The following is a 144,179-nucleotide window of genomic DNA, read 5'->3' on the forward strand; positions in this document are numbered from 1 at the left end:
TTAGGCTAGAAGCAACACCAGAATGTTTCCTTCCTGCCTTCCTTATAGGATTAGCCCTGTAAAGTGGGAAAAAACAAAATGAGATTTCTTCCAACAACCGGTTCTCCGAACTGCTTAGAAAGTTACCAACCGGTTCTCCCGAGTAGGTGCAAACTGGCTGAATCCCACCACTGCCCCACACAGTCCAGTTTGTAAAGATATATGTCCTTTTGGGGGTTGGTGTGTGTGTGTGTGTCTTCAGTCAGTATTGACTCCTGGAGACAGCCTGAACTAGGCTCTGTAGTTTTTTCAGCAAGATTTTGGAAGTGGTTAGTCCTTGCCTCTTTCCTAGGGCTGATAACGACTGGCCCAAGATCACTCAGCTGGCTTTGCGCCTAAGGTTGGATTAGAACACACAGTCTCTGGAGCCTTAGCCACTGCACCAAATTGGTTCTCATGTGCTATCTAACAAAAAGTATTAATTTACAGTCTCCTTTTATTCCAAGAACTCAAGTCAATGAATAATAGAGCTGTCTCCCCTGTCATATTTCTGATACCAACAACTGATTTGGAGAGGGGGGAAGAGTGTATCCTGGGGTGCTTACACAACTGAGGACAGTTTAGGACCTGGATCTCTCTTCTTTTATTCTCTCTTCTTTGACTGTTACACCATAATGACTCTCGGGAGATGTATATTTGACAGAGAAATAACCTAATTCAATGCCTTGTTTATCTGAGAAATAGTGTGTTCAATCACATTTACTTGGAAAATTACTCACATCAGCTTTATTCATATGGGGTTACTTCCAAGTAAATGCTTGATAGGACCATCATTTAAAACATAGATTAAAACCTCTGAGAAACTAGTAGTTTCTAATTTAATTGTAGACATTTATTCTGGCAGGCAATGAAACATGTAATGTTTAGTAGGCGTGTGTGTGTGTGTGTGTGTGTGTGTGTGTGTGTGTGTGTGTGTGTAAATTTGTACATAAATGCATTAGTTCTACCTTTGTCACGCAAGGACTGTAATTCATATTTGGGGCTGGACAATAAAATATCTGAAATTCATTTCCAGTTAAATTTGGCAATTTATCTTCCCACTACACAATCACTTTGAAGGATGAAAGAATGATCCAAAACCCGGATTCCAATTTCAGCTGAAGTTATGATAAAGTGCAAGATTTGAAAGACTAGTTATAAAGGAGATAATTATAAAACCCTTCTGCACAGAAGAAATAAGACTACCTTATTAAATTCATTACACTGTATGTAAACTCAGTCCTGGGGTCAAAGGTTTGAATATTTTTTTTCTTTCTTTCCTTCCAATCACCAGTTATATGACAAAGTTATAAAAACAGCCCTGTTTTAGTGCATGAATTTAACTGACTTACGCTTTTAGCTGTAACTAAGGAAGCTGAGTAGGTGGAACTGATGCTGTTCATGTCTCCTTGTCAAGATGACACCCCAATTCTATTTTCCAACTGCTATGGGGGTGGTGGGGTGAATCCTTGTCATTTCATTTACTCTTTTTTCCCAGTTCCTCAGAAGATACTATCCCAATGGAGAACTGATGAAGGTCAAGCCTGATCTATAGCAATAGCAATAGCAGTTAGACTTATATACCGCTTCATAGGGCTTTCAGCCCTCTCTAAGCGGTTTACAGAGTCAGCATATTGCCCCCAACAATCCGGGTTCTCATTTTACCACTTCGGAAGGATGGAAGGCTGAGTCAACCCTGAGCTGGTGAGATTTGAACAGCCGAACTGCAGAACTGCAGTCAGCTGAAGTAGCCTGATCTGAAGAACTAGAGGTATCAGTGGATTAGCTAGGCGGGAGGGAAGGCAGTTTCACATGATCATAGGCAAGTGTATTTAAACTGGATGTTGGGCCAGGGGAATACAGGTAGTCCTCGACATGCAACCACAATTGAGCCCAAAATTTATATTAAGTGAGACAAGTGAATTTTGCCCCCATTTTCTGGCTTTTCTTGTCACGGTTGTTAAGAGAATCACTGCAGTTATTAAGTTAGTAACATGGTTGTTAAGTGAATCTGGCTTCCCCATTGACTTTGCTTGTCAGGAAGTTGCAAAAGCAGATCACAATACCCTGGGACACTGCAACCATCATAAATGAGTCAGTTGCCAAGCATCCAAATTTTGATCACGTGACCATGGGGATGCAGCAACAGTCATAAGTGTGAAAAACAGTCATAAGTCGCTTTTTTCCAATGCAGTTGTAACTTTGAATGGTCATTGAACAAACTGTTGTTTAAGTCAAGGACTACATGTACAGGGCGGGGCATAACCTTTTCCTAGGGGGTCACAGCAACACTTGTAATAACAACACAAATAATTCATACACCATTCGAAAGCCCATCAAAAACTGAGTTTATTGACACGATTTAATAGTCAGTATGACCACCATTAGCCCTTCGAACAGCATTCAAACGAGGTGGATAAGAACACAACAAATCTTCAAACAGTTCCGTTCGATTTTCCAGATTTTTCAACACAGTTTCCAAATTCATTCTCAAAGTTTCAACCGAAACAAATTTAACATTTAATAGCTCATTCAATTCAGTTTTTTATGGGCTTTAAAATGAGGTGTCGCGGAAGTTGTAAACTGCTGTCGATCTTGCTGTGACCCCCTAGGAAAAGGTTATGCCCCGCCCTCTGGAAAATCTGGAAAATCGAACGGAACTGTTTGAAGATTTGTTGTGTTCTTATCCACCTCGTTTGAATGCTGTTCGAAGGGCTAATGGTGGTCATACTGACTATTAAATCGTGTCAATAAACTCAGTTTTTGATGGGCTTTCGAATGGTGTATGAATTATTTGTGTTGTTATTACAAGTGTTGCTGTGACCCCCTAGGAAAAGGTTATGCCCCGCCCTGTATTGGAGCTGAGTTACAGGAAACCTGTCTATAATCTATTCTTCCTCATTTATCATCAAGTTACATTTGGAGGAATATGCAGGGAAGTCTTCCTAACCTTCCCCTGAGGAGCTGCAAATTATTTCTTTTGTGTTCACCATTTGTACCATCTCAAATTTGCTCACAACAATTATGTGAAGTAGGTTAAAGCTGAAGAAGCAAAAGGACCTTTATTTAAGTCAAACAATTGTGGTTTTACTTTTGTATTTACTAATGGGATTTATGAATTGCAGGTTCCATCTAACAGACATTGAGTTAACATACAACACAGGACTTAGGCAGTTGAGTTTCAGTGTTCCTGTAGCTTCTCTTTCTTCCTCTATATTAGGGGTGTCAGACTCAAGGCCTGCAGGCTAGATCGGGCCCAGGGGTGCTTAGCTCTGCCCTGGAAATCGTGAAAAACTGGCCTGTGATGCCTCTGCCAGAAAAAAACAGAGTTCGGGAGGGCTACACGTGGCCTTCCTGAGCACCATTTTCAGCTGTGATGGCCTCCTGCAACCCTCTGCGAGCAAAAATGGCGCTCGGGAGGACTGCTTCAGGCAGTCCTCGGGAGGACTGCTTCAGGCCACCACAGGTGCCCCCCAACATGAGTGATGTCAAGCTGGCCACACTCACCCTGGTCATGCTCTCCCCCCACCCCGAGGTGAAACAGAACTTTGATGCAGCCCTAAATGAAATCGAGTCCTGCTCTACAGGAAAGTTGGTGTAGAATATAAAGTATTTTTTATTGGCCAAGTGTGATTGGATGCACAAAGAATTTGTCTCTGGTGCATAAGCTCTCAGTATACATAAAAGCAGCAAAGTGATAAGTCGTAGTTTTCAAAACTTTACTTCTATGATTGGAATCTCCAACTTTCTAGAATAGAGATGGGGATTATTTGGATTCAAATTTGAGTTGGTCATTGGGGCCAGAGATTTACTTTTCAGAGCTTGGTTAGTAGACTATTTAAACTTTGAACAAGCTGTTGGAAGCTTAGCTAGTCCAAACCAACCAAACTCTGCTATAACCCTTTAACTTAACAATTCAAGCCATCAAGAGGACAGGTAGGCTTGAGATCCAACACATCAGGCTTTCTACCCCTCCATGGAAACATTTAACTTCCTTAGGGCGCTTCTACCCACCTCCCCTTGCCAAGGGGAAAGCCTCGACCGTCAAGTCTCTGCTTTATTTTATTTTATTTATTTATTATTTTATTTATTTATTTGATTTGTCAATCGTTTACAGGATAATAGGTATAAGACTAAACATGAGTATGAATGAAATGGGTACAAATAAATGGGGACAAGGATGGTAGGCACCAGTGGTGGGATTCAAAAAAACGTATTACCTGTTCTATGGGTGTGGCTTGGTGGGCATGGTTTGGCAGGTGTGACGGGAAGGATACTGTAAAATCGCCATTCCCTCCCCACTCCAGGGGAAGGTTACTGCAAAATCCCCATTTCCTCCCAATCAGCTGGGACTCGGGAGGCAGAGAATAGATGGGGGCAGCGCCAGCCAGAGGTGGTATTAGCGGATTCTCCAAACTACTCAAACTTTTTGCTACCTGTTCTCCAGAACACACGCCCCTTACAGACCTCTTAGGAATGGGGTGAGATCAATAGTAGACAGCCTAAGGCAGTGGTAGTCAACCTGGTCCCTACCGCGCACTAGTGGGCGGCTCACCCACAAATGCGCGAACAACAAAAGCGCACCTGACTAAACCGCGCCGACAAAAGCGCACCGACGAATGAGCGCTGAAGCGCGCCGACAACAGCGCACCAACAGAAGCGCGCTGTAACACTAACCCTAACCCTTACCTTAACTTAAATTGCGCTTCAGTCGGCGCGCTTTTGTCGGCGCACTGTTGTCGGCGTGCTTTTGACATCGCGGTTTTAGCGCCGCGGTTTTGTCAACACGCTTTTGTCGTTCGCACATTTGTCGGGTCACGCAAGTGGGCGTTCCAGCTTTCATGGTGGGCGGTAGGGGTTTGCTGTAACTCTGCTTTATAAGTTTTATAAAGTAAAGTTACTTCCCTACTTTATAAATCACCATTACTGTGGAACCGGTGGGCGGTTAGAAAATTTTACTACTAACAGAGATACAAAAGTGGGAGGTAGGTATAAAAAGGTTGACTACCACTGGTCTAAGGTTAAAGTTATGGGTATTTGAAGATGTAACAAAAGAGTTGGGTGGGGGGGTCATCCTAAACGTCCTGCAACCAGCTGCTTGCCATTTCGACTCCCATCGACCTCTAACTGACAGGGTCACACAGTAAGGATTAATGGGAGCCGATGCTTAGCTCCAAGGTGAAGAAACAGAAGGGCAACCCAGGGAGAAAGAACCGCGTAGGTTTTTCCCTTTGGGAAGGAGAGCGCAAAGCTCGGCCGGCGCAAAGCTCGGCGCGCGTTATTTGAGAAAGAAAGAAATGTAATACTCGACACGGGCGGGGTCTCCTCCTGATGTAACAGGAAGCGGGGATGTTTCCCCTTCGGCTTGCCGATAAGTTTACAACCTCACAAGGCTTCTGAGCGCTCCTGGCGGCAGAAGCCAGCCGTCGTCCGCTTCTGGCTCTCTCGAGGACCTCCGCTGATTGGATTGTAACCCAGACCTGTAGGAGCAACTAGCGGGATCGCGGCTCTTCTTTTTTTAACCGTTTCATCTCCTCTCTCGCCCCCCTTTTTTAAAACCATCTTTTTTATATATATATAGACCTCATTTTTGGGAGGGGGTGTTATGGTGTGAACTCTTTCTAGCCAAACCGGGAAAAGGCAAACTCGTTTGATTCCTGATATATTAAGCCCGGGAAGGAAAGCACAGCTTTGGGTGAGTAAAAGGAAAAAAAAAAGGGGGGGGGGAGGGTGTGAAACATTATAGGAGACGCGGAAAGAGAGAAACGCAACCCTTCTGCTAGAGTTGCTTGCGGGAATAAGATTCATAGAAGGCGGGGGAGGAAATTTCTCGGTCCATCCAATTCGCTTTGGAAGAAAGAGATGGAAGGGGCGGGGGAGGCGGGTGCGGGGGAGCGTCCCCTTTTCCCAGCGCTGCTCAATAAATGAATTGCCTTGCAAATATAAACGGACGCTCTCCGGTACGGCTTAGAAGCCCGATCCAAAGCAAAACTAAGCCCGTGGGTTGCCTTTCTTTGACCCACGCGTGCCAGTGCTTCGCCTGTCCGGGAAATCGTGAGAAAGGGGACGAATCTGGGAACCTAGAGAATTTGGAAGCGTGTGTGAGAGAGAAACGATCTTCTGAATCGAATCCTGGACCAAGTTCTGTAAGCACCCTCCGAGCACTAACGTTAACAGCTTCCTCTGAAGTCGGGCAAATCAGGAGTAAATGATTTGGTGTTTGGGGGACGTTTCTTCCTCAAAACGGCGCGATCATAGATACTCGTGGGAGAAACACCTCTTCAACTATAACTATAGTTGTTGCAGGGAGATTTATGTCTGGGAGTAAACCAGCACAGGATGTACAGTGAGAGTCAAATAGAAACTCGTGAATAACCAAATCTAACATTGGCTTTATTTAGACCGTGAGAGTGACACAAAAAGTGTGCCCATTTTTTAAAGCTATTCCTCAAAGAGCAGGGCTTCATTAATTCTGTGGCTTCTCAATTAACGAATTAAAGTATCAGAGCTAAGTTTTAGCCTTGAGGCACTTTACTTATGCCTGGCTGTTCTTAATATCTTCCCTGAAGATGAGCTGTGGGAAATATAAAAGCTTGCAAACTTTTGGGTGCGCTTTTGGCTAGTCGCAGTGAAGGTAATGCCATCCTATGGCTGTTGTGTTTTGTTCTCCCAGGTTCTTCCTGTTTTAAACAGGAACCACAGATTGGTTTGGTTTTGCCAGATGATGCGTTTTTAATGCTTTGAAGTAAAACTGTCCATTGATTTCAGAGGATTATGGTGAAGATGGTAATTTTAGATGTATGTCTATGGTGATTCTCAATCAACCAGGTCATGGTTGTCCGAAAGGTGCTTTTCAAAAGGCAACTTGAAAACTTTTCAAAAGGTTCTTGAAAACTTTTTTGTTCCTCATCCAAGAAACACCTTCACTTCTGGTTGAATGGTTCAGAATGGAAGGATTTTTATCCCTTAGTGGTCATCTGATCATTAGTTCTCTGATGGTTGAGGCCACTTGGCAGTTTAGATGTGTATAAACTATTACGTAGTTAAGCTATTAGTTCAATCCTAAATTCTTTAAATGTGCTGCAAATTTCACACTGAATCTGCTTTTGATTAAGTATGATTAATATGGTGAAGTTGGTGGAATATGGTTAGTGTTAACCATTAAGCGTTCTCTGAGTTGGAGGTTGATAAATTATGTTGCTTTGTTTTAAAACTTGGCAGTTATAAAAATATGAATGGCTATGACATAATAGGTTGACCCAGAACAATCTTGTCTGTCCGTCTATCCATCCATCCATCCATCCATCCATCCATCCATCCATCCATCCATCCATCCATCCATCCAATATTTCTTTCCTACTCCCCACACTGAATTCTAGAGCCATGACATTCAGCTTTGGGGTATTTGATTTTCAGTATATAAAAAAGAAAGTGCAAAAGTGATGAATTGTCCACAGTGAACAGGCCAAAATATGAATACTGGTTGCTGAAAGAAACTAGTATGAACATTGCAATAAAGCTGAATGTAGTTCCTGATTTCTGTGGTTGTGGGGATGTGACTCAAGAAAACTCTTTCATTTCCTTTTATTTTTATTTAACACTTCTCTTTTAGTCTTATTTCAAATGAATGCTTTTGGAAGTATTCTTAAATACTTGGAGCATAGCTCTGCTTTATTTTGGAAATCTGGAAACCAATGGAAGGTATATCAAGGAACCCTATACAAATATCTGGGGTTTGCAAAACAGAATTTTGTGCTTTAAAGAGACTGGCTTTTGCCTATAGGATATACAGACTTTTAAGACAAAACCGACTACGTATATACAGCACAGAAATTAAACAAATATGATTTAAGATTGCCTTTGTAATTCCTGGTCCATTCCAGATATGTCAGGGGTAGAATTCTGAATATTGTGGTACTTGGATTCCCAATTCTTTCTGGAGGACATCAGGTTAAAAAATGGTTTAAGATTTGCACCTTTTCAGTAAACGTATGTTTATCTGGAAAAAAAGAATTGTTTGGCATGTTAATTTTCAAGCAAGCACTTTTTAAGTACTTTGGGAGTTTGGGGTATATTCTTACATAATGACAGTACTCTTGAGAGGAAAATCAATATTATTTTACCTCACAGATGATGATTAAATGAGAAAGGTTGAAAAGATGAGGTAATTAATTAGATTTAAACCACAAGTCACCTTCCGCTTGCATTTCTTGATGATGTGAATATACAGTTCTAGTAACAATAGAACAATTGTAATAGTTTGTAAAAAAAATGTATTGCAGAAAAACAGTTCTCTTCCTCTGAAATTCTGTCCAGGCATTTAAAGGGCTAGGTGCCCTATTCTGTTTTTATTCCATTCCGTTCCATTCCATTCCATCCTTCCTTAACAGAAGAAGACAAGCTTTTTGATGTTGGATCACATCAAAAGTCCATCTTACACAACATCCTGTTTCCCACAATGAACAACCTTTCATGAGAACAATTCTTGCATGCCACAGGAAGGTCTCAAAGATGCTTCTTAGCAACTCATGAAAAAGACAGCAAGTAGGAAAGCCAAAAAACAGAAAGTAAAAAAGAGTTCAAATGAGAGTTGTGGTCACTTGTGCAAAAGCATCCGAGTTGCGTGGAGGACATCTTCAGCAGATGACTGAAAAACCAAAAAAAGTCCATCTACCAGAATAAGAAAACTCAGCAATATTATTTGAAATTTTTCAGTTTAGTCAGTTTGTTTCATTTGGAAGAATTTTCAGTTAGAGCACTTAGAAGATAGGCTAAAAAATAGCTCCTTTTATTAAGTCTATAAAAATAAATTAGAAGATCTATTGCTGATCATAGTTTATAAAACTGGAACATGTGAATGGACTTTTGGCCTGAACTGGAAGGGACTTGTTAAATCTAAGCTGGTTAGAATTTTAAAACCGTTCTCTGGAAGGACATAAAATACTCAATTTGTAGTTGTTTCTTTGAATTCCTCAGTCATTTTGGGAAAATTACTGTTTCTTTGTATAGAGAAGGATTAGAAGGGTTTTTCTGTAGCTCTTAAATTTATGTCATAATTTGCAGTTGATGCATAATTATTTTTATTCACTCTTCCATGTGGATTTCAGCAGTTGTCAGTAAAATCGTCAGTTTTGTATGCAGTATTCACAGTATAATTTACTGACATCTTAAATGCAAATCATCCCTATTCATCTAGACATAGCCATAATCATGGGCATGAAATGGGGGAGAGAGGTAGGTGGGCAAATTACCTTTTCTGTTATAAACAATGGCAAACATCCAGATATCTGAATCTGTCTGATCACCTCAAAAATATCACTCTATGAAAACTTATAAGTTCTTTGCATCTAACAATATAAATTTATAGTGTGTACTTTATAATTGTATGGTCTTAATTTTATTAGTTAAATTGTCAACCTGGAAAAAATAAGATTGTTAGAAGGCAACAATTTAAAGACTTAAAACAAACAACAGCTTGGAGCTGACATCACTTGATTTCTAAATTAAATAATGCTTGACATTTATACCATATTGCAAGTCTCTAGACTTTTGACAATTGCAGTCTTTGCAGCCAGCTGGTAAATTTAATCAATATTGCACCGTGGATAGATAAGACTCACAGTTAGTAGTGAAATTCTGATAGAAGTTGAATTGGTCTCAGGCATACCGTACCACTTACCAGTATATGCTTGATATTTGATATTCTCAACTATTTATTGATGTTCATTTTAGATGTGGAACTACTATAATATGCAGTTGTATACATTACATACATTGGAGAGATAAAAATTCTGGATTCCTCCATATCTTATCCCAGTTTAGAAGGGAGAAAAAACTTCCTTTATGTCATAGCAGTCTATTTGGGTGGGGTTTTTTTTTCTATAGATTATGCCCTGCTGAAAGTTCTTCCTTCATATAATTGATTTTACAAAGAATTTTATTTTCTTCCTAGTATGAGAGATGCACTGGAAACTACAGAAATGATTTGCTTTTTAAATAAAACGATTTACGATTTGAAGTGATCTCTATCCATAGATTGATCCTGCTGCTTTATAGTATAAATTTCGGTCTATGTACTATTCTTTTTTGACTATGTAGGCTGAAACATACATTTTACACTATTTTGTCTCTGTAAATGAGAGAGAGATGTAATTTTGGAACAAGGTTTGGGAATGATTGACAAAAATTAAAAATAATTGATCACAAGGATGATAACCACCAGCACTCTTCTTTCATAAAAGAATTAATGCTCTTGATTATTCTAACGCAAGTTGCCGAATTGTGTATTGGTTTCAATATAAGATAACCAACCTTATTGGAATGATTATAAAAGGAGAAAGAGATGTATGTGAAAATATTTTCACCTGTGGACTAAATCTTCCTGTCTAAGTCTGGTTTTCATTGGGATGTTTCATATAAAGATTCAGATATACGTGCCTGTTTTTTATGCGTTTAATAAATCTTTTTTCTTGATTGGATGTGCTGAAATGGAAATCAGAAAATCTTGTGATGTTGTTTCTGCATGTTTTTCTAAAGAAAAGTTTTATTTTAATTATATAGCGCACAAGTAATTTTATGTGGACGTATAGGATACTACATTTACAACATTATCTTTTGCTTTCACTTAAATATACTACTATATATACATAAATATTTTTCTCTGTAATATAAAAGTCAGAGATCTAGCTCAAACTATTAAATTTTAAGAATAAAAATGAAATTATCATGATTTTGTAAAATTCAGAACAACAAATTTCATTTTGAAGAAACATATACATTAAATAACTGCAAACACTGTGAATGAAAGGATGAGAATACATCTAATAGGAATAACACTGCTTATGCTACTGCTACTACTAGCATTGTGAAACAAAGTTTTGAAAATAAAACAATTTTTGACCTGCAAATTAGTTACTGGAAATGTCATCTGGAATAGTTTTCTTTGGACCCATCAGATTATTATTAATAGAAGTATACTGGATTAAATCATTTGTTTATTGAAGCTTTGAGGGAGGAAGAAGTTAAGCAAATAGTTAATCCAATGTTTAGTCTGTTGTATAATAAGGAACTAGACCACAGAGAAGGACAGAGTCAATGTCTTCATTATCTGGTTAAAATGAAGTATATAGATTATGCCTGCTAAATTCCTTTGCTTTATGTAACAGAAAGTTACAGAGATCCTTCCTTGGGGACATCTTATATACAGTTGACATACAGTATGTTACATAAGCATGCACACACATCCATTAGTTCTCAACAGCAAACTAAACTTTATATTTACGTTTTTATTTCCATCTGTTTTTCATAGAATGATAATAGAGTGGATCCAGATTGTATCCGCTGAAAATCCATTGAACTTAATACGAGAAAATGTTTGGGATTTCCATCTCTTTGATTTCAATTCAACTGTTGGAATCTATATTCAGTTAACTAAAGTTAACTTTTAAAATTCTAAAGAAAACTTCTCTAATGAGTAGAGAATATTGCTGACCTAACAGCTTTTTGTTTACTTTGAGATTCTATGAATGAAAATTCACATCTCCTATTCTTTTTATTCATAGACTCCAGCAGGTGTCACTCTGGGGACTGGATTTTAGCAATTTAAATGGTTTTGAAGACAAAATTTATTGGGAAAAAATACATCTACTATATAACCCTCTATTTTAGAAACATTTTTATCGCCAGCTTTTCCCTCTTTCTCTGTTCCCTTTTGGATTTATCAACTTTGTGGTTTCTGGGGTAGTTTCTCATAGATAGCAGTTATATTGGCTACAGCTTAAATTGAAATAAATTAGACACAATTGCAGTTTGTATTCATCTACCCAAATTGGTTGGCATCCAAATCGGGTACATGGACGTACAGTTACCTTCAATGCACGTGGACTGGATTGGGGATGGACTGAGCAATGGAGTAAGGCTGATTTAAATGTTTGTTTGCCTTATAAAACAATGCTGCAATAGAATGACCCTTTGTAAGAATGATATTGATGGCATGCATCAGCTACAGAGGAATGTCCAAATGGTCGTGAGAACATCAATTGTCAGTAGGAAGCAAAGGCCTTGCCAGTAAATAAATAGTTGTGCATTATGCGTATTATAAAAAGAGTTGCAGGAAATCTGATGATGCATGATGTAAGTTTTTTTTTTAAAAGAATATTTTTTATTTCCAAGGTTAAAATAAAAAATAGGGGGGAAAAGACAAAACAAACAACAAACACTACCAATATAAAAAAAAAACACAATGTGTACACAATACTAACAAATGACAAATCTAATCATTAACACTGATATTAAACATTAAATGTCCACCTGGTTGTATCAGAAATACCTGGTATGTTTTCTTTACATAAAGGGTCTACAAATAATTATAACATTTTCCATCCATATTTAATAAAAAATACCATGTTGTGTAGAAAGGTGTCACTGAGGTAGAAATCTATTTATCAGTCAAATCGACCCACATCTGTTCACTGTATAAAAAAGGAGTCAACACGTAAGCCTAAAAATAAGATTAAACTAATCTTCAAAAACCTCTGTTAACCATCTGTTACTGTATTTAACATGCAGAAAGTCCACAATGAGTATCCAATCTCTTATAGAACTAGAGGAGGACTAGGGGAGACATTGTAGCACTGTTCCAATATCTCAGGGGTTGCCAAAAGAAGACAGAGTCAAACTATTCCCCAAAGCACCTGAGAGTAGAACAAGAAGCAATGGGTGGAAACTAATCAAGGAGAGAAGCAACTTAGAACTAAGGAGAAATTTCCTGACAGTTAGAACAATTAATCAGTGGAACAACTTGCCTCCAGAAGTTGTGAATGCCCCAACACTGGAAGTCTTTAAGAAGATGTTGGATAGCCATTTGTCTGAAGTGGTATAGGGTTTCCTGCCTAGGCAGGGGGTTGGACTATAAGACCTCCAAGGTCCCTTCCAACTCTGCTATTGTATTGTATTGTATTATTGCATTGTATAAATGTATCTAATCTATTGCCTGTAATCAGTATGGTTACCGGTAATTTTGCCATCACTGCCAGTTCAGTCAATTTTAAACTCCCTTTATAGTCCATGTCCCTTTTTCTTTCCAATACTTAGCATAAACAGCCACTGCGGCAGTCACCACGTAAAGAAATAATATCCCACACTGGTTTTCTGTCAATTTATCCGCAATACTTAGAAGAAAGACTTCAGGTTCCATTAATATTTGCATTTTAAATATATTGTCTGCATGGTTATTATTAGATTTATCCAGTATAATTTTGTACACTTACTGTACAGGACCATCACACATGGTAAAATGTATACCTGAAGTAATCAAAATTTTTCTTGATTTTTCTGGGATTTATTAAATCTTTCTTTAATTAGTAGGAAACAAATTCAGGCATAGGCTATATCCCTCACTATGCATGCAATCTGTCCATAAATATAATTCACATTTCTTCACTTCCTAGGAATAAAAACTGCCAAGCAGTCAGACAGAACCTATGCAATATATCTTTGATTTGTGGTTTTGGTAATTGGGGAAAAAATACTGGATAATAGAAAGACTGAGCTGTAATCATAAAATAAAATATAACTGAATTCTACTTATATTTGCTGCAAAGGAAATTGGATGCTTCTGCTTGCTATTTCTTTTTTTTTTCCCCACCTGCAAGTTTTGTCTTTTTTCTTTGTTTTTCTTTTCTCTCTTTTCTGCTTTTTATAAGTTTGTATTAGTTTTTATGTTCTTTGTAAAACTTTCAGTACATTTAAAAAAAAAAAAGAATGCATACAGTACGTGACTAAATTTTGAATACAACCAAGTGCTGCTGTAATCTAGCCTAGAATTTGTGAAATGGCTTGGCAATTTAATGTACGCTGATATTATATTATTATTAGAATTTTTAACCAGCCAGTCCCTGTACTGGAAGGACGCAGTGAATATAATTAATCAATGGACACATCCAGAAGTTGTAACCTCAGGCTACATAAAACATTCCTGTTTCCTTTCTTTCCTCTGTACGTCCATCCTGTTCCTCTTTTATTTTGTTCCATTTCCTCTGCACCAAAGGTACAAAATTAGTCATTCTGGCAGGCATTTAAAAGTGTGGCCAGGCAAACTTTTAAAACTATTTTCTGTTAATTTTCAGGTATAATTCAAAATCACTAACAATTGTATGATTGTTATTATTAATGATATACTCTTGCTTAGATGCTGCTAAAGGAAAAAATGTTAAGTAATTATACAATCCAAAAATAGCCTCATCCACACATCCACATCTCTGTTTGGTAAGACAAGAAATGTGCAAAAGCTGAGTATCTCTATTCTCAGCTCAGGATGTCAGATATCAGTAGATCCAAACATTATCCTTAATTATTCCATGGTAGAATTGATTTAGGCTTCAGCTATTGTCATTAATAGCTGAAGCCTAATCAGCTATTGTGATTAATAAACATGATTAGTAGGATGTATGAAAGGCACACTTTGATTAACTTAATTATAGTTTACACAGTGTGTGTGAATCCAATTTTATTAAACATTTACAATTGTTATTGTATTTGGAACATGCCATGGTTGTAAAGTAGGACTTTGACCACAATTTACTATTCCTGTAAATATTCTTTTTCTTTCATAGTGGATACTGTGATACTTTGGGGGCGCAGTGGTTAGAATGTAGTACTGCCTGCTAACAAACTGCTCACTCCAGGAGTTCGATCTTGAGTTGCTCAAGGTTAACTCAGACTTTCATCCTTCTGAGACTAGTAAAATGAGGACCCAGATTGTTGGGGGCAATAGGCTAACTCTGTGAACTGCTTGGAGAGGGCTGCAAAGCAAAATGAAGCAGTGCATAAGTCTAGATGCCATTGCTACATAAAAAAGGCAGAAAATCTGAGAGAGGCATGGCTTATTAAATCAAATCCTCTTCATAGCCCCAAAACTAGTAAAACTCCACATTCCTTAAGTTTAACGTTTTTATTGAGTTATAAGATAAAATAAGATACAAAATACAAAAGTAAATAGAAAAGCAGTGGGGAGGAAGAGGGGGAAGAGAACTGAGTAAGGATTAGAAAAAAGCAAAAGGAGCATTGATTTCCGACTCTCTCTGTTGCAGTAAAATAAGGCATTAACATAAATCAGAACTTTTTATTTTTTCATAATATAAACAAGCCACTTCTATAAGAATCTATCAACCAAATTGGTAAAACCCAAAATCAAAGTTTCATTCTTTTCTACTTCAGAAGCGGTCTCCATGTGGAAACGAAAGTACTTACATTTTTCTTTAATCAAAATAAGTCAATTTTGCCATTTCAGCCAACTCCATCAACATCTATAGCCATTCATCCCTGATGGAAATCGAACTGTCCTTCCATTTTTGTGCATACAATAGTCTTGCTGATGTCAACATATACAGTAACAAAGTTCCAAATTTTTTCTCCAGGTCTGTTTCCATTAAGCCCCAAAGGAAAAATTCTGGTTTCATCTTTATCTTCATTTTCAAAATTGTCTGTAATAAAATATGAATCATACTCCAATTTTTTTTTTTGAAGACCCCATATTCCTGTTACAGACTAAGCTATTTCTTTGGTTCGGTCTCATTGTTCTGTCTCCCAAGTTCATTTCCACATTATACAAATGCTTCTGTAAAGATTATACCATTTGTTCTAACTTCCCTCAATTATGCAAAATTTTACAGTCCTCACAAATCCTTTGATGTAATTTGGTATAATACTGACAAATTGACTTAACTGTACTTCTTACAGGAATTTTCGAGTTTATATGAGTCTTATGCCTTTTAAAAGTCATACTTACTTTCCTCTGCTCAAAGTCAAAGGGAAGAATGATGGGTCCTTCTCTTTTGATGTACCATTAGCAGCTATCAATTTTAGAACAAGCTTGGTAAAGTAGAGGTGGAGAAAGCATTTATTAAAATTCTTAAGTTTTTTTTCTTTCTTTCTGAACTCTGTGATTTTTTCAATTTGATACCTTACTATTCTTCTGTGGGATAATCTCCCCGAGCGACTTAATTATCCTTATGAGAAGTCGTGAGTTTGACTTATGAAATCTAAGCTTCTCAAGGATTACTGACTGAACAAAACTAAAATCCAGAATTCCCTGACCCTTGCTCAGGTACTATATCACACAATTAATCTCTTTAATTATTCGGCTTCATTCGCAGCCTTAAAAAAAAGAATTAAATTACCCGTCAGCTTCATATATTTATCATACCTTTAACTGACCACGTGGCCCATGGACTTGAAACAAGTAAATTAATGGCCATTTCTTAGGACAGTTTGGTTGTTCTCCATAGTGAGGGGAGGAGTATCCGGGGTGGGTTGACCTTAACCTCTCGTTGATTGGACTGAGTAAGATAAGTTCTTGGGACACGCCTCTGGTCCACCAGGCACCGCCACGTTATTGACTCAGTCCCTCAACTGGACGGTTTGCCATCATGGATCGGCGACAAATTTGAAGAATTTTAAAGAAAGCAAAAAAATTTGATTGTCTCCCTATCACAGCAGCCGCGTGCGAGCTGGACAGCTCCTTGAGCTGCGAAAGGACTGCCAAAAGCCCCCCCCCCACCAGGGTGGCACGCTGCCCAGGCCTCTGAGTGAGACAAGCATCACTCAGAAAAGAAATTTGCTGGGCAAGCAGGAGACAAAGGGCACAAGTCTTCCAAAGGCTCCAGCGACACCGGCTTCAGCGACACCAGAGCACTCCACCGCTCCTCAGAGGGTCGAGCGGTGAGCCGTGGCTTTCTCAAGTGCCACGGAGCGCCCGTGCTGAGTCCACGTAAATTGGGCCACCGGCAACGCGAAGGAGTTGCTGGATCCCTGGCCAGAAGGTGAGCCTTGCCGCGGAAACTCTGCCGGGTGCCGGAGTGCTCTGCTACTCCCCACAGGGTTGAGCAGCGAACTGCGGCTTCCTCCAGATGCCGCGGAGTGCCCGCGCCATTGTCCACGTGGCCCAACTCTTTGAAGGGGGTCCATGGGCAGAGGCAAGCCTCCAGCGGCACCAGAAAGAGGCAGTAGGCGGAAAAACTGGCAGCAGGGGCACGCGACAGGTCCTCTGAGCACAAGCTGCTGGGAAAAGAAATTTAAAAGCGGTGCCTTTTGTTTCCTGGTGTGGGCACCGTCTTGTAGGTTGAATGAACTTTTCCAATCTGATAGTCAGTGAATTAAGGGACCAGGTTGGCATTTTTGTTGATTTTCCTTTCCTACTACAGCTTTCTGCGTTTTCTAAATAAATATTCTCAGAGGGGGGCGGTTGGAGAGCCTTCCCAAATAATTGTGGAAGGGGGAATGAGATGTGGTATAGATGAAAATTCTCATTTTTTATTTCTTCTAATGGTGAGCTTTGTATGAAACAAAGCTCCTCCAACTCTGTTATTCTGTTAAGTGCATTAGAAAATTCAATTTCCTTTTATTTACTTATCAAATACTGTACATTGCATATGCTAATCATTTTGCAGTGCCTTTTCATTCTCCAATGAATATTATTATAAATGTGTGTACAGATTCATAAACACAGGGAAGGTGAAATAAAATACACCATAAGGAGACACACCACTTTGCTTTTATTGTAATATTTTCCTTTGGTCATATGCAAATAAATATCTCTACACAATACAATACAAAAATGGAAAAAAAAATACTTGATCTGTTTTCATGTTTTTTGAAAAGATAGAACTTGATCCATACCTGTAGAACAATTTTGCTTAATGACACAGATATGGACATGGGCATGAATTTGCTGACACCTAAAGTTTATCTTGGAGTCCTGTTACAACACATGGAAAACGACATCTCAAAACAGCTATATGGGTAGCAGCATAACTGCATTCTCAATGTTTGGCAACCTTCTGCTATGGGTCAATGGGGAGGTCAGAAGAGAGGGTAGAGGATACCTGACTCTTGTGAAAGCATAGCTGATATTTTAAACTGATGTTGGCATTTCATCAGTTTGAAGCTCTCCATTTGAGCCTTCTTTTCAGTTAAAGTCCTTGATGTGAAACTTCTCCCAACTCAAAAACATATTTTAACTGACCATTAAATGGGTTCTTCTCTGTGGATGGGAAAACAACTCAAATAATTAGTGAAGTTTCTCAGATAATGTCTTGAAGATGAGAGCAGCTGATTAAGCAGTGTCAACCAAAAACAGACAATGTGGAGAGAAACAACCTGATTTTCAAACCGAATATCTTTATTTTTAATGCTTAAAAAGCAGGACTATTATTTTACATAGGCCTCAAAACCACATGAAGCATTGGGTCTTTGCTGAAGTTGAGAAGGCTAGTATTGGCACTGCCTTTCAGGGCTGTGAAAGATTATGTGGAGTAGACCCTGAAGGAAAGAGTGTTGAAGAAGACAACTATGAGATATAGAAGAACAGTGTGAAGGGGACAGCTCATAGCATGTTGGAAACGCATGAAACCCTCTCTAGTCTTTAGGAATCTCATAAGGAACAGGGGAAGCGAGGAAAGTGATTCTCTTCACAATGTCAAGCAGAGGGGAAAAAAGGACAAAGAAAGTGTTAAAGGTACAATATTATAGTTAAGTAAGCTATTTTAATTTTTTTAATGCGTATATTATTTTAGTCTATGTTTCTTAGAAAAGGCTAGTTGTTGCTATGTTCCTAACTGAGGCTGCTTCGCAAAGCTGTAGCCAAGTATGTTTGCTATTCACTCTGTAATATTTAAAGTTACACACTGTCCCACTAAATTTTAACTGGCTACAGTGCTGGTCAATGATTCTATAGCACACACTGCTCCCTTTGGATTTGGGAAAGTATTACAGGCCTTCCGGTTAAGAAGATATCACAATCCTGTACTTCAAGATACTTGTATGGGTTATTGCTCCTGATAGATCTTTCCTTGATAACCTAAATAAGCCCAGTGTAGCGCTAAGAATCATAGATTCAGAGACCTACTTAACAGAATGTTGTTGGGTGCACTTATTTCCCAATATTCCACTCCATTTTTATGTATGTATTTATTTACTTTTATACTTATTTATTCATTAATTACATTTTTAGGCCACTGATCTCAATATCACATGACTCTGCGTGACATTATGCTCAGATTAATAATCAGGATTAATCAAGGTCTCTATTGATATGTGGGGTGTGTTATGTCTATGTCAACAAAACCAAAATGCTGGCAGTGACTGAGAAATTGAAGCCCTGTCCCTTTTGACATGCGTGCGATGCATGTTAAAAAGGGTTATGTTTTCAATTGCCAAGGTACATCTGCCCTTTTGATGTAGTTAACATTCTCCAGTACATCTCTGAAATACATATTGTATCATGTATTCGTGTCATGCGAGAAACTGGGAATAAAATATATTTTAAAACATTTATATTATTACACTGAATATTTAATATCACCTGAAATGTTTCTGATATGATATATATTTTGCCTGGCAGTAATACACAAAGGTCACTTCCCAAACTCTGTTCTTCAAACCACTGCTGGTCTGCTAGAGTATTTCAAGTAATCGTTATACATATGTATATATGTTTAATAATTTTATTAAAAATTGCAATCACAATAAAGAAAATGAACGCAAACTAAAAAAATATAAAAGAATGAAACAGTAGAAGGTGCATGAAAGAAAAAGAATAAAATAGAAAAGAAAGAAAAAATAAGAATATAGTAAAGAGAAAGGAAAGAAATGCATAAAGAAATGATTTTCCATTCTTCATAAGTATAAGCAGCTTTAGTAATTTATCACCTCCTGAAATACAACAAATGATCTTTTCTTCCCATATTCCATCTCTTATCTATAAACAGATCCTTAACACCTCATCATTTCAGTTCTGATATTAGCAAATATCAATTTAGATGACAATAAATTTATGTTAACCTTGAAGAAATAAACCAACATTATATTCCTTAATCTTAAACTTTAGTTCCTTCAAATAATGTCCTAAACTTAATTTCTTGCCATTTTTTCCTATGTCCCATCTCACAAAATTTTACAAAGCTTTAACAAGCTTTTTAAAAAAAATCCAATATAGGAAAATTATCCAGGTCCTTCTCTTGGTTTATTATTTGTATATGTCTTTAAATTATCAAAACATCAGCTGCTTTCTTTTATATGTCCCGAGTAGCACATTTTTCTCTATTGTTCATATAACCTGTCATTTTTAAATCCACTTTCAAATCAGTCTCAGTCTTGTCTGGAAAAAAATGGTCCATGACATCTTTTAAACACAGTCTGTCTATAGAGAGAGAGACTCTTAAAATTACCTTTTGGGTTCATTGTTCAAAAACCTCCTTCAATATGTCCAATGTTAAAACATTTTGCTCCATTCTGCATCCATAAGTCAAATTTAAGCGTTCTTCTTTAATTGTAATTTTCAGTTCCTGCTGGTATCCAATCTTCAATGTCATTAAAAAAGAAAAGAATTTGAACAAAAGCATTGTTCCATGGGGGAAAACTCTTACAATTAATTCCAGAATCTTACTTCATATCCACCTGGACTCTTTGTCTTTTTGTAACTTTCCAAAATCATCTTTTGCTGCTTCATCCAAAAAATTCTTACACTTATGTTTAAAACTTCTTTCACTAAGGATTGAAGGAAATTCACCAGATGTTGTAAAAGTTGTTAATCCAATAGTTCCAAATAGCTAAAAAGTAGTGGACAAGCAATTTCAAAAAATGATTGCAAGTAGTCCTTGATTTACAATAGTTTGCTTAGTGACCATTCGAAGTTACAATAGCACTGAAAAAAGTGACTTATGTATGACCATTGCAGCGTCCCCGTGTATTTACATTCAGATGCTTGACAACTGACTCACATTTATGATAATTGTAGCATCCCAGGGTCATGTGATCTCCTGACAAGCAAAGCAATGGGGAAACCAAATTCACTTAACAGCTGTGCTACTAATTTAACAACTGCAATGATTCACTGAACAAATGGGGCAAGAAAAGTCATAAAATGGGGCAAAACTCATTTAACAAATTTATCACTTAGCAACTTAAATGTTGCGCTCAATTCTGGTCGTAAGTTGAAAACTACCTGTATCCAGAGATTTTTGGCCAAATGAAATCTTGTTACCTTAAAATCAAACTGGTGTTTGAGTGTGGCACTCAATGTTTTAAACACAGAATATTTTTTACAGGTTTTTTTTCCCCCTAGAAGTCATTGTGTCAGTAGATGGGGTTCTTTTTCAAATGGTTTTGGCTGCATCAGGCTTTGTTTTAATTGCTTGATGGTTGTTGAAAGACTATCAGGGGCATCAAAACCTTTTTTCTCTTATTTCTTATTCTTTTAATTTTTAAAAGAAAAATCATGGTACTGGGAGTGGGTTTCATCACAGTGGAACTTCCCCATGTGATACGTAGTCTATCCATAGACAACTAGCACGTTGGGAAAACACTAGAAGAGATCTATGATTCTCAATCATCCAGGTCATGGTTGTCCCAAAGGTGCTTTTTCAAGAGACAATTGGACTTTCTGAGGTTTTTTTTCCTTTAAAGTCTTTTCGTTTCTCATCCAAGAAGATTCTTCTGAAGAAGCTTCCAGAAGCAAAACATCTTCAAAGAACACCCCCCCCAAAAAAAGTCCAGCTGCCTCTTGAAAAAGCACCTTTGAAATGACTAGAATAGACCCTACATTCTAATGTCTGTCTACAGGCAACTGAAACAAGACATTGATTTTGATCCACTCCTGCCTTCCAATTGATGCAAATCGATGTGATCAGGAAGGAACATAGTGGTTATATTTTATTCCCAACATATCCAGTTTGGAGTAGAAAAGTTTACCATTTGAGACCTTGAAGAGCTACTTTAACAGCTTATCTACTTTATGGAACTAACTAGATCACTGATCTGTTTCAAAACATCACACAGCACAATGTATTCCTAATACAGAACATAGTTTATTATCATAGTGAAAAACATGCTTCCGAAGTAGAAGATATGCTTCAGTACTTCAGAAATTTCATATGTCCTGGTATTATTCATAAGCCCTCACAAGTGGCTCAATATGCGAGTTCATAAATTATAGTTTGAGAATTGTAAATGGCTCATTGGAATGATAATTTCAACATCTTTCTCTGAAAAGCTACCATTTAGTCATTGAGTGATCTAAGGACATACCATATTACAACTTTTCCCAATCCTGGTGCCATCCAGATGTGTAAACTTCTGTTCCCAGAATTCTCAGCAATAAATTATGCTGGCTGAGAACCTATGGGATGGGAAATCCCAGGCTGCAATATTGTATAATTGCTGCTTGTTTCTGTAGTCTGTGGCATTTTGGCAAACTATGTTGTCAGCTGCAAAATTCTCATTCTCTCTCTCTCTCTCTCCCTCTCTCTCTCTCTCTCTCTCTCTCTCTCTCTCTCTCTCTCTCTCCCTCTCTCCCTCTCTCCCTCTCTCTCCCTCTCCCTCCCTCTCCCTCTCTCCCCCTCTCTCTCTCTCCCCCCCCTATGCTATGGGAGAAAGTATAAGAGTGGACATTGTCTAAAAAAGATCTTAAAATAATCAATCTTGTCTATTTTTGTTGCTTGAAAAGACAAGAAATAATCCCGGGAATGCCTATCATAACATGTGCTCATGCTTTTATTATACTTAGAAGTGGGCAAGATTTTGCATTCCAAATGTTGTTGGACAGCAACAACAGCTTCCAACATCATTCCTAGACTACTGAAAAATTTGGTGTTGCGACTCCATTGAACTATGATTAGCACATATTAAGTAAACATCAATCTGGGCTATATTTATGAGGAAACATGACTAGCTGAAACATATGTATTTATCTTACATACTAATGTTTGTTGTTCTTACAGTGCGCAGTGTATTCCTCATGTCCATCATAACTGAACATTTTCCCAAGCAATCAGTAGCCCATGTAATAAGTCTCACAGATTTCTTTGATGAGTCAAACTGTTTGTTAACCATACAATTGTAGAAAACTTTTAGAATTTGCTAGTTCCTTATATGTTCGGTATTGGATTAATAAAATGTCTTTTATATGGCGAATACTGTTGGGCTTTGTACCAGAGTTTATCAGCAAGTTTACAGAACTCTAGACATTTAATTCTGAAGATATCTCTCAGCTAGTTTTGGCAGCACATGGCTAAATTAGAAACTTCACAAAAGATGCAGCTGCAATGCCTGACATCACATCCACATTGAGTGCCCACTGCATTTTGCAAAGAAATGAGGCATTTTATGCATCTATACATTTAATAATTAAATTAAAAAATATAGAAAGTATATTCCAGGTAATTTCCTTCAGCCTTCCTGAATTAATGGATACTGGGCATCTTCCTTGACGGCCTTGAGAACTACCAAAACTTAAAACGTTTTCTCTACTCTGGAAAGCAAAAACCTAGCGGCTTCTTCCTTCTGTGTCCCTAAGCAGAGAAGTGGAAATAGGTTGTGCGTTACTCTTACTTAATTTTATTATATTTTTCCATATTTCCTTTCTTTAGACCAGAAATGGAAACAGTTACAAAAATGTCCTGGAAAAAAAGGCAGAAGCTGTACTCTTATTCTTTGTCTTGGATTATTTATAGCTTGCTGATTTTTATTGTGCAAAAAAAAAAAAAAATCTTAACAGAAAGGCCATTCTAATGAGATTCCCATCCCAATCACCAATAGGAAGTTGGAACAGTTGGAACAGCTTCTTAACACAGCAGCTAATTTACCTGAACGGAGTAGGCTCACTGAATCATTTTGAATGCCTGTCCTTTGCTGCTTTCCAGCCTGCCTCACCCTGACCTCCAGTTTCATTTTCCACACAATCTGCACATTTGGAAGGAAACATCTTTGCATTTTCTTCACTCTTGGGCTTTCCCCCCCATCAACAGAGCAGCCAGTTTCCTTTTCCTTTCTCAGACCCATTTAATAAGATGACTAATCTTTTCCATACAATGAAGTGCACATCAACAAACACAAGGAAGGACAACTAAGTGTATAGTTGTCGTTTGTTTAGAGAGAATCAATGTTTTAGGATTTGTTTAGGAAGAATCAATATTTTACAATAAAGAATGCACAAATAAGCCTGTTAAGAGTTCTCTGGTCTCCAAAATGTACATCTTCTTGGAGACATAATTTTGCTAGAGAACTGACAATAGTGTGAGTATTTCATAATTGCTGCAACTTCAGCAGCCTGGTGGAATAATAGACCTTCAGAAAGATACCGCTTCACTCTTTTCTTTAGGCGCACCAAAGATTGCATTTGATTGAACCATGGATTTTTTGTTTCCAAACTCAGAATGATGTGATTAATCCAAATTATCTTTATTTTAAACATCTTTACTTTAAAGGGTATATTCCATAGCTGTTCTGTTTAAAGTAGCGATTGCTAATATGCATAATTCTGGAGGAAAAAAAGAGTGCATGAGTGGAGGGAAAAGCTTAACTAGTTCATAGATACTTGGGCAGATGTTTGAAATCTATGATTACATTTACATTATAATACATTTAGAGTGGATTAATTTGCTTATGGTACAACTCGTGTACATGTTTCTGCCTTCTATAAGCTGCTGGATACGGCACCCAGCTAATTCACCAAGTTTGGAATATAATATTCTCTGAAATAACCTGCAACTAAATAAATATTTTTTTCTATTTTTTCTATTTTCTTTATTTCTTTTTCAGGCAAGTGATCAAGTGCAAATGTGCACAATATGCAGGACACATTCAATATGCATATCTACAAAAGGTATGCTGTTGAGCTTTTGGATTGGTGGTGATGCAGAAATTATGTTGCTTTGTTTACAGAAATAGAATGGAATGGAATAGAATAGAATAGAAATTTTTATTGGTCAAGTATGATTAGACACCCAAGGAATTTGACTTTGGTGCATATGTTCTCATTCATCCAGAATCATAAGATACAACATTTAGTGATAGTCATAGGTTACTAATAAGCAATCAAATCATACTAGGAAATAAATAAAACAATGTAAATTGTAAAGATACAAGCAATATGGTTATTGTCGTAAGTGGGAAGAGAAAGGTACTAGGAAGGAAGAGAATAATAATAATACAGTCTTAGTAAATAATTTGACAGTGTTATGGGAATTAGTTGTTTAGCAGAGTGATGGCATTTGGGGAAAAACTGTTCTTGTGTCTAGTTGTCTTGGTGTGCAGTGCTCTATAGCATTGTTTTGAGGGTAGGAGTTGAAACAATTTATGTCCAGGATGTGAGGGGTCTGTACATTAGTATTTTCAGGCAGAGAAGACTGTTTTTGCTGTTATATCAAGCACTGAAGTGAATCCATTGCTGTTATGATATTTGAATGTTTGAATGTTTATTTCATTTATATGCCGCCCTTTTCCCCTGAAGGGGGACTCCGGGCGGCTCACAACTCAAACCAGGGAAGGGGGGATACAGACAAATTAACAACAATACAAAAACAATACATGATTTAAAAGCACACAACTATCATACCATTCGAGGCGGGGCAACGGTTCTTTAGCCCCAGGCCTGTCAGAACAGCCAGGTTTTAAGGGCTTTGCGGAAGGCCTGGAGGGTGGTGAGGGTGCGAATCTCCACGGGGAGTTCGTTCCAGAGGGTCGGAGCAGCCACAGAGAAGGCTCTCCTCCGGGTAGTCGCCAGTCGACACTGGCCGGCGGATGGAATTCGGAGGAGGCCTAGTCTGTGGGATCTAATCGGTCTGGTGGAGGTAATTGGCAGCAGGCGGTCTCTCAAGTACCCAGGTCCAATACCATGAAGGGCTTTATAAGTGACGACTAGTGCCTTGAAGCGTATCCGGAGACCAATATGATCTCTGCTTGCTTCTATGAGTGGTTGATAAGCCGATACCTCAGCCTGTCAAAAGTATGCTTAACTTTTTGCTTTCATCATTTTCTCTGGGAAATTTGATTTCAAAAGAAAATTATCTTTGGTTCCCCTTCCACCCTATCCAATCCGTTGATGATGTATTCAATTTGGATTGCCATCCCATCTATTTTTGTAGCCCTAGGACGAAAGATAAAGGGGGGGGGCTTGCAACAATATCCCATTTGTTCCAATGACACTTGGCCTGTTTTGAAGTTGTTCCATGATTTTTAATTAAGAGCTTCCCAAAAAACGTCTATTGATTACTTCCTCCTCCCCCTAAAAAAAATTGTATGTTTGATTATTTCACTTTTCCTACTATACTGCAATCTAATACCTCCTAACATGGCAAGTTGTAGAGATGAACCCAATACTGTATCATTGTATTAAAACAGCAACCACTTCCATATTTGATTCTCTCCGGGTTAATCTTGGAGTGGGTTGAAGATAGCAGTGTTTAAGCCAGACCAAAAACTGAACTGGAGAATCAGTATTCCTTTGTGGGGTCTTTGGCTGTATTGTCTTCTATTAGTATCAGTAGTCTCCTTCTCTGACATTCTCATTTTCTTTTTCAAACATGCCCTTCTCTTTTTTTCTTGTCACAAACGTTCAGAATAAATACATTGCAGAGGGCTTTGAAAATTATACTAAAGGTCATAAATTACCCACCTAAAAGATCAGGCATGAGTTATAGGCTTCCTTATTTACCTTTCATTTTTCTTCCTTTGTCTCATAAGCTTTTTCCTTACGGCTTCTAATTGTCTTAACCAGGTTGTTGGGCAGACCAGAGTTAGCATTAATTCCCAAGGAAAACAAATTGCTATATCGTAGTTTTAGATTCAGAGCAATCCAATTTGAGCAACATAGCAAGCTATATTCACATCCATCTGGAAATCAAGGAAGAACTATCGTATTTTTCAGAGTATAAGATGCACCTTTTTCCCTCAAAAAAGAGGGTGAAAATCTGGGTGCGTCTTATAAACTGAATATAACATTTTTGGCCTCCTGAAACCCCACTCTTTCACCAAAATGGCTGTGCATAGCCTTTAGGAGGTTTCCAGAGTGCTTCTGGGGGCTGGGGAGGGTAGAAATGAGTGAAAAATGGGCTCGTTTTTTGCTAATTTTTGCCTCCACTCCCACCCCCAGGAGCACTGTACAAGTCTCCTCAAGGTTATTCATGCCCCTTTTTGGCAAAAAAAAGGGGGCCGTTTTCTGGAGGTCTGCAGAATGCAGAAACTTTTTTTTTTAATTTGCCTCTTCAAAATCTTGGTGAGTCTTATACTCTGAAAAATACAGTACTTTCAACTGTCAAATCAGTCAAATTCTGAACCTGTTTTGCAGCAGAGGCCAGGAAGAGAGGGGGCAGTCACCATATTGCTGATTGAAGAAAAGTATCAATGATAATCTGTCAAATCTCAAGAGTCTTTCTAGGCCTTCCAGAAGACACCAGAGATTGGACTCTCCTGCTTGAAATAATATCTTCCATCATGGAGATCCAGTCAGGCTGGGAGAAAACTTGACTGTAAAAAATATGATTTCTGTAACACAGTTATCAAAGTCTGGAATGCCCTATCCAATTCAGTTGTCTCAGCTACAAATTTTCACACTTTCAGTCACAAATTGACTTCCCATAATTACTTCATAATTAGGTGATCAGTAGAGAGGGTTAAGTGCACTAACATGCCTATCGTCCCTGTCATTGTATTTTTACTCTCTTATTCTTGTTATTGTTTTTGTTTGACAAATTCCAATAAATAAATAAATAAATAAATAAATAAATAATAAATAAATAAATAAATACCATGCAATTCTCTTTTACTTCTCTTTGTAGTCAGTGCTTTCATTGACCTAAAGTCAGCATTTGACTTAGTCCCTAGGGGTCTGTTGGGGTCAAAACTGCTTAAAAGTTCTATTGACAGACATTTGTTGTTCTTAATTAGGTCCTTGTATAATCAGACCTCCAGCCAGATCAGGTGGTCTGCAGGGAGAACTCTCTAATCCTATCCTGATTAAGAATGGAGTAATGGCAGGGATGTGTTCTGGCTCCTCTTCTGTTTAATATATTTTTATCTGACCTGGCTGGTTACATTGGACATATTGAGTCCCACGCCCCGAAGCTGACAACTACAAGATCCCGTTTCTTCTCTATGCTGATGATGTGGTTCTCCTTTCATTGTCAAGGCCAGGACTGAAAAGATTACTTTCTGCATTTGGGTCTTACTGTGTTGAAAACCATTTGGCTATTAATTATGATAAATCGAAAGTATTAGTGTTTTTACTAGAGCCTGGAAATTGTATAACTGGGATATCGTGGCAATGCTGTTAAGCAGGTTTTCCATTTTAAGTATTTAGGTATTCAATTTCAGAACACCGATGCCTGGACACCGAACCCAGATGCTGAACTCGGCCTCCTGTAGTCACCAGCAGATTTTAAGATTCTTTTATACCCAGGGTAGCCAGTTCATTCCTTCTGCCCTATGTATTTACAAAGCCAAAATGTTGGCCCAAACCCTTCACGGTATTCCCATATGGATACGGGGCTTCAAGGATTGCATTGAAAGAACCTAAGCTGCTTTTCTTAGAAAACTTCTGGGTCTTCCCCCTTGTGTTGGTTTTGCCCCGATGTACCTGGAATTAGGCATTCGATCGGTGGAATGTATGGCCTGGATTAACACCTTTAAATGGTGGTTTCGGGTGCTTTTTCTGGCAGTTCCTGGCAGCTACCTCTCCCTGGCGTTCGTGGACTCCCATATTTCTTGCTGGGAGAAAGAATTGCTGAAGAAACTACATCTGCTAGGTTTTACAGAGGATGCCTTGGGAAACTACGACCTTAAGGACACCCAATTTAGGGTAGTCCAACGGGTTGTGGATATTGATTTACAATATCTACGAGCCAGAGCCAGCAAAACTTACCCCCCCCCCGACTCTCAACCAACTTAATAATTATGGATTGAGGATGGCTTCCTATTTTTATACTTTAACCATTCCCAAGTATAGAAGAGCTTTTTCTTTAGCTCGCTTTAATGTCTTGCCTCAGCACTTATGGATGGTCATTTTAAGAGTCTCCTGATTAACTAGAGGCTATGCTCTTGTGACAGAGCCAAGGTTGAAACCGTGGAGCACGTCCTTCTATTTTGCCCCATGTATAACGCAGACAGATCTAAGTTACTGTCTCTTCTTGAAATCGTCCCTTCTAGACCTAATGGCTGTAATTTGTTTGTATATTGCCTTGGAGATGGCTCCTCATACATCACCTCTCAGGTTTCCAAATTTTTCTTAAGAGCTGTAACCATTAGAGGAGAACGCTGTAACTTCCCTCAGTTAAGCTTTTGGTGACTGCTATGATGCTATGATCAATTCTCTTATGTCTCTTTTGTAGTACTCGTGTTTTGGTCTGTGACCGTAAATAAAGTATTATTATTGTCTCCTTGTAGAATTAGTAAGAATGCTTAGCAAGTATGAGGGACAGGAGTATCAATAAAAGTAGATCATGCCAAACCAGTCTTATTTCATTCAACACAGTGACTAAATTACTGTATTTTTCTGAGTATAAGAAACACCTTTTTCCCTGAAAAAAGAGGGTGAAAATCTAGGTGCATCCTATACACTGAATACAGATTTTTGGCTTCCCGAAACCCCACCCTTTCACCAAAATGGTTGTGCATAGCATTTAGGAGGCTTCCAGAGTGCTCCTGAGGACTGGGGAGGGCAAAAATGAGCAAAAAATGGGCTGTTTTTTCCTCATTTTTGCCCCCCCCAGCCCCCAGGAGCACTGTAGAAGTCTCCTAAAGGCTATGCATGCCTCTTTTAAACAAAAAACGGGCCCGTTTTCACAAAAAACAGGCTGGTTTGGGGAGGTCTGCAGAGTGCAAAAACTTTTTTTTAATTTGCCTCTTCAAAATCTTGGTGTGTCTTATACTCCAAAAAATATGGTAGCTGTTTATGATATTTTTTAAAAAATAGATATTTCATTAATTTTTTTATTGTAAGCTCCATTAAATAATCTCAGAAGGGAAAGGCAAAATATAGTTTGTATGTAATATGCATGAATACACATAAACTAAAATGAAAGTTACAAATGCTATGTACGAAGAAGTTGGAAGTAGGGATAAAAAGCCTGAGGCAAGTTTTTCATTATTTGAATTGAACTTTTTATTATTAATTCAATCTTGGCGTATTTGTTCTGAGAAATTGAACTAGTGTAGCTCTCTCAAAGATAAATATGAACTTTACATTACCAAATGCAATTTCTATGCTTCTACTTTTTCAAAAGTTTAAAGCCGATGGATATAAATTGATACCTTTTTTATGTCAGATACTTTGAAACCTTGTTCTTCCATTATAGTCTTCAATTTACAACCACAATTGAGCTCAACATTTCTGTTGCTAAGTGAGACATTTGTTAAGTGAATTTTGCCCCATTTTATGACTTTTCTTGCCACATATGTTAAGTGAATCACTGCAGTTGTTAAGTTAGTAACATGGTTGTTAAATGAATCTGACCTCCCCATCGACTTTTCTTGTCAGAAGATCACAAAAGTTGATCATGTGAACCTGGGACACTGCAACCGCTATAAATATGAACCAGTTGCCAAGTGTCTGAATTTTGATCATGTGACCATGGGGATGCTGCAATGGTCATAAATGTGAAACAGTCATAAGTCACTCTTTTCAGTGCTGTTGTAACTTTGAACGATCACTTAACAAACTGTTGTAAGTTGAGGACTACCTGCTGTTGATATTTCTGCTTTTTAGATTTTCCTTTAAGTTTTTAATTTAGTCTAGCTTCCTGGAGGTGATTAGCTCTTTTTAATATCCGCTGTCCTTTCTCCTTTCCTATATTCTGGATATTGCTGTCTCTTTATTCCTTATAACACCAAAATTTAGGGAATAAATTTTGTTACAAATAATTATGTCAGAATCAATGCCTTCAGTTTTGTTCCAATTATCGCACCTCTTGAATAGAAAAGAATAGAATAGAATAGAATAGCTTTATTCTAAGTCCAAGTGTGATTGGACACACAAGCAATTTGTCTTGTTTAATTTGTTTAATGTGAAATCCACATTCAAAAGAGACCAGAGTACTGTGCTTAAAAGAGTTGGTCAAGACAAAGGGTTTTCTGTACCTGCTCCATCTCTTTCCCCATGATTCTGTTGATTATTCATTATCAAATTTATATCAAGCCTAGCAACCGTATATAATATATTTCCTCCAAGAGAATCTGTCCCTAACCTGATCTCTCAGATCTTCCTAAAATGCACCAATAAGCATAGTAACTGAGTCCGCCTTCCTTGATGCTAGTCACCCTCTTGTCTTTTCTCCTACCTTTCCCAACTTTAAAACTTTCTCCAGAAAGCTAAGTATTCACATAATGTGTCCAAAGCAAGAACATTTGAGCCTGGTCACTTGTGCCTTGAGCGAGAACTCTGTGTCTATTTATATTAATTGTACAGAAGGCCCAGAGGTGGGTTGCTAATTTTTTATTATTGGCTCTCGCATGCTTGTGATGCTTCTGTGCATGTGCAGAAGCCTCTGGGTGGGTGGGTGGAGCCTCCCACCACCACTACTTCCAGTTCGCCCAATCCGGGCCGAACCGGCAGCAACCCACCTCTGGGAAGGCCTCTTCCCACTTGGATCTAGTCACCCTGTTTAATTCTTGCTTGAAAATTATACAAGCCTGATCCTAGGAAGAGTAGTAGAAAATAGGAATGTTATACAAGTAATCCTTGACTTACAACTACAATAGGGACTGGAAAATTCATCCTTAAGCAGTGCAATCAATAAGCGAGACATCATAAAGTTGACTTGCAACTTTCATTGCCAGTTTCCTGGACTTTGCTGCCAAAAGTAAGCTGGGTAGGACACAGATCACATGAGCACAGGATGTTGCAACCATCATAAATGCATAACAGTTGGCAACCACCCAAAGCATGATCATGTGACTATGAGGATGCTGCAATGGCAATCAGTGCTAGTTGTAAGTAACTTTGTATACTTTGTTCATTATAAGTTCAAATGTTTGCTAAAAAAATGGCTGTAAATCAAAGACTGTTGTATCTGAATGGTTCTGCTTTAAGCCTGACAACTCTGATTGTAGAAACCAGTGAAATATGTAGGCCAAACTGATGATGTAATATCAAATGCCAGTTTAAAAATTCCATATGGAACTATTCATTTAATACCTAGGCATTTCTTCCTGTCCTGTTATATGAGAAGTGTTCTAGATTATTCATTTTAGAAGAGCTGGCACAGGATTTGAAGTAAGATCTGGATGAGAAAGTCAAGCAAAACTGGAGGAAGAACTGAGATTCAGCTAAATTAAATCTACTAAACCTATCAGGACATTTTTCTTCTAAATATTACTTTTGGAAGATCTATCTTTGTCTAGGAACAGAAAAGAAATCCAGCATAAATTTATTTTATATCAACATGCTATGATCCACTGAAGTATCTACCACCATACTTCAGGCTATAGCAGGGCAGAATTCATTTTGTAGAAGTTAGCATCCATTCAGGAAAGACTTGGCCAGAAATGGCATAAACAGCATTTGCTTATGCGGTGATTTCCATTCATTGGTCCTGGAAAGATCAGTGGAAATTTCCTGTATCTTCATCCATATTATTTTTTCATGGGAATCCAAACAGAGAGAACAATCCATTTCCGGACTTTGTTTTGTATGTTTTCATTCATAAATCCATTTTGTCCAGGTTCCACATTCTGACAGAATAAGAAATATTGCATTCCATTTTATAATTTGAAAACTATTTTATCCATAAATTGTGAGTTTATGTGTGTGTTACTGCAAAATTGGAAAAAGCTTTCTGATGTTTGAGTCTGGGAAGTACTAAATTTATCTCCTTTTTTTGTCAGAATATGATACAGAGGAATTCCCCAAACATTCCTATTTGTAAATAAGCTGCAAAAAGAGGGAAAGATGTGATACTCTTTTCCAGTTCATGTGGATCTGCTTATTTAACTCAATGTGCCACTGCATTACAACATTGGATGAGAAAGTCCCAGGGTTGAAATACAGCAGGTTATGGAGAACCGGTAGCAGAAATTTTGAGTAGTTCAGAGAATTGGCAAGTAGCACATCTGACTGGTCCCAGAATGGGATGGGAATGGAGATTTTGCAGTATTCTTCCCCTGGAGTGTGGTAGGAATGGAGATTTTGCAATATCCTTCCCCCAGGAATGGGGTAGGAATGGAGATTTTGCAGTATTCTTCCCCTGGCTTGGGGTGGGAATGGAGATTTTGCAATATCCTCCCCCCAGGAATGGTGTAGGAATGGAGATTTTGCAGTATTCTTCCCCTGGAATGGGGTGGGAATGGAGATTTTGCAATATCCTTCCCCGAGAAGTGGGGTGGGAATTCTAATTATTCTGTGTGCATCCTTAAACTCCTAGAGTAAATATAGGACCATGGTTCTCAACTTTTTCTTCACCATGTACAGTAGAACCTCTGGTCACGACCATAACTTTGGTTGCACATCGATTTGGTCATGACCTGAACTTAATTTTGAAAATTTGGTGCTTGCAAAAAAATTGCGTGGAAGGGAAAATCAGCCACAGGGAAAAAATTGTGAATTTTTCTGGTTGGAAACATATTTGGTTGTGGTCAGAAGGGTTCATGACCAGAGTTTCTACTGTACTCCCTTTAAATATGGATACCTGAGACTTAACTCCAGATTTAAGTTGTAACATTTCTTCAAGCCTTCATGGATCCCCTGTGATGATATCATGGACCCCCGGATCTACAGGTTGAGAACCAGTGATATAGGATATAAGTGAATGAGCGAAAAATGATAATTCTAAAATGAGAACATTTGTACTGCATTTTAATCTTTGTTGTCCTTGAAATAGGAACTAGTTGAGGCTTTCCTTATGTAATGATGTGAAGATGGTTGGATTTATGATTCCCCAAATTCTCAGCTAGCATGAGGAGGAACATTTGAACTTATTTTCACCAATACAACAATCCCAGATTTCTTTACACAATAGTCTCTTCTGTTTGAAAGATGGAACAGAAGGAGTATGGTTTATGGTTTTATGGTTTTATTAGAATTTGTAGGCCGCCCTTTTCCCTGAGGGGACTCAGGGCGGCTCACATAAAACTGGGAAGGGGGGGATACAGACAACAAAATAGAGACATATACTAAAATGGTAGGCAACATACATACATCATTCGGGAGGGGTAACTATCCTTATCCCCAGGCCTGGCGGGCGAGCCAGTTCTTCAGGGCTGTGCGGAAGGCTTGGACGGTGGAGAGGGTACGGATCTCCACAGGGAGCTCGTTCCAAAGGGCCGGGGCCACCGCTGAGAAGGCCCTCCTCCTTGTAATTGCCAGCCGACATTGGCTGGCCGATGGAATACGGAGGAGGCCTAATCTATGAGATCTTATGGGTCGCAGGGATGTAATTGGCAGAAGGCGGTCTCTCAAGTATCCAGATCCACTGCCATGTAGGGCTTTATGGGTGATTAGTAGCACCTTGAAGCGCACCCGGAGATCGACAGGTAGCCAGTGCAGCTCGCGGAGGATGGGTGTTATGCGGGCGAACCGAGATGCACCCGCGATCACTCGCGCGGCTGCATTCTGCACTAGCTGAAGTCGCCGGATGCTCTTCAAGGGCAGCCCCATGTAGAGCACATTGCAGTATTCCAGCCTAGAGATCACTAGGGCCCGAGTGACTGTTGTGAGAGCCTCCCGATTCAGGTAGGGTCGCAACTGGCGCACCAGGCGAACCTGGGCGAATGCCCCCCTGGTCACAGCCGTTAAGTGATGGTCAAATGACAGCTGCGGATCCAGGAGGACTCCCAAGTTGCGAACCCTCTCTGAGGGGTATAGAATTTGACCCCCCAGCCTGAGTGATGGAATACTGGTCAAGTCTTTGGGAGGAAAACACAACAGCCACTCGGTCTTTTCCGGGTTGAGCACAAGCTTGTTAACCCTCATCCAGTCCATAACGGCCTCAAGACCCCGGCTCACCACATCCACCGCTTCATTGAGTTGGCACGGGGCGGACAGATACATTTGAGTATCGTCCGCATATTGATGGTATCTAATCCCGTGCCTGCGGATGATCTCTCCCAGCGGTTTCATGTAGATGTTGAATAGTAGGGGGGATAAGACCGACCCCTGAGGCACCCCATAATTTAGGGGCCTAGGGGACGATCTCTGCCCCCCCACTAACACCGACTGCGACCTGTCCGAGAGGTAGGAGGAGAACCACCGTAACACGGTGCCTCCCACTCCCACCTCCCGCAGTCGTCGCAGAAGGATACCGTGGTCGACGGTATCGAAAGCCGCTGAGAGGTCAAGGAGGACCAGGATGGAGGGATGTCCTTCATCTCTGGCTCTCCACAGATCATCCATCAATGCGACCAAAGCGGTTTCTGTGCTGTAGCCGGGTCTGAAGCCTGACTGGAAGGGGTCTAGGTAGTTTGCTTCCTCCAAGGACCGTTGGAGCTGGAAGGCCACCACCTTCTCAACAACCTTCCCCAGGAAGGGAAGGTTGGAGACAGGGCGATAACTATTAAGGACAGCTGGATCTAAAGATGGTTTCTTCAGGAGGGGTCTCACCACCGCCGCTTTCAGTGCGGCGGGGAAGTTCCCCTCCCGAAGGGAGGCGGTCACTACCGCCTGGATCCAGCCTCGTGTCACCTCACTGCAGTCCCTGACCAGCCATGAGGGACACGGATCCAAAGCACAGGATGGTACCTGGTACCATCTCTTCCCTCTAAACAGTTGATGGTGAATCCTCATGTATAACTGAATTGATAATTCAGATTATCTATGCAGGACTTCACCCACACTTGTTGCCATCCTCCTGAGGATTCCTCTACGACATTTGCTGCCTAAGGTAGAGGAAATATAATGCCCCCTTTCTGTTCAGCTAATTGGGGTAATAGGCAAAACTCATTTTTTTCAACACTGTGGATCCTTGGTGATCTTTGAGCTTGGTGTTTTCAAATATATTTCAGCATACAACTAGGTAACATCGCCAAATCTAGAGGGAGTAGGATTTGCTTTCTGTTTATATAGAGCTTGCCCTATCAATGTTAGTGGGAGGATTGTTTTCTTCTTAGTAGATCCTTGACTAGGCTGTTATACCTTGTCAAGTATATACTATATATATACTGTTTAATTGTTTTCTGAATTTGTAATTCCTTGATTGGGGTATTGTTTACTGCTTGATTGGTGGTCTGGTATTAATGCAATTTTTTTCAACACTAGAAATCTGATGACTTTCTCCAGGATGCCTAAGTGGCTAGTTTAGCAAGTGTCAAGGCAATGTGCAATAAACATAGTTGTTTGCCCTTGAAAGAAGTGGGGTGGGAAGAAGGCTAAGAAAGATCCATGACTTAAGGTTATGACTTCATTTCCCAAATGGCAGCATCTAATCTTGATCTTGCTCAATTTTCATTTGAGAAGATTGATTTGTTACTTTATTTATCTATTTACAAGATTTATAGCTATTACAATCTACCAACTCTGAACAACAGTAACTGCAAAAAACTTCTATTGACACCATTGTTACAGGATGTAGCATAATGTTCTTGCCAAAGCTCAACTTCAATTAAATTCAAGAGGTTTGTGATTTTCAGCTACTTAATAAAGCTTAACTTAGTTCTAAATATTTCTAATGTTTTCAAAATAGAAATTAACTCATCCATCTTCATTTCAGCCATCCCACCAGGAATGCTCTGTATCAGTAAACATCCAAACTTTTCATATTTTATTTGGTTCATATCACAAGAGCCTTATATATAGTAAGAAGATGTGGAAGAGAGCATGAGACTGAGTTCTAGTCCTCCAACATGGGTTGTTGTAGGGAAAATTAGAAGAAGAAATATTATACATGTCCATTGCCTTGAGTTACTTAAATAACAATAAAGGCAGGATAAAAATCAAGTCAAATCAATAAATAATGAAGTCACTCAAAAATGCATAATTTTTATCCAAATCTATCAAGTTAGTTTTTCAATTCAGCAAATCCAATAAAAATAGGATGAAAAGCTCATCCATGCTTTTCACCCACCAGCAAAACATTTTCCTTCTGTCCTCGTTGGAAAGGTTCTGAATCTAACAATAGTCTTGCTGTGTACAATAAGTAGCATCAGCAGAAAAAGAAACTGGTATGTATGTAGCAGTTGCCAAATAAAAATAATAAGCAGAAGGGAGACTTGAACTCTTCCTTCAGAATTAAATACTGTATCACAGTTAATTCTTATATATTGTTGCCGTGGAGGGATGTGGTAATAGTTTTTAGTGTGACTACATAGCTCTGCTTTCTGAAGTGAAATGTATTGTTTAAGAAGGTCAGTATTTTTACCATCATTTTAAATTCAAAAGTAAATACCATTCAACAAAATCTTTGACAACAACAAAATTGTCTTTCTTCTTCAAGCGTCTGTCCCTTTTACTGCTTCACCTTTTACAAGGAAAATCAATAGCTTTTCTCAGTTGTCTTTCTTAGGCAACAGAAATATCAAGTCAAATAAGATTATTAGTGAAAGACCAGAGACCAGAACTAGTTAAGAACACTCAAGAATATTCAGTTAAAAACTCTAGAATAAAATAATAAATAACATTTATTATTTTATTCTAGAATTTTAAACTGGATATTCCTTGAGTGTTCTTAACTGGTTCTGGTCTCTGGTATTTGGCTGTAATAAACTTACTTGACTTGAAACAGAAATGTCATTTCCTGTATTTTTCCCATTTAAAAATTTCCAGAACGGTTCTATTAATCAGTTAGCAGAGAAAAAGGAGGGTAGGCTGTAAAAAACTGTTTTGACTGTTAGGACAACTGTTCTTTTTTTCAACTTTAGCAAAATAACTATTTCTATGATCCTTGTGAATTCCATGCCCTTGTATAGCATCAGCCAGAAGAAAGCATTGTTTCTGATTGTCATAAACTGATGGAAGATTAAATGGGATTATCTCTTCTTCATAACAGTCCTTTGAAATAAATCTAGAGAAATGGCTTGCATAAACCAAATCAGAGAGCATTACTACTGAGCAAGAACCTAACTCTGTTTTGTCCTAATTAAAACCCAGCCCTGTAATTACATTTTAGAAGACAAGGATTTCAATCAACCTAATTTAAATCACAAGGGGGGGAGGTGTAAAATAAAATAATTAATCTAACTTGCTTCCCAATGCTAGAACACAAACACACATACATATGGCATAGGGACTCACTGATTAATTCCTCAAGCAATGTCAGTTTATTGCTAAAAGAAGCATGAGGATATTAATTTGGATATGCCTTTAATTGTTTTATTTATATGCTAAGTACCTTTAAAATAGTGATGTGAAACCAAAAACATAAGCCAACAAGGTAAAAGCAAGCCAAAGGAAAAGGTGACATAACCAAGGTCAACCAATAGTAATTCAGTTTCCAACCACTTCAGATGGGCTTATCCAGCAACCTATCCAATGCCTAGGGCAGTGGTTCCCAAACTTGTCAACTTTAAGACTTGTGGATTTCAACTCCCAGAATTCTCCAGCCAGCAGAGCTGGATAAAAGTATATAAGCCCAGCTTCACTGATTACAGGTTTGAAAAGGCAACGTGGCTCCACCTGCAATCAAAGGCTCGGATTGGAACGCAGCAGGGGAATGGGGGGGGGGTGTATGGCAGAGGAACTGCTTTCAAGCCATTGGAAAATATATCCAATCCAACTTCTGTGTGTGCGTGTGTCTGTTTGAGAGAGGGGGGAGAGAGGGAGGAAGGAGGGGGAGAGAGAAGAAAAAGAATGAAGGAAAACTTTTTCGCAGAGGAGGAAAACAAATGCTGTCACTTTAAATCGGAACTAAGCATGCCTGGCTGTGGAATTCTGGGAGTTGAAGTCCACAAGTCTAAAAAAATTTGAAACCCCCGTGTCAGTGCCTCACCAGCCATAAACCTAACTGCACGTCCTTCGAGGATTGTATTTCTTTGCAGTCATCTGGTTCTTAACACTCTCTCTGAGACAACTTGGGGATTTATCTGTGCCCTTAGAGTCACCTGAATCATAATGAAAATTAGTGGGAATCAGTGCAAGAAGGGAATGAACAGATCAATAAATGGTCCCTGTTAAGGGCCACATGAGTTCTGGAAAAGGAACCGCAGACTGAGAAAGAGGTACAATTTTTGCACACCCTTGACTTTACATGGTCTTTATAGCATAATGTTACAGAACACTATGTAAATTCAACAATCCTCAGTGCTTTTGGCTGTATTCCTTTGCCTTAACAACTGTTTTAATACTTTAAAGCTGCTGGAAACCACAGGTTTAGAATGCCAATCGAGTGCCAGATATCTTTTTAAGTTTTGATATCTCTCCCAATCATGTTACTTCAGCACTATTGTTGGTCTTCAGATTAAAAACTTTAATAACAACATTTTTGGGTGTTTTCAGTTTTTTTTTTTTTTTTTGCTATATGTATGGCAACGCCTTGGGAGGGCAACGCCCTGTACTTCCTTCATACACATTTGTGTTGGGTCGGGGGGTGGTGGGTATGGCAGAGTCACAGATAATATTTTTATGTTTTTAAAATTAAGGGTTACTCTTAATGAGTATTACAAGTACGTCCATTGTAAGACTCCTCATTTAACAAGTTACTTAAGAAGTATGCAAATAGTGTAATGGACCCAGGTTGCAACCATCACTACAATAATCCTACAACAGCAGAGATGCACAAAAACACCTCTTTGCTACTATCAGTGTTATCTATTTTTGTTGCCCCAATGTGGCAGCCCTTGTAAAAAAAAAAATCAAAGATGTTGTCACAAAAAGGAATACATTCTCTTTTGCTAGGCACCTAATAAAGCTTTTGTACTGAAATGCCTCCTTTGATCTGGTTTTTTATGTGAATGATATAGCATAAAAATAATGATTTGCAATAAAGATTTTAGAATAGAATGGAGCTCTTTATTGGCCAAGCGTGATTGGACACACAAGGAATTTGTCTTCAGTGCATAAGTTCTCAGTGTGCATAAAAAATACATTCCTGAAGAATCATAAGATGCAACACTTAATGATAGTGTGGTATCTTATGATAGAATACTAAATAAGCAATCAAAATTCGGCAAGAGCCAAGGTGGCGCAGTGGTTAAATGCAGCACTGCAAGCTACTTCAGCTGACTGCAGTTCTGCAGTTCGGCTGTTCAAATCTCACCGGCTCAGGGTTGACTCAGCCTTCCATCCTTCCGAGGTGGGTAAAATGAGGACCCGGATTGTTGTTAGGGGCAATATGCTGACTCTGTAAACCGCTTAGAGACGGCTGAAAGCCCTATGAAGCGGTATATAAGTCTAACTGCTATTGCTATTGCTATTGCTAAAATCATACTAGGAAACTAAATAAAACAATATAAATCGTAAAAATACAAGCTGCAGTCTTAGTAAATAGTTTGACAGCGTTGTGGGAATTAGTTGTTTAGCCGAGTGATGGCATGTAGGGAAAAACTGTCCTTGTGTCTAGTTGTTCTAGTATACAATAACCGTGATGGTGAACCTATGGCATGGGTGCCACAGGTGGCACACAGAGCCATTTGTTAGGGCACACGAGGCGTTGCCCTGTCAGCTCCAGTACACATGCGCATGCTGGCCAGCTGACTTTGGCCTTCTTTTAAGGCCATTTTTCACTCTCTGGAGGCTTCCCTGAAGGCTCCGGAGGGCAAAAAATGGCCCTACAGACAAACTGGAAGTCACCGTTTCCAAACTTCCGGGTTGCCCGTATGGCCATTTTTCGCCCTCCGGAGCCTTCGGGGAAGCTCCTGAAACCTCTGGAGGTCCTCCAGGGGGCGGGGGGCTAGAAAGCCTCTGGAGCCTGCAGAGGGCAAAAAAAAGTGTGCCAAAAGCGTGGGGGGTGTCACGTACGCATACACACTGGTGTTGCACGGGCATGCATGCTGGGGTCACATGTATATCATTATGGGTGTGGGCACATCTGCGCATGATCCCCCTGCTTTTGGCATGCGATCCAAAAAAGGTTAGCCATCAGTCTATAGTAGTACCTAGTAGTCCTCATCGTTTTGAGGCTAGAAGTTAAAACAATTTATGAGGGGTCTGTAGCTATTTTCACAACCCTCTTTTTGACTAGTACAGTATACAGTCCTCAATGGAAGGCAGGTTGGTAGCAATTGTTTTTTCTGTAGTTCTAAGTATTCATTAAAGTCTGTGTCTGTCTTGTTTGGTTGCAGAACCAAACCAGACAGTTAAAGAGGTGCAGATGAGATACTCAATAATTCCTCTGTAGAACTGAACCAGCAGCTCTTTGGGCAATTTGAGCTTTCTGAGTTGGCGCAGAAAGAATATTCTTTGTTGTGCTTTATTTGATGTCATTTTGATGTTAGGTGTCCATTTTAAGTCTTGAGATATGATAGAACCCAGAAACTTGAAGGTCTTTATGGTTGATACTGTGTTGTCTAATATTATAAGAGGTGGTAATATAGGAGGGTTTCTCCTAAAAAAAATCAGATCTATATTCTCTATTGTTGTCATTTATTTCTCTCTTAGTGAGTCCACGCAAGGGGGTTGTTACTACTTTTTAATTCACAGTTTAGCACACATTTTTAATGTAATGCTATCCAAACTAACTAGGACTAACTTTGCTTAGGTTCAAATATCCAACAAAGTCACTTCTATTATAATATGGATCTTGTGTGACATGTGCCTATTTGCAGTATTCCACCCCCATGCACACACTTGAACATTCATCTGCTGTGCCTCCAACAGTGTGGGAAGATTTCGTTAAGAAAATTGCCTCTTTACATGGTGAACTGTTAAAAATCCCTATTGTGTGAATCGGTTAGAAACAACATTCCACCCTGTTATGACATCACTTAAACAATATAGAATCTTAATCAATTCACAACTGCAGTATTTTGAACCAACAAGCAGAATTGTAATCGAAATTATCTAGCTCAACTTTTTCTTATGTAGGATCTACAATAGCAATAGCAGTTAGACTTATATACCGCTTCATAGGGCTTTCAGCCCTCTCTAAGCAGTTTACAGAGTCAGCATATCGCCCCCACAGTCTGGGTCCTCATTTCACCCACCTCGGAAGGATGGAAGGCTGAGTCAACCTTGAGCTGGTGAGATTTGAACCGCTGAACTGCAGATAGCAGTCAGCTGAAGTGGCCTGCAGTACTGCACCCTAACCACTGCGCTACCTCGGCTCTATACAGTGTGTAATTACAATAGTGTAATAGAGTGTGCAATAAGCTTCCCTTAACTGTTTCATTTCTGTATGAATATCTCCAGACAGGTCCACCCCAAAATATTTGCTTAACTGCTTCCAGATCCAGATTCCAAGTATGACTTCAATCAACTTATGTCTGGTCACAATAACAGAATAACGGTGTTGGAAAGGACCTTAAAGGTCTTCTGGTCCAACACCTTGTCAAGGAGGAGACCCTATACCATTTCAATTGGTTGTTCAATCTCTTCTAAAAAAAACCTCTAGTGTTGGTGCACCCACAACTTCTGGAGGCAAGTCATTCCACTGATTAGTTGTTTTAACTGTCAGGAATTTTCTCCTTAGTTCTAGGTTGCTTCTCTCCTTGGTTACTTTCCATCCATTGCTTCATGTCCTGCTTCCAGGTGCTTTCAAGAATAGGTTGACTACCCTTTCTTTGTGGCTGCGCCTTAGATATTGAAACACTGCTATCATGTCACCCCCTAATCCTTTTCATTAAACTAGATGTTCCCAATTCCTGCAACTGTTCTTCATTCATTTTAGCCTCCAGTCCCCAATTATCTTTGTTTCTCTTCTCTGTACTCTTTCTAGAATCACAACATCTTTTTTTTATATCATGGTAACCAAAACTAGATGAAGTATTCCCAATGTGGTCTTACCAAGGCATTATAAAATGGTATTAACACTTTATGTGATCTTGATTCTATCCCTCTGTTTATGTAGCCTAGAACAGTGTTGCCTTTTTTGGAAGCTGCTTCACACTGCTGGCTCATATTTAAGTGATTGTCCACTAGGATTCCAATATCCTTCTTGCAATTACTTCTATTAAGCAAGGTACCACCTATACTATACCTGTGCTCTTGGTTTTTCTTGCCTAAATGTAGAACCTTACTTTTTTCACCATTGAATTTTGTTAGATAGGGCCCAGTGTTCAAGTCTGTTAAGATCCTTCTGTACCTTCAGCCTATCTTCTGGAATGTTGGCTGCAGATTTGATGAGTTCCTTATCTATCCCTTCATCTCAATCTTTGATGAAGATATTGAAGAGTACTGGGCCTAAGACAGAGCCTTGAGGTGCCCCACTGCATATTTCCCTCCCTGTAGATGCATTTCATTAAGGACTAAACGTTGAGTGTGGTTGGTTTGTTGGTCCCATTCTTAAATTCTTGATCTTAGTAATCGCCTGCTATTAAGCAGCCAAAATTATTTCCTTCATTTTCCAAGCATTTGTTTTAATTCTGCTCTCTGGATCAATAGAGAATGACTCTCCCATGTTCTGAAAACTAGCTATTTGATATATAAGCACAGCAAATTGTCTTTTCCCTTAATTTATTTTCCTCTCAGAGCTTAGCTGTCTTAACATTTTTCTGGATGCGTTGTAATTTGTCCAGTTCCTGCTTACATGTTACTGTCCAGCTTTGGAATTAGTATAGATATACAATAGCCTAACTTGTACAGAATGGAATAAAAGTACTAATTCTTATAATTTGGCTGCTGTCAAATTATTTGCAGCCAAATATTTGGCACAGTTTGCCTATGAATGTCACATACATACATACCTTTATTCCAACTCTGCTTTGCTGGAGTCAGTTTATTCATTTTTTGAAAGCAGCATTGCTGATTTCTAGATAGGTACTTCATGCAAACTTCTGAAGAGAAACAGAACTGCCTAAAATGGAAAATCAAGTTTGATTTTCAGTGGTGGTGAAGCTAAACCTTTGCCCAGTAGGCCTGACACCCGTAACAGTCCTTGACAAATATCAGTCAGACTGGAAGAAAGTCTCATCAGAAGAATGTGTCTTTCATCAAAGTTTTTAACCATTAGTGAAATATAGGGAGACTAGAGAGATTCTTAAACAATGAGTTGTGAGTGTAGATTTGGAAACAGATATAAATCTTATGTACAGAGACATTAGGTCTTGGAGACTGAAATAAAGAACTATCTAATTAACTCATAACCTCATAGTTCCTTAGATATTGCAGAGCTTTATTTTGAATTCACCTTCATGTACTACTATCTCTCTTGTTAATGGGACAGCTTAATAAGATTCTCTTTGAAGAACTCATTTGCCACATGAGTCAGATACAAGCCAAAACAACTAGCTGTAATTTAAATTACCATGAATAGCTTTGGAAAGATGGGGTTCACTTTTTGTAATTTAAAATTTGTTTGTGATCTAAATTATTATTATGTCTCTTATTATAAAATTGTACCCAGTCATTGCACATAATCTAGCCCCATATGTGCAGCAACTTATAAAGCCCAGCATGAAATAGCTTTAAGCTCTTAGCAATATTTCTAAAACATTACAGTAGCAAGCTTGATTGCTTATCACCTTTGCATAAATATGTACCTATTGCTTTTGCCTTCAGTATTTTGACCATGGTGGTTCTTAACTGATTGATCAAACATTTCTTGCAATAAAAGGTAGTCCCCATTTACTGACTGAGTGGAGTTGGGACTGGCAACTCCATCACTTAAGCAACAAGGTTGTAAAGTGAAATATCACGTGATCATGCCCAAATTACAATGCCAGTTCATCAGTTCTGGTTACAGTTGTTAAGGGCAACATCACATGACCCCCATTTACAACCTCCTTCCAGCTTCTCCATAACTCTGTTTGTTAGAAGCTAACTGTGAGGGTGGCATATGGTGATCATGGGATGCTGCATGTGGTATGATGCATGATCAAATAGTGATCACGTGATTCTTGGGATGCTGCAATGGCTGCAGTGAACTGGTTGTAGATCTTGTTCCATGCCATGATAACTTTGAACACCTGCTGAACAAGTGGTCAGTATTGACATTGCATTCCTGTTAATGCAGCTTAGACCTATATTAAATATTTAAAAATAGTGAAACAAATTCACCACTGCTGTTCAGTGAGACTTAGATCTTAATTGATCACCTGTTTTGTATTTTGTTTTCTCTATAACTCAAGAGATTTATGTTTAAACCCCCCCCCCCCCGCCCTCAAAGATTTACCCTGAACTCTGCTATGTTTGGATTTTGTATAGCAAGCACTTGGTATTTTCCAATGTGAACTTCGTTTCATTGATTTCGTTCACTTTCAGCAAATGATTCTTGTCCAGCCAGATCATCCCTTTACTGGAATACCTTTGTGAATTCTGAAATTCAACCAACCAGTGGCTCTTTGAATTACAGCATTTAAGGATGAATTGATTCTAACTTGGTAGAATTATTGCATTTGTGGTAATAAATAATATATTATTTATAGATATGGTTGGCCGGTGCATGGACATAAAATTTATTGCTGTGAAACTACAATACATCTTCTCTAAGATAAAAGATTATAAATGCTATATCCACATTTCTTTTCATCTTATAGTATTGTTTAGTCTAAGTCCGTCTCCTTTGTGCCAAAAATAAAGTTTCTAATGTGTGTAGTAGAGATGGGTGGGAGGAAGCAGGTGACAAATGGACCCCTCAGTAATTCTTGGATTATAGCATAGCTACACACTGTTTTCAACTGCTTGCTCCTAACCATGTTTTTTTTTTTTTACTGCACAATGCTTTTTATTTTTAGTTTAATTTCCTCTCACAAACGCCTTTGCTAAGTTTCAAAGATTTCCCATTCTGTTCTAATGGAATATGTACAATTGTTCATTTTTAGCTTACTTCAATATTATTGCTTTGCACAGTCAGGTAGAATGACAGGGTGGAGTGACTTTGAAAGGATATGGGAGGTGGTAGCCTGTTTATACATTAGGGGAATGCTAATTGGACTTTAGGTGCCAAGTCTTAGCTGCTTCAGACTTTCCCACAACCACACCTTAAGTATATGAGCTTGACCCAAATTCATTACACTCTTTTGTCCACTTTTCAAAGAACAAATGAAACTGGCAGTCTTACATGTGAAGAAACTCATCTGTGCATGCACGCAAGTTTTTGCTATAAGATAGGAGATATAAGGAGATATATTCAAATTCGCTCCCATGTGAAGGAAGGTTGTGTGAAGCGATTATATATCGATACCTTTAGATTCTAGTCTTCTCTATTTATCCTGCTATTAAATAGGGAGTTAAAAATTAATCTTGCAGGGTAAAGAAGTTGTGGTGGGGAGGATAATTTTAGTTCATAAACAAAATGATAGGCAAATGACTTCAAATGATAGGCAAATAGCCATGGGAGACCAACTCACCCCAGATATACAGTATAGAGAAGCCCTTGAAACTATTCTGTCATTTATAAACAAAAGATGGAAGATATTCTTTCCCGCAATGACCTTTTGGAGAAAGCTGATTAAAGGTTGTGTTATTCCATGCCGCCTCTCCCAGAGATGGAGGGAGAGTCTGAGTTAGAGCAGGGTTGCTATTTTTTATTAGTGACTCCAATCCATGTGGGTAATTTATGAGGACACAGCATTAATTTCATTACTTACAAGCCAGCGATTGTGTTTTGAGTACAACTAAGATAAATGCAACATGATCCTATTTAATCATTTCTCCCCACTTAGGCTTGTATGACAATCAAGTTGTTAATATTGCTACCTAAAGATCAAAGCATCAATGTTTTAGCTCAGTTTCTTCTGGATTCCTAATCACATTTATCCCTTTGCTCTTGCACTTGATTTTTACAGTTGCCTTACAATATCCTTTTGGTTGTGACAGATTCTTCGCTTTTGCAGATCGTGGCATGGGTTCATATTCGTGCAAGCATGCCCATCTCTGTGCATATGTATATTTCAGTTGATTTAGAATTGCTTGAGATTTTACAGTTTTTGGCATTAAAATTATTTTTATTAAACAATCAATCTAACTTCTCTTAATGGGAAAGCAGAGGTGGTATTCAGCAGGTTCTGACCAGTTCTGGAGAACCAGTAGTGGAAATTTTGAGTAGTTCAGAGAACCGGTTAATACCACCTCTGACTGGCCCCGCCCCCATCTATTCTCTGCCTCCCGAGTCCCAGCTGATCAGAAGGGAATGGAGATTTTGCAGTAACCGTTCCCTGCCACACCCACCAAGCCACACCCATGGTATTAAAAAATCTGAACCCCACCAATGTGGGAAAGGCATTGTAAACATTCGTAAAAACTCTGAGGTCAGTAATTGATTTCCATCTTGAATGGATGACCCTCTTGCTTTGAAATCTGTACTACAGTGACTAAGCTTCTGATGGATAGAGAGATTAACCTCTTATAATTTGATAAAGTGTCATGTCTATCTTGTTGTTTGCAAAAAAATGTTTATTGACTTCTCCAGAAATTGAATTGAATCACATTTAAAATTGGTACATTCAGTTACAAGTTCCTATAGGAACATATATCACTTTTTCTACTTTCGTAATTTTTGTGTCTTCCTGAGTCGTATTCCCCATGATTGTTTGTGTGTAATGGTTTTATTGACAAATAAATTAATCTCTCATATTATAAAGAAGATATGTGATCTGAACTTGTTGTATCCAAGTCAATGGCATCCACAATGAAAGCCACTGTCTTAAAAATGGCAGGAACATTGCAGCAATTAAAGCTTTACTCCTTCTGGAATGGTGCAGGCAACATATGCAGATGTTTGCCCAGTTGTATGCACCATTCTGAAACTAGTGACTATCGCAGTTAATCCCCCTTCAAAGGAAAGTTACTGTAAGTAACTAAACAGCACTTTTATTTTGTGTTGTATTTTCTGGATCCAGACAGTTTAATAGAATCGTAAAAACAAAATCAGTCCAGTAGAGCAAGTTATATGTTCTCTATCGTTTGCACTTTTAGACCAAGATTTATTGCATGGCTCAAAACCTATAACTATATTTTTAAAAGAAGAAGCAGAGCTGCATAAAACATGCCAAAGTATAAAGCGCCCCATGATGTTTACATATAAATTTTAATTGTGTTTTTGAAACAGAAGCTATTTTTAAACGATCTACTTTCTGTAATCAACAAAACCAGAGAGTGTTTTATTCAGTAGAATTAATGTGTTAGTTATACCGGCAGGCAGTTTTAACTACTATCCTTTAAATCTCTGAACTGTTTTAATGAGTTGATCTGATGACAATAACTTACTTTGCAAATTGACTTTATTTTTCATTCCCACAGTAATTCTGTCTAGTAAACGCACATGTGTTGCTATTAGGAAAAGTGAATATTTGGGAAATGTGCTTTTGTACTGTTTGAAATCACTCAGACATGACATGGCATTTCTTTTTTAACCAGTCTTTGTTTTAAATAGTTTGAGGGGAAAAAAGTATTTGGCACCAGGTTATGCAGGAAAGAAAGTTATTTTAACTGTCTATTGAGGACATGTTTTTAAAACAGGAAAAAACACAGCCATGAGTTGATAATAGTTCACTGGAAAGGTTAGCACAACTAAAATGGTTTTGCCTTCTTTTTTAAATGGAACACAACATCCTACACAAATTCACAGTTTAAGAGCTGTAATGTGTAACAGGATAGTTTTCTTTCTGTGAAGTTCTGGTTCTAATTTGAAATACACCTTAACTCATTTCTTATGTGTGAACTAAGACAAAGAAAAAAAAAGAAAGCCCATGTTTAGGCTAAGATGGCCCTGTTTATTTATAAAAAAAATTAAAAATACTCAGTGAGGAGAACTAGAAAAAACCAAGAACTCTTTAGAAAAGAAGACAATGTCCAGTGATTTTCACTGTATACCATTATATGCTTGAATATGTACACCAGAACATATAATCAAATATTCTTACTTGAGGGCATGTCATACAGTATTTCAGAAACTTTATTGGAGGTCTTACATTTCAGCATAAAGTTACACAATCTGAGAACCCAGAATTAAATTGAATCCTTCAAAATTGCAAGCAAATTGTACTTTCTTATGTGGCAGAAAAACAAAAAATAGTACAAATGTTTTAGTAAACTTTAATTATATTGAACTGAAAGTGATGAGAAATAATTATTTAAATGTAGTTAAGTAAATGTAATGAGGGAGGCTGTTGGATGTAACGTTTGAGAAATATGGCTAGAAACTGAGAGACTCTGAATTCTAGTTTTTCCTTAGGCATGAAGCCAGATGGGTCCTTAGGCTAATCACTCTCTTTCAGATCTAGGAAGCAGATAATGGCAAATCAGTTCCAATATCTTGCCACAAAACTGCAGACTGATCCAGGCAATCACCAGAAATAAAAAGTGACACTCACACACAGATATATTCTTATATTCTCATTCTCATTCTCATTCTCTCTCTCTCTCTCTCTCTCTCTCTCTCTCTCTCTCTCTCTCTCTCTCTCTCTCTCTCTCTCTCTCTCTCTCTCTCTCTCTCACACACACACACACACACACACACACACACACACACACACACACACACAATTTTGGTCTAGACCTTCCTACTTTTTGGAATTTGGTTCTTGCCATACTATCCAAAGACCAAGCGCTGGTGTCTGCTCTCCAATAGCTGGAAATTCTTGGTTGACTACTACAGAATGAAACTTGGAATATGGCTAACCATTATGGAGACTGGACATAATCCAAAGGTGATTCTACATCACAAGGAGTCATTAAATAACTTCAAATAGATGCAAAGACAGATGTTATTTTGAATATGGATGCATATGCTGTTAGTGAGTTGAATCTTTGGTTTTATTTTACAAACTGCAGGTTTAAAGGCTTTGAATCACACATTTGAAGTCTATTGAATCATCAAATTGCAAATTCAAATTGTATGATTCACTCACATCATAAGTTTTAATAGGAGGCTGCTGTTATAATGTCCAGCTAATCACAGTCTGCTGTTATGCCTTATTCAGATAACTCTTAGTTAAAAAGAATTCCTACTTTGGACATAGCAAACTATACTCAGAATTAAAAGCATATGTTTTGGATCCTTTGATGGCCAACCAGAGAGTAGAGAGTTGCTCTACTGTGCTGTCCATCATCTCTGCCTATGCCAGCTGTTTTACCATTGCCCTACTTGTAATACTATTTCTACAGTGCTTCCCTACTTTTAGTGCATTTCCTCATACCCTAGTATTTTGGAAGTATTCTTATCAGCTGGAGGCAGCTTTAACTTCAATGCATTATCACAGTGAACGAAGTCCACTGTAGGAATCGGTGCCAGAGAATCCATTTAGCATACTAGTAAATGATGTAAGTATAGTATTATTTTGTGAAAGATTTATTGGTTGCATGTGTAAAATGAATGCATGAATGAATGAATGAATGAATGAATACACACAAACACAGAGACACTGTTTCCCTGAAAATTTAGCATGCTCTAAAATAAACCGTCCCCCCAAAAATATTGCCACCCAGCAGCAACCATTAGGTGACCATGCTTGCCACCTCCTGCACCTCAAAAATAATAAGGCTTCCCCCAAAATAAGGTCAAGCTCTTATTTTGGGGTCAAAATAAAATAAGACCCTGTCTTATTTTTGGGGAAGCATGGTATGTGTGTGTGTATGTGTGAGTATACACACACACACATATTCACACAGACAGACAGACAGACAGACACCTTATACTCAGAATTTTATAATATGCAAATATGTAGCAGATTTATTTGCTGGCTACAAAGTCTAGACTGCTGTTGGCTGAACACTGAAGATCCCTTTTTTAAAAAAGAAAAACTCTTCTTTCCTTGTAGTTGAAACATTTGGGATATTTATTTAGTAGACATGTGGCTATCAGCTCACAAATTACAATTCTGGGTGGCTAACATAGGGTTAAAACAAAAGCAAAAACAAAAGACAGGGCCATCCATCACCATCTCAAGCAGTATGCTATTCCAAAATATGTTGCCAGATAAGATATTTAACCGAAGGGACTCCAACTATGCCCATCCCATTGGATCTGAGACAGGCTGAAACAATCAGAAATAGGCAGACATGCAAGCAAGTCAGGTTTGTGCCATGAAGTTAGTAACCAAAAACTTGAATTGCACTCAGAAACCTACTGCACCTAGCAAAATAATGGTTTTATTGTGTGCTTACTGAAGTACAAGTAAAACTATTATTCCTGGATGTTCTTCCCATCCCCCTTAGCTCTCATGAATATTTCCTCCTCCCCAGTCAGGAGTGCCATGTAACTTGTAGAGCAATTGACAATAGCAATAGCAGTAGACTTATATACCGCTTCATAGGCCTTCAGGCCTCTCTAAGCGGTTTACAGAGAGTCAGCATATTGCCCCCAACAATCTGGGTCCTCATTTTACCCACCTCGGAAGGATGGAAGGCTGAGTCAACCCTGAGCCGGTGAGATTTGAACCGCTGACCTGCTGATCTAGCAGTAGCCTGCAGTGCTGCATTTAACCACTGCGCCACCTTGGTTCTTTGGCACACCTCCACCTAAATTACTGTATTTTTCAGAGTATAAGATGCACCAGAGTATAAGACACACCAAGATTTTGAAGAGGCAAATTTAAAAAAAAAAGTTTTTGCATTCTACAGACCTCCCAAAAATGGCCTGGTTTTTTTGTCAAAAAAAATGGGCATGCATAGCCTTTAGGAGGCTTGTAGAATGCTCTGTGGGGTTGGGGAGGGGAAATGCATGGCCTGTTTTTTGTCAAAAAGGGGGCATGCATAGCCTTTAGGAGGCTTATAGAGTGCTCCTGGGGTCTGTGGGGGCAAAAACAAGCAAAAAATGCCCCATTTTTGCTCTCCACAGCTCCCAGGAGCATTCTGGAAGCCTAAAGTCTATGTAAGGCCATTTTTGCAAAGGGGGCGGGGTTTCGGGAGGCCAAAAATGTTGTATTCAGTGTATAAGACACACCCGGTTTTCACCCTCTTTTTTTGAGGGAAAAAGGTCCATCTTATACTCTGAAAATATGGTGTATTACAAACAAGAGATTTCCATAGGATAGGTGATATCTTACATTATCACCCATTGATAGCAGGGCATCATGCTATTATATCCCACATAGTTCATATCCACCTTTCAGAGTCAGAACTGAAGAGAAAGTTGAGTGGGGGGGGGTGTTTCCCCAGAGTTCTGCTATTTGCATTTTAACCATTTTGAGCACATTTAAGATTGTATTTTCAGATAGTCAGCCAACAAAAGCACAGTAGGTTCTTCAGTGAAGTGGAGAAATCTCAACAGGATCGTGAATAATGATGGGATAGGATTGTATAAGCCAGTGTGTCTCAACCTTCCCTAATGCCGCGACCCTTTAATACAGTTTCTCATGTAAACAGTTTCTCACCCCCGCCAACCATAAAATTATTTTATGTTTTCCTTATTATTATTATTTTTTAAACTATGTGTTTTCCAATGGTCAGGTGACCCATGTGAAAGGGTCGTTCAACCCCCAAAGGGGTCCTGACCCACAGGTTGAGAACCACTAGTATAGGCAGATTTTATTGAAGGAGGACAGCTGAGCTTGTGGTGGGCATCTTAAAGAGGATAATTAAAGTGCAGGGGGTTTTGTTTTATTATTTCCCTGTTTTTACTATGATTTTGTTTTATTTATTGGTTTTATTGTTGTGAGCTGCCAGTATTTCTGAGTACTCAACAAAGATCAACAAAGCAAAACAAAACTCAACCGAAGATTTATAAGGTTTCAAAGTACATTTAAATGGAATGGAGATTATGGAGTGTTTTCTAGTGCTTTGAATAACCATAGCAATTTGCTAACTTTGAAAAAAAAAAAAGCCAATTTGTATCAAAGAAATACCCAAGTTGGTTTACAATTAACTTTTTGCCCCTAAGCATCAGTCAAGCTTCTTGTCGGGATTATATAATAGGTGTGTAATTGGTTTTAGAGTAATATAAATTCATTTATTAAAAGGTCAGAGTGTTCTGATAGTTTAAGGACATTACACAGACAATAAAATTAATATTGTTGCACATTTATTGGGTAGTAAATTCTATTAAGATTAAATAATCATGCATAGGATGTTTACCAAACCATACCAAAATTACTTCATCTCTATTCTGGCATGATGTCAGTAAGAGTATCCAGGGAGTCCACTGTTTGTTTATTGACATAAATCTCATGCAGGTCATGACTGTTGGAGAAAAGAAATTTGAAGATTAATGGTATACATGAGAAAATACTCCCTGAGTCTAAACTAGGGCTGTGAAACGAGGGGCCCACAGGCCAGATTCATCCCATGCTTGCCACACACATGCCTGATTTAGCGAAGTGGGGAAACATTGCAATACGTCACATGATGCCACCGTGATGACAAGAGTTTGACACAGGGGTGATATTCACTTATTTTCCCTACCAATTCTCAAATGTGAGTGCACCAGTCCACGCATGCGCTCGGCCTTCCGTGCATGCGCTTTGATCATGTGAGCGGCTAGCACACAGGCGCACAGCTTGAAAACGTGCCTGAATAGGATGGCATAGATCCGGAGCGGGTTCCACAACTGGTTCGAGTGAACCAGTCTGAACTGGCTGAATACCACCTCTGGTTTGACACCCCTGGTCTAAACATATGTAATTTTAGTTTTCCACAGTGCATGGATATTTTTGTATTATGATTACCAATGTGACATATAAAAATGTGAGTATTGTGCTAATACAAGCACTATATTGTTGTTGGTAATATTTCTTCCTTTTTTGAGTGATCAAAGGAAAGAAGGAAGTGCCTTGATGAACCTTACTAAGCATTCTATCCTAACTGGTATCCTTTCAAGGATCAGGCAAATAGTTCTGGGATACAAATAAATGGAACACAGGAGAACAGCTCTATCATCACTGTTGTTGTTATAATTTGTTTGTATTTTTATCTTTTATCTTTGCCACCCCAAGTTCCTTTCGTACAGAGACATCTATGTAAATCTGTTTAATAAAATAAATAAATAAATTAGTTTCTCCAGTATCTAAGATAAACAAGGCAAAGGTACTTTAATGCAATTTTATATTCATTTAAAATTTTAACCATAAAAGATAGAATGTATAATGTGCTGAGTCAGATCAAGCCATTTCAAGTCTGCTGTTAAACAGAAAACATCAAAGCCACAGGTAGCAGAAGAGAGAATTCTGTTCAACTGAATGGGGAAAATCAACATTGCTGGAGATCATATTCATTATGAATGGCTGAATATGGGAAATGGTAATATTGTAGAATACTGGGGAAGAATAAATAGGAAAGGAGTATATTGACTGTAAAAACAAGCATGGGAGACTTGAATGAGAAGAAATACTGTAGGCAATAAAAAGTAGAAGAATGAATGAGGACATCATCATTTTTTGTGGTGGAGAATAACAACTTTTTATCCAATTAAATGGAGACTATTGTCACAATCACTTAATTGATAGAAACAGTCACTGTTTTTCCTTTGTTCATTGTTAATTATATTTAATTATTGTGTTAATTGTTTTTGAACTATAGGATTAATGAATGTGAACAGTATTTATTTCTCTGAAGAACAATTCCTAAGTGCAAATTTCTTCATCTATAAAAGAGCTGTCCTTATAATAGTTGCTTCTACTGTAGATAGTTGGAAGTAGAACAAAATACTAGCTAACAAAATATGAACCAATATGTTGTATTGGGTTTGGATTATTCTTGTTTCCCAGGCTTTAAGAGAATTGTGAAGGGAACCAGACATCTATTGATAGAATTTCCCTGAACTGCTTTCTTATTTCATATTGTTTATTATGAATTTTAAAAAAGAAACTCTCCCAGTGGATACATTATGCAGCAGTTCCAAAAATTGTTCTCATCTGACTCCCCCCCCCCCGCTACCCTTTCTATGTGTGCCTTCATCTTTTTTACTGGTTACAGTAATTGAAGTAAGCTTAATGTGGATACAAGCTCTTGCAAATTCCCATAGCCAACATTGGTGGGAGTGTGAGAAACAATGATCAAAACTAGAGCTGAGTTGCCATATTGGAATATTCTGACATTATTATTTTAGAGGCCATATTACAGGAGCATTGAGACCTCCCCTTTATTGGCCCATCTTTCTTATTTCCATTTTTTCCCAAGCTTCCCAAACAAAAGGAAACAACACAGACAAATTGGCCAGTCTTTTTCAGTTCATTTGTTTTCCCTGAAGGTTAAGAAAAAATGACGTGTCTTCTGCAGTTTGCTACTGTTATTTTAATTCTGGTTAATAAACACTCAAGGATACAACTCGGCCAACATCAGATACTTTTAAGTTTCACTGGCTGAAGTGGGAAAGTTAAGTGCAAACTTCAGCCCTCCCACTGAAAGCTGAATCATATGGTAATCTTATAGATGACTACTGAGCAGAGGTGGGTTGCTCCCGGTTCGTCCCGGTTCAGCTGAACCGAGAGTGGTGATTTGGCCTGGGTCACAGAACAGACAGCAACCCAGGCTGGCCACGCCCCTTGTCATATGTCACCTTGTCATACTCCTTCTAATATTGAATCGGTTCCCTGGTCTCTTGTGCCATTGTCGTCATGATTCTGCACATGCGCAGAACAATTTACAGTCAACTGCGCATGCGCGAGCATCGTGCGGCAGGCGGGCATGAAGCGAACCAGCACCAACCGGTACAGGAACCCACCCCTGCTACTGAGGGCTAAGCCAGATGACGTTCAGTGGGATATTTCGCCGGTGAATGTGTTTAGGATCATAGCCATAACACTTTAAGATGTTTATATTTTGTCTCGTTTTTTTCACCTACAGTTTTTTGCTGAATTGTAAAACTACATTTAGTGATGGAAACCAGTTGGACTGTACATCTGCTGCCTCTCTTAGCTCTGACATTGGTGAGTCTACATGCACATTTGCAGATGTTTATATAATAGTGTTTAAATATGAATGGAAATTGCTCTTCAATTTTGCTTGTTGTTAGCTAAGTAACTGGATAGATAGTTTATTGATTGATTAGTGGTGGTGCAGTGTTTAGAATGCTTTGATCCTCACCAGGCTCAAGGTCTTTCTGAGGTCAGTAAAATGCAGATTCAGATTGTTGGGGACAATAGGCTGACTCTGTAAACCACTTGAGAGGACTGTAAAGCACTGTGAAGCAGTATATAAATCTAAGTGCTATTGCTATTATGATGAAATCAAATATAAAACAAAAATAAAATGTGGGATAATTCCAGGATAAAATAGATGCAAGAAAAATACAGTAATAAAATACAGATGTGTAAAATACAAAGTGTCGACATTCAGTTATATACATTATCTCTGCAGGATAATTCGTTTGCTCAATATAATGGATCCTCAGCTACAAATCTAACGGGGTAACTGGAGAGATCCAAGATAGCAATACCAATAGCACTTAGACTTATATACTGCTTCACAGTTTTTATAGCCCTCTCTAAATGGTTGACAGAGTCATCATATTGTCCCCAATAATCTGGGTTTTCATTTTATCGACCTCAGAAGGATAGAGGCCTCAGCTTGGGAGGATCAAACTCCTGGCAGTGAGCAGTGAGTTAGCCTACAATATTGCATTCTAACCACTGTGCCACCATGGCACCCAGTGGTTATGAACAGAATATCAAACACAGCACAAATTATGTTGTATAGCACATGTCCTTATGTGTGGATAGTCTCAGTTTTGGCTTCTTGAGGAAGACTTCTGCTTGAAAGAAGTCAATTTTGAAGAACTACTTCCCTTTCTTAGGTTTAGGTTTATTCGATTTATATGCCGCCCTTCTCCCAAGGACTCAGGTCGGCGTACAATATTAAAAGAAACATATAATACAAAAGTCAAGAAGAAATTAAACAGGATATCCCAAACCCAATTAAAATTGACAATGACACATTTTTTTAAAAAAAGAATTAAAATTAAAATTAACAGTAATCAATAATTTGATTTGTTTTGTTCTTAACCTGGTACCTTCCAGATGGGATATCACTCAAAGACTTCTGGATGAGAATTGTGAGGGTTGTGGCTTTGCATATCTGTAGAATTCTAATTTAATGAGCCATAGTATAGATCAACAATACCTTTAACACTAACAAACATTGTGCTTAGAGATGTTCCTAAGAGCACATATGTAATAATATCATTCCAAGGTCCCAATTATATTACATGACATTTGACTCAACATTATGTTGTTGTTGTTGTTGTTGTGGTGGTGGTGGTGGTGGTGGTGGTGGTGGTGATGATGATGATGATGATGATGATGATGATGATGATGATGATGATGACGACGACATGCATGTTTCCACTTGCTTGTCTTGCATTCCAACAGCCCCATTTTATAGGCATCATGCTATTCTATATTTTGACCATGTTTTATTAAATAATACCCAGTTGACTGGATTTCCATGACATACTGTGCCATTAATTATATGAGTTACAAATCACAGTGGCTACTTTGACATTTCATGCCTAACTAAGAACAAATAAATCATACTATGGCTTATGATTTCTGAATTCTGCCAGTAAAACGTAGTCCTCATTTCAAAATGGCAGTTGAGATTGAAATTTCCATCATTAAGCAATGTGGTTATAAAGCATGACCATTTAGCAGTAGCACTTCCAGGAATCCCCAGTTACCATTGTTAAGCAAGAATCCTGTGGATAATTAAGTGAGGACCTCACATAATCATAACTTCTGACTTTCTGCCAGTTTCCCCGTAGACTTTGCTTTTCAGAAGCCAGCAGTAAAAATCACAATCATATGATCCCATATGCTGGACAGTCTGTGGAATTTGAATTCCCCGGGTTTTTCCTTACAACCAGTAGCAGTTTGTTTGGCTGGCAGAAGAAAAGATGGAAACAAATGCAACAGAACACTTTTGCAGGAAATAAGACATAATCCTGATGGGCACTGTCCTCAAATGAGCTGCAAGGGCGGCCAATAACTTAATAAAAGGCCGAGGGGCAGATGAGAGGCCAAAGGTAAGGCCTTATATTGATAATGACAGTTATCATAGCAAAAATGGAGGAAACAACGGTGGTCCTGGCGGATAGGTATATGTCACCTTGTCATACTCCTTCTAATATTGTCTGCAAGGAGTGCATTTTAAACCGTGGGTATTTCAAGTATTTATTAAGACGCTTCAAATCCAGAATAGCCCCTGTGGCTCGAGGCTGGTAGAATCGTCTCACTGAGCCCCTCTCCGATAGTCCCAAGGCTCCTTTGGCCACTTAGGATGGCTGTTTCCAGCCCACTCTTCTTACTGCGATTACTCACTGTCAAATTAATTTCAATAAAGAGAGATTCATTCAAATACTGGAAACACTGGATAACACAACTGTCTGGAATGGACCGAGTCGAAAACTGGGTGGAGTCACTCACAGAGATGGGTTATATAGGTGGCTAATTAATTAGTAATCAGACTCAGTCCAATCAGAGAATGGGCAGGGTTAACCCATAAGTAGATGCTATCTCCATCTCTATTGAGAACTTTTTCTTTACTTCCAGCAATCCCCAGTTACCATTGTTAATTTCTGCCTTTCTGAAACTTGTATGGCTTTTGCAAGGGGTAACAGAAAACCACTCTGAATGGCAAAATAACAATATCAGAATATTTGTGCACAGGGGATCTTAAAGCAGCAGTGGTGTCAGCAGGATGATTTGCAAATCAAGTGGAACACAGAAGTTAAAAGAACAAATTTATTACAAAAGGTTGTAATTATTAAATAGCCTACAAAAGAGTGTACATACCAATCATATAAGTACTGTAGTCCTCAACTTACAACCACAATTGGGACTGGAATGTTGGTTGTTCAGTGAAGCGGTCATTAAGCAAGATGTCACATGACTATTTCACTCAATGATTTCAGCAGTCCTGGATGCAGTCATTAAGCAGTCTTGTGGGTCAATAATTGGACAGAGTTCTGGGTAAGGAGTGTAAATGTCTTGGTGGTAGGCATCCAGACTATGCGAAGTGTGACCTTCTTACTGAGACCACTTCATGCCAATCTCCAAGCAGCTTCCTTTCTCATGATCTTTCAGAAGCTGCCTTCTCAAAATTGCACAGTTTGGAGAAAGAGGCTTTTGAAATACTGCGAAAACAGGCTCCATTCTCAGCTCTCTCTAATGCTAACAGCTGATTTGACGCAGTGGCTAAGACGCTGAGCTTGTCGATCAGCAAGGTCGGCAGTTCGGCGGTTCGAATCTCTTGTGCCTCATAACAGAGTCAGCTCCCATTACTTGTCCCTGATACTGTCAACTTAGCACTTTGAAAGCATGCAAAAATACAAGTAGAAAAATAGGAACCACTTTGCTGGGAAGGTAAGAGCATTCTGTGTGCCATTGGCATTTAGTCATGCCAGCCACATGACCACGGAGATGTCTTTGGAAGCACTGGCTCTTCGGCTTTGAAACAGAGATGAGCACCGGCCCCTAGAGTTGGGAACGACTAGCACATATGTGCGAGGGGAATCTAAGCCTTTATCTTAGCTGATTTGAGTGATTTATAAAATTAGGGTGAGGTGCCTGAAGCTCAACACCTTTTGACATGGAGATATTTTTGTTGAGAGAGAAAGAGAGGGAGGGGAGAGGGAAAGACTGGGACTGTACTTTACAAAAACATTCAGAGGAATTTTTTTCCAGGTAGTATCAAGATAATAGATTCACAAAATAATGCATATTAAAAATTGCGAACCTGTTTAATGTTCTTCTGCCCAATTACTTGGTGTGCACCTTATTACATACTACAAAATGGTTTGCATTAATTCATCCAATTCAATTAACACTCTGTACAACATTTGCAATTATTTGGGCAACTGTGACAATCTACTTTTTCTCATTATCTGTCCAGGCTTTTGTCACAGCTGTTCCAGATGAAAAAGACGGAAATTGGTCCAGTGAAATGGAAGCTAAGAACCTGCATCAAGCAATACTAGGTGTAACGAACAATAAAATCATGACAGCACAGTTTGAATGCTATCAGAAAATTATGCAAACTACTGAAGAATATGAAGGTAAACAATGTATATCAATATGTTTTGATCTTATTTTCCCAAACTAAAGCATTCCATCTGTTAATTCATGCAAATATAATTTAAAAATGCTTTTTACCTATTTACACTATGCTTTTGCATCCCCCTTGGAAATAATTTAATGCTTGAACATATAACAACTTTCCATTCTGGGTTTTTTTTCCCTCTCTAAAGGAGCAGATCTGATCTTTTAAAGTTCTTTACAGAAAGCACCTGGAACTCTTACATGTTCCAATAAATTTTTCAGCAAGGCACTCCAGGGTATTCTTATTTAGCACTGTTTAATTTAATTGAATCTCAAGTTTATTTATTTTGAATGTGATAATAAGTGCAACTATTTGGTTTGTTTGTTTATCTTTTGCATGTAACTCTGGCTTTGGGTTGTGAAAAGGAATCAAGTACATTACAGATAAATTAATGAATAGAGATGTTTGTTGAAAATTTTTTTGCTGCTGAGGTACTGTAGTTAAAAGCACACATTGATTTGATAGGCAGTGATAAATAATTGTAACTTATCTGTTATAAAAACAGGTAAGTTGAATGAAAATCTTATTCAGTGTTGTAATAAAAAGCAACTTTGCACTGCAGAATTATTATTAATGTACAATAAACCTTGAATATTTTTAAACTGTTCTCATTGGTTTAGCAAAAGAAAGAGCTTTTTAAAAATAGGGGGAAGGACTTTTTAGTAAAAATAAGGAGATTTGTGTTAAGGTTTTTTTGTTTTGCAAAATGGGCAAGAGATGGAGGTAAGTGTGTCAGGATAAACTAATGGCACCAACCATTTGTAGCATTCCTTCTCGTACTTCCTAAATTCCCAGAGAAACATCCTAAACAAACTAATTTCACAACAGCTGTTATTTAAGGCAGGCAGCAAGGGAGGCCTTAAGCAGATTGCAGAGGTGTGCAAGCAATCACAACAACAATGGGCAGCCACAGCTCTTTCTATCACCTCCCCAGAAGAAAGTTCAAAAATACCATCCGTATAAACCCTAGGGCACTGGAGAAGCAAAAGAAATGTACTGTACAGCATTTCTTCTGCAATGAATTAAAAGAAGAAGAAGAAAAGAAACATTCTGACCCCAGTTTGGTGGTTTTGAAAGCAGGGAGAATTGATTTGCTTGGGCCAGTTCAGAAGCCATCCAATCTCAGAGTAAAATTATGAATCTTCATTTAGAAATGGGATTTCCATGCAATGGATCACTGCTAGAGATCCACAAATACCTATTACCTTTTTTTAGCAATAACAATAGCAGTTAGACTTATATATCGCTTCATAGGGCTTTCAGCCCTCTCTAAGCGGTTTACAGAGTCAGCATATCGCCCTCACAATCTGGGTCCTCATTTCACCCACCTCGGAAGGATGGAAGGCTGAGTCAACCTTGAGCCGGTGAGATTAGAACCGCTGAACTGCAGATAACAGTCATCTGAAGTGGCCTGCAGTACTGCACCCTAACCACTGCGCCACCTGGGCTCTTTTTTGACAGAATTGGAAGAAATGTATGGGATGGATGGATATATAGTATAGTAATAGTAATAGTATAGTATAGTATAGCCTTTATTGTCATTGTACTAAATAAATACAACAAAATTGGTTATGTATGTATGTATGTGTGTATTTATTTATTTGCTTCTCTGTTTGTGTGTGTGTTTATTTTTTCATGCTATGTTTATAAATAACTCAAGGCTGCTAACACATCTAATACTTCTTCCTCCTCCTATTTTCCCCATAACAACAACCCCATGAAATGAGTTAGGCTGAGAGACTTGGACTGGAACAATGTCACCCAGCTGGTTTTTCATGCAATCTCTGGTAACCAGATAGAATCTGCCAGAGTTCAGACAAAAATATTTAGAAGCTTCCCTCCCCACTCTCAGGATTAGACTTGGGTGTGAGTTTCCAATAAAAGTGATAGATGTCCCAGTGATACCTGCAGCTAAGAGACCCTCACAAGTTCAGAAAGTGAAACACTTGGTTTCAGATGCCCAGGAAGAATTCAAAGATTGGGAGGGTCAGATGGATCTGCTTCACTTACCCTGGTTGCTTTATTTTCTTTGGGGAAATTTACTGGAAAACAGTCGTGTTTCCAGGCAGGATGCTTGCAAAATTGTAGAGTAACAGTTACAGGGTAAGAAAGCATGATGGTGAACAACATTGTTAAACTTTTCTGTTGTTTTTTTGCTCAAACACAGTATTTTTAATAGATAAGGTTTAGATGATGGTTTTAGAATTCAAAAGGGCAAAGCTTAGAAAGATGTAAACATACAACAAGTTGTATGTAAGAGCCCAAAGCAAGAATTATGTAGAAAGATGTAAACATACAACAAGTTGTATGTAAGAGCCCAAAGCAAGAATTATGTATGGCGGTTTTTTTTCTCTTAGTAGGAAGGGGTTATACAACCAAGGCTTGTATGGAAGCCTCTTTGGAAGCAAATACTGCATATGTCAATCATAAGACATTTGGATTGGATCCAAAGGTTTGCTTCCTTGCAAGGAAAGGATTTTGTGTGTGTGTACAGAAAAAAAAATGTACCCAGCCCTGGTAAATTAAGACAAAATGCTTCAAATGATGCCTCTTCACTTTGTAGGTCCACATTGCAACAGAACATGGGATGGTTGGTTATGCTGGGAAACTACTCCAGCAGGACAAACTGTAGAACAAAACTGTCCAGACTACTATCAGGACTTTGACCCTTCAGGTAAGGATTAAGACGTCAGTGCTGTATGTCTACTAGAGAGAGCCAGTAAAAACATTTTCTGAGTGCAGAGAATTTGGGTAGAATTATGCAGATTCAACTTCATGACAAATCTTTAAATAATTTGAAAGCGAGCTCTTTCTAATACAGGATTCTTACTACTTTGAATGCATTTGGTATCATGTGTCACATGTCAGGTCTACAGAAATTATACCATTAAATGTTCATCAAGCTCTTGAAAGAATAGTTGCAGGCAAGAAGCAAAGATAGGAATTTAATCAGACTCTAGGATTGTTTTCACGCTTGGCTACTAGAGTGTGCTCAGTATGATAGGTCATATGTTGTAAATGCAAAAAACAATATTATGGATTTGAGACCTTGTCTTCTTTGTATTTTAAAGTACCAGATTTATGTTCCAGATGGACATTTGATCAAAGATGTCTCAAATAATTAGGAAAATCAAACTGTTCCAAATCTCTTGAATTATTTTGGAATTTACATGTGCAGAACAAGTATCCAAAGATAGATATGCAACTTGTTGCTTGTTGTCTCACTTCATCTAAATTCAGAGCTGGATTATAAAGTCAGACATTTAAGTAGGGTATTTCAAACAATTAACGAAACTTATTTTGCTATTAAGGAGAGCTTCTATTTCATTTAAGAAGTTGTATTAATTATAAATCATCAGTTAATTATGTACATTTAAACCTGTTTAAATGCATATTTTATTGCTACAGAATTAAAGAACAGTAATTTTAGTAATTTATGGATTTAGAGGATGGAAGAGGAATGCAAATTAAAATAGGCGAGGATGTGTTGAGAAAACATCTGGTTGCATTGAATGAATTCAAGTGCTGGGGCTTACCCCAGGTTGATGTAATCTCTGAACTGCTGACTCAGTGGAGTGTAGAGCGAATGTCTGAAAACTACCATGTTTCCCCAAAAATAAGACAGGGTCTTATTTCTTTTGACCCCTGAAATAAACGCTTGGCCTTATTTTCAGGGGGGTCTTATTATTTCAATGCCTTTTGCTGTTGCATTTATTGAAATGTTAATTATTTTGGAACACAGCATTTATAATTAACTTTTTTCTCCTTAATTTTTCTCCAAAAGAAAAAGTTTATAAGATCTGTGAAGAAAGCGGACACTGGTTTGTGCATCCTGAGAGTAATAGAATTTGGACAAACTTTAGCCTTTGCACTCATCAGATGCAATATAAATTGCAGGTAATTGCATTGTCAGAAGAATAAAGGGTTTAAAAAGTCTAACAATTGTGATATGTCCACTATGTTAATTTCTATTCACTTGCTACTGCATTATATTTCAGCAAGGTTAATTCATTTAGATTGCCATCCTAGAATAAATTGCCCTGGAAGAGGGCACATTGAATTAAGCATGGCCTATTTCTCTTAATGTTTATTAAGGATATAGATAGATAGATAGATAGATAGATAGATAGATAGATAGATAGATAGATAGATAGATAGATAGATAGATAGATATAGATATAGATATAGATATAGATATAGATATAGATATAGATATAGATATAGATATAGATATAGATATAGATATAGATAGATATAGATCATATAGATATAGATAGATAGATAGATAGATAGATAGATAGATAGATAGATAGATAGATAGATAGATAGATATAGATATACACACATATATACAAATGGCTGTGTGTGTGTATCTTCCAGGATAATGATGCAGGATAAAGTTTGGTTGAAATTGCCTTGAGCAATTTCAACCAAACTTGGTACATAGATGACTTACTCTCAGGAAACAAATATTGTGGGGGTAAGACACCCCCCAAACCCCCTGGGGTGTATGTTCTGTTAAGATACAACCTGTTGTGCCTTAAAATGACTTCCACTTTACTGCCATAAAATGGCTTCTACTGTGCAGCGCAGTGGAGTTGCCATGGTAATGGCTTCACAGTACTCCACAAGGGGACTCCCTCTGGTAAGGGGGAAAATCCAATATTAGAAATTACATTTGGTCCAGACATTTTCCCCCTATAAATAAATACCTGGGCAACACCAGGTTATTGGCTAGCATTATATAAAATACAAAGAAGAGAAAAAAAAATAGGAAATTAAGGGAAGGAAATGGCGTGGGGGAAAGGGGGTGTGAGATACAAGGGGAAAAAGAAAAAGAAAGAAAAGGGGACATTGACTTCCAACTCTTCTTAGCACAGTAAAAGCTAAACACACTTCAACCTCAACATTTTGCTTTTACACATTAATATATAACTAGCCATTCCTATCACACCAAATCTTTCTGATCAACAAAACCAAAGTTTCATATATTTTTTTCTTCACAAGCCAGGATCTATTTCTCAATAGACATGTATAGGATGCATTGTTAGCATTTAAAGTGTTTATATCTATGTCTTTTTTAATCACTTACAATCCAGGAGCGTGTCATGTGCTATAGAATTGTTTTCACAAATAAGCAGGAAGGGTTCTACCACAAATGCGCGAACAACAAAAGCGCGCCTGACTAAACTGCGGTGACAAAACCGCACCGACAAAACCGCGCCAATGAATGAGCGCTGAAGTGCACCGACAACAGTGCGCCGACAACAGCGCGCCGACAGAAGCGCGCTGTAACCCTAACCCTAAACCTAACCCTAAACCTAAACCTTACCTTAACTTAAAGCGCGCTTCTGTCGGCGCGCTTTTGTCGGCGCGCTGTTGTCGGCACGCTTTTGACATCGCGGTTTTAGCACCGCGGTTTTGACGGCGCACTTTTGTCATTCACACATTTGTCGGGTCACGAGCAGGAAGATCATAAAGGTGGGGGGAGGTGTCCTTGGTGCTCTCTGAGCTTGCTTGTTTTCTTACAAACTTTTCATTACCCAGTGCTAGTCACTGCACTGACAATGTTACCTAGTTTGGGTAATGAAATGTCTGCAAGAAAACAAGCAAGCTCAGAGAGCACCCCTCGTTTCAACCCTGAGCTACAAATGTTGTCCCTTATCAAGAACATAAATAGCTGGGAAGAAAGACAACTAAAGATAGATATTTTTAGCAGTTTTATGAAAGAACAAACACAAAGAATTATTTTTCTTTTTTAATATACCATAAATTTATTAATTTTTCTATAAAAGAAGATAAAAACTAAGAAAACAATTGTTCAAAGAGAGAGAATTATAAAAGAGAAAGAGAAAAGAAATAATAGTGCAAAAAGATAAAAATTCTAGAGATAAAAGCATAAAAGAAAAAATAAAGTAACTTCTGACTTCTTTTACAGACAATAGAGTTGCATTCAACCTTTATTTTAGCATCAAACTCTAGCTTCCATTTTTCCCAACAATCCATACATTTTACTAGTCATCAAATCCATGTCATAATTTGATAGTTTTGCTGTTTCATGCTAAAAAGTCCACAAAAGGCTTGCAATTAGTATTACATTTTTCCAATGTCATTTCTCTAGTGAGGGCCATGATTAAAAAAAACTCAATGTACTGAGATTTTATGTTAGGATCAGGACTGACCACACCCAAAAATTGTAGAAAATGGTAAAAAAACAAAAAAAACAGCAGGTTATCCGATCACAGGAAAGTGTGAATCAGGGCTGGTATACACTTACCTTCCCTACTGGTTCGCAAATGTGAGCACGTGCATGCATGCTTCGCACCTCCGCACTTGCGCAGATCCTTCTGCGCATGTGCAGATCCTTCCACGCATGCACTTTTGGTGAAAAAATGGCCTAAATGGGATGCCATAGAGCCGTGCACAGGTGGGCGGAGCCACCCGCGATTTCCGCTACTGGTTCAGGCGATCTGGTCCAAACTGGTAGAATACCACCTCTGGTGTGAATACTTGTTAATATGCATAGTTTACTAGACATTCAGTTGAATGTGTTTCTATCTCTCTTGTCCGGATATCCATTCACTCATTCATGAACTGTGAGAATAGAGCTAATGTCATGGATTTGCTGCAATTTGTGAAAATCGGTGTAAAAAAGAATAGAAGGCAAGAAAATAAACACAGCGGGCCATGATCGAATGTAAAATCCTAACAATAAGCTGTTCTGAATCCCCATTGACAGCCTACTCGCCAAGCTGCCCTTAGTAGAGGATGGCTGATCAAAATTTGTTTGAAGCTTGAGAAGCATGTTCAGATGCCTAACAGCTTAAATCCCAGGAAGTTGCTATTGAATTACAGTGCAGTTGGTTTACAAATTTTATAAGACCGGTTAATACAGACCTTGACTGACCCTAGAGACTTCCTTCCAAAGGGTAGGGGGGAATACCTTCGTTGGTGAAAGGCTAATAATGTGCAAGAAATCTGAGAACCTGTTCTATAAAAGCAAAAAATGAAGCAACAGTAGCAGGAGCAAAAGCGGAAATAATACTGCTTTCATTTAGGACAAGCAACACACATCCTGTGTGACCACCACCACCCCAGGCACTTTGCTACCACCTTAATCCCATGGCTATGTTTTGATTCTGGCCAATTAATCCTGTAGTGTTTTCAAGTTCTACTAAGCAGCAGAATCAAAGGCAGACAGCGGACTTATGCAGAGGTTCACCAGTCATGCAGCCTGGTTTGAAATCTGATCCTCTATTCAAGTTCTGCTCTGCTTTTTTGACGTATGAGAATTGGGGCAGCCAATTCTACTGACTTCCAGAAGTGACACCCAACCAGGAATCATTTCAAGAACAAGCAAGGCTAAGTTATCTATCTCTTCTCTCTTATGTGTGGATTATCCAGGGCTGCAACGAACAGATTTGGCTGCTAGCTCATGGCCTTTGAATCTGTCATGGGTGCTTTTTAAATCATACTCAATTTGACTGACTCAAGGTCAAAAGATCTGCAAAGCACTGGACCCTATTCAGGTGGATTTTTTATCTCCTTATAAGAGCTGGGGAGAAGTTATAATTGGGGGGGGAAAAATAGCCAAGATACAAAAGTGAAACTTGCGAACACGTATTAGTGATTTCTTTTTATGTCTATTATCTTGTACTATGCTCTATTTCCATAAAAATTTATATTATGCCCTGTTCTACATACTATAGCCATGATGGTGAACCGATGGCATACGTGCCCTCTCTGTGGGCACACCAGCCATCGCCCCAGCCCAGCTCCACCGCGCATGTGCACGCGCCTCCTGCTGCCAGCTGGTTGCATGCGGGGGGCATGCACACATGCGTGGGGGGTGGTGCACTCATTGCATTTTGGGGGTTCGGGCACACACACATGCATTTGTACATGTACATGAACGCTTTGGGCACTTGGCACCAAAAAGGTTAACCATCACTGTATTATAATCTACTACTATTATTATACTATATGCTATACTTACCTGTACCTGTACTTATACTTACCTGTACTTCTATACTATATTTTTCTATTTCTACTACGTATACTACACTATTTCTATTGCTTCTGTACTATTATTACTATACAACAAGGTTTTAACTCCTACAGACAATGGTCTGTCTTTAAATCCCCTTTTCCTCCCCACTCCCTTTCTCTCTCTTCCATCTCTCCCTCTCTCTCTCTCTCTCCCTCCCTCCCTCTCTCTCTCTCTCTCTCTCTCTCACACACACACACACACACACACACACACAACACACCTTCTTTGTTATTTTCACATTAGAAGGTGATGGACCAGGAAAATCCTTGCTTTCATCAAAATCAACCACAGAGATTCCTTGGGAGTCTTTAGGTCAGTAATTCTCAGCCTAGCTTACCCCAGAGAGGAGTTGTCATGAGGGTAAAATATGCAGAGCAATAAAAATAATGGCGTGTTAGCACATTTCTTTAGAGTTAGAATCTCCCCTCTCCAAAAAAAACCCCCATGTTTGCCTAAATTTAACTCTGCCCTTCCTACGAGTTCCCTATAATTCCTGGCACAGAAAGATTACCAGCTCTTTCGGTTGTGGAACATTAAAATCCTAACCTTGATGGGTCAGCTGGTGAGTGCTACAATGAAACAGAAATATTTGATAACAGATTAACAGAGTTGGAAGGAACTTTGCAGGTCATCTAGTCCAACCCCCTGCCCAAGCAGGAGACCCTACATCTGCTTCTACCTAGGATCGAACTCACAACCTCCTGATTGTGAGGTGAGAGATCCACCTTGATAGAGATAAGAGAAGTCAAGCTTGCTTTTAATCTCTTTATTTCATAAATATTTCTGTTGTTTTCCATGTGTACCCAATTGCCTTACTTGCATTTGTGCTAGCATTTGTTTATTTCCCCTCCTCCTGAAAAACACGGTGGAAAATTCGTGTCTGCCATGTCATCTTTGGTGTGTAGATTTTCCTGCTTATGCTGTTTACAACCATTCCACAATACACATGGCTTTCATAAAAGCATTTTGGAAGTATGTTCACTTGTACAAAATGAGCTCAGTATGTATGTATATATTGTCCTTAGTGTAGTGTATACTCAGAATGTACGCTCACTTTTAGAAAGAAACAGGGATGACATGGAATGATTAGTACAGTCAATAAAATGTATAAAAAATAAGTAAAATATTTAGCTACAGCATGGGAGATCGTGTTGGTATCGCTGTTGTGTTTAACAAAACAATGCTTGAAGTTTACTGAGCATAGATAATGCTCATTGTTTTCAGAGAGACTGCACCACAAACAAGCAAGGCAGGATAATTCTTTAAAAAAAACAGCTCATTGGTGTTTTAAAGAGTTAAGATCTGATATAGTTTATCATTTAATAACATTCTTTCTGATAATCACGCTACCTATCAGGACAAAAATCTCCCAAAATATTATTCAATAAAATAAAGAGAAGTTCCAATATTGAAGTAAGACATGTGTTTTGTTTTTAGGGTAGAACAAAATGCTTGGGGTATTCGGATTTTTTTTCCTGTCAATTCACAGCTAACTTAGTAGAACATTTTGAGCTGGATGCCTCCAAGCTCAGATATTGTTTTCAGATTCTCATTTTGTCCATGCTCCTACAATGAAATACTTTAAAAAAAAAACACCGAATCATATTTTCTTAAAAAGAGTGACAAAAGGAAGTAGCTTTTTAAATTGTTTTTTTAAAGCCCCAATGATCAGAAAATCAGAAGAAACAAAAGTTCCTGTTCAAAAACGCCACAGAAATTCTTAGCAGAGGGACTTAAGAATGAAAGACCATCAGTGTAAATGGCAATCCCTTGTCTTGCCAACTTGATCATCCTTAAAGAAAATCTCTATCGAGAATAGCAGCAGAATTTCAGAAATTGGTGTCACCAGCTCTAGCCCACACCAAGATATGCTGAGATGTTTCTTATATTAGATTTGATGCTCTTGTTCTCCAACAATTACTTTGAAATAATGTAATGCTAAGTAAGCTGTACTTAAATGTTTGTTCTTCTTTCTACATTTTATTACAGACAGCTCTGAATCTGTACTATATCTCTATAATTGGCCATAGCCTTTCAATCGTTTCACTTATTATTTCCCTTGGCATATTCTTCTATTTTAAGTAAGTATAATTTTCATTTCTAAATTGCATTCAGCCCTATAGCTTATACAGTAGTCAGTACCTGTATGTAATTAATAATATGTTACTTCTGGCATTCTGAGTACTGATTTAAAGCAAGAGTTTTTTAGTTTTATTCATATTGTCCTATATGGAAGTTACCTTGAAAGAAAACTGTTGGGATCATATGACTCCAAAGTCTATGCCTGATTTAATGGCAGTTTGGATATAGGAGGGATATATGAAGCCACTGTTACTTTATAAGAGGGACGTTTGAAGCCACTAGGATAGGTATTTAGAGACCAAACCTGCAAATACAATATAGTTTATTTGTCGATTTTTCCAGCAAGTTGTAAGTCCAAATATGAATTTGTGTTTAGCCCATATACATGACTAAGTGTTAGTGGCAGTTGATTCAAACTGCTATGGTAAATAACCTTCAAGATGTCAGAAACCAGGAGGAGGACTAATTAACCAATAAGAAATATAAACTGTGTCACAAGTCACTCTGACCTTTGTTTCATTCTTTATATTATATAAACAATGTATTATTATTCCAAATTGCAAATGTTGAAATACTTCAGTGTAATGCTCTTCTATCTCATCCAAGTAAATTGTTTTAGGAACTTTGGCTTACATCTAGAATACATCTTCTGCCATAACCTTTTTTTTTTAATGAATGCTGTTTATGTACTTGCAACTGTTTCTTTAATGTACATCAATCATGTTCAGACAAATATGTAGTTATCTTTTAACATGCATACCACTAAATCATTCCTTCTTTGCGGGTAAAAAAAAACAAAACTCTGTTTTTGTTCTGTTCAAACCAGAAAGCAATGGTGATCAGGTTGAAAATAAACCAGGATACTAAACCAATTTCAGAATATAGCTTAATATTTTCTTTTGTCTTGATTGTGATCACCCTAGTTTTCTAATGTAGATAATACTTCAAAATTAATGGCTTCCTGGAATAATTAAGGTACTATGGCCAATCTTTCATTCACAATGTAGAGTGAACATTTCTAGCATATTTTATCACATGATAATTGAAGTGTTGACGGCAAGTTAATATGTTCAGTTCAGAGGGTCAGTTGGTTTACTCTTTCTGGCTCTTTCAGAAGGTCAAATGCCCTTGAACTACAGACAACTTTCCAGTTAGCAATTAAACTGCTAACAAGAAACTGTTCTGTTCAAAGGAAAGAAATAAGAACACAATTTCTGACTCGCTAACCTAACTTTCTCTTGCTCATTTTCTTTCAGGAGCCTCAGTTGCCAAAGAATCACGTTGCACAAGAATCTCTTTTTCTCTTTTGTTTGCAACTCCATTATAACGATTATTATTCTGTCAGGAGCTGCCAATAATCAAGCAGTGGCTGCAGATAGCCCAGTAAGTGTCTACCACGTTAGTATCTTTGTTGCTTCATAAAATACCTGGCAATATGATCTAGTAAACTCAGGAGAACATCATTGTATGCAAATATGTGTAGCTTCATCTAATTAAGCAATTACAATAATCAGTGAAATAACAGGAAAGAGGGGAGGTGTTTATAGGAAGCATCCTATCCTCCCCAAATATAATCCTGATTATTCTGTTATATTTTTATGAAAAAAAATAGTACTTGATAGTAATCTATTCAGTACCTTTCTATCTCCCTCTCTCTCTTGGGTCATTTCAACTGGATGCTATTTTTTCCACCAATATTTTCCCGAAATGATTTGATCATGTTTTCTTCCTCGGGCTGAGAGAGAGAAAGACCAAAACTGTGCTAAAAGTCACCAGCTGGCTCCATGTCTTAAGGCAGGACTAGAACTCACACTCTTCTGCTTTATAGCCAGGTGTCTTTAACCACCGAACTATTCTTAATCCCATTGATTAGAGTGGTAGAAATTGTTGCTAACTGTATCCATGAACATCCATGCCTTATTAATTTCTGGATGGAAGTGGTTGCCTAGTGGCACTTGTAAACTCAACATAAGAAAATAAGCATCTTTTTATAGTGGTTTGAACGAAACAGTCTTAGAAATGGAATTAGGAACATTTCTAGTCACAATGCCAGGGTTATTTCTGTGTTTTTTCACAGGTAGCATGAAGGGTTCAAGTGGCTTTCTGTTTCTAAGAGTGATTGACAGAAATAGGTCTATTGTTTATTCTTGTACAAGAGTTTAAATTAAATTAAATTCTTAAATAATAATAATAATAATAATAATAATAATAATAATAATAATAATGAAGCAAACAGTTGAAGAGGAAAAACATGCACCGGCTGATTATTTAAAAGAAAGTCAAGAACATCTATTAATCGAAGTAAAGAACAAAAATCTACTGAAGGCCCAACAGACAAAACAAGAATACAGAAAAGATGTGATAAAATCAAGACTGGAGAGTTGGCAGAACAAAGCACTGCATGGTCAATTTCTGGAAAAAATAAAAGATAAAGTGGACAGTGAACAAACTTGGTTATGGTTAAAAACAGGTACATTAAAGAAAGAAACAGAGTCACTAATCCTGGCTGCGCAAGAACAAGCTATCCGCACAAATGCCATTAAGGCCAAAATCGAAAAATCCTCTGATGATGCCAAATGCAGACTTTGCAAAGAAGCTGATGAAACTGTTGATCACATACTCAGCTGCTGTAAAAAAATCGTGCAGACTGATTATAAATTGCGGCACAATTCAGTAGCACAAATGATCCATTGGAATTTGTGCAAAAATTATAATATTAAAACAGCAACAAACTGGTGGGAACATCAGCCTGAAAAAGTCACCGAAAATCAGATGGTCAAGATCTTGTGGGATTTCCGTATACAAACTGACAAAATACTGGCGCATAATACACCAGACATCACACTGGTTGAGAAAAATAAGGTCACAATCATAGACATCGCAATACCAGGTGATAGCAGGGTCGCCGAGAAGGAACTTGAAAAAATCGCAAGATACCAGGACTTAAAAATCAAAATTCAACAACTATGGCACAAACCAGCAGTGGTAATTCCAGTGGTAATTGGCACACTGGGTGCTATTCCAAAAGCACTGGAATTACATTTAAAACAGTTAAAAATTGACAAAATCACCATCAGTAAAATGCAAAAAGCCGCCGCACTGCTTGGATCTGCACGCATATTACGAAAATACGTTACGACGTCCTAGGCCCCTGGGTGGGGCCCGACTAGTAACCAATGCCAAATCCGGCGAAACAACTGGCCGCTGTGATACAATTGTATAATAATAATAATAATAAGTAGGAGTAGGAGTAGGAGTAGGAGTAGGAGTAGTCATCAATGCAAAAGGAATACATCAGCTGGAATCATCAACTGGATTCTGGCTGAACTGGAAAATTTGAACCAGAAAACACGCAAAGTTGTGAATATGTACCACGCTTTACATCCACCAAGTGACATAGACAGGTTGTACCTGCCAAGAAAAATAGGGAGCAGGGGGCTATTGCAAATCCATCAAACTGTAGAAGAAGAAAAACAAAGTTTGAATGATTATGTGAACCAAAGTACAGAAAATTTGCTGCAGGCTGTGAAAATGGAGAACATAAAACAACAGAAACAAAGGCAGAATATAAGGAAAAACAGCTGGATGACAGATTAAGTAGATGGAAAACCAAAGCTTTGCATGGACAGCACTTGAAAAACATTGAAGGAAAATGTGATGACAACTTGACATGGACATCGCTTAAGATGGGAACTATCAAGAAATAAACGGAAGGTTTAATACTGGCTGCTCAAGAACAAGCACTACAAACTAATGCCATGAAAGCGAAAACACAAAAATCCACTGACAACCCAAACTGCCGACTTTGCAATAACAAAGTCGAAACTGTTTCACATTTAATATATGAATGCAGCAAAATCGCACAAACTGATTACAAAACTAGACACAACCAAGTTGCTAAATTAATCCACTGGTCATTATGTAAAAAATATGATTTACCTGTATCCAGAAAGTCATGGGAACATAAAGTGGAAAAAGTTATCGAAAATGAGAAAGTCTTGTGGGGCTTTCGAATACAAACGGATCATCATTTGGAGCACAACACACCAGATATCACGGTTGTAGAGGGCCGAAGTGTACAGTTTATTGATATCGCTGTTCCTGGAGATGCCAGTCAAAGAAAAAGAACTAGAAAAAATCATGAAATATCGCGACCTGGCCATCGAAACTACACGGCTATAGATGAAGCATGTAACAGTGATACCCATTGTCATCAGGGCACTTGGCACCAGCCAGGTATTGTTACTTGCTGATGCAAATCAAGTTCTAAATATCTAGAATCCAAGATCCTGGAAATTAATGTCCATATTCTTATTCCTATGGGCAGACGAGAAATTGATTTTTTAAAAAAATCTTCCAAATTCTTCCCCAAAAGGTGTATGATTTCAACATAGCGTTTTGAAGGCAGAGAGGATTATCTTTGTTTTCTCTTTGTGTTTCCATTGTTGCAAGTTCAGTACAAATTGAATTCGTTTTATCCCTTGAATATTACAAGAATATCTATAATTATATTGATCTTTTCTCCCATAGGTTGGATGCAAAGTGGCACAATTCATTCAGTTTTACTTCATGGTTTGCAATTACTTCTGGATGCTCTGTGAAGGCATTTACTTGCATACTCTGATTGTGGTGGCTGTATTTGCAGAAAAGCAGCATTTACTTTGGTATTACCTCCTTGGATGGGGTAAGCTATTTTTTTTCTTCCCCTCCCTCTTCCTAAGTATATTAATATCACTTTTGGGGCCCACTCATGCTGTCATTTTAATTCAAGGGGAATTTTAATATAATCTAAAGGAAACCCAGCAGCAATTTGTAACCTCTGTTACTTTATTCACCCAACCAAGAGACGCTAAATAGCATTTCATGTTAGATACCACTCCTCACACTGGAAATATTTCATTCGTGGCTTTTAAGTGTACATTACTGACTCACAAATCTTATCTTTGCTAAATGGGGAATGTGTTGGGCAGGAAGTGACTTCTTTGATTTAGAAAAAGTAGTCTTCTATTAGGAAAGAACATGAGGGCGTGATTATTCATTGTTTCCCATCTTAGGAGTGTTTATACAGGCAACATTAATTGTTGAAAAAAAATATTGCTGATTCCTACAGTGGGGATAAGCCCCACCATTTATTTTTCCAGGAGTTCTTTTGACCTCTTTTGTTTGCAGTGTAAAAAGAAGCCACACCTCTAAAAAAAAAGCCTAAACTTTCCCCCCACTTTAATGGGTCAATAGGCGTTGTTTTGCTTTATCCTCTCATTAAATGCCAAAAGGGAGGAACCCTTCCTCACCCTGGATGTCTTGCCTCATGCCGTGATCCAAGTGCACCTCCTGCCCCAAAGCCCACGGTTGTTGTTTGTGATTGTTTATTTGTTGCTAGTGCATCTGGGGTTCATCACTTTGGCTGACTAAAGATGCTTATTTCAAGTTCAGTTTTGCTCCGAACATGTTATGTATTCTACTCTATGCCGTCTCTTGCTCCTCTGACTCTCTCATCATCACTCTCAGCCTCTTTCCAACTCAATACGCTTCTTTAGAAAAGCAGACATAGGGATTAATCAGCAAATGTTATAGGCATTTAGGAATGATTTCTAGGTTTAGCCAAAATGATATGCATGTAATAGGCAAGGAATTATTTCGATGTCAGCTCGCAAAGCATCCCTGGCCTGCTCTTGAATTGCCATAGGCAAGAGTGGGGGGGGGATGATGGAGCAGCACAGCAGCCACAACCAGAAGCACATTCCATGCATACTTTTCTCAAGGCTGTATCCCAGGTTACCTCCAACAGCCGGAAGGGTGTGATCGTTACAGCCTGCAAAAGTGCTCTGTTGGAGAATGTGATCTATGACACACCCTGGGGGGAGGGGGGAATCAGGGTCATAATTGGGGTGTAAATTACATGGGGTCAGAGCTGGCTTCACTTGGGTATGTGCCGACATGTTGCTCCTAATAAATAACTGGATTTCTTTTGAAGCTTGGCCATGATTTAATTAGGGCATCCGTCGAAACCCTAACAGCAAGCCAGCTCTGACCCCATATTTTCATATAAGAGGTGATCTTGTACTTGTGGTATCGTGAGGGAACAGGATAAGCTTCAACACTTCATAGACCTATCCTCTCCTGGTCTCCTGTCAGCGAGACAAAGACTAGAAATAATTTCTGGGGTTTGGACAGGAATCTGTTATTTGTCCTGCTATTGGAACCTTCTAATAACCATTTTTGTTATGGGCAACATTATGCTAATATACACAGGCCTACCTTCTGCAGGGTTATTATGACCATAATCTTTTATTCTTTTAAAATGAATAATTTAGATTTGAGCCTACTTTTCAAATCAAGGGTGTTGGATGCTATGTAGCCTCTGGGATCAATTTTTATTCTTTCATAACACATGCTTATTTTAAGATCTATTAACAATCCATTAAATATGGATTTAACTGAGAGCTTTAATTTATGGAGGCTCATGTACAGAGACATTTTAATGTCACTTTAATTAGATGAAACAAGGCTTAAATCGAGTTGGATTTATAGCTTCAAATGCCAGTATTTTTAAAAAAATGAATTGTTCTATATTAAAGCATATTTATTGCTAAGGTTGATTCTAATTCTCTACGGGTATCGACTCATTTCATTAATTAGTGGTAGCTGTGGTACCATAAATTATAAACAAATCAACCCCGAATGGTGTGTGTGTGTGTGTGTGTGTGTGTGTGTGTGTGTGTGTGTGTTTTAAACTTAATTATTTCTGCTGCTGCAAAAGTATCCAAATGCAAATTTATATAATTCCAAACCAATTCTTAAAATTTCTTGATTATTTTCATTTCATGTCTGTCTGTCTGTCTGTCTGTGTGTGTGTGTGTGGATATGGATATGGATGTGGATAATGGATGGATGGATGGATGGATAGATAGATAGGAGAGAGAGAGAGAGAGAGAGAGAGAGAGAGAGAGAGAGAGAGAGAGAGAGAGAGAGAGAGAGAGAGAGAGAGAGAGATGTAGGATCAGCCATCAGGAGAGAAATTTCTTTAGAAAATTAGCCTTCTCTTGTTTGTTTTGCTGTTTTGTATTTTTTCTTTTATGATAAAACAAAATAAATATACTTAAGCAGAAAATTAGCTTTCCCCCAAATTGGGTATCCTCCAGATGTGTGGACATCATCTCCCTGAATATTCTTCAGTAACTATTTGCAGTGGAGAATTCCACACAACACATTTCTGTCAATTGCTGCTTTAATCCAAATGAGATTTTGACAGCATTTTGACAGCATTTTGTGGCTCCCTGCAAGAAACCATACCTGCTCTTTTCACCACTTTGCACTCCTAGCCTCATGATGCTGTTGTATCACAAGGTTAGCCAAGAGACCTGAACAACCAGGTAATAAGCTCCTGTATGCACATCCTGGAATCTACTTTCACCATGAGATTAGATTGATCAAGCCAGCCAGAGTTGGAAAATATCAGAAATCTGAATTTAAAACTGTGTATAACAAAAGTGTGTATAGTCAAGGCTATGGTTTTCCCAGTTGCAATGTATGGCTGTGAAAGTTGGACCATAAGAAAGGCTGAGTGCCAAAGAATTGACACCTTTGAACTATGGTCCTGGAGAAGACTCCTGAGAGTTCCTTGGACTGTAAGACAATTAATTGGTCAGTCCTAGAGGAGATCAACCCTGACTGCTCTTTAGAAGGCCAGATCCTGAAGATGAAACTCAAATACTTTGGCCACATAATGAGAAGGAAGGACTCACTGGAGAAGAGCCTAATGCTGGGAAAGATTGAGGGCAAAAGAAGAAGGGGACGACAGAGAATGAATAAACTCCAGAGGATGGTAGAGGACAGGAAGGCCTGGAGGCACATTGTCCATGGGGTCACGATGGCTCGGACATGACTTCGCAAGTAAGAACAACAACTCCAAAACATTCTTGTGGACATTTTAATTATTTACTGGCTGAGTTTATTCATACCCACTTTTTCATCCAAAAGGTCAACTAACAGATATGGAGCATAATTAAAATATACATGATTAAAATATACATAATTAAAATATGGATATAAATGATGATAAAAAGAAGAGAAGCAGGCACCAAGCGTGGTTTTGAATCAGCCTGTCTGTAATTTTGGCTGACCTGAGTTAGAGTAAACAGCCTGACATCCAGCCTGAAGTATGTATATATGTCTAATGTCTACTTCTTCTATGGGAATTTCTCTACTGCTAGTATTGCATCAAAAGTTGAGATGTTTTACTGATGCAATATTCAAAATTCCCTTGCCACATCAGTTGAGTAGCAAAACTTGGTCTCAAGCCACTTGTGCTTTCTTGCTTTCTCTTCTAGTGAATGGCTTGAAAACAAGGCTGGTGGTAAGGAAAAAGATATTTGTGGTCAATTTTCATGGGCTGGGTTCCAACAAAGCACTCAGAATGTTTGCCTGGCCGCATGAAGTTAGCGGCCTCCCTCTGAAAACTTGGAGAGTCCGTGTGCTTATGAATGGATTAAAGGTACAATGGACTTTTAACATCTGGCTAAAATTATATCTTAATGGCAAAGTAACTAAAACAAGCTTATTTAGTCAACTGAGGTTCGTTAAAAGTTAGAATCAGTTGCAGGAGCTTTGGAAGCTTAACAAACAACAGCCTTTCATTTCCTAAACAGAAATAGCTCTTTAGCTTTCTTGACAAAAGGCCCTTTCCAAGCAAATGATTTCTAATCAGGCTCATGGAACAAAGTCAAATGGTTACAATGCTGACATGATGTTAAATTGTATTTTTTTAAAAAACAAAACAAAAATGGAAATTGTCCATGCATGAAGAGTTCTGGATAACCATGCTTGGACAATAGCAAAGAGAGAAGGTGTGGGGGGAGAGAGATGATGATATTGTGATAGATCTGTGCATATTCCCATGATACAGTTGGTTAAGGCACCTGGGGTAGGACTTCTGATAGAAGTTGGGGGTTAATTCCTCCTTGAGGGAGAGGATAGACCCACCAGCTTTTAAAAAGGTCATGGTGACTGCCTCCTCAAGTGGCCATCACCTGAGCCAACTGTAGCATTTTCATTCATTCTCCAATCTTCCCTCTTTTAGAGAAGGTTCTGGAAAAGACAATCACACTGCAGCTCCAGAGGACTCTCAAAAATGGATTATGTGGACTTCTTTCAGTTGGGATTTAGACCCGGGGGTCTTACTGAGGTGGCTTTGTGTTGTGCAACATCTCCTTCCTCCAGAGCTGGTTCCAATAGTTGTTGGGGAGGGGAGCAAGATCTAGTGCACAGCCTCTACAATGTGCAGTATTGTAGAGCTCAGTTCTCTCTTCTTTCCTATCTAGCATCTACATGTTCAACTTTCAGTGAGGTCATGCAAAGGTTGGGGTTTGCATCATCAGTATGCTGCTGATACTCAGCATGTATCCCTTCCAGGCCTTTTGAATGATGTCATAGACATCCTGTAGCCAGAGGCTGTGGAGGCCTGGATGGGGTGGAATAACCTTTGGCTCAACTCAAGCAAGACTTTGGATGTTTGGACCTCCTGGTACTGGGAATCTTTCATAATTGGTTGTGAATGAGGTAGCATTGCCTCAGACCTGGTGCACAATCTGGAGATCCTCCTGAACTCACAGTTCCTGCTTGAATATGAGACCTACTCATGGGTTTGTCATGTCATCGTGGCTTCTCATCAGGGCTACTACAATGAGCTCTACATGGGGCTGTCCTTGAAGAACATTGAGAAGTTTCAGTTGGTGCGTAATGCAGTTGATGGCACAGATTGTTCGATGCATTTAACACCATTACTTTGTGAGCTGCATTGATTGCCAGTGTGCTGCTGAGTGTTGTTACCTTTAAAACCTGGGGCCAGTTTGCTTAAAGGGCCATCTTTTCCAGTTATTTTTACATGTCCCATCTCTCTAGCAGGATGGCATGCCGTGGGTCCTGTCAGCTAAGAAACGAAGGCTCACAGGATTCAGAAAATGAGCATTTTCTCCAATTGCACCCATCTTTTGGCACATTCTTCCCCTGGAGATTAGGTTGGCCCCGATCTTACTGGGCTTTCATAAGACCCTAAAAACCTGGCTCTGTGCTCAGGCCTGTGACAGGCTGTTTTTTGCTCATCTCTGCCCTCCGCAGCCCCCAGGAGCTTCCTAGAGGCTCTGCATTGCCATTTTGGTGAAGGGGCAGGGTTTTGGGAGGCAAACAATGCTGTATTCAGTGTATAAGACGCACCCAGATTTTCAGTCTCTTTTTGGAGAGAAAAAAGTGTGTCTAATACTCTGAAAAATACGGTATATACTATCCCACTAAGATTTGCATCTGACTCTCAAAATGAATGTGATGTATGTGATTATGGTGGTGTGTTGTGATCCTTGGGATTGGTGAGGGATGGGACAGAACAGCAATATGCTAATGTCATCCAGAGGAACTTGTTCTCCTTAAAAATTAAGAGAATCTCCCTCACTGCCTACCTTTTTTTCTTGATTTGTTTTTAATATATTAAGTATGAAAACCTAAACTTCTTTAATTTTCCTGCTGAAAACTTTCTCCTTCGCTTGTTGCTCAAATTTGATTACACAGACTGTTGCTCTCCATGGATATGACAATTGCTGGATATCCAGAATGAGGGAAACTGCATGATGAGATGCCTGAAGCAAAGCCAGCCTTGTCAATGCTATTGCTCTGAAGATACATTATATATATATATATATATATATATATATATATATATATATATATATATATATATATATATATATATATATATATATATATATATATATATATATATATATATATATATATATATATATATATATATATATATATATATATATATATATATACACACACACACACACATATACATATATACACATATATACAACCAATTTCAACCAATATATATATCAGCATTGGTACACAGATGACTTACTTTCTGGAAGCAAATATTGTGGGGGTAAGACACCCCTAACACCCTCAGGGTGTGTGTTCTGTTACGATACAGCCTGTTGTGCCTTCAAATGGCTTCTACTGTACTGCCGTAAAATGGCTCAGTTATCAGACAATGCCGGGTTATCAGCTAGTAGTTAATATATTGGAAAAGGGTGGTTGAGTGACTACATATGCCATACTAGGTTATATGTTTATTTTATTATATTTGACATGAGCGTTTTTTAGTCAAAAACAATTAGTCCCATAAGGGAAGGCGAACTGGGGCCCAGGCAATAGGAGATGGGGGAAGAAGGTACAAGATTGAGGCATTAAAAAGACCCTTCTGATGATTTGAGGGTTCTTCCCTTGCAATTGGGAAGGTTCTTCTATCTTGCTGCTATCAACTGCCAGTCAGTTGAAGCTCCACTCTCTCTAAGTGCCTGATCTTCCATCTGCTGGGAGGGAAGGGTGATATTTCTCATTGGTCCCTGTGAGAATCCTGGCAAAGCCCATACCACCTCTTGCTTCTGCACTCCCAAGGTTGAGATGTCTCGGTAAGAAACCCATTGTTTGCTCTTCCACAGGCTTCCCGTTGATACCTTCCTGCATACATGCTGTAGCCAGAAGCTTATATTACGATGACAAGTAAGTCACTCCTGTCTTTGAAAGAGTTTTTAATTTTTTTAAAAAAAGTCTCTTACAAGAAAGAGGGCAGAATTATTATTATTATTGTTTAACTTTTGTATTGATTTTGTTTTAATATTCTGCAGCTGCTGGATCAGTTCAGAGACTCATCTGCTGTACATCGTCCATGGTCCTATTTGCGTTGCTCTTTTGGTATGAACTTTTAAAGACAGTTTCTTTCTTTCTTTCTTTCTTTCTTTCTTTCTTTCTTTCTTCTTCTTCTTCTTCTTCTTCTTCTTCTCCTTCTCCTTCTCCTTATTTTTAAAGAAATTTTAAACCTTATGTTTTCTCAATTTGTAAGGACTGTCAATCTTTTATTTAAATGGACGTAAGCTAAACAACAAGTACATCCAAAGTGGTTCACCTACGTTTGAGGATAGAGATTTCTTGTGAAGCTGTGAAATGTGCCCGTGTTTGATGTCAGTGCTGAGTCTGTTTCACTGATTGGAATCCAAAGAGTTGAGTGTCTGTACTATTGGGCCCCTGGGACAGATTGACGTTAGCATGGAGCAGGATAAGTTGCTCCAGCAAGCCTGATAAATGTACCTGCTGAGCCAGGGCTGTTTCCACCAGTCTCTCTCGCCTCCTGGCAGGGCTGATTTAGTTATGCAATAGCAGCGCTGTGATGCTTAAGAGTTCTATGGTTACCATTTATATTCATGCTCAACAGATGTTCAGTTTTGTTTCTCCCCAGCCTTGCTTGCAAAAACAAAGTGATTGGGGGGTCGGGGGTGGGGCAAAGCTCTTGTTTTTGGGATGCCTTCAGCTTCAGCTACAACTTCCATTGTAATCTCTGCAATATTCTGCAGCCCCCCTAGCTTTTCATCCCCCCTAGCTTTTCATCCCCAGTGAAGGGAGCCTGAAAGAATGAGGTCTTTTCAAAGCAGGAAACAGTTTGGGGGAACTGCAGAATGATAAGAGGATACAGTAATGCAGTGGTTCCCAAACTTGGCAACTTTAAAACTTGTGGACTTCAACTCCCAGAATTGCTGGCTGGAGAATTCTGGGAGTTGAAGTCCACAAGTCTTAAAGTTGCCAAGTTTGGGAACCACTGCAGTAATGGAACACAGTAGGGGCAGCACTACCAACCTTAGCCATTGTAATACCATAACCTTCTAAATACCCGCTGAAGCCATAGAAGATGAAATGTTTTTTTTAAAATGATCTCCGATGAAAAAGAAAAAACTTGGAGATGGAAAAAGCGATCTTGGCTCAAGCACCAGACACTGCAGATACTAACAGCAAAGGTCTTGGCTGGAATTCATTGAGGAGTGGCATTCACAAGAAGTGTGCCAAAGTCCCATCAACAATTTTCTTATAAGCTTGAACAAGGAGTTCTCCTTTCTAGCAAGTGTTGTCTTCTGAAAAAGTCAGGACAGTCATCCAAGTGCCTTTTGAGGCTTCTACCCTTCACATGTTTGGGGAAACAAGCACTTCCCTAATAAGATCCTGGCCTCAGCTGTTGCTTGTGTTCATTAGGAAAGAGGCTGAAACTAAACCCACTTGTTGCATAATCACTGGTTTTAATATTGAACATTCGATGTCATTTTGGCTTCCTGCAGTATAAAAGCATCCAAGAAATTACCATAATTGAGTAGCGGTAAGTGGCATTTATAAATTGATACAGCCGTATTCTTGAATACTTCCTCTGATTCTGGTCACCCACTGAACAGTTATATTACAGTATTGGAAAAAGTGTGGTGCCTAGCGGTGGAGTTCTCACCTCACAATCAGGAGGCTGTGAGTTCAATCATAGGTAGAGGCAGATATTTCTCCCTCTGGGCACAACAAGAATATATCTGCTGAACAAAACTCCGCATTGGTCCACTGCCCTTTCTGGACCATTGGGCATCCGGCCAGTAAACATTCAGTTGCCCAGAGTCCACCCTTGAAGGGATTATGGATTCATTAAAAGAAGATGATGATGATTGGAAAAAGTGGGGAAAAGGACAATGAATATCATGAAAGGCCATCAAGCATTGACAGATCTGCTTTCAAAAGAGTGGTAACACGTGCAATATAAGTTCCGTTATATTTAATGGAATTTGTTCCAAAATTGCAAGCTAAGAATCAGTGTAAACGTTTATACTAGTAGACCAATGTTCCTGTTTTGCTTTCATCATTGGGGTTTTTCTGTAATGAGGGTTCTTATGAAAGGGTTAGCTTGGAGGGGGAATTGTATCTATTCCACTGGTAGCTAGTCTCAAAGTCCTCATTCATCAGGAACCAAATTAGCTAACTTGGACCTTGCCATTTCCTCCACAGGATGCTTTCTACAATCGCTGTTTCCCTCTAGAGACAACTTTATTTCCAAAGAAAGCAATGGGTTACAATAATGTTCCTCTTAACTGATGATTGGTAGGGAACCTGACAAATATTAGAGGAAGTTTTGAGTTTGAATGATTAAATGATTGCTCACAGCTTGGTGGCCAATATTAACAGAAATGAATGGTGATCACATATGAGGACCTTGGCTGTTGGAGTCTTTTGATGGTCTACTTCCTGGCTCCAGAAGAGAGCTCAAATCAGTAGACAATACAAAACGCAAAGAGACCAGGACCATACACTTAATCCTACCCCAGTTCTCTGCAGCCTCCACTGAATCTGGAAGTGGGGATGGCTGTATTGGCATTGGCTTGAATGCAGTTAGTTTATCAGAACAAACCAGCCTCCTTATTTTGTTCTTGCAGAAAAAGCTGTAGTCACATTAATGTCAACACAAATAAAGCTGTCCTCCTCCACTGAATGTGTGGAGGCTGGAGAGAAGAGAAGCCAGAACAGTGTGCACAGTCATATTCCCAAGTGAGATTAAGCTTTTCATGCATTTATGCAAACACCAGAATGCTCTAAGAGACAATAGAAGACGATTCTATTGTCCTGTTGTCTCCCAAGAGAAAAGAATTCGGGTACCATTACGTAGTAGGAGCCTCCTTCAGCCTAACTTAGAGAACTGGAATTGCTTTTCTGTGGGACACATAGGTTTCTTATTCTATTTTCCCGGAGCTTTTTCTTAAAATAGTTTCATGTGACCGCAGTGAGTCAAAAGGCTGAAATTCTGATGAAATTCATGTCTGTTGGGACTATTCAATATTTGGAGGGGACAGAGGGGAATTCTAGTTATGTCAAGAAATGTCAAGAAAGAGCATGCTTCTCAAAATAGATCCTTACATCACTTATATAGAAGATAAAAACTTACACTATAAAGATTTTGATGTAGGATTTAGGATTTTAGGATTTTATTAGAATTTATAGGCCGCCCTTTTCCCTGAGGGGACTCAGGGCGGCTTACATAAAATAAGGAAGGAAGGGTACAGACAATAGACGCAAAACAATACATAAAAGTAAAATAGTAAGCAACATTCATTCATCATTCGGGTGGGGACAGATTATCTTTATCCCCAGGCCTGACGGGCTAGCCAGGTCTTAAGGGCTGTGCGGAAGGTCTGGACGGTGGTGAGGGTACGAATCTCCACGGGGAGATCGTTCCAAAGGGTCGGAGCTACTACTGAAAAGGCTCTCCTCCGTGTGGTTGCCAGTCGGCACTGACTGGCAGATGGAACTCGGAGGAGGCCTAATCTATGCGATCTAATTGGCCGCAGGGAGGTGATTGGCAGGAGGTGGTCTCTCAAGTACGCAGATCCACTACCATGAAGGGCTTTATGAGTGACAAGTAGCACCTTGAAGCGCACCCGGAGATCAACAGGTAGCCAGCGCAGCTCGCGGAGGATAGGTGTTATGTGGGCGAACCGAGGTGCACCCACAATCACTCGCGCGACCGCGTTCTGGACTAGCTGAAGTCGCCGGATGCTCTTCAAGGGCAGCCCCATGTAGAGCACATTGCAGTATTCCAGCCTAGAGGTCACAAGGGTCCGAGTGACTGTTGTGAGGGACTTCCGGTTCAGGTAGGGTCGCAACTGGCGCACCAGGCGAACCTGGGCAAAAAGTAGGGCCAAAAGCCGTCATCACTGGGGGAAGCAAAAGTATCACTGTGCTCAATTGGTGCCCTGATATAAATTTCCGATGACCGAAACTTCATGTGATCCTCCTTTGCGACCATCTTTTTAAAAAAGTTTTTTTATTTTTTTCATTTTCATAACAAATAACCACATGTATACTGTTACATAACCAACATTATATTATATTGTTAAATGTTTACATCAATTTGTCTTACCATCAACCCCCGAAAATGATTATTGGTTCTTCTGCTCTCTATACACCGTATTTATACCCTATGCACCACTTTCTTCTCCCGCTCTCCTCCTCCTCCCTACCGCCTTTCTTCCCTCTTTCATCCTTCTCTTCACTACTTCCTTTTCCTCTCTCCTTCTCCTCTCTCCCCTTTCCACTCCTTCTTTCTCTCCTTCTCTCCTCCCCTCCCTCTCTCCTGTCCCTCTCTTCTTCCCTTACCTCACTCCTCTACTTCACACTCTGCATCTCATTTACTTGGTGTATTTCAGCATCTGAGCGAGTTCCATTTTATGTTGATGGTATTTATAGTTCCATTTCAATATACAGCTTTAATTTTAACATATATCCTCCTCCTTTTTTGAAGAAAAGAAAAAATATACATATATAATAATTATATTTTTAACCCACCCACCCCCAGCCTATTTTTGGCTGGCATGTGGACCTGGTTACAATTTCCAGCTATCTGTCTGTCTGTCTGTCTATCTATCTATATCTATCTATCTATCTATCTATCTATCTATCTATCTATCTATCTATCTATCTATCTATCTATCTCTCTATCTCTATATCTATATCTATATCATCTATATATCTATATCTATCTATCTATCTATCTATCTATCTATCTATATGTATGTATGTATGTATGTTATATTTGTGCTGATAAATAAATGAAGATTAGATTAATCTAAATAGATACCTTTCACCCTGGCTGGCTGATAAGGAGTCAAGCTCTGTGGCTCAATGGTTAACACATCTGCCTTAGAGGCAATACAGCACAGGCTCGATTCCCAGTAAGGGTATGGCTAGCTGATGAGAGCTAAATAGCTTGAAATAGATCTATACTAGTCTCCCTTTATTTATTTATCAGCACAAATATAACAAATGTAACAAAAAGGCAACAGTAAAAAATATTGGGTTTCTGTCTGGATGGTCTCTTGTGACGAGCCGAAGGACAGAGAATGGAAGTAGTGATCTTCCTCCCATATTTGGGCATACCGGGGGTTGTAAAATATATATATATATATATGATGGTAAGCCATACCCTTACTGGGATTTGAACCTGGGCTATATTACATATTAGGCAGACGTCTTAGCCATTAGGCCACAGGCTCTGATCCGTTATCCATTATAAAAAAAATCTTATATATATACATATACATACATACATACATACATACATACATACATACATACATACATACATATATATATATATATATATATATATATATATATATATATATATATATACACACACACATATACACATATACACACATACATACATACATACATACATACATACATACATACATACAGTTACATGCCCTAAATTTGTAGTTCTGTTTTTATAATCTCAATAATTTCCATTATAAGTATATTTCATGTTTCTTTCCCTTGCAGGTGAATCTCTTTTTCCTGTTGAACATTGTCCGTGTTCTAATCACAAAGTTAAAAGTCACCCATCAGGCGGAATCCAATCTCTACATGAAGGCAGTCAGAGCCACCCTCATACTGGTGCCCCTACTTGGCATTGAATTTATGCTGGTCCCATGGCAACCCCAAGGTCGTGTTGCTATAGAGATTTTCCACTATGTGACGCATATCCTGATGCACTATCAGGTATCAAGGGGTCAGAAGTGTTGGGAATTTATAGTGCTTGGAACCTGTACAAAATGAATACATTACCCTTGTTTCCCTGAAAATAAGACCTCCCTGGATAATAAGCCCAATCAGGCTTTTGAGCCCATGCGCTAAAATAAGCCCTCCCTGAAAATATTGCAAAACAGCAGCAGCCATGAGGTGACCATGCTCGCTGCCTCGTGAACCTCAAAAATAATAAGACTGCCCCAAAAATAAGGCCAAGCACTTATTTCAGGGGTCAAAAGAAAATAAGACCCCAAGACCCTGTCTTATTTTCAAGAAAACACTGTAACTGATTTCTTATTTATTTATTTATAAAATTTATATGCCGCCCAATCCCGAAGGACTCTGGGCGGCTTACAAAAAAGAGAAAAAAAGACACATAACGAACACATAACGGAAAAAAATGGTTTAAAATAGCAACACCTCATACATTCATTCTAATCGGGGCTGGACCTCAACAGTGAGGTCAACAGCCCCAGGCCTGCTGGAACAGCCAAGTTTTTACAGCTTTCCTGAAGGCCATGAGAGTGGGTATGGTCTGGATCTCTGGGCGTAGCTGATTCCAAAGAGTCGGAGCAGCCACAGAGAAGGCTCTCCTCCGGGAGCCCGCCAGCCGACACTGTCTGGCTGACGGCATCTGAAGGAGGCCCAATCTGTGGGATCTTACTGGCCGCTGGGAGGTATGTGGCAGTAGGCGGTCTCAAAGGTACGCTGGCCCTAAGTCATGTAGGGCTGTAAAGGTAATAACTAACACCTTGAATTGCGTCCGGAGACCAATTGGTAGCCAGTGCAGCTCGCGGAGGACAGGTGTCACGTGGGTGTACCTCGGTGCACCCAATATCGCTCGCGCGGCCGCATTCTGGACTAACTGCAGTCTCCGAACGCTTTTCAAGGGTAGCCCCATGTAGAGCGTGTTGCAATAATCCAGACTTGAGGTGACAAGCAGCAGTTGGAAGTCCTGAGTACATATTTTAGTACAGTATTTTCTTCAGATTTCTCATATTGAGAACTGAATAACAATCCAAGAATGAGAGAAAGGGAACAAGTCCTTCACATATTTTTGCCCTCAGAATTGTTTTTTCTAAAGATATGAAAGGGAGTAAGCCTGTTTTTTATAGCCAGGCCTTTTACAATCATGCATGAGTTCCTTCTAAACTTTGTAGTTAACTGCTCTGGCAGTCTTCCTTCTAAGATCTGTTTTCTTAGCCAGTAACATTTGGCTATGGAATAGCCACAAGATCCATTGTAAAGCCAAGTGAAATCGTGATTAGAAAGAGAAGAACAATTTTCAGATTAGAGCAAATGTCATCAAAGCTGCAGCGAGCAGAGAAACTAGTGCATGAAAGTTATCATTTTTGGGGAGATATTTTAGAATCCTCTTATTTCAGTCCTTTTTAAGTTGGTCTAACTAAGATGGGTCAATGAAGAGTAAATCAAATGATACTTATGGCCTGTAAACCCCACTGGCTTCCAGCTGCCTGTCACTCTTTCTCCAAAATATTATTGATAATAAAGGTTTCTCTGGAATGGCATGAGATGCAGTTCAGGGATCTGCTAAAGCATAACCATGGAATGACTTCAGAGAGTATGCCTGGCTTAGGTTATAATATCATTCATTTATCAAATACAACCATATGTAAGGCAAATAATAATTTCTTGTTTCACTCTGCAGGGTTTGCTGGTGGCAACGATTTTCTGCTTTTTTAATGGAGAGGTACAGTAATTCATTTATATATCTCTTTTTTTATGAATGAGTTGGATTGCTGGTTTGAAAGCTAGCTGTGTTCTACAGCCATTAGTAAAGAAAAAGCTTTTAGGATGGTTCCAGATCAAGCTTTTTAAATCATCCTGCATCTTTCATGGAATTTTAAGAAGATTTTCTTCCATTAGCTATCAACCATCTTCCACCTCCCTCCCTAACTGTTCTTTAGTCATTTCACACATAATATGCTCAAAAAGAATGCATTATACCACGGGTGTCAAACTCACCGCATCACGCTGCTGTCACATGATGTTTCATGATGTTTTTCACATTTGTGGAGCTGGGGTAGGCATGGCTTGTATGTGACACATCTGGCCCGTGGGCCGCTAGTTTGACACCCCTGCACTATAACTTTCAATGAGTCATACTGAACTTTCTGTCTGGAATCATTTCTTATCTGTAGCTGAAAGGGGAAACAACGACTTTCTCAAATGTTAGCACCAAATATAATAATTAAATTTCTTGCAAGTAAAAACAAAATAAATACATAGATTTAAGCCAGAATTATCCATGAAACTTTAAATCATGGCTGATTTTGCAGTTATATTTTGATGGCCTCAAACTACAAGTCCCTTACAATGTGTTGATTAGTTTTCAAAATATAAATCTTCATGATTTATGATAGAAAATTCTTGTTCCCCAAATAATTATCATGAATGGGAAACACTGTTTAGAGGCTGATCATTTTGAGCCACAAGATCCCCTTCAACATCTCTTAATCTTTAACAGAGCAAATTTGCAGTCCTTCTCTTCTGCTATCAACTGTTCTTAGGCGATGAATTCCATTCACATTTCATCAAGGCCTCTAGTAAATCAAACTTCCTGTTGCACAGGTGGCTTACCACATTGTATGAACGGAAACTATTGTAAAACAGAACATCCTTCCAAAGAAGTGGGTAAACAAATTCAGACCTTATGTGGCTTCATTTGTACTAGCCAACATATTTTTAACCAAGGTGAACTCTATTCAGGAAACAGTTTTTCCACCAGCTTGATGGAAATATAAATCAGATTTGTCAACTCAAAAATCCTGCAGGATTAAGCCAACAAAAATACACTATCTCACATGCTGCTGAGCATCTAAAATTGATCAGTAGTGTTACAGAAACTTTATTACATACATATGGAATTCTCCATCCTTGTAGTTGTTCAAAGAGATTTATGTGGATTCTCAGTCTTTCAACCAGAGATTCTTCCTTGCAGGCCAACAATTTCAAGGCTAATTATAACAATTATGAGTGTTAGAAGTGATCGAATGGTCCATGTTCCATCTAAAAGTTTCTTTTATAATGCATGTGTTAATCTTTATGTGCTGCCTGAAGATTCTTTGCTGTTCTTGTACAGGTTAACACAGCTACTATTTTGAAAAATATTTTGTAACATTTTCCTTTTATTCAAAACGACAGTCATTGCATGCACATTTCTGTATCTTTAAGCACCTAAATCAAAGGCTCTTTTGGTTATTACAGAACTGGGATGAACTAAAATTCAATTAATGGTATTTGGGGAACATTTGAGGCTATAAAATTCTTAAGGAGAGTAACCCCCCCATTACCGAACTCAGGTGTCAGGGTGGTGAAAATGTAAAGTGGAAATATAAGTATAAATCAGTATAAAATAGTTATTAATGTTATTAAAGAAAGCTTGCTCCACAATTTATATAGCATTAAATTATTCAAGTGACCAAATGAACCATCTAAAAATGCAAGATCATTGTATAAGTTTTTCCCCTTATACTTTGACTTTTTCAATATCTTTTCTTGTCTTTATATATCTTAGTTGCTCAGTGTGTATTTTTCCTTCTATTTCACTGCAAAAGGGAAAAAAGCTCAATAGACTTGAATCTTGACCAACGATATGCAATTGATGATCCAGAGTAGAAGAGAAAGAAAACAAGTCCCAGGTTTTTTTCCCCCTTTAACTTCTATCAGTTATTTTTTTTCCTTTTTTTCTAAAATAGGTCCAGTCTGTCCTACGGAGGCACTGGAAACAGTACAGGATCCAGTTCGAACATAGTTTTGCCCACTCCGATGGTCTCCGGTCAGCTTCTTTTACAGTTTCTTCCTCCTTCACGGATGGCCAAAGCTTCAATTTTAACCATGACTGCCCCAGTGAACATTTAAATGGAAAAAGCTTCAACGAGATGGAAAATGGTCCTTTTAAACCCGAGAAGCTGTATGGGTGATTACAGAAGATTGTCAGTTCTCACCAATGTGTTATTTCAAATAGATGGCTCCCTGAGCAGCAGTGACTTTTGGGAGGAAATGGCTGTTCCTTAAGAATGCAATGAGTTTTAATTTGTTTATTGTGTCTACACGCATTCGCATATCTTTGCAAGTGAATGCTAGTATACTGGAGCTCGTGACACCCAATCATTGGAATATTAAGCTTCAACCTCTGGATTTAAAACATTCAGAAAGATGCTGATTGAGATTTTAACGGGATCAATCATGCCCTAGTTAGATCTGTTCTTGTACATATGTTTTCTGCATATAAATATATCTGGAGATAGATAAACTTTGCCTCTTCAACTTCTACTGTGTAGACAAATTGGGCAATTTATTTTGTATGAAGGGAATCAAAGAAAGTTCTGTATTTTTTTTTCCAGCAGTTTGTATCTTGACTGGGTTGTCATTTTGCAGCCATTTTGTTGCTTCAATACTTGTATATACGGTATTTATCATATTCTGTTGTCTTAAGTGCAACCAACAAACACAGTCTAAATCTTGAAGAAGAAGAAAAATCACTAAATGCAAAGCATTCTTTTGGATTGACTGTGCAACTTCTATGTCTGACAAAGATGGATACAAACCAATCTGCAATATTCTGAATAAAGTGGATTCAAATTTACTAGACATATGAGGGCCAACATTTTCAAAAATGCCTCTTACCTTCAATTCCTGTAAGCAGTTGAAAAAAATATAGTCATCCCATCAATACCTGGTAGGCATAGGAACTATGAGGATGAAGATGGGTTTTCTGTCCTTCTGTGGCCTTCTGTGTGTGTTTGTGTGTATGTATGTGTGTAGGACATGTTTTGAAGGTATTATGGCAATGTTGGTAGTTGATTTGTATTCAGTAAAGAAAATAGGTGCCAAGGTTTTTTTTTTAAGTATGGTAATTTGCCAATAGGCTTCTCTGATTGGGCTGATGCTTTAGTAAGAAGAACAGAAGACAACAGATGAGCCTTTTAGGGAGCAGAGAGGAATGATGAGGTTCATACCCTAATTTATTTATTTTTCCTAAGTGGGAACCTTGGGTGAGAGAAATCATTATTAGAAGACAGTGTCTAGTAACAGGTGTAAATACCCACATGGGCTCCATAATCCCCACCGCCAGAATGTGGAACACTTACAGACAACTTTGATCATATCCCTCTATAACGTTCATAGAGGCATTCTCACTCAACACCCTAGCTAGAAATGAGTCGTTCCTTTCCTTTGAGCAAAGACCAAATGTTGATGATCTAACCATACTGGGCACCCCAATTCACACATCTAAGACAGGTCATTATTTTGGCTTCAAACATACAGATGTTGGACAAGCACAAGTAGGGTTGTTTAGACCTTGACTTTTTTTTTTTAAAGAGCTAATGAGAAAAGTCCTTCCATTTATGACTGGAGGGAAGGGAAAGAAGAACAAATTATTATTTTTTTCACTTTTACAGCCCTGTGTATAGTCTCCAAATCTATCCTGGATCATTGGGGAACTCTCCAGAGCCGGTTCAGGAGGAGTTGACAAAGTGAAATTATCAAAAAATTGTTATTGTACTGGCAGATTTTCAGTGGGAGTACTTTGATTCTTGTGTGTGTGAGTGTGTGTGTGTGTGTGTTAGTGGGCTTGCCTCACTTTGTTCATTTGTACAAAATGGATGAAATGGCCAGTGAGGCCCTCCTATTGGATCTTGTACAGAATCCTTAAGAGGCTACAGTTAGCACTTTACATTAACAAAGTGTCCTCTACCCTTGTCCGCAAACATGGAAGCCACATGGAAGTCAGTGGGATTTGAGGCCATCTTTGTTATTTGCAAAGATTGTAGCTGTAGCCTTCTGAAGTGGAGCCTATTCTGGTTTGCATAGGAGAACTGGTTTAACTTTGTGTTGCTTGGGGTTACTAGGTTTGATTCTTCTGCCTTTACATACACTCAGAAGTGATTTACCAAACAGATAAAACCACTGTTACTGTATTTTTAACTGATCAAGAACTGTGCAAAATATGAATAAGATAAATGTCTTTCAAGGAAGTTTGGTAAGAACTTTATGCTGTGCCTTTGTGAAACATTCTTTTTTTTTTAAGGAAGATAAATCTTGTATACTGAATAGCAAATTAAAGACGCAGGAGCACATGAAGTGAGGTGAAATAAACCTTTCAAAACTCATAAAAATATCCTGACTGTAATTTAATTTGAAAGCATGAGAATTGTCAAGTTGCTGCTGTTGAACATGCATGCACATACTGAGGTTCTTCCGATGCCTGAAATAAATGAACAAAATGTCCAATACAGCTTCATCTTCAGCAGAATCTCCCTCCAAGTATTGTGAAGCATGTGGATCTCCTCTTTTCTGAGAGTTACACATTAATTGTCATTTTGCCACTACGCAGTCGCTGTTTGGTTAATATTTGAGATGCCTTCAGAACTAACACCTTTATCTGGATTTACCTGCAACTAAGGCTATAATGTAGCTGATTTCATTTCAAGTTAGCTTCCTCTATCAACCTAGCCATTAAACAGAGCCTGATTCACATGGGTGAATCAGGCTCTTGGGGCATGTTCTAAAACTGATATATAAAGCCAATCACTGAAAAAGAATTATGACTTTATTATCAATAATCGTAAGTGCAAATTTAGGTGACAGTTGGTAAATGCTTATACCCTGTTTCCCCAAAAATAAGACAGGGTCTTATTTTCTTTTTCTCCTCGAAATTAGCACTTGGCCTTATTTTTGGGGAGGTCTTATTATTTTTGAGGTGCAGGAGGCAGCGAGCATGGTCACCTCATGGCTGCTGCTGTGTGTTGCATTATTTTGGGGGAGGGCTTATTTTCAGGGAAACAAGGTATCTTGCTCATTGCATGGGTAGTGGACTATTGTTATTTGGGTATTATAATTGCTGATGATGGTGTTCATTTAAGGTCCTTAAATTTTCATGCATATCTCTTTGTTTTGAAAAACACGACTGCAATTAAAGTTGTGTTTGGGCAACTTTGATTTTTTAGGGGAAAAAAAGCTACAAAGATTATTTTCTTAAGAAAAGGTCTTATTAAGCTTTTATCCTTCAAACCAAAACTAAGTGGATAATTATGTGCTGCATCTCAGAAACAAAACAGAATGGAATCCAATAACAACAGCAATCAGCTTCCCCTGAAAGTTTGTTCCACATCTTCAGCCTAAGGCTAAGAAGAATGTAACAGGTAATGTAAATGAGACAAATGAAGCGAAACTGCATAACAGATTGCAGGTCAGAGAAATCAGTTTTTCAAAAAATGGATTTGGACTTCTAATGTTCTTTGCATAAAGTAAGTCCAATGTGCTGACATCTGGAATCACATCTGGATCCAGCCTGCATAACAAAATGTAATGTTTTGATTCTAATACATGCTTCTTCCATCTGTTTTAAGTGTTGCATCATGGAAAGCCAAGTGCTCATCATGTTCCAGCTTTTTTGTTTTCCTTTTTTTTTTGTATGTGTCATGGGTATGGTAACTTCATCTCTATGAAGTAGGAGAAGATGACTTCTGAGAAGTTGTAATCTTCTCTAGGATATCATCTTTCCCACAGATTACAATGTGTAGCGTCATTTTGGTTGGCACAAATCTGAAGACAATTCAGAACAGACTTATTACAGCTAAACCCACTTACTAAGATTTTATTTTATTTTATTTTTAATTAATGAACAAGGCACTGCTTTAAGAAGATAATTTGGAACACCAATGCATGCAGCTGAAATATTTATTTCATAGAAGTCAATGGAAACTGATCTATCAAATGTTTCTTGCCCCAACCTTAATACTTTACTGCTTTCATAAATCTGAAAGCATTACATTTGAATGGAAACAAGATGGTGAAAATGTTCCCTCTCAGATACCTAATTCAAGCACATGTGCCAGCAGAGAATGCTGGACAAAGAAGAAATTTGAATAAACCAAACCTTTAATTATTTGAACCTAGCATAAGTAGCTGCTGTGCACTTGATGAAAATAATAAATACTATGAATGGTTTATTATTGTACAAATATTACTGTGAAAGACAGCTCTTGAAATAATGACATTTCACACTGCAGTTGAAAGTTCTTTTAAGAATTCGACATTGAAAAATGCAGGAGTACGAGGCAGAAAGGCACTCATTTTACTTTTAGCATCTAATAAAAGCAATTCTTAATATTGCATGATTTTACTTCAAATGAATGAACAATTTTGTTTTGAAAATGAGGTCAGTTTATGAAATGTCAAAAAGCTCAATTTCCTCAGGATTCCTAGAATAAGAGAATAACAGAGTTGGAAGGTAACTTGGGGGTCTTCCAGTCCAACCCCCTGCTCAAGCAGGAAACCCTATACTATTTCAGACAAATGGTTGTCCAATCTCTTCTGAAAAACTTCCAGTGTTGGAGCATTCACAACTTCTGGAGACAAGTCATTCCATAGATTAATTGTTCTGTCAGGAAATTTCTTCTTAGTTCTAGGTTGATTCTCTCCTTGGTTAGTTTCCACCCATTGTTTCTTGTCCTGCCCTCAGAGGTTTTGGAGAATAGGTTGGCTCCCTCTTCTTTGTGGCAGGCCCTCAGATAATTGTAGACTGTTATCATGTCACCCTTAGTTCTTTTCATTAAACTAGACATATCCGATTCCAGCAAGTGTTCCTTATATATTTTAGCATCCAGTCCCCTAATCATCTTTGTTGGTCTTCTCTGTACTCTTTCTACAGTCTCAACATCTGGGTGATTGTTGGTCTTCTCTCAGTTTTACTATCATCATCATCATCATCAGTAGTTATCAATGGGCAGACTGTTTTATTTTCATCTTACAAGTGCTGCAATTCAAACAATATTCAGTGTTGAAAATTCAAGTTGAAGAGCCAGGATAATATGCATGGGTTGTATCCAAACAAATGCAGTTGAAAGGAATTGGGTAATAGATGGTTTACTGTGTGTTCTCCCTTACATTGCAGCTGCATTATCAAACTATTCTTAAACATTGAAGGCTGTTGATGAATACAGCAGGCAGTGGTAGAAATGGCTGACAGAAATAGAAGGAATTGTTGAAAACTAGGGAGATTACATTTTTCATGAATGGGATTTCCTCTCCCCAATTTTGGGCAATTTATTCTTATTTGTCTTCCGATTATTTATCCCTCAAGGCAGTACAACAGAGCAAGGATTTTCCAGTACACATGTACAAAATGAGGCAAAATGTGCCTGTTGATATACTATTAGAAGATCACATTTGGATTTGAGATTTCTCAATATTAACTCTCTAAATTCATTTTTTAAAACCCCTAAGATGTATATGTAGAGATTCAGGCAAACTAATTGTCATGTGATGAGAACCAGATTTTCAATTGTAATATTGGGCTGGCTGCCATACTCTAAATAGGGAATGAGGTTTTTTAAGGTGAGATCAAAACCAAAATAAATTAAATTAAAGATCATCCCTGTGATTCTACACACACACACACACACACACATTTCATACAATAAAGTAGCAGCTTTGAAAAATACTCCAGCAACTACATTCAAAAAGTTGGTGGACACAAGAAGCCAATAAAGATTGTGGAGCCATAACATATAATAATAGTGGGGTTCACTTGAGATTAACTGCAGCAACACATTGTTGGAATGAATTGAATTCTAATTAAAACCACAGCCCGGTGGGAACAATGTTGAAGATCTTACTTTGTTGTAATACAAATCTCTTTACATAGAGGTAAAAATCTCTTTACATAGAGGTATCCAAGATAAGAGTTTTATAGGGTTGCAATCTGGATGAAAAAAGAGTGTGAGAGTCAAAGAAATATCACTCCCAAGCATAAAATTTAAATTTAACAATCTCAATGCCTCAACTTTTTCATTTCCAGCACTGATATAAGATGTGGAGACTCTAGAAAGAGTGCAGAGAAGAGCAACAAAGATGATTAGGGGACTGTAGGCTAAAACATATGAAGAATGATTGCAGGAACTGGGTACATCTAGTTTAATGAAAAGACGGACTAGGGGAGACATGATAGCAGTGTTCCAATATCTCAGGGGTTGCCACAAAGAAAAGGGAGTCAAACTATTCTCCAAAGCACCTGAGGGTAGAACAAGAAGCAATGAGTGGAAACTAATCAAGGAGAGAAGCAACTTAGAACTAAGGAGAAATTTCCTGATAGTTAGAACAATTAAACAGTGGAATGACTTGCCTCCAGAAGTTGTGAATGCTCCAACACTGGAAGTTTTTAAGAAGAGATTGGACAACCATATGTCTGAAATTGGATACAGGCAAGGGGTTGGGCTAGAAGACCTCCAAGGTCCCTTCCAACTCTGCTATTGTATTGTATTGTATTTTGACCCACGCCAACATACACACACAAACACACATTCTGTTGAATTTCCAAGAAAAAAGAGTGAACAAAGGCAGCCAGTTTCAAACAGCCATGTCCTTTCTTCTATCATTTTATAGTGAAAATCCATCTACTCTAGCTAATCAGATCCCCTTGTCTATTAGATGTAATTAAATTATGTAACTCAGCCTGAAGAATTTTGAGTCTCTCCATTTAATGTGTTTCAAGCTTCTTGAAGTAAAAATAGGTCAAATCTGATTTTAAAATAATGATTCAGTTTCTTTGTGGAAATTTTTGACCAATGGCCTTTTTTAAATGTAAAATACAATTGAGTGCTTGGATAAATCAGCCTTTTTTGGCAGTTCACAGCGATGTGCTGTTTTTGGCATGAAGATGTAATTTGTTGTTTCTTTTGCCACAGTATGATAAATGCCAGATGAAAAGGAGAAAAGTACAATTCTACCATTCTAAATTATGGACATGAGAAAATGCTAATGAATAGAAAGTAACCCTTGGTTACATTTGATATTCAATATGCTGTTGAGAAAGCAAACATTAAACTAACTAGTAAGTGGATTTTCACAAGAGCTTGGTATTTGCAGTGGATTTTCTTTAATTTTCTTCCTGAGAACTGATAATATCAAATATCTAAGTTTAAGTGTTTATTTTTTTTAAAAAAAGATTTTTTTAAAAAAGTGAGCTGCATCCAGATTTGTGCAGAACTTTTTAAATGTGATAGCCTCATAGATTAAGACAGAAAGAACTCTGCTTCCCCTCATCTATACTTAATAATTCAGATGAGTTTGGAAAAAGTAAATTCAGAATCTTCCATTGGTTTTTTTTTCCCTGAGTCCTAATTTCTTCCCCAAACAGAAGAAATAGGGTGAAGCCAATCAACTTAATATTTAAAAAAAGAGAAACAAACTAGAAAACAAAAAAACAATACAAAAGTTGACAAAAGTGATATGGTATCATATAATCTTACCAGCACATCAATATGAATTTAAAAAAACCTGACATTTAATAATGAATAGACATAGTTTTGATCCAGGAAGAACTTTTCTCTGTTTGTATGAGCAAGTAGCATTAAAAGAAGTACAGTATTGTTTTCTAGCCTTCAATGAGACAATAAGAGAGAGAGAGAGGGAGGGAGGGAGGGAGGGAGGGAGGGAGGGAGGGAGGGAGGGAAGGGCGCATTTAAGGCAACAGGCTAGAAACTGGGAAACTATGAGTTCAAGTTTTGCCTTAACCTTGAAAGCCTAAGCCTTAATCTTAGGCCAGTTGCTCTCTCTCGCTCTCTCTCAGCCCAACTCACTTCACAGAATTGTTGTGGGGAAAATAGGAGGAAGAAGGAGCATTGGATATGTTCACCACTTTGAATTGTTTATAAAAATAATAAAGGCGGGATATAAATAAAACAGACGAATACAAATATATTGAATGGCAAAAACACAGATTGAAGGTTTCCTCGATAAAGAAAACTAGATATAATTGACATTTTGCTTGGTCATACTTCAGAAGTTAGCTGTAGGGACGTGAAACATGCATACAAACCAGATCTGAAAATGTATCAAGTTGGATAGTCCACTTACTGTTCTAAATGGAATTGTAACAATGAAGAAAAGAATTAAGATTTCCTATGCCTTTGCTCATTGTTTTTCCAATCAGAATTTATACTGGGAAACCAGCCTGATATTACTGCTGACCAAGTGGCCAATTTCTCTGAATTGCATCAGAGCAGATCAAGATTCAAGTAACATACAAAGGAGCCAAAGAGGAGGGAAACAGTAATAGATATCTTATGATTGATTCTCACATGCATGGTTTTTTTTTCTGTACTAAAAACTAGGTTTGGGACTGGTATTATGATTTTGGCTGTAAAGAATTTAACCCTCAATACCCATCCAGATACCCAGAAAGTCCCAATTTCCAAAGAAGAAAACCACATGATTCAAGGCAAGCAGTGACATTAATAGCAGCATCTCTTCTGGAAGCAAATTTACACTTGTGGAAATTTGAAGTGAAGAAAGCCTCATTCTTAACCCACTTACATGCTTTGCCTTTAATTTTTATACTTGAATGTTTAATTTCATGTTTAGAAACAAGTATCTGCAGCCAAGTAAAAGCAGATGATATCTTTTTATAAGGTTTATACTAAAATGCTGTATCAATTGGATTGTGAGTCATCATTTTGTAGTGTCAAAACACTACATTTTCTGGAAACATTAATAGCAATAGCAGTTAGACTTATATACCGCTTCATAGGGCTTTCATCCCTCTCTAAGCGGTTTACAGAGTCAGCATATTGCCCCTGCAGTCTGGGTCCTCATTTCACCCACCTCGGAAGGATGGAAGGCTGAGTCAACCTTGAGCCGGTGAGATTTGAACTGCCGAACTGCAGCTAACAGTCAGCTGAAGTGGCCTGCAGTACTGCACTCTAACCACTGCGCCACCTCGGCTCTCGGTATTAAACTAATACTTTGTTTTGTCTTAAATAGTGTAGAGTTGCTTAAATAAGATGCATATGTGTGTTTAAATATATATGTTGAAGATGACAGGGCATTGTATATATTTTAGTGCAATGCTCTTCTGTGATATAAAACAGCTACATGTATGGTGTTGTATGGAAGAGTTATTTTATTAAACATCAGCTCTCCCAAAGAATGCAATTCTGCTGGTATAGAAGTTCCTGGTACTACCAGTTTTTTTTAAATAATAGTTACAGAAGTAAGATTGATAGTATGTTATCTGGGGGAAAAGAATTGCAGACATCTTTGTGGTCTGGTAGACTCCAGAGTATCTTTTTAGAATTGGAGTTCAAAACACTTTGAATTAAAACTAAATTACAGTTACATATCTATACCTAATATCTATAATGGTAAGATTTTTTTGGGACCAGTGCAAAATGTTGTTTTAATATTTAAATTTTTAAAAAGGGTGGGTAAGTATAAGGTTCTAGAAGATCACCATATCTAATACCCACCAAACTAACTCTTAAGATCTTTTACCAAGGTCCTGCTCTAAGAAATCCCTTTAGATGTGGGAAAGAACATGATGCTAAGGCTGTCTTTTTGGTGGTGGCAGCACAGTTATGGAACATTATTTTAAGATATTCCCCCTTGAATTCCTTGTAGTATCTTGATGGTTGCTTTGTTCATCAAGGCATCTTAAATTGTACAGAGGCAGCAGCAAGTATCATAGTATTAACCTGTGTTTGGTTGTAGTCGCTGATCATTTAAGACTACTTTTTAACATTGTATTGGTTTATGACTCTCATTTGTTATGCACTAACTAAAAATATATAGTCAAATTTTATTTGATTTGAATTCAATATCTGGTGACTAGCTGGATATGGATACAATCATATAGATTTGTGCCAAAAGTGCCTTCTTCCAGACTTTATTTATTTCCCATTGTATTCTACAGCCTTATGATTTTCTAGTAGTCTGTTCAGTTACTAATTAATTATCCACAGTTAGTCAAGATCAGCCAGGTAGTGCTTCTTCCTAAGACATAGGATAGCTGTATCAATATTACAAACATGTTTATTATATATTGATGGTATTTTGGAAGCCATGATAAAAAATAATTGCATTTCCCTCTGAGTAATGAGAAGCAAACCTCTCAACTCTCCATTAAGCCACATGGTGACACAAGGATGCCAAAATTGCAAAAAAAGGAGCCATCATTCTTCCCTCCATTCTATTCTGCCAAGAAGGCCTCCCTAAGCTAACATCATATTTGATAACTAAAAGTAACATTGTGGTTCTTCAGCTTCACTGATATCTCCAGCACTCCTCACCATTGGCCACTGTGATTAGAATTGTTGTCCATTGCAATCCAACCCATTCTAGAAAGTCATAATTGGGCTTTAATAGCAATACCGTGTTTCCCTGAAAATAAGACAGGGTCTTATTTTCTTTTTACCTACAAAATATGGCTTGGGCTTTATTATGGCGGGATGGTTTATTGTTTTGGGGTTGCTGGGCGGCTGCTTTCTTGTGAGCGGGCTCCCAAAGAGATGGGCACAGCCTCATGGGCGAATGGCTGTGTTGCGCTGGTCATGAGCAGCCACCCGGCAAACCCCCTTTGCAACTGGGCACAGTGCCATTCACTGACCTAGGAGTATCACCAAGCCGCATGGGCGCCAGTTCACCACCACCCAGCTTCTGCAGCTTGGCACCTTCCAAATGCCAGTGAATGGCACTCTGCACGCTGGAGAGGGGGGTTGTGCGAGCGGCTGTTTTGCAGTTGCTCACTCACCTCCCAGCCTCACGATGCATGGCCCAGTTCTCATTACGGAGCCAGGGCACCTCCGCCGCCACCGCCATCCCAGCCTGGCTTTTTCCAACCCGAGTCTTTCGGCAGTGGCTGCTCTGGGCGCACGCTCTACGGTTGTGGGCCAGCTGCTTGCAGAGCGTACAATCATAGAGCATGGGCCCAGAGCAGCCACTGCCGAAAGACTTGGGTTGGAAGCCACGGAAAAAGCCAGGCTGGGATGGCGGCAGCGGCGGAGATGTCCTGGCTCCGTAATGAGAGCTGGGCCATGCATTGGGAGGTGGGTGAGCAAAAGCGAAACAGCCGCTCGCGCAACCCCCCTCTCCAACCATGTAGAGTGCCATTCACTGGCAGTTGGAAGGCGCCAAGCCGTGGGAGCCAGGCGGCAGCGAACAGGCATTCACATGGTTTGGCGATACCCCTAGGTCAGTGAATGGCACTGTGCCCGGCTGCAAAGGGGGTTTGCTGGGTGGCTGCTTGTGAGCATAGTCGCTTCATGGTTGTTGTGTAGCGCTGCTGCAACAGCACAACACAGCCATTCATGGTATTGCCCTTCATGGTATTGGACCTGGGTACTTGAGAGACCGCCTGCTGCCAATCACCTCCACTAGACCAATTAGATCCCACAGATTAGGCCTCCTCCGAATTCCATACGCTGGCCAGTGCCAACTGGCGACTACCCGGAGGAGAGCCTCCTCTGTGGCTGCTCCGACCCTCTGGAACGAACTCCCCATGGAGATTCGAACCCTCACCACCCTCCAGGCCTTCCGCAAAGCCGTTACAACCTGGCTGTTCCGACAGGCCTGGGGCTAAAGAGCTGTTGCCCCTGTCTCGAATGGTATGACTGTTGTGTGTTTTTAAATTATGTATTGTTATGTTTCACCTTTTATTTTTTGTCTGTACCCCCCTTCCCTGATTTGAATTGTGAGCCACCCTGAGTCCCCTTCGGGGGAAAAGGGCGGCATATAAATATAATCAAATCAAATCAAATCATTTGCCCATGAGGCTATGACCAGCTCTTTGGGAGCCCGCACGCAAGAGAGCAGCCGCCTGGCAACCCTCCTCTTCAGCTGGGCACAGTGCTGCTCACCAACCTAGTGGTATCCGAAGTCAGCAAGCAAGATGTATCTTTGCCTCCCCTCAAGTTCCCACGGCTTGGCACCTTCGGGATACTGCTAGGTTGGTGAGCAGCACTCTGCCTGGCCAGAGGTGGGGGTTGTCCATGGGGCTTATATGCAGGGGGGCTTATATTTTTGCCCACCAGAAAAATGTGACATGGCTGTATTATGAGGACATGTCATATTTTCGGGGAAAAACTGTAGCACTGCTTCACAGTGCTTTATTATAGCCCTCTCTTAAGTGGTTTACAGAGTCAGCCTATTGCCCCAACAATCTGGGTGCTCATTTTACTCACCTTGGAAGGATGGAAGGCTGAGTCAACCTTGAGCTGATAAGATTCAAAGAGATTCAGGCAACAGGCAGGCAGCTGAGATAGCCTGCAGTACTGTACTCTAACCACTGCACCACCATAGCTCTTAAAAATATAGGAGGAGGATAACACAGAGTTAATTTGAAGAACAAACGGCATGCTTTCTAGAAAATTTAAAGGTGACGGAACTGAAGAATATCACCAAAATAAATGTTCTAGATCCTTTGAACAGTGGAGTCATTGGTGATCTCTAAGGTTTCGTTGCTCCACATAGACTCCCAGTTTAACCCTGATGTTTTAGATAGATGATAGATAGATGATAGATAGATAGATAGATAGATAGATAGATAGATAGATAGATAGATAGATAGATAGATAGATAGATGAGAGAGAGAGAGAGAGAGAGAGAGAGATATGTATAGTATAGATGATAGATAGATAGATAGATAGATAGATAGATAGATAGATAGATAGATGATAGATAGATAGATGATAGATAGATAGATAGATAGATAGATAGATGATAGATAGATAGATAGATGATAGGTAGGTAGATAGATAGATAGATGATAGATAGATAGATAGATAGATAGATAGATAGATAGATAGATAGATAGATAGAAAGAAAGAAGATAGATAGATAGATAGATAGATAGATAGATGATAGATAGATAGATAGATAGATAGATAGATAGATAGATAGATAGATAGATAGATAGATAGATAGATAGATGAGAGAGAGAGAGAGAGAGAGAGAGATGTATAGTATAGATGATAGATAGATAGATAGATAGATAGATGATAGATAGATAGATAGATAGATAGATAGATAGATAGATGATAGATAGATAGATAGATAGATAGATAGATAGATAGATAGATAGATCGATGATAGATAGATAGATGATAGGTAGGTAGATAGATAGATAGATGATAGATAGATAGATAGATAGATAGATAGAAAGAAAGAAGATAGATAGATAGATAGATAGATAGATGATAGATAGATAGATAGATAGATAGATAGATAGATAGATAGATAGATAGATGATAGATAGATAGATAGATAGATAGATAGATAGATAGATAGATAGATAGATAGATAGATAGATGATAGATAGAGCGGGGGGGCTGGCAGGCAGGCTGGCTTCTCTGTTGGAAATTCTGCTCTATTTTCCTGGAAGAATTACATCTCCTAGGCTTCCCTGCAGAGAGGAAATTGCTAAGCTAGTTTCACTCAAAGCTTTAGATCTCCCCCATTGCATTTCCCAGGCATTGTTCTTTCTGGTATTCAGGCTACTTTATTCTAAGCCTCACAGGAAGACAAATCTGTAACATCTTTCCTTATGGCAACTATTGTTCTTTGAATATGTTGGAAACAACTGTATGATTTTTGATCCAAGTACTGGCAAACGTTCTGGTGGGAAATGTGGGAAAAATTTGAAAGAGGAGAAATATCTTCTATTCTCTGTAGCACTTAAGAACTATTAACTATACAAAACTGCTCTGCCCATGCCATAAAATTATAATTTTGATACTTCTTTATGACAAGGTCAATAAAAGTTTGGGTTCATATTTTGATGCCAATGAAATGTTAAAATGTCAAATGTGTACTCCTTCATAATTAATCTGATAGCATCTTTATATGCCAAAGTCCTTAGACTTGATTTATTTGCTATTCACTGGATGATGTTATTCCCTGATAATAAAAAATCTGCTTATTCTTTTTTTGGAAAAGTTTTTTATTTTTAAACAAACAAGACAAACAGAACATAAAACATAAAACCCTCATCAATTACATATAGCATGCCGTTTGGTTACAAACATTTGTGCAACACCACTTTCCATTGTATATAAGATCACAGATTATCCATAAAGCATACATAGATACATTTTAGATAGATAGATAGATAGATAGATAGATAGATAGATAGATAGATAGATAGATAGATGATAGATAGATAGATAGATAGATAGATAGATAGATAGATAGATAGATAGATAGATGATAGATAGATGATAGATGATAGATAGATAGATAGATAGATAGATAGATAGATAGATAGATAGATAGATAGATAGATAGATAGATAGATGATAGATAGATAGATGATGGATGGATGGATGGATGGATGGATGGATGTATGTATGGATGGATGGATGGATAGATGATAGATAGATAGATAGATAGATAGATAGATAGATAGATAGATAGATGATAGATAGATAGATAGATGATAGATAGATAGATGATAGATAGATGATAGATAGATAGATAGATAGATAGATAGATAGATAGATAGATAGATAGATAGATAGATAGATAGATACCGTAGATAGATAGATAGATAGATAGATAGATAGATAGATAGATAGATGATAGATAGATAGATAGATAGATAGAGATAGATAGATAGATAGATAGATACATACATACATACATACATACATACATACATACATACATACATACATACAAATATACTTTCCTTCCAAGCTTTTCTCTTGTGTTACATATTGTGCCAAAATCTGCAGATTTGTGTATTTATGTATGTGTGATTAATGTTTGTTTCAGCTTTCTTCTGCAAAAAGTATTTGTTTTTACAGATTATTGTTCAGTTTATTTTGAATTCCTTTTCATATTCTTCAGATGAGATTTTGTGAACTTACTTTGGTATTATGATCTGCCTTAGGCTGTTGCTGTGGTTTGTCTGTGTACCCTCCCTCAGTTTCCCATTTTTTTAAAAAAAAATGTTGCATGGAAGAGTTACTTCAGGGCCCCTTCCTTTGACAGATAATTGAGAAATGGGAAAGCACAGACCTGCAGTAGAAGGCTTATTCTAAAATGAAAGAGAGGACACACACAGAGAGAAGTAAGGCAGCTGCATACGCCTCCAGTCCTTTGAGAATTTCATTGATTCCATCATATTTAACAACAGCCAAACCCTCCCTGCGCCCCGCCCCCAAAAGCTTTATAATTTGTAGTATTGGACCAAAGATTGAAAGGGGAAAAAAAATCATGAAAACTATTTAAACAAGCTGTTTATCAAATAAGGATGAATATACATTTTAAGTGCATAATTATCTGACTTGCATACAAAACCTTTTTAAAAACAATAGTTTATTTTTAAATGGTTGTGACATTTGTTTTCTCGCTAGAGAGCTACTTTAACCTTTTGTTATTGAAGCGTAGTTTCAAAGAAACTCCACTCTTTGACTTGTCATATCCCCAGGACAGTGTTTGACAATGCCAGAAAAAATAAAATTGTGAACTTCAACAGAGGTTCTAGCTTTCCCTCTCTACTTAAAAAGAAAAAAAGAAAAAAACAGAACAGAACAAAACCGAACAAGAAGCTGTTACTAGTTTTGGCATTTGTGCATAGCCTGACTAATGTGTCTTTGCTCATTCTGAGTCACAGTATTCTGAAAAATTGTATGAGATACTAAGACATTAAGATATATGTTGTACGATTACTTTTTGGAAGCATTCATTTTTAAAAAAAAAAAACGGAACAAGGCCATTTGGAATGTATTTCATGCTAATAAATCAATTCCTCCTTTATGAAATCAGATTGGTACATAATCACAGGGGCCTATTTTATAGGAGAAAGCAAATACTGAAAATCAGTAAAGTAATTGTTGTTTTAGCACTTTTACAGGGCCCATGGGCACACTGTTTCTCAGAAAACTTCACAACAATCTTGTGAGTTGTACTGTTGTTATTATTGTGCACAACAGAACAGGTATTTGTTTGCCAAAGACCTCAGATACAATCTTGGCATTTCCAAGGAGGACTGGGAAAATCTTTTATCTGAAACCTTGTAGTGATGTTACTAGCCAGGACAGTTAATATTGAATTAGACAGAAAAGTGGTATAAGTTAGATTACTGGCCTGACAATAAAGCAGCTGTTTATATTCCTACCGGAATGTGAAACAGAGACTGTCATGGAAAACTCATCCATGGGTACTTGGCGGTGTCTGAGCTTGATTGCTTTCTTGCACATGTTTCATTACCCAAACTGAGTAAGATCAACAGCACTGGTGATGTTGCCTAGTTTGGGTAATGAAACATCTGCAAGAAAACAAAGAAGCTCAGAGTGCGCCAAGGACCCGTCATTTCGACCCTAAGCTAAAATATCTGCTTTATTAAAACTAATCCAGTTAAGCATCAATAGCTGGAGAGATCAACTATCTTCTTTTTTAAAGCATGCAGCTATAGACAGTGCTTGTTTACTTGCACCCAGATAAGCCAAGACTTAGCTCTTAGGTATATAGAATGTTGGTCAAAGACGGTTCTACACTAGTAGAAGATCTTAAATACAGAAATAATAGCTTTACAACTGATATGGCTAAAAGATCTGGTATTATTCAAATTAGGAAGACCCTGCAGACACATTCCTTGAAATGTAATATAGCAGCTCCGATGTAAGGCTTATGTCAAGGCTATAACGATTATTCTAATAAGCTGAAGAAGAAGTGGGGGATAAGGAAGCAACATTACACATCTTTAAATCCGCATTCTCTGCTAAAGGCATACATATTCTAGGCAATTAAATTGTTGACAGCATATTAGCACAGTTATAAAATGTCATACATAAGCATAAGCGACCTAAGATTCAAAACATATTATAATATCATATGAAATGTAACTACAGGCAAATAAGTAACAGTATGACATGTGCAAAAGCAATTACAGATTAATTAAAATTTAAATCCTTATATTTCAATTCTCAACAAGGCTGAGAAGTGAGATTTGTCTGAGATTTGTCTAACAAGTTGGATTGTACCATATGCTAAATCTAAAGCTGAGAATTCTCTGCTGGCTCATTTAGTCCCGTATGTGTGGAATGGCTAATCCCAAATGTGGAAAGGCTTCCTTAATACATGTTTCAACTTGGAGCAGCTTATATTTCCTTTGCCACAAATGACAAAAAGGGCTATTGCACTTCTATAGTCTTATTCAAAAAGGAGTATGCTTTACTTGTATAAACCCTAAGCCCTGTCAACTATCCACATCATTCCCATGTCACTCAACTCTTCGAGGTGTCTAGCACATCATTTAACATGATATGTATAAATTCTTCCTTTGTGTTAACATCTGCAACACAAATGTGGCTATGCTCAGGAGGAGGTTGCATCTCAATGACATCAGTGGAGTCTAATGAGAAGGTTTCCATGATGGGTAGTTTTTGTTGTTTAATGATTAGAAGATGTTGCTGAACCACAGACGTGGCTTTCTGGGTCCTCAGAATTGTTTATGATATTTTGGTGATTTTTAAAAAGCAGTGAAAATGGCCTTTTATTGCATTATAGGCTCTTTTTCCATTTAAAAAACATGAATTACCATATCCTTACAGCATATTATCTTTTGAAAAAATAATTCCTGATAACATTTTATGACCTGCAGAATCATTTAGAAATTATGGATACTCCCTGTGCTGCATGGGTGGAGCGTTTTGACTTTGTCTTGGCTTCCTCCAAAATTGTGTGTCAAGTTGACTGCGGTACATTGAAGCCTGACTGAAGGCCAGCTCAGTCATTAAGTAGGATGGAGCAGCTGCTTCAAAAAGTAGTTTTTCGGTAGCTTGTTCAAAAAGCAAATAAACAGTTGTCTTAAATATTCTGTACGGGGTGCAGGAAATGATCTGTTGAGTGTTTCAAACTAGAACAGTCTTTGTCTGGATTTACTTTAATGGAGTTGAATTGGGATGAGGGAAGGTACATCTGGCTTCCCCATCTCAATCAGCAAAACATATTGGTTGAATTTCAATTCTCAATTCAATTCTTTGCAATACAATAATATTTATCCCTAATAGCTAAACCTAAATCTAATATTACAATATTTTTGCCCCAGAAACTGGACTATTCAAATCTACAATGCTTTGTCATAGCCAGGTTGATGCAAGTCACCTATCTTTTGTCTCCAGTGTGTGTTCCAGAGGTGGGTTGTTCCTGCTTCAGTCCGGATCGGGCAAACTGCTAGTGGCAGTAGTGGGAGGCTCCGCCCATCCACCTGGACAAATTGCGCATGTGAGCATGAATGAACCAGTAGCACTGGGATTTGTAACCCACCTCTGATGTGTTCTGCTCTATATTCTAGAAACTTTTCTCAGTAGATACATTCTTTACATTCAAACTTTAGCAGCCTGGTACACTCCATAAAAATGTTAAAAATAAAAAATTTGTTACAACTCCTTAACTAGTTTCTCTTCCCATTTTAAATCACTGGCAAAGTATATACGTGTTTCTTGCCTCTTTCCCCACACTCCCAAATTGTCATGTATAAATGTGTATTTTCATTTCTTAGCTATGGCCAGCCCAAATGAAAAATATTTATCTACACATTCCTCCATGCATACAAAAACAATATTTTTTAAAAAAAAACCTTTATGAACTAATACTTTATTTATTTTTAACAATCACAGTTCACAAGCAGCAGCGGTATCCCACCTGTTGGCCTGATACAATTCCTTTTAGTTTATGTATTTCTAGCAGCAAATTAAATTCCTTTGGAAAAGGAGTAGTAGAGTTTTGCAGATAGCTGAATCCCCCCCTAACTCTAGCACATCACTATATCACGACAAGAGAGATTAGCAGGGTTTAAAAAGTGTGAATAAAAGATTGCAATGTTGTTAATTCAATAAGACGCAGAGGCAAGTCTTGTAAACAGTACCACAGTCTGCAAGGTGCCAGATGAAGCCAAGAGACTTGCAAATAGTGGTAAACCTAATACCCATGTAGCTGAAACAAAGGAATGCAGAACGGGTGCAAAGTGGAGATGTGGCTGGGAGCTTAATCCAGTCGGATCTTCTCTACAAAAGCCTTCCCCAGCTGGTCTCTCCCAGAGATGTTAGGGCTACAGCTTCCAGAATTGCCAGCTACATTCCACAATTATTCCTGCTGCATTCCTCAATATAATGACTAAGAATAAGAGCAACTGGAGAACAAGAGGAACCACGTCTGATTAAACATTGATAGGCTTTAGTCATCGGAGCACTCTGCACCAACCTCTCTGCCCTAGGAATTTAAAATATTATCTTTTATGGTGATGTAAAATTGGTCGATGCTAGTGACATATTGCTACCATGAGGGGCTTTAAATTGCTGTGAAGGACAGCCTCTGGTTTTCTTGATTATTATATAACTACATTAAGTTCTATGCTGCCCACACTGATTTTCTGAATCAGAAGGAAGTACAATGCAGTTGAACTGGGTTTGTGCACAAGTCCTTGAATTTTCATCAAAGGGAAAGTCCTCTTTACAACTCCAATAGCAATAGCAATAGCAGTTAGACTTATATACCGCTTCATAGGGCTTTCAGCCCTCTCTAAGTGGTTTACAGAGTCAGCATATTGCCCCCAACAACAATCCGGGTCCTCATTTTACCCACCTCGGAAGGATGGAAGGCTGAGTCAACCCTGAGCTGGTGAGATTTGAACAGCCGAACTGCAGAACTGCAGTCAGCTGAAGTAGCCTGCAGTGCTGCATTTAACCACTGCACCATCTCGGCTCAATCCTCCAATCCTCACACCCAATCAAATGTTCAGGATGATGTTCATTATATTGTGGTTACCAGAGTTCCAGGTTTCTGTACTTCTCAGCAGCTAATAGGCCTATCCTTCTCACATGTCAACTTAAGGCAATGCCATATGAGGATTCTGCAGTAATTTGAAAGCATAGCCAGACATCCAAACATGGACTCAAACTGGGATAATTTATTTCTGGACTAGCTGCCAACCCTGTACTGCTGTGTATTTATTTATCCCAACCCTCCTTCCATGAATGTCACCACAATTTCTAATGTTGTATTTTCCCACTTAGAAGAGGGAGCCCTTTGGTGGAGTACTGTGAAGCCATTACCATGGCAACTCCACAGTACTGTACAGTAGAAGCCATTTTAAGGCACAACAGGCTGTATCTTAACAGAATACCCCAAGGGGTGGTAGGGGTGTCTTAACCCCACAGTATTTGTTTCCAGAGAGTAAGTCATCTGTGTACCAAGTTTGGTTGAAGTTTTTTCGAGACGTTCCAGAGTTATGCTGGAACATACACACAACCACACAGAGACATACAGAGACAACCTGAGGAAAGACAACAGCATAATCATTCTCCCAGAAGACAAAAGTAATGCCACAGTGGTGATGAACATGTCTGATTACCAAGCCAAACTATCCAACCTACTCCAAGACCCCGCTTACAAACCTCTAAACACAAACCCCACCATCTACCTGGAAAAAACCACCAAATCCAAAATAAAAGCCTCTCCCAACAGTGAAGAGATCCAGCAAACAATCATCCCCAGAGAGAAATCTTCCAGTTGTCCCAAACTCTATGGCCTCCCCAAGATACACCAAAAAATAGCCAACATCTTAAGAAACCCCAAAGACAAAATTGATTTTGAAGGAACCAAATTAATCTCCAAAACTGAACACTTCAACAAGATAATAATTATGGAAGCTATCGAAATAGAGAAACACCCCAACAACATGAATAAACATAATGATACCTCCCATCTATCTATCTATCTATCTATCTATCTATCTATCTATCTATCTATCTATCTATCTATCTATTTATCTATCTATCTATCATCTATCTATCTATCTATCATTTATCTATCTATCATCTATCTATCTATCATATATACACACACACACACACACACACACACATATATATACATACACATATATATACACACACATTCACACATACACACATACACACATACACACATACACACATACACACATACACACATACACACATACACACATACACACATACACACATACACACATACACACATACACACATACACACATACACACATACACACATACACACATACACACATACACACATACACACATACACACATACACACATACACACATACATACATACATACATTAGCTGAAATGTATCTGCAAGCCTAGGTCTTCAAATAGGAGAGGTTGCTTTATGCTATCACAACTGGTCCTCATACAAACCACTCTGTGAGGTTGCCTATAGAAACTTCTTCCAATGCCCCAGTTCCAGCAGTTCAACCTTCTAACTAAGCATAGCGAATTTTCCATGGTGGAGAACCAAAATATAATTTTGTTGCTTTTAATGATATATGTAGAAGCTGAAAGCAACTACCATTGCCTTTGCCTCTTAGGAAAACCCATTTTGCAGTATGCCTGGGGATCATTGTTCCCAAACTTTATTTCAGGCTTTTGACTTTTTCTCGGTATGTCTGGTACTGCATATAACTGCTTTATATGAAATGTTTGTAACTCATTGAATCAGATTATATTCTTTCTCATGAAAAAGTAGTGCCTGCAAAAAGTAGTAAAAAAGTAAAAGTCTGTAGAGATTCTCAGTCATCCAGGTCATGGTTGTCCCAAAGGTTAAATTATCATCCACAAAAACAGAGATTCAAAACTGATATTACTGCCTATTTAGACAATGGAGATGCCTGCTTAGACTGGTTTCAGGAGAATCCTCACATAGGGAAACAGAAACAGGAAAAAGCTTAGTGAGCATTATGAGTTAACAAAAGATGCCCCTGAAAGGAGGAGGAAATGAGATATGGTGGACCCTTTGAATGATGCTGATCTTCACCCAATTCATTGTCTTTTGTTATTCTTATGAATACACAAATATCAAAGAACTGGAAGAATGGATAGATGGATATGGAGACGCACTAAAGAGAACAAATCCAGGTTTCTCAATTACAACTGAAGAAAGCTTTGCAGAGTAGAGAATGAGACACACAATCAACAAAACACAGGAGGCAGTGAAAACAAAGAAATGGTCAGTCACTGATCAAGTTAAAGCAGGATGAACTCTACTTGAGGATCTGCACTTAAGATAACTCCTTCAGATAAGTTTATCACACCAGCTGCATGCTGTTCTCAATGTGTTCGTTTAATTTCCGAGAACTCACTAAATACTATTTTATGAAGTCATGTCTTTTAATTAGCAAAGTGATTAACACAATCTACAAACTCTATAATGAGTCTTTAGAATTTGCAGGAGTGAAGTTTAGAGGAAGATACATTTTTAAAAGAGTGTCATTGATGTGATCTTTCTTCTAAGCCGTGCAATATTGTGCTGAAATGCTTACGGCGGGGGGGGGGAGACTACTGGTGGAGTTCACATTCTTTGATTTAGCAACTGAGGGAAAACCACATCAAATTAAGAATGATTCATGGAAGGCTCCTGGCCTAAGTGAATTCAGGACCTCCAAGGAGAAGTGAATTTCAAAGGTTTGATTTTAAGAATGTGATCTCTGACTCTTGTCAGATTTTTGCTGATTGGTGTGTTCTTTCCCCAATCCAAAGAAACATTCACATTCCCAAAGGGAAGACTGTCACATTAAAGTGTTTTGTAGATGTATACATTGCATCCCCCAAGTCTATTTCATTCCCTATGGAAATTTATCACTTAAAAGAAAGTGATTGATCCAAGATCATCCAGCTTCTTTTGTGCCCGAGGTGGGACTAAAATGAAGGGTTTTTCCAGTCAAAAAAATGGTCAAAACTCTCTTTTTCTCTTGAAATAATTTTGAAAGCAAATTATCCTACATTAAATTAAGAGAGAAGTGTTAGGGTAAAATGTTAGGCAGTACTGCATGGTACATCCTCCTTCAGGTTTCATGCTGGAGGAAAACAAAATAATTCTTTCCCAGAATATTATTCACATTATATTATAAGTACTGTATAGGATGACGGATTTTTTTTAGTTTCAAAGTTGGGTAACTCCCAAGTATTACTTTTCTTAATCATACTGATTACATAATTCCAGAAGACATGATTCTCTCCCCTATTTCATTCTTTTGTGTGTGTGTGTGTGTGTGTGTGTGTGTGTGTGTGTGTGTGTGGTGTGTGTGTGTGTGTGTGTGTGGTGTGTGTGGTGTGTGTGGTGTGTGTGTGTGTGTGTGTGTGTGTGTGTGTGTGTGTGTGAGAGAGAGAGAGAGAGAGAGAGAGAGAGAGAGAGAGAGAGAGAGAGAGAGAGAGAGAGAGAGAGAGAGAGAGAGAGAGAGAGAGAATTGCAGAGGTGGGTTCCTACCAGTTCGCACCTATTCGGTAGAACCAGTTCGTCAAATCTACCAGACAGGTTAGAAGAGGTTCCACCAGTGGACCCGGAAAGCAGGCCACACCTACAGAAGAGGTTCAAATAATTTTTTGAAACCCACCACTGGTCCTTGGATATGATTATTCTACACTATCATGCTCATGTTTATAAAACTCAGTGCCTCTGTGAAAGGTAAGGATGACTACTGCGTTTGTGGTGCAATCAGAACATTGCGTGTGTTGAAGTTGTTTTAACGCAAACCAAAGATGCCTTTTAAAAAACAACTTTACATCCTATTCTTATGCATGCCAGTGCTGTGTGTGTGGTAATTTAAGGTGGTTCTGACAAGTGTCGTCAGCATCTTCATAGGTTGATGTTGATGTTGATGTTGATTTTATTTATATGCCGCCCTTTTCCCCGAAGGGGACTCAGGGTGGCTCACAACTCAACCAGGGAAGGGGGATACAAACAAGAATTTTAACGACATAAAAAAAAAAAAATCCGGTCACATGGGTGGCAAGCCACTCCCATCCAGTCACATGGGTGGCAAGCCACTCCCACAAAGGAGGCTACACCCACAGAGTAGGTTCGAACAATTTTTGAAACCCACCACTGGAGAATTGGTATACAGTACACACACACGAACATGACAATAATTAATTGTATGTGTTTCCTTCTTATTAGCCTTTAGCATTGATCGAAGGGAGAAAAACACAATGATACTGGGGCTATGTTGCTCATAATATAGAGAGTATATATGAATTAGTCATTCTTCATACTTACTGTAGTTTATTTAACTGAGGAAGCTAAACAATGAATTATAATTCTTGAAGGCTACATAATATTTGTCAACATTCAGTAATTGAACTGACTTTTTATCACTGGACAAACAAGTTTGAATTATGTGCTTCTGGAAAAACTCGGATTAATTTATTGCTAAATAATTTATTTTAATTAATGTTTTTCTTGACTAGATAGTCGAGGAGGGCTTATGATACTGTATTACCATACAGCATTCTGGTGGGTTTTTCTTCTCTTTTTTCTGTTCAAGTTTTACTCCTGTTGCTTTTAACATGTAGCTTGATAGTTGATATTGAAATGTGTAAATATTGTATTCAGTGGTTCTGAACTGGCTTCATTCAAGATCTTCCCCTCTCAATGGGCATTATAGCAGAGAAAAGCCCAAGGAATCAGTCCCTAAAATCCCACTCACTGTCCCACAAGCAATGCAAAGAAAAGATTTTAGGCAGGGCTATGGGACAAAAGGCTGCAGGGGAAGCCAAAAGAAAGAAACAGGAGGGAGAAAACAGCTCAGTAGATGTTTCATTCTCCACAGAAAATGGTTACCAGTGTCTCCAAAGGGCGGGATAGTCAATGCAGGAGAAACATGATGCCAAGTTCTCGATGTAGGAAGAAAAAAAAAGAGACTTGTTTGATTTTTCAGGATCATGTTGGAATAGTCGACTCCATCCAGCCACCTCATTCTCTGTCGTCCCCTTCTTCTTTTGCCCTCAGTCGTTCCCAGCATGAGGCTCTTCTCCAGTGAGTCCTTCCTTCTCATTAGGTGGACAAAGTATTTGAGTTTCATCTTCAGGATCTGGCCTTCCAAAGAGCATTCACGACATTATCTGTTGGCTTTCTTTCTAATTCACAGCAGATGGTCCTCAAAAGCGGACTGATTTGTTCCTGCTGAAATTCCCATATTATAGGTAGGACCCAGAAATGTGAGCACAAAGTGCTCTGAGTTTAAAAAAAACTGGATTTGCATGTAATTTGAAGCCCAAACTGCTGATCAATGTCCTGCTTTTGTTCCCAGTCAATGTCAGTGACAAAGTCAACAGATTTTATGGAATCCAAGTCTAACGGATTTAACATGCTGTTGGAATTATGGGGAAAACTTATCAAACAGCAATATAACTAAGAACGCCTTAAGCTAAAAATATACAAGAAACAAGGTTCTGCTTTAGTATTTGTCTGTGCCATAGCTAGTAAGAAACTCCTACAGTACAGTAGGAGAAAATCTCCTAAACCACCCTAATGGACCCCTAGTTGAATATGTTTATTATGTTATTTCAGCTAATTTGGCTTATATCCTTCTGACACACACAAAACCTAACAAAATAGCAGAAGGAAGGATGGGACCTTGGAAATCTTCTAGTCCAACCCTCTGCTCATGCAGGAAACCCAATACCATTTCAGACAAATGGTTGTCCAATCTCTTCTTAAAAACTTCCAGTGTAGGAGCATTCAAAATTGTATCTGTGTGCAGTTATGTGTGTGACAGAAGACAGATCGGCTCTATTTTTTCAGAGTTCTTATTAACTTTTGTCTCTTGAAACAATATCTTCTATTGTCTACTGAGATTATTATTTTTTTATTTAAAAAAAGCCTGAGTAAGTCAGTTCCCTTTGCTGCTAAAGAATTAAATCTTTCTTACAGCTCAACAATACTTTTTTTAAAAAGAAAAGAAGCAGCTTCTTTTCAGGAGATAACAACAAAGATAACAATATGGAAAGATGGTACAAGATTGCACAATGGCAATGAAATAAAGGGCTAGTACCGAGCGTTAAATCTCCCCTTCATTCAGAAATTTCTTTCCTAAATGTACCAACTAAATAAAAAAGAATTTACAGTTCATAAAAGGAAACATGTACAAGAAAAAAAGTATAGTTGAATATTTATATATTATTAATTTCAATTCTGTCCTTCAGAGATGAGGGAGTAGCAGATACTAGTTTTAATAAGGAAGGTTGAAGGACTTCAGTTAAAAAAAATGGTAGACTGATTTCTTGGAATCGGTAACTACAGCAGAATGAAATGTTGACTAAGACAAGGAGAGGACAAGTGTTTCAGGCAGCTGCTCTCAGGAGGAGACTGCAAGACAGTGATCTTCAGAAGGTTTAGAGATGTCTCTAGCATTGTGCAAGCTTGAAGAGGATGAGAACCGGCAACAAAATGGATGGATTCAGTTACTGCAGTAAATGGGGCATAGTGAGAAGGCCAAAATAACAAGGTTGGAGAATATCTGCCTGTGTGGTTTCCAAGAATCACAACCAACTAGATGGTAGATAATCAAACAACATGTACATAATTTATAAATAAACAAGCATGCCTATGTTAGGAATGCATGCTCAAAAGCATTTTGTTCAGTGGTGGGATTCAGACAGTTCGCACCTATTCGGGAGAACCGGTTGGTAACTTTCTAAGTGGTTCGGAGAACCGGTTGTTGGAAGAAATCTCCTTTTGTTTTTTTCCACTTTACAGGGCTAATCCTGTAAGGAAGGCAGGAAGGAAACATTCTAGTGTTGTTTCTAGCCTAATCTTTATTGACCTGCTTACGGAAACTGCCTCTCCGGTTAACCCTTATTACATTGTAACATTGTAACAGCTAAGGCGAAGCACCCACCGAGCTGAGTGACCTTGAGTTGGCCAAACCCACCCAGTCACATGACCACTGAGCCCCACCTACCCAGATAGGCATTAGGGCAGAGAACCGGATGTTAAATTATTTGAATCTCACCACTGATTTTGTTGGAAAAGGCACATGATCCAAAAGGTTTGTACACCAGTGGCCTAGGGGATTTGAATATCCATTCAGCGGCTTCTTTAGGGTGACCAAAAGGGCAAGATGGCAAGCTGGCTTATACAATCAAAATCTGCTTCTTCACACATGTCCAGTTATTGGGGGGGTCTCTGAGATTTTTTTGATTCTGATTTTCAGAGGCAGGAGGTAGGTAACGTTGCTGTACCTGCTAGTAGCTTTAGTAATTCTATCCAGTCCAGCCACTCTCATCAGTGACTGACATGAATCTTTGGCAACTGGACAAGCAAAGGGCGTGTATCATATTCAAAATGGTTTCTATAAAAATGCCAACCCTTCCCTGTTATAAATACCTGATATCCTGTTCCATGATGAAAAAGGGTGTAGGGATGTAATTATTCAACAAAAGAAATCTGATTGTTTAGTTGATCTTTTGCCCTAGCTTGGACAGCATTGTTTCAGAACAGTCTGTTTGGTTGCTCATGGAAACTGTGTTGTCATTCAAAAATACCACTGCAGTGGTGACCTTAGTATTCTTTGATGCTGCTACGTATGTCTAATAGAGGGGGCTTATATAATGTGGTAAAAGTTGTGCTCAGGGCACAAAGCCAAGTCCAGCTGGGTGCAGCACAGCAAGAGATCCGCGTCATCTTTAAAATTGCAGAAATCATCAAGTTCAGAGACAGTTTCAAAAGGCAGGCGTGTTGAACAGCTGTCAGAGCATTGGGCCTTCAAGCTGGACCAACCTTAATATGTCCCAGACAGACACACTTACCTGTTTTCCCTATGGCCAGGAATCAGGCCAGAATTAAGTATTAAGTATCTGGAGATACAGATAACTCACAATCTTAATTGATCTCTCCACACGTCATCCTTAGTGAAGTGTGCAAACCAGTCTCTGCATCTCCTGATTGGATTAGGAGAGCACAACTTTCTCCTTCTGTCCTGGCCACTTTTTCAGAGGCATTTTTGAAAGCATTTTAACCAATTCCATCACTGTTTGGTTTGGTGGTAGCAGTGCCTCAGATAGAAAGTCCATACAGAGAGTGGTAACGGCAGCCGAGAGTATACGAAGCTCACTTCCCATTATTCAGGATACTACTTATAAGCGCTATGTGCTTAGAGCTCAAAGCATTGTTAGAGACCCACACAACCACTTTATGGTCCATTTCTGTTACTCCTCTTTGGGAGGAGGTTTCTTTTTTTTCTTAAATATGTTTTATTTCCATTTCATTTCGTACAGTCACATATATACTGTGCATAACTGGGGCATATAACATTGAACAATAAACACAGCCCTCCCTCTTGTCAACAATACCCCCCAAAATACAAACCCAATATACCACTTCGACCCACCATACACCCTTTCTTTCGCCCCCCTCCAACTTTCGTTCTTCCCTCCAACATAACCCTCTACCCTACTTCCCCTCCCCCTCTATCACTCCTCTCTCCCAATACACTCCCTCCCTTCCTTCTCATCCTCCCTCCAATCCTCTCTACCTCTCTTTCTTCTTTCCCTCTACTCCTCCCTTCGGTGTATTTCTACTATCTATCAATATATTCAGCTTGTCCTATTTTTACACTAAAATTAAAGAGCAACAGTATACCAGTGCAATCATGTTACTTTAAAATCTAACACATACTATATTTCCCCCTCCCCCCTCCCCCCTCCCCCCTAAGACCCCACCTCCCTTCCCCCCCCCCGACTTCCCAGAGCCCGTACATGGTATAGCTTTTTAACAAACACAGTCTAAAATATATTAAAACAAAGGAGATTAAAGAAAAAAAAAGAAAGTCAATAAGATCTCTACGTTGAACTCAGCTTCTTGCTGTTACCCAAACTTTAAGCAGTTTAACTTATTCCTAATCTTAAGCATAGGCTATCTGGAATTTCTTAGTCCCATATTTGTTTTGTGTATAGTCAATCCATTTTTTCCAGTCTCGTTTATAGGGAGGAGGTTTCAAAGTATTACTAGCAGGACTAACAGATTCTGTAATATATTTGTTCTCTATGTCCATCTGGTAAACTCACAAGAGTCATTTGTCTTGCCATGTGCATGTATACATCCGAATAGTTATACTGCTATTTCTCTGTGTCATATAATATGAGTGTGTGTGAGTATATGCATAATTTTGTATTTATTTGTTTGTTTGTCATGTTTATGTAGTGTGTATTGGAGGTGGTGACCCTTTGAGAGCTGTATGCAAAAAAAAATCATTTTAATGTATGACAATTAGTGTACATTTAAAGTGACAATAAAGTTATTCTAAGAATTGAGAAATCCAACTGGTGGAGATAGTGGAAAGAAAGGTGGAAAGGTTTAGTTAGTTTCCTTCCCAACATCTGCCCCAGTGGTGGGTTTCAAAAATTGTTGGAACCTACTCTGTGGGTGTGGCCTCCTTTGTGGGAGTGGCTTGCCACCCATGTGACCGAATGGGAGTGGCCTGCCGCCTATGTGACCAGATATGAAATTATGAATTAGTACTTAGGTCGGTCGAAGTAGCTATTCAGAAACTCTGGCTTTGAAGCATGCAAGTCTTAATGCTGTCAAGTGACAAGATCCTTGCCAGTGGTGGGTTTCAAAAAATTTGGAACCTCTTCTGAAGGTGTGGCCTGCTTTCGGGGTCCACTGGTGGAACCTCTTCTAACCGGTTTGGTAGATTTGATGAACCAGTTCTACCGAATAGGTGCGAACTGGTAGGAACCCACCTCTGATCTGCCCCTATGCCCATCTGGTTCTTCACTGAAGAACCAGGTATTTGTAGCTTAGTTGAGTCCTGGGCAGGAAAAATCAAAGGTACAAGTACAGATTAGTTGAAACCTGGCTCAAAAAGGGGAACCTTGGAGTCTTAGTGGACAATCACATAAACATGAGTCAGCAGTATGCAGCAGAATCCCCCCCACAAAAAACCGCTAATACAATCCTTGATTATATAAACAGAGGTATAGAATCAAAATCGTGTGAAGTATTAGTACCGCTTTATAAAGTCTTAGTAAGGCTATACCTGGAATACTGCATCCTGTTTTGGTCACCACATTTCAAAAAAGATGTTGAGACTTTGGAAAAAGTGTAAAGAAGAGCAACTGAGAGGATTAAAGACCTATAAAGGACATATTAAGAAGCATTGCAGGATTTGGGTTTGGCTAATCTAAAGAAAAGATGGGACTACGAGGACATGATAGCATTATTCCAATATTTGAGAGTCTGCCACAAAGAGGAGGGGGTTAATTTATTTTCCAAAGCACCAGAGGGCAGGACAAGAAACAATGGATGTAGACTAATGAAGAAGAGAAGCAACCTGGAATTAAGGAGAAATGTCCTAACAGTGAGGACAATTAACCAGTGAACAGCTTCCTTCAGAAGTTGTAGGTGCTTCATCCCTGGAGTTTTTAAACAAGAGACTTGTCTGAAATGCTACAGGATCTCCTGTTTGAACAGGGAGAGTGGGGCTGGACTACAAGACCCCCAAAGTCTCTTCCAGTTCTGATTCTGAGTCCTATAGAACTAAATTAGCTTTAAAATAGCTTAACTTCAGTGAGAATAATGTTGAAGGTGCCACCTCAGACATAAACCCACAGAGTAGGTTCTGCATGCTTTGAAAATCATTTGAAAGCAATGCTTCATCGCATGGGCAAATGGCACATCCCTCTACTACTTCTTAAAGGAACCACCTCTCCTTTTTTTTCCAGCGTCAACTCAAAAACAGGTTTCTTTTTAATTTGCCTCCTTAAAGCACCCATGCAGCTGAGTCATAGAGAATTACTGCAATCATGTTAGTCGGAGCATTACTTTTGAATGATTTTCAGAGATCGTACAGCCCTAGTCCACGGCTGCCCCTTGATTTTCTTATTTGTTTGCTTACTTATGATCAAAGATCAAAACTTATAAACAGTACCTCAGGTGTAGACATAATAGAAATGAAAATTTATGAACAAAAGTAAACATAAATGACCTTAACATGGTTATACATATTTGTCTCCATATATATCTGAATAAAATTTTAAGCAAAGTGCCCCCAAAACTGTCAAACCAATTTAGTAACCCTTGCAGAGTAAATAGAGATTGATCTTCTTAACAAAATAATAGTTTTCTTCTTCTCCAGCCTACTAACCAATTTCATTGTATTTAAGTACAAGGACAATAAAGATTATACTTATACTAAAGATTATTGTATTACATCTACGTTCCATGCTCAGTAAAATTAGCTATCTAGTAACACCTGCATATTGTCCTGACTTCTTATAATGGAACGTTGGGAAATCTCATCTCTGTTGGTATATAAGAGGCAGCATTAAACCTGGCCAACGAAAAAAAAATTATCCTGTATGTCTGGAACAGAACACGAACTAAGAACTTATTGGAAATAAAATTGCTTCCATGGAGATCAGGATCTTATTCTGAAATAAGTGCCCTATTTCAATCTTTCTGGAGAGCAGGGTAAAAAGCCTAACATTTCAGTTTCATTGTGACTTTCCGAGAATTAGGTATGACTAGAAATTATGCTGAGACACTATAATAGTGAAAGTCCAGATTGAATCCTTTCTTCAGAATGAATGGAAATTACCCTGAAAAATTTTGGGGGAAAAGCCATTAGCAAAAAACCCCCCAAATTTAATCAGAATTTTAGTTGGCAAAAACAGGTCTACGTCTCTAAAGAAATTAGAGTTCTGGGCAGCAAAGGGTTTAAGACAGAGATTTATTTGTCTAAAAATCACTGTGGTAACTATGGTTACTTGTGCTACTGGCAAGCAACCTTATAGTCTATACTCTATAGCATTATTTTTGAAGTGGGCTAAGCAGGCAAATTATCAGATGGAGTTGCATATTTTGAATGGCTCTGGTAGCTCAACTTATATACTTTCAAATGTGAATACCCATTAACATCAGCATCATGTTCCATGAAAATGCAGCGGAGTATAAAAAGTTTAAATGGGATGAGATGGCTCAGTGGCTAAGATGCTGAGCTTGTCGATCAGAAAGGTTGTCAGTTTGGCGGTTCGAATCCCTAGTGTTGTGAAATGGAGTGAGCTCCCGTTACCTGTCCCAGTTTCTGCCAACCTAGCAATTCGAAAGCACGTAAAAATGCAAGTAGAAAAATAGGAACCATCTTTGGTGGGAAGGTAACAGTGTTCGATGCGCTTTGGGGTTTAGTTATGCTGGCCAATGACCATGGAGATCTCTTCGGACAGCACTAGCTTTTCAGTTTAGAAACTGAGATGAGCACCATGCTTTAGAGTCAGGAAAGACTAGCACATAAGTATAAGGGGAACTTTTACCTTTAGTATAAAAAGTTTACAATTTCAGTGTGAAATCAATATTTACAAAGGAAAATGTACATGTTTACCTGGCAGAGCTAACCATAACTGTCACAATGGGTGTAACTAAGGACTCTCGAGAGTGTTAACATTACTGGGTTTCCCAAGAAATCCCTTGATTTAGATGGAAGCTGCTGGATGTGAGACAGGAATACAAGAGTTCTGCCAGCAATTGCTGGACTCCTTCGGCCTAAGTCAATTTGGATAAAGCGTTCTGCAATGCTTTTGCACTCCAAAACCACATTTGATTAAGCTGATATGAAATGTGTGAGCACTGCACATGCGCAGAAGGCTGTCTGCATGCACAGATGAGGGGTGTGCCAGCGAAGCGAGTGAGCATGCACACAAGCATGCTCACATTTGCGAACTGGTAGGGAAGATAAGTGAATCCCACTTCTGGCAGAGAGTATCTAGCCAATATAAATTTCACATGCTAAGTCTGGCTCATTTCCCATGCTTTTCAGTTTAATAAATAAATAAATATTGAGTCGCACACAATCTAGTTTGGGTAAATGTGGACTGAACACGTTTATACTCTGCACTGCATAGAAATAAGTGTGTGCTGATTTCCCAAACCCATGTACCAGCCAGCAAAGACATGTGGCCCTTTATAAAACACTTGTACTTCAATATATCAGCTATTGGCACATGGAAAAAGAACAAATGAATTCAGCCTCATTCCGCTTTTCCTTCCCCTTCCATTTAGCTGACTTGTGTGATTACAGTGCTTTAAAAGCCTGGAATGTTGGAATATTATTTTGTCCTCAGTCCAAATCTGCATTACCTTTCCTACTCTGGGGAAAATAACAACGTTTTCGAGACAAAAGATTATATTTTGCAAGTGTAGCTGGACTAAATTTCTGACCCGCACATAATAACAGACTGCAGGGCAGCAGCGATAGCCTCCAAAAGCCTCCTTCACTTGCTTGTTATCTTTTAGAAATCAAGTTCCACTTGAAATAAAATAGATGCTTCTCCAGAAATGTGCCCCGCATACCCTAAGTCCTCCAACAAGCCTGACATTTTCTTAGAAATCAGGAGATTCAGTTTCAGGATAAGGAATTAGAACAAACATGGCTGGTTTTGCAATATCTTAGATGTGCCACTTCACTTATCATTTCAGTAATATCATTTAATTGAAGAGTGGATAAGACCAAGCATGAAGTTGGCCAAAAAATAAAATAAAATAGGTTCTTCGTTTTGCCTGTGCTACAATTCTGATAAAAAATGCTAGGCCAGAAGTTGCTCTTTGCTTTAATTTCAGGAATATTGGGATAATTGCAAACAACTAAATATGCAAGTTGTAGCTCAGCCTTATGATGTCCTTTCAGCTACAACTCCTATTTTCCTAGCAAGAATGATTAACGGTCAGAAAACTGCTGTAGATGTTCAACAAATAGGGACCCAAGTTAGAAAAAACTGCTAAAACTTAACATCATTACATAGATTCAAAGAATTACAATTGTAAGTCTAATGTAAACGTCATAATGTTTAATACAGTCATTGTTATCACTGGTATCCCAGTACATCAGGGGTGGGTTCCTGCCAGTTCTAACCTCTTCTATAGAAGAGGTTCCACAAATCTACTGTGCCGTTTAGAGCTGGTTCCAGGTCCTTCCCCCTGCCCGTCCACACCATGCTTGCCCCACCTGCCGCTCACTGATTGGTTGGCTCACCAATCGCCCTGCCCGCCTCTAAGAGTCCTATCTAAACCTTAAAGTCTTAAAGCTGTCAAGTTTTTTTCCTAAAGGTTAGGGATGCAAGGGTCTTGTAACTTGACAGCTTTAAGACTTATGTGCTTCAAATGCCAGTTTCTGAGCCAACATTTTGGTTGCTAAGCAAGAGCATTATTAAGTGAGTTTCATCACATTTTACAAGTTGTCCATGCCCACCTAGTCACATGACTGCCAAGCCATTCCCACTCGGTCACATGGCTGCCAAGCCACTCCCATCCGGTCACATGGCTGGTAAGCCACTCCCACAAAGCAGTCCACACCTACAGAAGGGGTTCTAAAAAAATTTGAAACCCACCACTGCAGTACATGTAGGTGTAACTGAAAAGAGCAACTTAGTTTTGCGTAGGGTAAAGGTAGGCTGGATTTGCAGGATCTTGGCTAGCTGGTATAAGGAGAGCTATTTTTATTTGGTCTGGGGAAGCTGCATTTTAAAACTATGTTTATTTTGTTTTTCAAGGACCACAACGGGTAGATTTGGTAATGTGCTTTGGTGAGGCAGGGGAATAAAGCTTAGCAGTTTTGAAATAAGTTTTTGTAAGTTCATGATTTGTTTGAAGGATTTGCAAGATTCTATCATTACAGCCTATCTCCATAAAAGTAGTTATAGCCTTCTTGTGGATTGATTTCCTGGTCTGGCCTGTCTAGTGAGGTTAACATCAATCCTGCAGGTCTCTCCTTACTTAACATTCTAGTGAATCAAGGTGGATTCTGCCTGGGCCACTTCCAAATGTTATATCTTTGTTCTGGACTTTAAAAATATTTTAATCTTAGGTAAAGATTCTTATGTATTTCCATTGAGATCACCTTCCTGACTCTGCCTGAGCAAAGTTTTCCTTTGCTCAGGCAGAGTACAGGTGTTTGAAGTCTAAGTTCACATTTTTTAGGGCTCAGTTACTCCTTGGATATGATTATTCTACATTATCATGCTCATATTTATAAAACTCAGTGCCTCTGTGAAAGGTAGGGATGACTACTGCGTTTGTGGTGCAATCAGAACATTTCGTGTGTTGAAGTTGTTTTAACGCAAACCAAAGATGCCTTTTAAAAAACAAGTTTACATCATATTCTTATGCTTGCCAGTGCTGTGTGTGAGGTAATTTAAGGTGGTTCTGACAAGTGTCATCAGCATCTTCATATCCGGTCACATGGGCCGCTCCCATCCGGTCACATGGGTGGCAAACCACTCCCACAAAGGAGGCCACACCCACAGAGTAGGTTCAAACAATTTTTGAAACCCTCCACTGGCTCAGTACCAAAGGTATTTCAACATTTCCATGATTTGCATGTTGAATCTCCCAACCAAATTGAATTTTCAAGACATTTTTCCCTTCAACTCCACTCTGCATCTCATTTTTTTTTTGCAGCAATCATTGTTTTAAATTGTATGTATCATTTCCCTCTGAAGGCCTCTTTTATTTCTCATTCCACCAAGCGTTCTTTTCACATTTCCCATTGGTTTATATCTAATGCAATTCTGTGGTATTTTGTAATGTAGTTCTTTTTTGCCCTATCCCAAGCAACTTCTATATATACTCTTTCCTTACGTATACTTTTTAATTCACTCTGCTGGTAAATTAAACTATCTTATAATATTCTTTCATATTTCAAAATTTCAGAATGTTCATATCCTTTTCCTCTTGTCATTCTACTTACATTCTTTTTTCTTTCATTTCCTTCCATTTCTTCTATGTCCATTTTGTCCTCACCCAAGATCTATTCTTGACACACATCAAGTGCCCATGTGCCCGCAGAGCATCCCTGAGCAAACCGGCAGTAGTGGGAGCCAGAACCCATTCCTGCCATACAGTTGATCTTCTTCTGCAACACTGAAATTCTCAGAAATGTTGACAATAGAAAAAAGTCACTTTAAAACAAAATTGCAGCATAATTGTAGGACAAAATAAGCAGAAGGAAGTTTCCAGGAATAAAATCTTATTTTCTTTTTATGCAATATTTCAAACAATAGCAGTTTTGTAGATTTTTTTAAAATGCATGATTACAAGCAAATGGTGGGTGAAACATTTGATGTACAGTATAACTTGCTAAATAAAATATGAAAAGAAAGGAAAAAATAATCTGCTCTTTGATCAATCTGCTAAACAAGATCTTATCACAAGTCTTTCCCAACATTTATTGCTATCACATCTTTTCCTTTCATTATTCTCTCTCTATGTTCCTTCCAAGTGCCTTCATTTCTTTTATTATCAGAGTACACTGAGAACACATTAGCCAATCATAACTCAGCCTAAGTCAACCAACAGCCAAGTGCAAACATTGAAGCCCAACCTATTTGGGAACATCAGCCAATGAGTCCTTATTCTCCCTGTCCATATTTGCCTCTTCCTGAGTTTTACAGCACCACATCCCAACAATATGGGGTGTGTGAATTCTCCACACCGTCCCTCATTTGTTTGCGTAGTTTGGTTGGTTTGCAAATATACCTTGGGATGATAAGTGACAGCGCAAATATCATTATGTTTTCCTACAAATGTTGTCATGGTGGCTTTCAAGCTAATATAATGCCATCTAAGAGCTTATCTTAGGGCTAAGATAGGGATGTCAAACTAGATCTTATTAAGTGCCACATCAGAGTTGTGTTTGACCCTGGGAGGGGTGGAGTCGGCATAGCCAGTTTGACACTTGTGTTGGGGGTACCTGTGGTGGCCCCAAGCATTCTGCCAGCGAAAACAGGTTCCCGAGCAATGGCCTCCTGAAACTCTCTTCCAATGAAAATGGAGCTCGGGAGAGCCACATGTGGCCCTCGTGAGCTCCGTTTTCAGCTGTGACAGCCTCCTGCAACCCTCTGCCAGTGAAAACAGAGCTGGGGAGGGATCCATGGGGCCCTCCCGAGCTCCATTTTCACTGGAGGAGGCACCACAGGCCAGTCCTTTGCTGTTTCTTTTTTTTTTAATTTTTTTTTCCAATTTTTTATTTTATCAATTTCATATATACATTCACAATTATATGATCTCATAACTGTTATTAATAATATGTATTTATAACAATTTTTCCCTACAGTTGACAATATACTTGAAAATTGCTTTCTTACCATCCCATAGATCCATCTTATCTTACAACGGTCCTACTTCTTCTTCCCTCCCTCCCTCTTTCCTTCCCTCGTTTCTTCTCTCCTACTCTCCTTCCTTCCCTCCTTCCTTCCCTCCCTCCTTCCCCCTTCCCTCCCTCCTTTCTTCTCTCCTTCTCTCCTTCCCTCCTTCCTTCCCTCCTTCCTTCCCTCCTTTCTTCTCTCCTTCTCTTCTTCCTTCCCCCTTCCTTCTCTCCTACATTCCCTCCTTCCTTCCCTCCTTTCTTCTCTCCTTCTCTCCTTCCTTCCCTCCTTCCTTCCCCCTTCCTTCCCTCCTTCCTTCCCTCCCTCCTTCCCTCCCTCCTTCCTTCCCCCTTTCTTCTCTTTCTTCTCTCCTTCCTTCCTTCCTCCTCTCCTTTCCCTTCTCTCCTTCCCCTTCCTCCCCTTTACCCTTCCCCTCTTCTTCCCATTCCTCCCCTCTTTCCTACTCTTACATTCCCTCCCATTCTTCCTCTACCTTTCCCTTTCTCCTATTCCTCTCCTTTCTCCTCTCCTTCCTATCTTTCCTTCTACTCCTCCCTCCCCTTTGCTGTTTCTAAGGTGGCCCCACAGGCCAAATCTAAGCACCACATGGGCCAGATCCAGCCCCCAGGCCTTGAGTTTGAAACCCCTGGGCTAAGAGATGGAGGTGTGTCAGGCAGTCTCTTAAATCAGAAAGCAGATGCTCACAGAGATGGAAAGGGCAGATCTTTGCTTATAGCACAAATCAGGAGCCCATAAGGAGTGCCAAAGAAGCTGTTTAAAAGTTTAAGAAGTGATGGGGAAGGGGAGGGGTGGTGCCCCAGAAGTTGGGAATTCCCCCTGTGTGGCAGATTCTTCAGAGGTTGGGGATTACCAGTGAAACTACAGTACAATGTGCACGCCTTAACACAAATTCATAAAGAGACAGTCAACAGCAATGCCCTTCACCACATGTATCCAAGGAAGACATTCAAAACCAAGTGTGATATATTTGAAAGAAATTCAAAGACACTCTGAGGATGAGGTGGGAAAAAAATAATAAAAACTTTACTGACAGGGAAAGAGAACGTTGGGGAAACTGAATGACGGATGTCAGTATTAAAAGACTATAAAACACCCAAGGCTCCCAGGAGGCACGGTGTTGGCCTGCTTTTATTTACTGTAAAAGGGACTTGCTATAAAAAGTAGATCGTATAATACGAGTCTGAACTTTAGGCCAAATAGCATTAAGGTATTGAAAACACACCGGATGGGAAGGCGCCAAGCAACAGGCTTTCCTCTCTAATCAGCTGGGTTTGTGATAAAGGAGGAAACAAGCTGAAGGGTGGAACTCTTGCTCACTTATAATAATCCCCAGGACTCCAATTTGTTGTGTCTTTAAGACTTAGGTCAAGCTCAGAATTGGGAAGGAAATGGAACCAATAGCTGTTAGTGAGGCATCAGGGGGAGGGGGAGAGAATCAACAAAAACAATAACATACAAGCACGTTTTCCAATCCTGAAACTTCAACAGACATATACATTAAATAACTAATAATGTGCTGCCCTTTCCCAACATCAAAAGTCTGGTGTCTGTTTGGTTTATGTCAAGTGGTATAGCTGGGTAATTTCAGAACCTGAATTTAATAATCTTACTATGAGAAGGAGTCTCCTTTAGGATAGCTATGTGAGTTATTTGAGAATAAGCCCTACTTTGTTGAGAAAAGGAAAGAATACTATACAATGTAGAATAATAAGTGAGTATTTGGAAGGAATTTCTTAAAATGAGAAGTACAGTGGTAATCATCATTAATTGGTTCCAGGAGGTGCAATACCAAAAATGATGAGTTACCAAATGAATTTTTCCCATAAGGAATAATGTAGTGAATCACAAGACAGTTTACGCTGACAGGTTCTAGCTTATGCATCAAGTTCCACACAAACAACGAGTATCAGGGCAAAATTTTCACATCAAATACATTGAAGACCAAAATTTGATGAGCTTCAAAGCAAATGAGTACCAAGGTACCACTGTAAAGGATTTCAGAGTTAACATAAATTCAGAACTATTCTTATCACTGCTCACTCTTTGATTGTCATTGAATAAAATCCAATCCTTGGATGTGAGTGCTTAAATTAAGGAATATCCAACAGGGTGCTTAGAAAGTGCTTCGGAGCAAGCGTGGGCATCTGGTTGACTCATCTTTAACTCAAGCATGTGCTTTCCTGGAATTGTGGAGTACTACGTGGCTTCAAAAAAAAATGTTTTGACAGTAAGAACAATTAATCAATGAAAGAAATTGCCTCCAGAAGTTGTGAATGCTCCAACACTGGAAGTTTTTAAGAAGAGATTGGATAACCATTTGTCTGAAGTGATGTAGGGTTTCCTGCCTAAGCAGGGGGTTGGACTAGAAGACCTCCAAGGTCCCTTCCAACTCTGTTATTCTATTCTATGTAGTTTCTTATAGGTGCCATGGGAACATTCACACTTCCTTTTTTTAACCGTCAGATCTGGACTTCTGCATATCATTAAAGTATTAATTCAGCATTGACTGTTTAGAAGTTGATGGGCTGGGCTAGGTTCTCTTCCCTGGTACATTCACCATAAAAGAATATTTCAAGGTTGTTGTTTTTTTCTTGGGAAACTTTTGAAATCCTATTTGAACTAATGTTAGGATTCTAGCATGCCACCATGCCATTTCCATCCCATTTGGCCAAATAAGATGTTTTCTTATTATGTGGTGAAAACCTTTATCACATCCCATCTCAAATTTAATTTTGTTGCCTCTAAATTTGACTCAAACTTTATCATCTGCAAATATCAAATTGAAATTGAAACCTAACTGATTCCCATACCCATTGTTCAGTATGATACACTAGGCTGCAATTTGGAAAACCATAGAACAAAATGCAGTTGGTTAGTTTATGGTTCCGGACATTGCAAATCCAGTTAATTAAATGGTTGAATCCCCCTTCCATGCCTACTATGATTCCTATGACTATCAGTTTTCATCTGCACCCTTGAGCCTGATATCACAGATTCCCAGTGGTTATAGAGGTTGTAGAATTTGTTCATTATAATGATTGAAGCTTCTGTAATGTCAAAAAAATGACAATGTTATGAACATTCTGAAAGCATGGGAGAAGCTGTCACACTATATAAAAATCTCAGAAATCAAAAAAGCTATATGGTTGGGAAATATTACAAAAACTCCAGGAAATCTCAATTTAGAATAAACAAGAGAATGTTATGAACTTCCACAGCCTTATATTAAAAATAATTTTATATCCATAGTTTCCTATCCCAGTCATAAAGGCACACCCAGTAAAGACTCAAAGGTGCTTTTTTCAAGAGGCAAGTGGACTTTCTGGTTTTTCTTTGAAGATGTTTCGCTTCTCACCCAAGTAGCTTCTTCAGCTCTGACTGGACAGTGGGGGAATGGAAGGATTTTTACTCCTTGTAGACAGCTGGTCATTTGCATCCTTTTAGCGGGTCATTGAGGTCACCTGGAGATTTATCTGTGTCCTCAGGGTCACCTGAAGGTTGCTAGAACACAGTTCTTCCAACAATTCCAAGATGGCTCCACACCAATTTGCACCACTCAGGTGAACCTGGTGACACAGATAAACCTCCAGGTGACCTCAATGATCCGCTAAAAGGATGCAAATGACTAGCTGTCTACAAGGAGTATAAATCCTTCCATTCCCCCACCACCCAGTCAGAGCTGAAGAAGCTGCTTGGATGAGAAGTGAAGCGTCTTCAAATAAAAACCAGAAAGTCCAGTTGCCTCTTGAAAAAAGCATTTTTGTGACAACTATGACCTGGATGACTAAGAATCTCCACAGACATCCAGTAAAGATGTATTAAAAACCATTCATGATGACTTGGAGTAATTATTTTTTTCATTAAAGACAAAGAATATCAATTACCCTGTTTAAAACAAAGCAAGCTGACTCACTTGCAATGATCAAGTCAACTTCATCACATATTGGAACAGGGAGAATGAGAATAGTTGCAATGGGGTAGGAAGGAAAGAAAGAGAGAATAAAGGGGAGGTTGAAAATTGTCTAAGTGATCTGGTGACATACAAATAAAATAATTTAGGCAGGGGTCATACATGAAATAATGGCAACTTATTATTTTATTTGGGAAACCTACTTTTGGCAGGCAAGATGTCGATCTAATAAATAAGTAAATACACTGCTAACTTTTATTTAGACCCTAAGGAGGCGTAGAAAGTAAATGTGAATTCCAAAGCAAAAATATGAAATTTTACTGAAAAGCATTATATTGTGGGTTTGGAAGATTACTCTGCTTTTATAAAGAGGGTGTTTTATTTTAAAAAAATTAATAATTAAATTAATAATTTACTTATTTAAAATATTTATCAATCTTTCTATTGTGAGTTGGGGGGGGGGTCTTTCCTTTTACTCTAGTGGTATGCATACTGGATTATGAGAGCTCTTTGCCATTTTATATCCCCTTTCCCACAGTGCTTTCGTGCCAGGAAGAAAACAATTTGTGTTTTCAAGTCGCTAGAAAGCCACTTTCTAAAAGCAATATTCTGATTAATCAGAAAGCAATTTCATATGTGTTTGGGGAGAAGACGATAAAACGTATGTCGGCATTCTGAGTAATGCATCCATTGAAAGCATAACTGTGAGGCAGGTAGATTCCTCAAATGATATGTTTATTGGATATGTCATATCAGCATAGTTGGTGAAAACCAACTCTGACAGTTCCTGCAGTTTTCACCTAATTAAAATAATCAAACTCCCCCCTCCCCCAGGTGTCACCAGTCACATTGTCCAATGAAGATGGAGGGCAGGCTCTTCTCTTCCTTCAACAGCCACCTGTTTCAATGACCTTGGTCCCTACAAGAAAGCATTTTGTTTTGGCTGGAGCTTGGCTATCTACTTCCCTCTTCTCCTACCCCTTTCTGGCTTTGTGGCAACTATGAGGCAGCAGAGGTGACAGTGTAACCAGCTGATTTCCAAGAACCGATTTGGTATAGTGGTTAAGGAACCAGCTTAGAAAACAGGACACTGTGAATTCTAGTCTCACCTTGAGCACCAAGCAAGCTGTATGCCATGGGGTGGGATCCTACCAGTTTAACAACCGGTTCGCTGAGCATGCGCTTTGCACACATGTGAAGTTTACCAAAAACTTATCTTCTGCATTACTGCTGGCAAGGAAAACAGCTGAGGCGCAGCAGTCCACTCTGCCATGTCGATCAGCTGGGCTTGGGGAAAAGAACTATAGATGAGTATAATGCAGTGGTGGGCAGGTGGGTCCATTTCAAAGTCGGAGTGAACCAGTTCGCTCCCAGTTGATATTTGGCGCTATTGGTTCACCCAAATCTGTCCAAACCAGTAGAATCCTACCCCTGTTTATGATCATGGGACAGATGTTCTCTCTCATCCCTAAGAAGCGGGTAAAAACAAATCATTTCAAAATCTTGCCAAGAAAACCACGGGGACTAGTTCTAGTTCACCAGGACCCCACAATGACTTGAATGTGCAAGAAAAAAGGGGAGGGAGCTTCTATTTAAATAAGTTTTAATAGCACTTTATAAGCTTCCTAAAGGCTATGCATGCACTTTTTGTGATTAAAAACGAGCCTGTTTTTGTGAAAAACAGGCTGTTTTGGGGAGATCTGCAGAGTGCAAAAACTTTTTTTAAAAATTTTGCCTCTTCAAAACGTTGGTGCGTCTTATACTCCGGTGCGTCTTATACTCCAAAAAATATGGTAAGACTTCTTGTTCAAGGTATTTCCATGAGGGTAATATGGAAAGCTCCCAGTTCAGTTATAAGTTTCTCTATTTTTCAGCAGTCTTGAAAACTATAGCTGTTTCTATTTATATTTTTAATTTTTTTTTATTAAATCGATTTATAGGCCGCCCAATCCCGGAGGACGCTAGAAAAAGAAATCTAATGTTTGATTATATATGCTTTTGGTTTGACTGAAAGATACAGCAATATTATTACTAGATATAAAAACAGTGCTGGAAGTCACGCTAAGCACACAAACATGAAGGCAGCAGGTTTCTCCCCAAATTGGCAGCAGCTCTTTTACCTTGCCATTTGTTTCCACCCTTCAACCAAGGAGTGTCCTTTCCAATCAGTCAATGGGGAGGGCTGAAAATAGGAACTGGCCAGCAACCTGTCTCTTTTCTCCAAAGCACTTGAGGGTAGAACAAGAAGCAATGGATGGAAACTACTCAAGGAGAGAAGCAACTGAGAACTGAGGAGAAATTTCCTGACAGTTAGAACAATTAATCAATGAAAGAAATTGCCTCCAGAAGCTGTGAATGCTCCAATACTGGAAGTTTTAAAGAAAATATTGGATAGCCATTTGTCTGAAATGGTATAGGCTTTCCTGCCTAGGCAGGGGGTTGGACTAGAAGATCTCCAAGATCCCTTCCAACTCTGTTTTTCTATTCTATTCTTTTATCTTCTCTCTTGATCGTGTTTGCCTTTTTCAATCAAGCACAAACTGAGTAGTTAAGTAGCAAAATCATGGACTCTTGGCTGATTGATATGGATCAGACCATGTTAAGGCCACCCATCTACAGGCAGATTCTGGGTGGTTTACACTATACACAATGCATAAATTAAGAACATAGCCAAAACAATATGACAGCCTGGACCAAAACAGCATTCCCAAGATTAAAATAATAATTTTAAAAAATCAACAGAGGTTCCACAGAAACCCTAATCCCAGCCGTGACTGATTTTAAAGATGTTTATAACACTTGGAGAATGGGAACCATCTGTATCTCCAAGGGATACTCTTCCCAAGGGCAGGGGTTGTGACAATTTTGACATAGATGTCCTCTTTGATCCCTCTTTCAAACCAGTGCTCCTCTCTGTCCAAAATGTGGACACACACACAGAGGTCGGTATTTACATTTTGATTCCCACCACCCACTGGAACACAAAATGGGAGTCATTAGAATCCTACACCATTGAGCTGAAGGCCTGCCTACCCACAAAGAAGGGGAAGAAAAAGAACAAAAACACATCAAAGAACGTGTGACTATCCCAAGTGGGCTTTCATCAAATCTCAACGTGGCATTCAATCGGAGCTGAAGAAGCTTCTTGGATGAGAAGTGAAACATCTTCAAAGAAAAAAACAGAAAGTCCAGTTGCCTCTTGATAAAGCACCTTTGGGACTATTAAAAAAACAAGGAAAAAGAAGAAAAGGAGTTTCCTGAAAAAAGTAGGCAGGTATTTCATTTCTAACTTTCCCCTTTATATTTGAACTTATTTACAGTGTTTATTATAGGGACGTGGTAGCTCAGTGGCTGAGATGCTGAGCTTGTCGATCAGAAGGTCGGCAGTTCAGAGGTTTCAATCCCTAGTGCCATGTAACAGAGTGAGTTTCTGTTACTTGTTCTAGCTTCTGCCAACCTAGGAGTTCAAAAGCATGTTAAATTCCAAGTAGAAAAATAAGAACCACCTTTGTTGGGAAGGTAACAGTGTTCTATGAGACTTCGGCATTTAGTCATGCCGGCCACATGACCACATGATCTTTGGACAGTGTTGGCTCTTTGGCTTTGAAATGGAGATGAGGGCCCATCTAGAGTCGGGAACAACCAGCATATATGTGCAAGGGGAACCTTTATCTTTATCTTTACCTTTACCTTGCAGTGTTTATTAACATTTGAACCCCCTTAAAAATCCATGTTGCAGCCTTAGTCTTGAATGGGGAACTGCAACCCACCAAGTCTAAAAGTGAAAAAGTCTCCAACCAGGTAGCCACTCAATCTTCTCAGGATTGAACCAGGGGTGGGTTTCAGGCGGTTCGCGGCGGTCCCCGCGAACCAGTTGGCCAGCGAACCCGGAAGTAAGTAACTTCCGGGAACGCCAAAGGATCCACCCACCCGCCTGCGTTTCTTACCCGGTTTTGACGAGTTCTGCACTTCCACGCATGCGCAGAATGCATACAGCACCTGTGCGATCCTCCAGGAGCAGCTGGAGCATCACACAGGCGCTAGTACACATACGTGCACTGCGCGCGTGCACGAGGACGCCGCCGGCCCCATTCCAACTGAACCAGTTGGAACGGGGTGAGAAACCCACCCCTGGATTGAACCAAAATGTGTTCTTCATCCAGACACAAATGGCCTCCAGGCATGGGGGGAAGGGTATCACTTGAGAAGATATGCATCAAAACTGCTCTCAGATGAGCCAGAAATCAATGTCAAAACAGTGCCACGGTCCCATAATGGCTTTGCTCAAGGAGAGGTGGAAAAATCCCAAATGAGGCAGAATTTCCCCTTGGAAATTCAAGGAAATACAGCAAATCTATCTTCATTGCCCTACCTTTGCAGCTGTTGCTAAGATAATGATTATTTTCTTAATATCACATGACTCAAGAAACTTTACTGGAAACCCTTGTTATAGCAAGCTACAAGGATGGTATCCATCTCATATTGGCGCGGTTCTTATGTGTCGAAGGGTCCTGGGATGTCAAAAGCAGAGGATGTTCTAAAACTAAGTTTATGTAGCCATTCGGGGAGTTTTTACATTAAGAAAAGTCGGCAAGCAAATCCAGAACAAGTGGAAAAACAGGAAAAAAAATTCTAACCATCCTAGAAAAGATAAATGATATATTTTGAGGAGGAGAAAGCACGCAAGCTGCTTCCACCAGCACCTCTGTTTTGGCAAATTGTAGAGAAAGAGGAAGCAGATGTTAATGCTGTTGTTAATTGCCCTTCAGACTGATATACAGGCTGTAGTCTGGGATGGGAAAGCACCTTGACATGGCGTACTCTTCCTGTTCAGATGTTTTCCCTTATGGAAAGCAACTTCCTAAAATACCTTCAACTGTACTAGCTGTTCAAGGAGCTGCTGCTTCCTTTTTATCTTTGACCCATGGCAAAAACAGATCAGTGGCATGTACCTATCACGAGTAGGATACAAACATACCATATCGCAAAGATGTAAGACCCTTCCAGGTGTCTTGCCAGAACTAAGTCTGCAATCCTGGGCAGCTTAGAGAAATAAGGTTTAGTGAATTTCTAACTGGAATTGTGATGCACCCATTACAGTTACTCTTGAAGGAGGTTCCAAGTGAGAAGCAAATATTTCTTGACCTGATGCACTGACTTTGTGCTTCTGGGAAGATAAGTATTTCTGTGGGACAAGAAGAGTAACCTTGCTCTTGTAAGGACAGACAATATGGAAAGGTAGGAAAGAGAAAAGGTATTTCTGCAAAGCCAATATTTAATGGAAATTAATTTTTAAAAGCGTAGGCCCGCCATTTCAGGAGAACAGTGCCTTAGGTCCTGGTTCGATCGCTTTCTGATGCTCAGAAGACATCTAATTTCCCCATAATTTGCCTCCATTCATATCCCTGGCTCTATATACTTCTAAGGAGCAGATACCTTTTAACCTAAACTGCGAGCTATACAGAGCTTGTAGGTCTGCATATATTCTCCCCTTATTAGAGAGATTGCCAGGGAGGGCAGACAATTTTTATCTAGGCTTTCTCCTCCAGGACACTAACCCGGTTACCACGAATGCAGTGGCAAAGTTCTGTGCTGCTGCAATGTCCATAAGAAAAAAATTGGCTACAGTATAGCACCATCTTGTACCAATTATCTGGACATACCTTTAACAATCTTTGGACCATAATGTTATTATCCACTTTTAATGTAAATACTTTTAATAATATTTTAATGTTAGTATTTTTAATATAGTGTAAAGACAAATGTATATTGCTGGTCTTTGACCATAATAAAGATCTTACTTACTTACCTTTTAACCTAAGCCCTGCTCAGGTGTTATGATTACAACTGATAAAGCATAACAATACTTTTAAAAATGCCAGATCTACACTGCAAAAATCCAGACAAGCAACAGATGATACAAAAACCACTAACATTTTTATTCCATCTAATGATCATCCAGATTCTTGCAGATCAGATCCTGACATTACATAGGAAGAGGTAATGGTATGTGCACCATCAAAATTAATGCTGGGTTATTTGAAGGATTAGCTCTGCTCAATTACATCATGTCTGGCAGAAGAGATATGTTGTAGGTCACATCTGCAAAGGAGATACATCTGCCAGGACCAGGAGATGGGCTTTTTCTGAAGTGGAATATGCAATGGAGAAGCAGTCGGAGAAAATTTTGGCAACATAGAGCTTTTCCAGAGAGAGGCCTGGATAGAGACTGTGCAGTCCCAAGCTGAATAGGGGAGGGAGAAGAGGTTCAGGATAGCTACACCCCAGAATTCCTCAGGATACATCTAGTAGGTTAGAAGATTATAGCTTGAGTTTGGCAAGATTCAGTCCATTAGGTGTTAGCAAATAAAGGATTGAACTCAGTTGGAATCCGCTGTTATCTATGGGCTTGGGCTTGAAAGGCACCTGTCCTGAGTAATATTATCCCCTTCAGGTGAGACTGGCTCCATCTTTAATGTCCTTCTAGAAGTCCTTTAAAATACTGCTGTGATAACAATTTGGGAAACTCAAGGAAATGGTGAAATGGTTGCATTTCCTATAACACTGAATCCTCAATCCAGTCTGTTAATAGCAACATTGATGTTTTTTAACTGTAAAATGTTTTTATTGTTGTTTATTTTACAGTTTATTCTTTATTATGTACAGCCCAAAGTCATGTTTTCTGAGATGGGGAGCTATATAAATATGATGAAATAAATGCATAAAAAAATACATCAATTTCTGATGATAATGATTTAGGGGGGTTTTTATTAGCTTTTTAAAAATTAAGTTATAAGATCCATACAAATTTCCTAGAGTCACTTCAGTTAGGTATTATTTAAAGATACATTGGGGGGGGGGAATCCCATTAGGTATTGTTTGTCACTGCAATCCTATTCAATGTCTGCTTGGAAACAAGTTCTGCTGAATTCAGCATGCATGCCTACAACCGTAACCTGAGTTACAGCTTTTTAAACAATTTCCTAGAACTGAGCTTTATTGGACTCCAATTTTGATTTGCAATCCTACAGATGCTGATCAAGAACTAAGTTCTATCAAATCTGCACGAAGACCCCTAGGACTGCACTGCAAATAGTTTGTTCTAAACCTCTATAGAGATTTATATAGACTATTTTTAATTCCCATTGGATGTAGAACAACTGTGCAGAAAAAGTGTTTTAGGACAGCTCTGTCAGATGACATGGTTCTCTTATCTCTCCCGCTCTCTCCTATATAAATCTTATTATTCCTTTTACATAATGTTCATTTATAATTTTCTTTTTTATGTATAGAAAAGGAGACTAGTGATTTAGAATCTGGTTTTCCTCAACTTAAATTAGATTTCACTTATGCCAAAAGCTGTTGACTGAATTCATGAATATGCAAAGTCTAACCATTTCTTTACATATTCATCTTTTGTAAAGCATTTATTATCATCTCAGCTTTATTTCGAACTATGTCTTTGTGCATTGTACATTAAATGTTTTTGTATTCCCTTGCCTCGCTCAGCACATTCACATGAATTATGTTCACAATTCAGTGAATAGAATGCTGGAGAAATTAATTCCAACATGCTTACTGCACCCCTGTTAAGTACCTTTTTAATAACTGATTAACATTTTCAGCTCCTCGGGAAACAAGTGTACCTATTCTTGATTGTTTTTGTGGACCGGAAGCAACAAATACTTTGAAGCTTGTAAAGGTAATTTCACAAGTCCAACCCACATGGAAAAATAGAATTGGAGCTAAAATGTTGTTCATTGGGAATATGCAAAGTTCCAATTAAAATTTAAGAAAGGAAGATGGCAAGATATTTTTAATGATTTAATCTCATTTCATTTCGTTTAATTCAAGGACTTCAAGCAACAAAAAACACTCTAAATCAACATCAAAACTGATTTAGTACAAGTATTTATATTTTTTTGATGGAATCGAATGAAAATACCACGGGTGATAGACCGCCTAGACTGAGTGCATGAAGTGATCTTTTAATCTGTTTTTTTTAATCTGTTTTTTTTTCTCTATTTTTTTAATTCTTTATTCTTTTTTACAAAATGTATTTCTGTAAGCCGCCCGGAGTCCTCCAGGATTGGGCGGCCTATAAATTTATTAAATACGTAAATACTTAAATACTCTTTAGAACACATTAAAACATATAGCATTTTAATAAATAGCTTTAATTTTCTTTTAAAAAAAGAAATTAATTACAGTATGATAGCCAAGGGACAAAAGGAAACCGAAAGATAATAATACTCTTCAAATATGGACAAGGGTGCTACCCAGAAGAACATCAAAATATGGATTCATTGCAGTAGCAGAAGATGCAGAAGTGGAAGAGGCAACCATCTTGAGACCCACAGATACAGCAAACTTATCTTTGCTGCCCTTCCTTTCTCCTCTCCTTTAAAAGGCCTGATCGTGTGGGGTAGATCTTCTATCTATGGGTTGCAAATATGACAGCAGAGTTAACGTTTTCTATGTTTCTTTCTCATCACGTTTTGTAGTCATCAGGCTTTTGAAGCCTAGTCATTGTAGACCAGTGGTCCGTGGCAGAGGTGGGTTGCTCCTGGTTCGGCCCGTATCAGGCAAACCAGTAGTGGTGGTGGCAGGAGGCTCCGCCCACTCACCCGGATGCTTCTGCGCATGCGCGGAAGTGTTACTTCAGCATGCGACTGTGCGTGCACAAGCAAACTGGTAGTAAAAAATGGAAACCCACCACTGGTCCGTGGTCCACAAGAAAATTTTGGTGGTCCGTAGAAAAATTATTTGCATTTTTTATATTGCACTAAATACTACTGTATTTATCTGTTTTAAAAAATCATATTAGTAGTCCACGGGATTTAAAATTATGAATTTAGTGGTCCATGAGGTCCAAAAGGTTGGTGACCCCTGTTGCAGACCAAGGGCATACCCCGATGGAAGTCTGAGATGAAAAGCAGTGCAGAAGCTATGAAGAAGCAAGTAAGAGAAGAACTGACATCTACTGCTACCACGATCACAGCTTTCACTACCTCTGCGACTGTTCCCAAATCAACTGTGGCTATCACAGTAACTCTCAAATCTAGTGGCTGAGCAGAGGGAAAAAGGGATGTTTTGTGTGACCAAAGAAATACAAGAAAACCCTCAGAAAACAGAGTCCCTCTGCTACTATGGATAAAAAGTCTAGTGTTTAGTGTTTATTAGGATTTGTATGCCGCCCACTCTTGAGAGACTCAGGGCAGCTTACAGATAAAAGCAGGAAGGGGGAACATATAAAAATTAAAAAAACAGACATTAAAATTCACAACATTCATAGCTCAGAATGGGGCTGGATAAATCAACAGCCCCAGGCCTGCCGGAACAGCCAGGTCTTAATCGCTTTGCGGAAGGCCAGAAGAGTAGTAAGGGTCCGGATCTCCATGGGGAGATCGTTCCATAGGGCCGGAGCTGCTACAGAGAAGGCCCTCCCCCGGGGAGTCGTCAGCCGACATTGACCGGCAGTTGGAATCTGGAGGAGGCCTAGTCTGTGCGATCTTATAGGTCTCTGGGAGGTAAATGGCAGGAGGCGGTCTCTCAGGTAGCCAGGCCCTAAACCATGTAGGGCTTTAAAAGTAATGACTAGCACCTTGAAACGTGCCCGGAGATCAATGGGAAGCCAGTGCAGCTCGCAGAGGATAGATGTAAAGTGGGTGTACATAGGTACACCCATTATCGCTCGCGCGGCTGCATTCTGGACTAACTGAAGTCTTCGAACACTCTTCAAGGGCAGCCCCATGTAGAGCGCCTTTCCCTTTCTGTCATCTACCTGGAAGAACACCTGAGCTGTTTTACTATGGGAGGCAGGTACTAGAGAGCTCTTGTGGCTTACAGGGCATTATCAAAGTCTATAATTTGATGAATTCAAGAAAAATCCTGTTTGTTTTTTTAAAGCAAAAACAAAAACGAATCCAAGGATGAGAAATGGACAACTTAGCAGCCTCCAAGGACCTGTCAAAACAAAATTTTAGCAGTGTTACAGGATCACCTCAAATCCAATTATTTCTGCCTGTTCCATAAGATCTGGCAGGGTTGGTATATGTCAGAGGCCTCAGAGACATGTTAGCAGTTCTAACCTCTGAAACAGCATTTCCCCATATGACCCTGATCCTGCTTTGTTTCAGGAAAGTGCTATGGCTCTTTGGGCTTTGGGCCAGCAGTTTTGTGAGCCAGCTGAACTATATAGTACAGTGTTTCTCAACCTTAGCAACTTGAAGATGTCTGGACTTCAACTCGAATGCTGGCTGGGGAATTCTGGGAGTTGATGTCCAGACATCTTCAAGTTGTCAAGGTTGAGAAACACTGATATAGTAATAATTTTTGTATGTTCCCAACAGGCGGGAGGGTATGTTTCTATTGGTTCCTTAATGGATGGGGGGGGAGAGAGAGAGAGAGAGAGAGAGAGAGAGAGAGAGAGAGAGAGAGAGAGAGAGAGAGAGAGAGAGAGAGAGAGAGAGAGAGAGAGAGAGAGAGAGAGAGAGAGGAGAGAATATCAACTATTATGCCATAGATGGCATAATATATAAGGCATTTAACTATATGTTTTAAATTTTCTATATTTCGTCCTGAGTCCTACAATTAAGTAGATTATTAAACACATAGTCTAGCAGAGAACAGAATGTCAAAGAAGTAGTGCTGACCCAATGCAGAAAATATTCGATACAAAGATAAGAAATTAGAAAATAGATTAAGGAAGAACAAGATAAAATAAAAGTAAATAAAAATAATAATTTAAAAATAATAAATACATATATTAAAAAGGGAAACAAAAAACTCAAGGATCAGAATCAATGGACCACTAATTAAGATAAAATAACCTTTATTGTCACTTTTGTGTCTATAGGTCCATATGAATTTACCATGCAGTGCACCTTAAATGTTCTTCTCACTTCTCAGCCAGACTAACCCTGGATTATGTTATAAATAATAAATAAAATGTTTTGTATTCCTGTTCCATCTTACTTGAATATTACACCTTCCTGAACGCAGATGTGTTTGATTCTTCTTTAATCCTGTTTCTGAATTTGAACCCAAGTTCTGGATTGCTTCTTCATTCGGACTCTCTTGTTATTTTCTACCACTTACGATCTCAGTCCTTCTGTAATTCCAGATTTACATGTGACTGTTTCGTATGGTGTGATCTGCATAACGTTACCTAACCATGTCTGTCATATCAAATTGAGAGATGAAATAGCTCATTTCTATAAGCAATCAAAATCACAGATAAGAATGAACACTTTTCTGGTCAGCTGAAAACTGCCCATGTTTGGTTCTTGAAGGAAGCAGAGTAAAAACAGTGGCCAACATTGGACACTTGCTCTCTATAGACATGGTGCTGAATTAGTTGTAAACTCTTAAGAAACAAAGATGGGGGAACGAAGAAAAGATGGGACCACATATACCTCGTGTGAAATCAGTTGTATCAAGGTGGATTGAAACCCTGAATGTGTACATTTTTTTAAAAATTTCTCCATTCAGGATGTGATATGTGAATTATGAAATGGGGGGAAAAGTTATTCAGCATCAGGAAATGAGAAAACCACAGACACCCCCACACACACACACAGTAGTTAGCAGACAGGTGACTCGCTTCACAGAGCTGGCTATTGAGTCGGATCTTTGAAGGACTGTTGAGGTTCCTCACGGTGCCTTTTTGAGACTGCTTTGCACTCTGTTCCTCTGTCCACTTTCTTCATCTTCTTGCCTTTCCTTGCATTTCCTCCCAATGGTTTGTCTTCTTTTCCCTTCACTCCCATACTCTTGTGGCGGATTCACATCATCTGGCTACTCATGTCATCCAGCTAATTCAGCTGTCAGTCTATGTTACCACATTTTCTTAGATTCCCCATTTTTTAAACAACTTTTCTTTGTGGGATTTCTTTCTTTCTCTACCGGACTTTCAACAGTAGATTAGCAAAGTGCTATAGATTCAACTAGCAGCAGCAGCACACCCTCCAGCAATTATATATAAAAAAAAATTATAAAGTTTTAGCTGCTTTTACATTTTTAGATTTGTGCAGCCTTCTGAGATTTTCTGTGTTTCTGTAGTGCCTTACACAAACATACAAAATCACACCAAGCTTTGTGTGACATTTTGTGCTTGTGAAAGTTGCTTTTTGAGCTCTTTGTCGAGCTCTGTGAGTTTCCTGCTCATGGCAGGAGTCATTCTGTGCGCTTTTGC

At 38.7% G+C, this 144,179-nt stretch overlaps 1 protein-coding gene across 3 annotated transcripts; it reads left to right on the plus strand.

The window, feature by feature from the left end:
* Nucleotides 1-5,437: 5,437 nt before the first annotated feature.
* Nucleotides 5,438-92,678, plus strand: LOC106539490 (calcitonin gene-related peptide type 1 receptor-like). 3 transcript variants are annotated; one of them, XM_087708051.1, is made up of 13 exons: nt 5,438-5,713; nt 55,523-55,605; nt 59,567-59,729; nt 62,337-62,447; nt 63,558-63,670; nt 69,813-69,904; nt 71,162-71,288; nt 74,436-74,589; nt 81,404-81,464; nt 81,590-81,656; nt 87,099-87,317; nt 89,014-89,055; nt 91,064-92,678. In XM_087708051.1, the coding sequence occupies exons 2-13, from the start codon at nt 55,555-55,557 to the stop codon at nt 91,286-91,288; spliced, it is 1,425 nt and encodes a 474-aa protein (XP_087564177.1). In that variant the 5' UTR covers nt 5,438-5,713; nt 55,523-55,554; the 3' UTR covers nt 91,289-92,678. The 3 variants fall into 3 exon arrangements, with proteins under 3 accessions (XP_087564177.1, XP_087564182.1, XP_087564188.1); XM_087708056.1 differs by lacking the exon at nt 5,438-5,713 and adding an exon at nt 5,973-6,164; XM_087708062.1 differs by lacking the exon at nt 5,438-5,713 and adding an exon at nt 31,743-31,776.
* The last annotated feature ends 51,501 nt before the right edge of the window (nt 92,679-144,179 follow it).

The sequence above is a fragment of the Thamnophis sirtalis genome, unplaced genomic scaffold (genome assembly GCF_051295495.1).
Source record: "Thamnophis sirtalis isolate CommonGarterSnake01/CBP01778 unplaced genomic scaffold, rThaSir2_p1.2 scaffold_1, whole genome shotgun sequence".
In the NCBI taxonomy this organism is placed as follows: domain Eukaryota; kingdom Metazoa; phylum Chordata; class Lepidosauria; order Squamata; family Natricidae; genus Thamnophis; species Thamnophis sirtalis.

Coding starts and splice junctions, on each gene's coding strand:
- LOC106539490 (XM_087708051.1), top strand. CDS start 55,555: ATGGAAACCAGTTGGACTGTACATCTGCTGCCTCTCTTAGCTCTGACA. Junction 55,606..59,566: donor CTCTCTTAGCTCTGACATTG/GTGAGTCTACAT, acceptor TTATCTGTCCAG/GCTTTTGTCACAGCTGTTCC. Junction 89,056..91,063: donor TCTGCTTTTTTAATGGAGAG/GTACAGTAATTC, acceptor TTTCTAAAATAG/GTCCAGTCTGTCCTACGGAG.